Source organism: Sturnira hondurensis, unplaced genomic scaffold, assembly GCF_014824575.4.
Source record: "Sturnira hondurensis isolate 20B ecotype Veracruz unplaced genomic scaffold, ASM1482457v3 Scaffold0020489, whole genome shotgun sequence".
NCBI classification, from domain to species: domain Eukaryota; kingdom Metazoa; phylum Chordata; class Mammalia; order Chiroptera; family Phyllostomidae; genus Sturnira; species Sturnira hondurensis.
Window position 1 is genome coordinate 7,365,480 of NW_028093120.1, and position 144,179 is coordinate 7,509,658.

General features: G+C 40.2%; 4 protein-coding genes and 1 long non-coding RNA gene across 6 annotated transcripts; 1 reads left to right on the forward strand and 4 right to left on the reverse strand.

Moving 5' to 3' along the window:
• Window positions 1–25,309: 25,309 nt before the first annotated feature.
• Window positions 25,310–38,006, reverse strand: MMP27 (matrix metallopeptidase 27). The gene is made up of 10 exons (XM_037029803.1): window positions 37,905–38,006; window positions 36,832–37,070; window positions 35,594–35,742; window positions 35,372–35,500; window positions 30,951–31,112; window positions 30,651–30,771; window positions 28,585–28,715; window positions 27,739–27,898; window positions 26,642–26,745; window positions 25,310–25,707 (listed from the first exon to the last, which is right to left on the reverse strand). The coding sequence occupies exons 1-10, from the start codon at window positions 38,004–38,006 to the stop codon at window positions 25,466–25,468; spliced, it is 1,539 nt and encodes a 512-aa protein (XP_036885698.1). The 3' UTR covers window positions 25,310–25,465.
• A 5,357-nt stretch (window positions 38,007–43,363) lies between these two features.
• MMP8 (matrix metallopeptidase 8) lies at window positions 43,364–54,819 on the reverse strand. Its single transcript, XM_037029801.1, has 10 exons — window positions 54,630–54,819; window positions 52,502–52,746; window positions 51,671–51,816; window positions 51,460–51,585; window positions 48,606–48,767; window positions 46,956–47,073; window positions 46,077–46,210; window positions 45,356–45,509; window positions 44,478–44,581; window positions 43,364–44,320 (listed from the first exon to the last, which is right to left on the reverse strand). The coding sequence occupies exons 1-10, from the start codon at window positions 54,738–54,740 to the stop codon at window positions 44,217–44,219; spliced, it is 1,404 nt and encodes a 467-aa protein (XP_036885696.1). The 5' UTR covers window positions 54,741–54,819; the 3' UTR covers window positions 43,364–44,216.
• LOC118975726 (uncharacterized) lies at window positions 50,069–70,665 on the forward strand. 2 transcript variants are annotated; one of them, XR_005064117.1, is made up of 4 exons: window positions 50,069–50,572; window positions 51,468–51,723; window positions 54,243–54,351; window positions 70,196–70,665. It is a non-coding gene; the product is annotated as an uncharacterized LOC118975726 (long non-coding RNA). The 2 variants fall into 2 exon arrangements; XR_005064118.1 differs by lacking the exons at window positions 50,069–50,572; window positions 51,468–51,723 and adding an exon at window positions 53,896–53,929.
• A 12,415-nt stretch (window positions 70,666–83,080) lies between these two features.
• Window positions 83,081–107,224, reverse strand: LOC118975719 (stromelysin-2-like). Its single transcript, XM_037029798.1, has 10 exons — window positions 107,203–107,224; window positions 100,711–100,805; window positions 99,747–99,991; window positions 99,511–99,652; window positions 99,294–99,387; window positions 96,650–96,814; window positions 96,326–96,464; window positions 94,850–94,983; window positions 92,444–92,595; window positions 83,081–83,221 (listed from the first exon to the last, which is right to left on the reverse strand). The coding sequence occupies exons 1-10, from the start codon at window positions 107,222–107,224 to the stop codon at window positions 83,081–83,083; spliced, it is 1,329 nt and encodes a 442-aa protein (XP_036885693.1).
• Window positions 107,225–108,750: 1,526 nt separating this feature from the next.
• MMP1 (matrix metallopeptidase 1) lies at window positions 108,751–116,415 on the reverse strand. The gene is made up of 10 exons (XM_037029800.1): window positions 116,304–116,415; window positions 115,608–115,852; window positions 115,366–115,514; window positions 114,963–115,088; window positions 114,059–114,214; window positions 113,803–113,920; window positions 111,631–111,764; window positions 110,067–110,229; window positions 109,467–109,570; window positions 108,751–109,284 (listed from the first exon to the last, which is right to left on the reverse strand). The coding sequence occupies exons 1-10, from the start codon at window positions 116,406–116,408 to the stop codon at window positions 109,175–109,177; spliced, it is 1,410 nt and encodes a 469-aa protein (XP_036885695.1). The 5' UTR covers window positions 116,409–116,415; the 3' UTR covers window positions 108,751–109,174.
• Window positions 116,416–144,179: the final 27,764 nt, after the last annotated feature.

Sequence of the window (144,179 nt, forward strand, 5' to 3'; positions counted from 1 at the left end):
AAAAATTAAAAATGGAAAGTACTGTTTTCAATCTGCAGTTGGTTGAATTGCAGATATGAAGGACTGACTATAGACTCCAAGTTACAGAGGATTTTTCCCAGCCTGGTGGTGGGCTCCCCTAACCTCCACATTTTTTCAAGGGTGCACTGTAAGTGCTTGAACTTATGGGAAGAATAACTATCACCTGCAGTATTGAATTGTTTGTATTTGTGTATAGAAACTACACTGATCCTGTGTAAAGGCCTGGTTAATTTGTGTCTCAGAACATTGTCCATTCTGAGGGACCAGAGTGAGTATCGGGAATACACTCACCATTCTCAGCACACGGGGTTCTGTAACATGCATGCGATGGCTGCATTCCCACTTTGTCTAGGCTGAATGTAAATATGTTTTCGGTATTTTGTTCCCAGAACAAAATTTTCCAGACTTCATCTTCACTGTAGTATATACCCATTATAAAAATAAAACTGTGCCTCAGGAGAGAAACTCAGTCTGGGAAATTTCGTTTTTATGAGGAAGCAGCTTCTCTTGAGAGGGTTGATTGGGTTAGAATCTACTAAGAGTTCCTACGGGAGTACTGACCAGAGCTTATCATAATGGCCCTGTGTTATTATCATTTGATTCTGATAGGAATATAATTTGCTTAATTAAAATATTGATTTATATTTTATATTTCTCACATTATTCCATCAGTTAATAATTTTATTCTTCCTATAGTCCAGAGAAGAGCTATAACATGTGGCACTTTTTAGATGTAACATATAAGAAAAAGTAACTGTTGAGAGAATTGCCAAGTGTACCAAAGCTGTTTAAGAAGTAGACCAACATGCAGAAGGGAGGTCCTGTGAACTGAGTTCTTTTTTGATCTACATAGTTCAGAGTTTTGACTCACTATCTCTTTTAATTTCTCTTTTGCTCTTTTTGTTTTGTCCCTCTTTCTTTTCACTCTCCTTTTTTTGAATTATGGTAAAAAACCTCAACGTGAAATGTACCTTCTTAAAAACTTTTAAGTGGGCAGTGCAGTATTGTTAACGATATGCACATTGTTGTACATATATCAATGACTTTACTTTTTAAAAGCTCCTCTCGGTACAGAGAGGAGCATGACACCACAGTGCTGTGTTGATCAAGGTGAGCGATGGACAGATATTGAAGAATTGTAGATTTATTTTCATCTAAATTAAAATAATTGACCAACACATCATCTCACTTATAAAAGTGAATGAAGTTTACATTTACACTATATTTAAAGGAAAAAGCCAAGTTAAAGAATAGTAAATGACAGTATATATGTAGCAAAAGTCACATAAATAGTATACAGTTGACTAAAGTCTGGAAAGAGTTAGCAAGAGGGGAGAGTCAGCTTTGGCTTTCTTCTCTCCAGCACTTCCTGCCCAGGTCATTTTGAGAAAGATACTTAACATCTATGGGCCTTAGCCCTCTTACCAGTTCAAGTGGGAACACACTGCTGACTTAGATCCTGGCTCCTGGGGTAGAAGGGGTTATGGATGAGACAAGACAAATTCACATGGACTACCGAGTCCTGTGGAGGAAAAGGGATGGCATGGCCACTCTCTCAAGGGAAGAGTGCCTCAACCCTTGCCTTGACAAGCTTTTATTAGGTTCAATTTGCACAGGAATACAGGGTGTATATATAAAGCTCATCAATTATCATCAGGCAGAAATTACTAAACAATAGATAACATCCAAAGAACTCTGAGGGCTTATTCTGAGTCAGGGTCAGATAGTTAAAGGGCCATAAAACTCTGGGGAACAAACTCACTTCCTGCTTAGACCCTTATCATTTAAATTGAGGGTATTAGCAAAGTAGGTTTCTTAGGATTTTATGCATCCTTCCCTAGGATTGCCCTAGGGAACCGCCCTTTCCAGCACAGGGCCACACCCACCTCCAGCATTGTTTCAGGCTGAAGGCATTGTTTCAGGTTTAAGTCAGGCAGGGAAAGTAAGGCAGCCAAGAGATTAAGAGACTTCTTGCAGACAGAATGAGGACTCAGGCTATGCCAAAGCCGAGGGGCGAGGGTCATCATTCTTTTTTTCTATAGCCCCCCAAGTCCTTACCTGAGGGCCCCTTTCCAACTGTGCCTGTCTTAGGTCATCTCCCTTTTGAGGAATATTACCCATCATTGGCTAACCAGCTATCACCTGGGGCCAAGCAAGGTGAAGAGAAAGGGGGCAGAGGTGGTGCCCCTACAAGGAAGATAAACTTTGTCTCCTAAGTGGCTTATGGTCCCCAGGTCCTTTACTCAGCCTTAGCCATGGGGTGTTACAGCTTCTGAAACCAGGCTGGGCAATTCCCAACATACTGCCTCCTTCCAGTGTAAGGAATAGATGCAATATATGTTAAGTTTCAAGCATCACAGCTGACATATAGCAAACACTCAAAAATTAGAATTAATTGAATGCTTACTTTGTTTCAAGATTGTTCCAGTGGTTTATAGGTTAATCTAATCCTAAAACAAACAAACAAACAAAAAAAAAACCAAAAAAAAACACCCTTATGGGAAAGGTATTATGATGAACACCATTTTGCCAACAAGAAAACTGAGGCACAGAGAGGTTAGGTAATCTTTTCTCAAGTCACACAGCTGGTAAATGGAAGTGAGATTTGAACCCTAGCCATTTGGCTTTGGAACATCCCTGTTAACTATTATTCTAACATTTTAAGCACAGTTTATCATCATGCACTTAAACTCTATCACTCAGGGGCCTTTCTCCAGGGACCCGAGGTAGTCTCTGATGTGTGTTAATGGGGACAATGGAGATGTTCCACCTGGCTGGGGGGATATGTACAGAGGTACTTAAGGGACATGCCTGATGACTTTGATGATGGGACAAGAGGCTTGGACTTCATTTGGTAGGTAACAGGGACCAACTATGGGGGTCAAAATGCTCCAGATCCATTTTTTTAGGTGTTGAGCATAAAACAACCCCCCAAATGCATAAGATGTCAAACAACCCTCAAAGACATTCTATCTAGTGAGAGGCAGCTGGCTAAAAACTCATATCAATAAGGAGGAATTGGTGATACGAGAGAAGACTACATGAAACACACTGGAGACACAAGGTGGAGAGGGTCAGTTTGTTACCGACAGCCTTGCGTTGCTCCGCAACAGCCAGTGCGGTCCTACCACTTTCCTTTCATAGGGAAAAAACCCTCTGGAGACAAAGTCCAATGAAAAGGAATCCTTTATTGAAAGGATATGCAGATTGAAATAATGGCAGGTTTCTCCCTCAAAGCCCATTTCCTTTAAAAGGCCTCAAAGAAAATCACCTCTTCACCCTCTGCCAGCTCAATTCGATGTTGCACCAGGAACCTCTCCTCCCACCCCAAGTTACCATCCTTTTCATCCTTCAGAGTCTGGGCGTCCAGACGTCCTACTCATGGTCCTCTGTCCTCTTCCTCCAGTGCTCCCTTCCTTGGTGCTTCCTTCTTCAAGAGGTCTGCTAAATCCCATCCCGCAGTTTAGTGGGTCCTATGCCCTGCCTCGGCTGGAGAGGGCAAGCTGTAGTGACGGCAGGACCTTCCATTGTAGGGCGCACCTTGGAGCAGCACACGGTGACGCGCAAGCGGCTCCCACAGCTTTGCCTGTGGAGAAGAGGCGCAGGGCTTGGTCCAGCCATCCAGCCACGTTCCCCAGCCTTGCCAGCCTGAACCTCCTCCCCTCCCCTCTTACCAAAAGCTGTTATGCTCCAAGCAGGCCCTGGAGTGCTCAGGGAGGGGCCCCAGGAATGTTCGCAGACCACCGAGTCCCCAAGGCTGGACCCAGGAACTCCGGCCCCTGTGGCGGCGTTTCCATGGAATCTCCGTTTAAAGGCTCCCCCAGAATCTCCTGTGTAGCCAGCGTGTGTGCCCTGTTTGCCAGGGTGGCTATACTGGTTTGGGAACGGCAGTGTGGCTGCCGCTCATGCACCAGTCTCTGGCGCCCCCAAACCCTTCTCCCATTTCCAGGGCAGGCAGGGTCCCCCTTTACAAGTGCTACTCAGAGAGACAGGGAGAGAGAAGGCTTCATAAAGGAGATGGGATGAACTGATCCTTATAGGGTCGGAATGTGAGATAGGACAAGAACCTCAAGGCCTGGGCCGTTCTTAACTAAATATTTTTCTTGCTAAATGTTTAAATGCAGCCAGTATTTGGGAGACCAACTGTAAACAAGATGAGCTTGGGAAGGACTCGACCTAAAGATAAATGTAGCCAACTGCAAAGAAGAAATCAACATGTAATTGACCAAATAGTGTGTGTAAACAATAGCTAAGCCTACTTCCCTGAAAACAGAACTTCGGATATAAATCCCTTGTCTCCTTCACTTGCCACAAGTAAATCAAGCTACCTTTTGACAGCCGTCTCATTTCGGACTAGAGCACCCCAAGCAGCGAACCTCTTGAGGTGGGTAACACAGAGGTGGTTTAGAACAGAAGGTCATGGGCAGAGCTGTGCATTTCATCAAACAGGCTGTTGAAGCAGCTGGGGGAAATGAGAGCCTGACCCTGCGGCCGTGATAGGAAGAACGGAGAAGAGGTACTAGCACTGTGTTTGCGGTGGGATTATTGGGGGCAATGATTACATATGGGGCCTAAGGAGAGCAATGACCTGAAGTCCTGTAACTGGGGTGCTGTTAGCAAGGACAGTTTGTGGAAGACCATAATAAATTTATTTGTGTTTGAAGCACCTATAAGACACAGAGGTGTAGATAAAAGACTACATGAAGGAGATGCTGGGTTTTGGCAACAGCTTTTTCTCTGGAATGACTATTAAAAGTCATGTTACTGATAAGGAAAGAGAGGGGTTATTCCTGACTTTTCCTCATTATCTCAGGAGCCAGGCAGAGAGAGGTTAAGGTAATACTTTCTCAAGTCTCACAGCTTATTAGCGTTGTGAATGTGGATGGAGATTCAACGAAAGTAAGGGATGGAATGTGATTTCCACAGGTGAAAGGCAGGGAATCATTGAAGCATCAGCCTGGGTTGATTGGACACAGACTCTCTCTCATTCACTTGAACATGGATTTGCTTTCTTGAAGAAAAGAGAAACGGTATTGTTTCAGCTAGTGGATGAGCAACTTTCGAGAACTTGGGTATTCACTTAACTTTCATTGACAAATATTTATTGTGTAAATGTTTATTATGTAGTAGACACAGCACATGAGGTTGCAATGCTGGAGAATAAAGCACCTCCCTGTTCTCCTGATGTTACAGAACAGAGTTCCAAGGGGGGGCAATATTTGGCCCATCCAGGGATACCAAAAACTGTTAGAGAACAACAGGGGCCCCTCCCAAGGACGGTATACTAATACCTACTGGGATCGTCTGTCTGCCACCAGAGGAAAGACATCTCTCAATGCCAGAGATTTATGAAAAGGAAAGGAAAGGTTTATTTAAAGCTATACAGACTTAAAGTAGTGACCCATTGTCTCCCATTAAAATATCAAAGTCCTTTAGGATAACCACAGATGCCAACAGTACTTCCTTCTTCCCCTGCCTTAATTCAGGGTACTGTATCTCAGGAAATGAAGCAAACGTCTGTGTTTCAGGCCACTGGCACCACCTGGTGGGTCGCTGTCCAGGCAGGTTCTCTAATTACTCCAAAGCCATGTGGCACCTTCTCATGGTCTACTGGCAAAGAGCTGTTTGTACCCATTTTCCAGGCAAAGTCTCTCCTGCTTCCCAGGCCACTCAGACAAAGGGAGCACCCCAAAGCCGTGTGGGCCTCCTCTACCAAAGCTGCAGGGGTCTGCACTCCATCAAAAGCATGTGGCTTTCTTTTTCACCTGGCCAAGAGGAGGTCCTCACTCTGCCAAAACCGCATGGTTCTTTCCTTCATATGGCTGTGGGGATCCCCACTCTGTCAAAAGCACGTGGCTTTCTCTCTGCACTGCCACAGCTGCATGGTTCCCTCTCCTTCTCACGTGGCGGCGGGGATCCCCACTCTGTCAAAAGTGCGTGGCTCTCCCTTACCTGTCTGCCGTGTCTGGATTTAAGTCCTTGCGCAAATCTTCCTCTGCACCCCCATTTCCTACTCCTTCCATAATCAGTTATACCTCCTAGCATTCCTGTATTATTCCAAGTTTACTGGGCTGCCATCATGAGTCTGGGCAGGTGTGGCCACATGTCCTGGAGCCAATCAACTCCAAGCTCTCACACAGGTGCTGTAACTCAGGGGACCTGCCCCCAGTTATATCTTGGGTGGAATTCACTTCCATCCCCCTGGCTCAGAGCATGGCCACAGCATTTAACATATCTATGCAGCCAGTTAAAGGTTATAGATATGTTAAATGGCCATGCCAGAGGTTAGCTGCAAAGACTTTGATGTACAAAACAGCTCTCAATGGCCCTGCTCCATTTGTCCCTTCCCCATATCACACCTGTGGTGGGGGATGGGTGAGGACATTTTAATATTTCCTGGACACCATTCCAAATCCCTTTTTTGAGGGGTTCCCCTCTTGGCTGTGCCCTGTTACACTGAGACTTACATTGTGGAGGGAGGAAACTAGTAAGTAAACACATACCGGTGTGGCTTATACATTGCTTAGGGGAAGAGGATCTAGGAAGATGGGGCAGCAAGTGCAAAGGCTCTGTGAGCAAACTCAGGTTAGTTGGGTAAGTGGCTTTGTGGAAGAAGTCAAATTGTTTTCCGGGACATCGTGCCCCCACCCCCCACCCCCATCCTTGAATTTCAGAAAGGAGCCCTGAATCTCTTACTTATCCAGTGAACAAATTCTCTAGGATGGGCTACACCTAGGTTACTTGGTGTAGGTCTAGGCCTGATTTATAACATTAAAACCAGCCTTGCAGACAGTTTGGGGATTTTACTTCCTTTCTACAAAAATACTCTGGGAGGCCAGTGCCATCCAGTGGCAAAATGGAGAAATACACCTGGTATCCTGGGAAGGGGGAAAGCTCAACCTTCCATCCTGGGCTATGAGATTACTCTGAAAATTTGCTGATTTTGTGAGAGTTCTGTAACTATCACAAAATTCAAAGTTGAGCAATTATTCCAAAATGACTTCTATTACAATTATTTTTTCATGTACGATGTCACTATTTTGACATCTACTTGACACTTTACACATTTTTATGTTTAGTCTTCATAGTGACTATAGACTGGGCATTTTTATTATTCTTATTTTGAATATAAAAATATCTAAATGTTGAATTACTTTTTAATTGTCTTAATTACTTTTAAATTGGCTTAAATGACAGAGTTTGCATTTAGCCCTAATTTGTCTGAGGACAGACTTGATTTACATTGCCCATAGGTAGCTCTGAGCACTTAGTAAAGGAACTAGTTCTTTTTCAAAAAAATAATTTTTATTTTTCAGTTACAGGTGATATACAATATTATGTTAGTTTCAGGTTTACAACCCATTGATCATACACTTGTATAACTTAGAAAGTTATCACCCCGATAAACCAATTCCCCTCTGCCATCATACAGTGTTATTACATTTTTGACTGTTTTCCTTGCATTGTACTTTAATTCCTGTGACTGTTCTGTCACTACCAATGAGTACTTTTTAATCCTTCACTCTTTTTATCCATCCTCCCCAAACTATGCCCTACCCCATTCTGGCAACTGTCAAAATGTTCTCTGAATCTTTGAGTCTGTTTTTTCTCTGCTTGTTTATTTAGATTATATTTTAGATTCCACATTTAAGTGACATCATAAATCTTATCACATTTGTCTTTCTCTGTATGATGTTTCACTCAGTACAATACCCTCCAGGTCCATTCCCTTTTTGCAGATAGCAAGTTTTCACTTTTTTATGGCTAAATTATATTCCATTGTATATATACACCACTGCTTTACCTATTCATCTATTGATGGACAATAAGATTGCTTTCACATTTTGGATATTGTAAATAATGTTACAAAAAACATATGGGTGAATATATCTTTACAATTTAGTATTTTGGGTTTGTTCGACTAAATACACAAAAGTGGAATTGCTGTGTCTTTCTTTGTTTCTTTTTATAGCCTCTTTTTAAAAGTCTATTTTGTCTGGTAAAATACTGCTACTCCAGCCTCTTAAAAAATTTCCATGATCACGGAATATCTCTTCCATCCCTTTACTTTTAGTCCGTGTGTGTCTTCCATTATGCAGTGAATCTCTTGTACGCAGCATGTGTAAGGATCTTGTTTTGTTATCCATTCAGCCACTGTATGCCTTTAGATTGGAGAATTTAAACCATTTACATTTAAAGTAATTGTATTTATTTGCTAGATATGTATTTATTGCCATTTTACTATTCATATTTCTGTATTTTTTCTTCTTCTTAAAGAAGGCCCTTTAACATTTCGTATCATACTGGTTTGGTGATGATGTTCTTTAGGTTTTTCTTCTCTGGAAAGATCTTTATCTGTCCTTCCATTCTAAATAATAGCTTTGCTGGGTAATCTTGGTTGTAGGTCATTGCTTTTTATTATTTTGAATATTTAATGCCAATCCTTTCTGGCCTGAAACGTTTCTGTTGAGAAGTCAGCTGACAGTCTTATGAGAGCTCCTCTGAAGGTAACTAACTGCTTTTCTATTGCTTCTCTTAAGATTCTTTCATTGTTTCGAACTTTTGGCTTTTAATTACAATGTGTCTTTGTGTGGTCCTCTTTGGGTGTATCTTATTTGGGACTCTCTGTACTTCCTGGACTTGTATGTCTATCTCCTTCACAAGGTTAGGGAAGTTTTCTGTCATTCTTTCTTTCAAATAGGCTTTCAATTCCATATTCTCTTCTCCTTCCAGCACCCCCTTGATGTGAATGTTGGTACCCTTGAATTTGTCCCAGAGGCTCCTTATACTACCCTCATTTTTTTGATTCTTTGTTCTTTTTGCTATTCTGATTAAATGTTTATGCTTCTTTATCTTTCATTACTGATTTAATCTTCTCCTTCACCTACTCTATTATTGATTCTTTGTAATATGTTCTTCATTTGGGTTATTGTATTTAAAAATTGTTTTTGATTTTTAAATGTTTTCTATTTCCATTTTTATGTCTTTTATTTCTTTGTTGAAATTCTCACTAAGCTCCTCTCCTCTTCCCCTGAGATCATGGAGAATCCTTATATCCAGTGTTTTGAATTATGCTTGTACGAGGCAAGCAGACAACATTTGATAGATTGCTTGTATCCATTTTTTTAGTTTTTTTCCCTGGGATCTTGTTCTGTCCTTTCATTTGGGACCTGTTTCTTTGTTTACTACTTTGGCTGGCTCCCTGTGCTTGTTTTCATCTATTAGGTAGAACTGCTATGTTTTCTGGTCTTGGTAGAGTGGCCTTGTATAGTAGGTGTCCTGTAGGGATCAGTGGCACAGCCTCCCCAGTCACCTGGAACATCAATGGGAGGGATTACCCCATGGGTTAATTGGCTTTAAGGACTGATCACAACCACCTTGGAAGATCTGCTATGCTATGGCCAACTCCACAGAGCAGAACTCACTTCAGTGGGACTCTGGTGCCCACTAAGTCTGCCTCTTGAGTATGTCATTAATGGAAGTAGTTGGTGATACTCCAACGTGGTATGGTGTTTTCCACTGGGTGTGCTGGTTCTGTGGCCTCTGGGGAGGCATCTGTGCCCTGCCTGGGCTGATCTGGAATGAGCTACAAAGCAATCTGCAGATGGCTGCTACCAGTGCTGGGCTTGGAGGTGCCCAGAGGAGCCAGGCTGTGAAACAAGGCTGGCTGCTGCTAGCGCCAGGCCTGGGGTCACTTAGCAAGAGGTATGGTGTAGGGGCGACTTTCCTCACAAGTCCTCCCAGCCGCCACGGATGAGAGTAATCATGACTGAGACATGATGTGATCTGCTTGGGGAGGAGAAGTGGCCGTTTTCCAGAGGAAGAAGGCCGTGAGCAGTGGCCAGTTTCTCAGGGGAAAAAGGCCAACAGTGGCCAGTTTCTCTGAGGAAAAAAAGGCCTCAAGCCCCTTCTTCCAGGGCATTTTATTGGGTCGTAATACACAGGAATACAGGGCAGCAAGGATCAAACAGTAGATAACATTTCAAAGAAATCTGAAGGCTTAGTTTGAGTCAGAGTCTGTCAGGAACAGTTTTAGGGTTTCCTGCTCAAGCCTTTAACATATGAATGAAAGCACTCTTAGCACAGCAGATTTCACAGGTTTATCAGGAAGTCTTTGTGATGCCAGATTTTTTTCCCAGGACACACTCTAGCAAGGCAAGGAGCTGCACCTCTCCCCATCAGGTATTCAGGCTTAAGGGGATTAGAGTCAGGAAGGGCTTCTCCCAGAGAACATGGGGACTCGGGCTTTGTCAAAGCTGGGGGGCGAGAGTTCATTGCTGTTTATTGCAGCCTGCCCCTGAGTCCTTCCATGAAGGCTTCCCAAGTGATCAAGTCTGGCTTAGGTTGCCCCCCACCATGAAGGGTCTTACCTATCATTGACTTCCAACGAAGCTTTGGGGGCAGGGAGAGGAAACTGAAGCAGCGTTTGCTACCAGAGATAAGCTTTGTCTCCTGTGGCTCAAATTCCAAAGGTTGTTCCTCACCCTTACCCACAAGGGGTAGAGTTACAATTCCTAGAACCAGGCAGAGCAGTCTACAACAGTATGGGGCATGTTGAGGACAGGTGCTGCTTGTTTGAGAAATTTTAGGAAAGTCTGAAGCTTGAGCCAAGACAGGCCTCTGGATGGAAAAGCCACCAGGAATGGCTTGGGTGGGCTGGCAAGTTGGGTGGGGCAGGGTCTCAGGGAATCACCAGGGTAGGATGAACAGTGGTAGCCAGGTTGATAGAGACATATATATGTTGAGGGAGAACTAAGTGAAGAAACAATGGCCTCTGCTAGCACTTCTGTCGGGGAGAAAGCAGCCAGACAATTCAGTCCTTCCCTCTATGACCTTGCTAACCTTTCGAACTGCTACCTCAGTGCTGGAGCTCATGATGGTGAGTGAGTCTGAGTGAGTCTGAGAGTCTAAGTTTGTGCACGCACCTTCTAAGAGGAATACCTGGAACTGCAGAAACCCCCCATCTCACTTAGCCACAATCCCCACTGGTTTGCAAAGCAGGAGTTATGTGGACTTCTCTTCCTGGCACTGGAACCCTGAGCTGGGGGGCCTGGCATGGGACTGGGATTCCTCAGTCTTCCTGGGGGACACCAGGATACCAGATATCTCTCCTGGTTTTTATCTGTGTTTTTAACTGCTTCCCCCAATGTTTACATCTTACACAGTTATAGTATAAATTGACATTGGTGCAATGTTTGTATATTGTTCTACGTCATTTTATCACATTGGGGGCTTATGTAACCACCACTGGGACCCTTTGGTAGTTAGTTACACCTGCTCTCTTCCTCTCTGCTTCCCCCAACCCTAAACCCTGATAACAAGTCATTTCTTTTCCATGTCTATAATTTTATCACTCAGAGACAGTTATATAAATGGAATCTTATAGTGTGTGACTTTTGAGACTGGCTTTATTTTTTCCACTTAGCATACTGACTTTCTGAGATTTATCCAGGTTGTCTGTATTAATAAATCATTCTTTGTCATTGTTGAGTAGTTCCACAGTATGGGTGTGCTACAGCTGGTTCAGCCATTGGTTGTTGAGAGACTTTTTGGTTGCTTCCAGTTTTTGGCCATTACAAATAAAGTTGTTATAACAATAATTTACTTGTTTTGTGTGAATATAACTCTTCATTCCTATAGTATAAATATCCAGGAGAGCAACTTCAGGATTGTACAAGTACATGTTTAGTATTTTTAAATACCACCAAATTAGTTTCTCAGCATGGCATTTTACATTCGCACCAACAATGTATGTGAGGTCAATTTCTCCATATTTCCAGCATTTAGTATGGTCACTATTTTTCATTTCAGCTATTCTAATAGATACAGGCAGGGCTCAGGAGGGGTGATGGTACACAGACCAGTGGTTTTCAAAGTGTGGTCTCCAGCCCAGTGCCATCAAGATGTCCTGGGCTCTTGTTAGAAGTGCATATCGTCAGGCTGTACTCAAGACTGGCTGCATCAGAAAGTCTAGGGATGGTGCCCAGCAATCATTCTTTAACAAGCCTCTAGGTAATTTTGATGCACACTGACATTTGGGAACCACTACTTTTTTAAAAAGATTTTTATTTACTTATCTTTAGAGGGGAAGGGAAGGAGAGAAGGAGAGAAATATCCATGTATGGTTGCCTCTCATGCGTCCCCTGCTGGGAACTAGCCTGCAACCCAGGCATGTACCCTGACTGGGAATCGAACCATGATCCTTTGGTTGGCAGGCCCGCGCTCAATCCACTGAGCTACACCAGCCAGGACTAGGAACCACTACTTTTAGGAAGACGTTGCCACACAAAGAGAGTCTGTGGGCCACGGTCATCTGGGAGCTGGATAGAAATGAGGATGTCAGGCCCCAGCCTCCTGAGGTTCTGATGGATCTCAGAACCTCCCTCAGACAATTAAATTAGTGATTTAATTATCTGGAGTAGGGGAGCTCAATATTGGTAGTTCAAAAAGCTCCTCAAGTGATTCTAATTATACATTGCTAGGGACTGAATGTTTGTGCCCCCTAAATTCATAGGTTGAAATTCTAACTCCAATGTGATGGTATTTGGAGGTTGGGCCTTATAATTAAGTTTATATTAGGTTCAGTTTAGACTAAGTTTATATATGAGAGTAGGACTCTGATAATGAGATTTATTCCCTTATGAAAATAGATCTCTCTCTCTCTCCTGAGTGCACACACCAAGAAAAAGCCGTGTGAGGACATGACCAGGAAGAGAACCCTCACCAAGACCTTGACCATGCTGGCACCCTGGTCTCCCAGCCTTTAGAACTGTGAGAAACAATTGTTTGTTGCTACGCTACCCAATCCATGGTATTCTGTGATAGCAGCTGGACTGACAAAGGAAGCATCTAAGGTTCAGAATTATTTCTCAAAGGAGAAGAGGCTGTCCCTTCTTCAAAGATATTAGAGAATATGGTTTTCCTTTGTAGATTTACTGGAGCCCAGTTAGAAAAGCTCAGTTGTCACACCTCTCTCAAAGGCGAGGTAAATTTCGGAGTTTCAGCAGTAGAAGATGGCCCGGGAGAATCAGGCCACATGTTATAAGTGACACAACATCAGTTAATAGTACTTTCAGTTTCCCTCGAGAGAATGAAGCAAAGAGCTGAGATCAACCTACTACCAATGTGAGGTCGAGGCAGAGAGAAACCAGAATGGGGATTAGGAAAACGAGGAACTAGCAGTCGATATTAAACTCCAACCCAGCCCAAGTTCAGCAACCACAGAGAAAGGGGGCAGCTCTCAGCAGGAGAGGTGTTGGGATTCAGCCTGGGCTCTCCCTGACGGCAGGGGGCAGAGGTTAGCAGGTAGAAAGGCCCTGCTCAGGGTAGAGGGAAAGGCAGTGTTGGGAGAGCTTCAGGACTGTCCCCACCAGCTGGTGATGGTCAGGAATCATCAGCATCTTGGTCATTCAGGTTAACAGACAGACTGTGTAGACAGGTGATATTCAAGGATGCTGAAGCTCTGTGATTTCTGTGATCATTTGCTCCCACTTCAGGCTTGCCTTCAATGTTTCATAATCCTTGAGGTGACTGGCAGTTATGTCTTTGGGTGTTAAGTATTAACTTTACTGAATGTGCCTCTTCTTTGGTTGATGCAGGGCAGTGAGTTGGATTTTAATATTCCCAAACCAGCACTGGTACCCCCGACTTGTGTCTGATGGAATAAATGCAGGAACATGAAGACCTAAACAAGATCGTGGCCGTGTGCCCGTGAGGTCATTTATTTCAATCTAATGCGTGCTCCTTGAGGCCTCCTAGGACTTAGACGCTATACTGAATATAAATACACCTAAGGCATAGTTCCTACATTTAGGGAGGCAGTCAGTTAAGACTAAAATTAATTGTTATCATCAACAATAGCAATAAAAAGAAAGTTGGAAAGGCAAAGAATGTTATATAGGAAAGAACTATAGTAAAAAGAACACAGAACCACTAGCCAAGGCATCCAAATACAAATTCCATCTTTGTTAACAGCTCATTGTGTGTTTTTGTTTTCTTATGTGGAAATGGATTTATCAGATTTATCACCATCGCGTTTTTTTTCTTACCTCCCAGAGTTATCTTGAGCACCAAATAATATCATACATGTGAAAACAATTAATGAAATATAAACTAATTGTCACTTTGTCATATTTTGCTTAGGTAGTTCAATGCAAATAATTTGCAAGCCATTATTTTCCATTACGTTTATTAATGGGATATAAAACAGCCCCAGGATGAAGGGATGGAGAGCTGAGACACAGCCCCCTGCCCCGCCCCCAGAGCCTCTTGACAACTACATTCAGCAAGAATATCTTCCTGGAAGGAAACAGGCACCATCGGGTCTGGCGTAACCCAGGTTACCATCTTTTGTCACTTGGTGTGTTGTGTGTTGCTTAATGGGGAATGTACTGCGTTCCTTCTTTTCCCTTTACACACATTGAGAAACTGTACCACAGCAACCATGAAATCAGAACTTGGGTGAAACATATTGCAGAAGAAGCAGGAAACACATTGCACTGGAACTTGCTGGGTGCTACTGCAAGGGTGGGGGTGAGCAGGCAAATCAGCTTCTTATAGGTAAAGTAATAAGTGTGTACAGGAAGTTTTGTTTTTTGTGTGTTTGTTTTGAGTACAGGGCATGATAGAGTGTTACAACACCCATATTTCATGAAAAGATAGAAAATGTGAATATATGAGACAGGATTTGGCTCTTAATATTTATCTTGGACCTTGGGTGAGGAAAACAATCTCTCATTTCTTTACTTATAAAATGCAACAGTACCCACCCATATAGGATTGTTCTGAGAATAAATGAGATAGCATAATTTCGAATATTTTTTAGTAAATGGTCACTATCATGGTGATTATTTAGAGTCCTTATATAACTAGCTATCTTTAATAGTGAATATAAGGGCTTAAAATATAGGAACTTATTTTCCCCTTGCATGATTCTATAGGGTAGGCACTCCATTTTGATAATGTGCTCATCTTGCCACAGGAAGTTAGCAGGATGTTTATCTAATTTAAATTCAACGCCTATGGTAGAAAATGATCAACTGATATCTTTTTAAAAAGAAATGTTGCCTTTAATTTTTAAAAAATATTTTAAAGATTTTTATTTATTTATTATTTTTAGAGAGAGGAGAAAGGAAGGAGAAGGAGAGGGAGAGAAACATTAATGTGTGGTTGCCTCTCCTGCACCCCCTACTGAAGACCTGGCCTGCAACCCAGACATGTGCTGGGAATCGAACCAGCAACCCTTTGCTTCACAGTCTGGTGCTCAATCCACTGAGCCACACCAGCCAGGGCTGTAGCCTCTAATCTAACACTTCAACATTTATTCTTTTTTTTTGTTTCTTAAAATAAGGTTCACTTTTATAGAAAAAGAAAAATTGTCAATAATTTGGGAATGCTTGTTAACATAAAGTCTCGATAGCCCACAACACCAGAAACTCAGCTTGCAGACCATTTATTTAGCAAGGAGGTGAGGCAGAGTTCTCCTACATTGTAGACAATAGGTCTCTCCTCAAGAGGGCATGATGGAAGTTTTCTCATTTTATAAATGAGAAATTTATTATTCCCCCCAATAATGAAAATGTATTACCTTTTTATATATTTAGTATGTAAAACCATGATGTACATTGTTGATATAGATTTATTTCACGTCCTTTGAGAGTTCTTCTTTGTTTAAATCTGGGAAGTTAGGGGCGAGTGCGCTCCTGCCCCTCCATTCCTACTCTGTGAGATGTGCCTACACTCTGGCTTGGAGAATCTCCTAGAAGAGCTTAAGAGCTGAGGTGAGTCATGCAGGGTAAATTAACAAGTTCAGCGGCATACACTGTGGAGAACTGTCTGCATGTGTGAAGAGAATTGCTATGGAGATCAAATAAAACGTACAACAAAGTTTATCTCTCATCTGCTCATGACTATGGAGGGATCCAGTCTCAGGTTCTTCCTGCCTCTACCTGGATCACTGCCTAGGTGACCTAACCCAATCCTGTGCCTCTGCACAGTGACGATTCCCTGGTTTATACCCACATGCACAAGCTCTCCTCTGAACTTCAGACCCATGTATCCAGCTGCTGACCAGACAAGTTGAGTTGCTACTCAAAGTTGCTTTCTCCCTAGGCTTGGTCACCTCAGTGAATGGACACTCTGTTCTTCCAGTCATTCAGGAAAAAAAAAGTTGGGCTGACTCCTTTCTTTATCTCACAGCACACCTTCAGTCAATCCACAAATTCTGTCATCCTACCTTCGAAATACATCCTCAGAATATTTCTCATCACTACCACCACTGTGTGCTGTCGCAGTGCTTTCCACTGTTTCTGCTCTCTTTCTCTTAGAGTTTATTGTCCTTGAAATGGCCAGAGTGATTCTTGTAAAACGTAAGTCAAATAACAATGTCATTTCTCTTCTTAAATATCTCTGGAATCTAAACTCTGTGTAATGACCTATATATAAGACCCTACGAAACCTGTCTCCCTGCCACTTCTCCAACTTAGTCTTCTTCCCCCTCACTCCACCCTTTGCCCCAGTTTCTCCTTGGTCACAGGAGCCTCTTTACTGTTCTCCAACTAAGCCTCAGGGCCTTTGCACTGAACCATTCTTCTGGAACTTTCTTCCTCCATATGGTTTGCTTGCTCCCTTCCTTCACATTTAGGTCTCAGATCTTTGCTAAGAGGTCTGTGTAATTCCTTCCCAAAACACCCCGCATCTGTTACTTGCTACCTTCTTACCAAAAGCATTAGTCAAGTATCAACAGGAAAACAGAAATCATTCTGAGTATTTGAAACAGGAGAGATTTCATGCAGGAAATTAGTTCTGAATGATGGAAGAGGCTGAGAAGCCAGAGGGGACAGTGAAGCAACCCAGAAGTTAGAAACAGTAGGAAACCGCTAGCCTCCCTCCTCCCAGGGAGGCAGGAGAAAGGCACCCACATCACCTGGCCAAAGCAGGAACCACAGTGGTTGTGGCAGAAGCTGGAGCAGTGCAGAGACAGCCGCCATTGCAGATGCTGTCACAGGAAGGAGAGGGAGAGACACCTTGGTTTCTCCCTTCTGCACTGTCTCCCTCAGTGTTTCTCATTGAATGAACTCAGTCATGGGCTAACACTGAGGCCAGTGCTTAGCCTGCAGGGGGCAGCACTAACCACCTTGTTCTCAGCAGATGCTAGATGGGTCCAGCACCAGCACAAGCTGCTCTGTTTTTCCTCAGAGCACTTACCATCCTTGACATATTACATTTTTTTGGTATATTTTGTGGGTTCTTTGACTGAAATATAGGGTTCATGAAGGCAGGGACTTGGCTGTTTTGTTAACTACTATATTTCTGGCTCCTAAAACAGGGCCTGACACATGCAGGTACTCAATAAATAATTCTTGAATGAAAGAACATGCCTCAACTGACAGTGCATCTGACTTACAGCAGGCACAGAACAAATATATACTGAATAAATGAGACTGACTATTAATTACAATACCAAGGTAAGGGTGATGTGAAAAACAGCAAGGTGACATCTTAGTTGAAATCCATCTCAACAGATTTTTTATTTTTTATTTTTTGTCCTAAACCTTTTTTAAAAAATTTAATTCCTGTTCAAGTACAGTTTTCTGTCTTATATTCCCAGCCCTGCCCACTCCCCCACCCAGTGCTCCCCACCTCCCTCCCATTTCCACCCCCCACCCTTAGTTATTGTCCATGTGGCCTTTATACTTGTTCATGTGAGTCCATCCCCTTTTCCCCTATGATTCCCTCCCCTCTCCCCTCTGGACCCTGTCAGCCTGTTCCGTAATTGAGTGTCATTGGTCATATTTTGCTTGCTTGTTTGTTTTGTTGTTTAGATTCCTGTTAACGGTGATATCATATGGTATTTGTCTTTCACCACCTGGCTTAGTTCACTCAGCATAATGCTTTCCAGTTGCATCCATGATGTTGCATAAGACTACTGAAATAAATTACATTTATTTGAAGAATTTTATAATTTTTTTCTTTTTTAAAAGATTTTTATTTATTTATCTTTAGAGGGGAAAGGAAGGGGAGAGGGAGAGAAATATCAATGTATGGTTGCCTCTCATGTGTCCCCTGCTGGGAACTGGCCTGCAACCCAGGCATGTGCCCTGACTGGGAATTGAACCATGATCCTTTGGTTTGCAGGCCGTGCTCAATTCACTGAGCTATGCCAGCCAGGGCAGGAATTTTATAGTTTTTAAAATTATATTCTATGGTTTATGCTGTTACAGTTGTCCTAATTTTCCCCCTTTGCTCCCTCCACCAAGCTCACCCCATTCCCTCAGGCAATCTGCACACTACTGTTCATGTTCATGGGTCATTCATATATGTACTTTGGCTACTCTGTTTCCTATGTTGTACTTTAAATGCCCATGACTATTCTGAAACTACCTATTTGTACTTCTTAATTCCTTCCCAATACTTGCCCATCCCCTCCAATCCCCTCTTATCTGGCAACCATGAAATGTTCCCTGTATCTATGATTCTGTTTTTGTTCTGCTCCTTTGTTTATTTTGTTTTTTAGATTCAATTGCTGATATGTTTATTGTCATTTTATTGTCATTTTACTGTTCATATATTTGAACAACTTTTTCTTAAAGAAGACCCTTTAACATTTCACATAGTACTGGTTTGGTGGTGGTGAACTCCTGTAGTTTTTTCTCGTCTGGGAAGATCTTTATCTGTCCTTTAATTTTAAATTATAGCTTTGCTGGGCACAGTAATCTTGGTTGTATGTTCTTACTTTTCATCACTTTGAATATTTCTTGTAAAACCCTTCTAATCTGCAGTTTCTTTTGAGAAATCAGCTATGGGAGCTTCCTTGTAGATAACTAACTGCTTTTCTGTTGCTTTTAAGATTTTCTCTTTGAATTTAAAGTTTGGCATTTTAATTATGATGTAGTTTGGTGTGGCCCTCTTTGGGTTAATCTTATTTGGCATTCTCTGTGCTTCCTGAACTTGTATGTCTATTTCCTTCACCAAGTTAGGGAAGCTTTCTTTCATTATTTTTTCAAACAGGTTCCCAATTTTTTGTTCTCTCTCTTCTCCTTCTGGCATCCCAGTGATATAAATGTCGATATGCTTAAAATTGTCCCAGAGCCATCTTATACTACCCTAATTTTTTTTGGATTTTTTGTTCTTCTAGTACTTCTGATTGGTTGTTTTTGCTTCTTTATATTCCAGTTCATTGATTTGATTTTTACCTTCGTCCAGTCTACTGTTGATTCCTTATAAATCATTCTTTATTTTAATTAGTGTATCCTTTGTTTCTGACTAGATCTTTTTTTTATGCTCAAGTTCCTTGAGCATCCTTATAACCAGTGTTTTGAACTCTGCATCTAGTAGATTGTCTGTATTTTGTCTACTTTTTTTTTCTGGAGTTTTGTTCTGTTCTTTCATTTGGGCTGTGTTTCTTTGTCACCTCATTTTGGCAGCCTCCCTGTGTTTGTTTCTATGTATTAGGTACAGCTGCTACCTCTCCCAAGCTTGGTAGAGTGGCCTAATGTAGTACGTGTCCTTTAGAGTCCAGTGGCACAGCCTCCCCTCTCAAGCTGGGTACTCAAGGTGCACCCACTGTGTGGGCTCTGTACACTCTTCTGTTGTAGATGAGCCTTGATTGCTTTGGCACATCCAAGGTTAGCCACCATCTGTGTTCTGTCTGGGGTCACAAAGNCTAATTTTCCCCCTTTGCCCCCTCCACCAAGCTCACCCCATTCCCTCAGGCAATCTGCACACTACTGTTCATGTTCATGGATCATTCATATATGTACTTTGGCTACTCTGTTTCCTATGTTGTACTTTAAATGCCTATGACTATTCTGAAACTACCTATTTGTACTTCTTAATTCCTTCCCAATACTTGCCCATCCCCTCCAATCCCCTCTCATCTGGCAACCATGAAATGTTCCCTGTATCTATGATTCTGTTTCTGTTCTGCTCCTTTGTTTATTTTGTTTTTTTTTTTAGATTCAATTGCTGATATGTTTATTGTCATTTTACTGTTCATATTTTTGAACAACTTTTTCTTAAAGAAGACCCTTTCACGTTTCACATAGTACTGGTTTGGTGGTGCTGGACTCCTTTAGTTTTTTCTCATCTGGGAAGATCTTTATCTGTCCTTTAATTTTAAATTATAGCTTTGCTGGGCACAGTAATCTTGGTTGTACGTTCTTACTTTTCATCACTTTGAATATTTCTTGAAAATCCCTTCTAATCTGCAGTTTCTTTTGAGAAATCAGCTATGGGAGCTTCCTTGTAGATAACTAACTGCTTTTCTGTTGCTTCTTTTAAGATTTTTCTCTTTGAATTTAAAGTTTGGCATTTTAATTATGATGTAGCTTGGTGTGGCCCTCTTTGGGTTAATCTTATTTGGCATTCTCTGTGCTTCCTGAACTTGTATGTCTATTTCCTTCACCAAATTAGGGAAGCTTTCTTTCATTATTTTTTCAAACAGGTTCCCAATTTTTTGTTCTCTCTCTTCTCCTTCTGGCATCCCAGTGATATAAATGTTGATATGCTTAAAATTGTCCCAGAGCCATCTTACACTACCCTCATTTTTTTATTGATTTTTTTGTTCTTCTAGTACTTATGATTGGTTGTTTTTGCTTCTTTATATTCCAGTTCATTGATTTGATTTTCACCTTCATCCAGTCTACTGTTGATTCCCTATAAATCATTCTTTATTTTAATTAGTGTATCCTTTGTTTCTGACTAGATCTTTTTTTATGCTCAAGTTCCTTGAGCATCCTTATAACCAGTGTTTTGAACTCTGCATCTACTAGATTGTCTGTATTTTGTCTATTTTTTTTCTGGAGTTTTGTTCTGTTCTTTCATTTGGGCTGTGTTTCTTTGTCACCTCATTTTGGCAGCCTCCCTGTGTTTGTTTCTATGTATTAGGTACAGATGCTACCTCTCCCAAGCTTGGTAGAGTGGCCTAATGTAGTATGTGTCCTTTAGAGTCCAGTGGCACAGCCTCCCCTCTCAAGCTGGGTACTCAAGGTGCACCCACTGTGTGGGCTCTGTACACTCTTCTGTTGTAGATGAGCCTTGATTGCTTTGGCACATCCAAGGTTAGCCACCATCTGTGTTCTGTCTGGGATCACAAAGCATAAGCTACAAAGCAATCTGAAGATAGCTGATACTTGTGGTGGGCTTGGAGGTTCCCAGGCAAGGCCAAATGGTAAAGCTAGGCCAGCCGCTGCTAGTGTTGTGCCTGGGACAACTTATCAAGAGTTACAGGGCTCACTGAAGCCACATGCTGCTTGTTTGAGAGAATTTAGAAAAGTCTGAAGCATGGGTTAAGACAAGCCATTCATGTGGAAAAGGCCCTGGAGACAGCTTAGGTGGGCCTAAAAGTTTTGTTGGGCAGGGCCTCGGGGAATCACTAGGGTGGGCAAACAGTGTGAGCCAGGTTAATGGAGTCTCATATATGGTACCTGCCTGCTGGCTCTGTGGCTGTGTGTGGGGAGGGCTCAGAAAAGAACAATGGCCTCTGCCAGTACTTCTCTCTGGGAGAAAGCTGCCTTCTAGCTCTTGTCCTGTTGTTAGAAATTCACTTCCTCCCCATATGTTTCTGATGCCTTTCAATATGCTGTCCCTGTGCTGGAACTCAGAGGGAGTGAGTCCAAGTAAGTCTGTGTGTGGGCCCTTTAAGAGGAACTGTCTGGGATTGTAACAGTTTCTGTCTTCTACAGAATCAATTCCCACTGGTTTTTACAGCCAGAAGTTATAGAGGCTTGTCTTTCTGATAGTATATCCCTGGGTTGGGGGGCCTTGTATGGGGCTGGGATTCTTTGCTCCTGAGATATCTCTATCAATTTTTATCTGCCACACACGATGTGGGACCAAACAAACTTTTCCGCATCTCCACCCCTCCTACCTCATTGTGGTTTCTTTTTTAATTCTGTAGTTGTAAGACTTTGGTTCAGTTTGATTTCTGATGATTCTAAACAATAGTAATTCTATAGTTTAGTTGTAATTTTGATGTAGTTGTGCAAAGAGGCAAGCAGTGTTTACCTACACTGCCATCTTGACTGGCAGTCTTAAGTTGTATAAATTCTGATATATTTTCAAGTGTGATTTTTTCCTTAAAATCTCTGGTATCATATTTCCTGAGGGATTTTTTTAAACCTCATTCAGGGATATTTTATCATTGCTTTTAGAGACAGAGCAAAGGAGAAAGAGATACATTGATGTGAGAGAGAAGCATAGATTAGTTGCTTCCCACATGCACCCAGATGGGGAATTGAATTTGCAACCTAAGTACATGCCTTGATCAGGAATCGAATGTGCAATTTTTTGGTTACAACATGACACTCCAACCAATGGGCCACACTGGCCAGGGCCTGAGGGGGTTTGACTCATTTAATTTCTGTTTCATCTTCATGAATTTGTCAAGTTAAAATACTCCCTATTTGATTCTTTTTGCTTCTCAGGTTTTTTTAAAAAGTTCTATTTTTTCTTTTTTCTTTTGAAAATATTTTATTGTCTATGCTATTTTACTCTCTTTGCCCCTCCACCTAGCCCCCCTCTGCCACTTCATCAGTCAATGCTCACACCATTAGTTAAGGAAACCTAAAACTCTGAACTCAGTTTGTTAAACAAATGAACAAACAAACAAACAAACCTGGAAAATAAATGCACGTACTATGTATTACTTAATAATTGAACACTATACTTTAGGAAAAAAATGACAAAAATCATTAATTAAATTTTACGATTAAAACCAAATCTGATTCTACAGGTGAATTGAGCAATAGACACCGAATTAAACTATAGATAGTGGTCATACAGAAACATTTCTCTGTTCTGGAAACTTTCCACCTAAAGGACGTTTTAAAATCAGTGTTGATTATCTTGTTCATATTTTCTTGATTTCTCCTAGAAGTCAAATTCTAAATAATTTCTATCAGGAAGAGCTGAAATTTTATTTTCTGGTGGAAACTCTGGATAAGTAGTGGTTTCTGTGTAGTGAGTAAATACATGCTTGAGCATTTATGATTCTGTGACCAACTTAAGCACATTAAAGATATTTTTAGCTACTGATCTGATCTTCCTTTTTAAGATTCTCTGTCCTTGAAGAGAAACATAGGACTGAATTTTGGGCAAAGATATGTCATGTGTTTAAAATAAGTTCAAGACCCACCCCTCCCCCCAAAACATCATACCATTTCCTCTGGTACAAATGATTCATTCAGGTGAGAATCTTAGGAAAGTCTACCCATGGTGAACAATAGAAAGGCTATGATGAATTTCTCTTTGTCCTTAAGCAAGAAGACATTCAAATACATTCTGTCTGTGAATTCGTTTCTGTTTCATCTCAGCTGCTCATGTCTCTAAAATGAATAACTCTTGTCTGCATAGTCATGTTCATTCTTGTTTTTAAAGCTGTTTCTTTCTTTCAAGACTTAATCACAGGACCTTTAGAAAACCAGGAAGGACACAGCAAACTGGAACAAAGTTTGTTGTTTTAGTTAATTTGCTCCCAGTAATTGTATGGTATACCAGGGGAAGAATTGGTTCATATTTTATTATAATTTTTAGAAATTCTGAGATCGGCTTCTGTTATTCCAGTTGTTTTACTTTGGGATAAAATGCTTAACTTACCTAGTTACAAAAATGATGGCTTACACTTATGGAGAGGACTGACTATGTCTTAAGTACTGATCCTACGTGCTGTATGTGACCAGTTGTTCAGATTCTGAAGAACTCTTCCAGCCTCGATCTTGTACTGTGCTGTCCGCATTTCACATATGGAGAATCTCAGGCACAAAGTGATCAGCGACTTGCCCAAGTTTTCACAAGTAATCACGAGGAACTCAGCCATGAGCCTAAGCCATCTGGCTCCAGAATCCATATTCTTACCCAGCCTTTAAGCTAGCTAAGGGCATTAAAATGTCTCCTCTAAAAAGCAAGGTGAAAGTGTATTTTGATGCTCTTTCCTGGGAGGAAAAAAAAAAGCTTTCTTAAGCTGCTTTTCCAAGAAAGGGGAGGTCCTGGTGACATATTCAAGAGACAACAAAGTGAAGTTACTGCATAACAGCCATAGTAAATAATGTCAAATAATAAAATAAATTAAAAATTGAATTCCTCATAGAGGGCAAAGCAGGGAGGGGGTCAGACGGAGGAGCAGGAGGCTGGAGTCTAAGGAGTGACTGGGGAGATGACTTGGGAGGTGGGTTGGTAAAAGGATATGAAGAACAAGAATGTTTTCTCCCCAGTTGCTTGGTGAAGGGCCTCAAGATCCCCATAGGATTTTGGAAGACAAGTTTATTAAATCCAAATGGTGAGTGATATCACTTGACCCCTGGGTTATACTGATCAATCTTTAACATAGCTCTAATATTCAACACATATGCCACGGAATACTATTTGTAGATTTTCCACTGGGTTTAAAATGAGATTAATTTTATAGTTGTATCTTGCCTTCTCCTATGGATCATTTTTTTTCTTGAAAACGAAGAGGAAAATAATCATCTATAAGCAAATCTGAATGTAATTTCAGATGCTTTCCAAATTATACCATCACAGGTATTCATGCCAAAGAACTGAGAACAGGAGCAAGAAACAAAACAAGTTTGACCAACATTTGAGAACCTACTGCATGTTAAGTACCAAGCCACACTACCTTTTTAAATCAATAATATTGAAGTAGAATTAACATAAAATAATATTCACTAATTTTATGTGTAGAATCAGGTTCAACAGACAACCTCCCATCTTCTGGGTCAAAACATTTGTGAAGAGCTTCGCTAAGCATTTCGCTTTGAGGGTGTAAAGGTAAAACCTAACCATCAGAATTTAGAAACTCAACATATACATGGTATAACAAAAGAGGGCAAAGAAATTTTACCTGTATGTTCAGGTTTAGGTAACCCATATATCTCAAACACAGGAAGGAAATCTTTACATTTATTATATTGTATATAAGAAAACTGGGCAAAAATTTGACTTCAGACTCTCTAAGGAATGGTTAAATGCATTGGTCTATGCTTGGGCGGTTAGAGGGAACACTACCTTCTTATCCTTACTAGTTCCTTAATTGTTGGAGGATCACCTCTAATGTAACACTTCCTGCCTCTCTGTAGGCTTCCACTTCTGGCTTTGGGAGGTGGAATAATTGATTTGATTGGTGAATCAGGGAGTAGAAACTGGGCATATGCTAAAGATTGGTTTAATAAATCTCTTCAGTGTTTAGCTATTGTAAGACAAATGGCATATTTCTCCAAGTCCACAAGTATAAAATAGGCTTAAAGTACAGTGAAAATTTTGTTTATATATACAGTAACTTTCTGTAAAATGAATCAGGCACCTCAAAATGGCTATTAAATCTTTGTCCGATAGATATTTACTACCAGGACTGGCAACCTGATGTTAAAGAATTGTTTTAATCTACTTTGAAACAGAGTTTAGATTAAAGAACCTCTTGAGGTTTTCTTTTAGGTCTATGAATTTATTAATAACTGTAGATTTCTTTCAGCATATGAACAATACTGAAAATAAGCAACTTTAAATTCTTATGATAAAATATCTCCACTCCTCTTGAATATACTTTTTCCTCACTGGTAGTAATATCAGATGATGAATTCAATGGTTGTTTACATTGAAACCAAGTATTGATTTTCATCACTCGGGTAATGTTCTTTGCCTTAGGATCATATTCAAATTGCTTTGATCTACGGAAGAAGTAGAAGAATCCTAGAGAGAGAGAATCATGATTGGTTATCTTGCAAAAATATACAATGGTTTCTTACTTTTTAGTTTAATGAATGCAGAATAAAATAATTGAATATTATACAGAGAAAAGAATGTATAATTGCATATATTTTACTTTATCACTATCACATAAGAAATATAATTATTTTTATTTCCCCGAGGAAGAAGCTAATGTATGGAACATGAATTTCAAAGGGCTTACTGCCTACTGTGGTTATGCCAGGGGTTTTCAAACTTCATGTTAACAGAATGTCTCAGGGAAGAAGGCCTTTGTGGGTATGGACTTGGGGTTTTTATCCTCATTTCTTTAGATCTGTTTTACTTTATCTATTTTAGGGGTTGTGGTTCTGTGTTAGACATCATTGGAATAAAAAATTGTGTCACTCAAAAACATTTTTAGACTTCTGTTTACTCCATGGTCCAGGTCATTGTCTTTGAGGATAATAGTAGATGGACTAGTACATTAAATTGCCTGAGGTTCTTTTAAGACTAGATTCTTGGATATCAGCCACAGTACCACTCCCTCAGAAAGCCTGAAGAATTTGTACTTCGACACACAAACCCTAAGCTGTATATATTAAAGTATATACCTTATAGTTTGAGAATCACTCCAGTTTATGATCTTAGGCAATTTTCATGCCTAAAACTTGTGGGGGGTGTCTCAGATCAATGATAAGTAAAATGAATTTTGGTTCTTTTCATATAAGCTTGATATAACAAGATGGTATAACAGAAAACATAATTCAGGAATTACTGATTCAGTTGTGTGATGATGCCTACAGGGTTAAAGTTTATTATTATATGTACCCAAGAGTAGTAAAATTATGTTAAAATGGCAACCTTTAAGATTTTGTGCTGCCTTTAACTGCCAATAAAGTTTTCTGAGTATCCTAAGAGTTTAGGCCTTGATGCTTACCTTTATGCTGGAAAGCAGCATCAACTCGGAGACCAATTCCTGGGAAGTATTTTACCAGCCTCCGAGGGTACCCTTTGTCCATGGTTTGGGTCACTTCATCATACCTGGACATATGAATATGAAAATTTGTGGAGATTCTATGTTTTGGGGGGCTTAATTTATCTACTGCCCAACTCGAAGTCAGGCAGCTATATGGAAAAAAGAGGCCTAGTGGAAAAAACTAATTGCATTAATAATAAAAATGTGGCAAAGATTATGTTTGGTTGAATCACTTACAGAGTCTTGAAACAAGAATTAATGGCTATGGTACATTTACACAATGGAATTCTATGCTGCAGAAAGGAAGAAGGAACTACTACCCTTTGCAACATCATGGATGGAACTGGAAAGCATTATGCTGAGCGAAAATAAGCCAGGCGGTGAAAGACAAATACCATATGATCTCACTGTTAACAGGGATCTAAACAAAACAAACAAGATAGCAAAATATGACCAATGACACTCAAATATGGAACAGGCTGACAAGGTCCAGAGGGGAGAGTGGAGAGAATCATAGGGTAAAAGGGGATGGACTCATGAGAACAAGTATAAAGGACACATGGACAATAATTAAGGGTGGGGGGTGGAAATGGGAGGGAGGCGGGGAGCATGGGGTGGGGGGTGGGCAGGGTTGGGAATATAAGACAGAAAGCTGTACTTGAACAAGAATTAAATAAAAAAATTATTTAAAAAAAGAATTAATGGGAGGAAATGCTACACCATTTGTCAGAGTGATGGTATTTTGAGGAAATGTTAAAATAAGGTCTCAGCTTGGAGCTTTCATAGATTTTGATTCAATATTTTTGTGTTGCCAGCAAGTTGGTTGACACACCAGCTTTATGATTTTATATTATTTTTATTTTTTAAGTGGGAGAAAGATCTTTGGACTCACCAAAACATTCTTTTGTTTGATAAGTGTCATCCACCTGAAATTGCCTTCAACATAATTCACTTTAAGAAAACTATAGGTTAGTTTTGTTTTTGCCTATGCTAAAGTGATGCTATGTGAATATTTTTCTCCAGAATGAAATGAAGGGGTCAATTGTCTGTAACCTTACCTCCAGCACCAAATGCCCACAAAGAAGTAGGTTTTTCTTGTGTTGTGGTCACAGACAGCTGCATCAATTTTCTTTACATATCTTGGAAAGCCAAGGGTATAGATGGATTTGGGGTGATCTGGTAAAACAGCATATCCTCTGATCATCCAGAAATTGTCATCTAGGAGGAGAGAGGGTGATTATCTTATGATGCCTACTTCCTTTCAGGAGTAATGCTTAGAATTTAGTAATCTTATATCTCCATTTATTTTAGCTGCTTGTATCATTAATATTACACAAATAATATACCTATAGTTAATAGAATGCATACCCATGTCAATCGGTTTCACTGTATTGGTTGCCTTTCTAACTCTGACAAAACAGGGTGTTTGTACATGATCTAAATTTCAGCACTCAAGTGTTCTCAATAACAAGTAATCTGATGAAATCCTTGTAAAAAATAAGGTTGCTAGATTAAATTTAAGGTACTAGTTAAATTTGAATTTCAAATAAACAATAATGAACTTCAGGATATAAGTATATCCAAAAATATTGCAATACACACTTATACTAAAATTATTTGTTATTTATTTGAAATTCAAAGTATCCTCTGATTTTGTTTGCCAAATTTGACAACCTTAGTAAACACTGAATATAGAAAAGACATGGATTACCTTTACTTGGCAGAAAAAAGACTGTATTTTAATTTCTGTCATACTGATTTGTGCAGATTTTTTAAAGCTTCTGTGCAATTGCAATAGTATTTATCTCCATAGCAACAGAGAATCCCTAGGTAGTTATTCTTTGTGACAGAAGCCTAAGTTCAGGCATTCATAGGGGTGGGGGAGTTGCTGTGGGAAAAGTTACCTTTAAAAACCAGAATCTTATCTTTAGGGTTCTCATATGCAGCTTGAATATCAGCTGGCAGAGATGGCCAGAATGATGAGATTAATTCAAATTCAACATCACTGATATCACAATAGATCCTCCATAGGTGCCTGTGTTAAATAAAAAACACTTAATAAACACAGAATAGGTATGAGGTTTGCCCGGAAAATATCCAATCATGGACTATGGAAGAAGACACAAGATACAAGAAACACTGTACATAGAGAACAATGATGCCTCAGTCCCATCCAAAGTGGGTATGTTGGGGTCTCACACAGTTCTTCCAATCACCATCAGCTGCCCTGTCATATTTTCCTGAATCTCATCAACGGTCTGAATTTTCTCCTCTTTCAAAGGTGATTTTAGTTTTGAGAAAAGCCAGCAGTCACATGGCACCAAATCTGGGCTGTAGGGGGACTGAGTCACCTGGGTGATTTGATGTTTTGCCAAAAAAACTCTGCAAGAGACGTGATGTATGAGTGGGTGCATTGTCAGGATGAAGCTGCCAGTTACCAGTTCCCATAGCTGCAAACTTCTGAATCATCCAGTAGTTTCCGGGGAAGAATGTTCAAGCTTAACTCAAAATTTGGTGCAGGTCTGTTGCTCTACTCGCTCGGTCAGGTTGAATGTGACAGGCACACAGTACACATGCTCACTCAATGGTGTCTACTGCTTCCACCGACTAGTACAGTGAAATAGTCACTGTTCACGCATGCGCATTGCAGTCCACTCTCCTTGGCTGTCAGGTTAGAGCGATGTTGCGCAGTCCATTCTCGTCATATTAACAATGGTTGGGCTTTTTCCGGACAGTTAATATATATAAATGTCAATGAAAACATTGTAAACTAAGGCTTCTATTTATCTAGTGGGTTATTTTCCTGAAATAGTTTAGATCATTAATACAATTTCCCTCAGTAAATTTGAGTGGCTGTGAATTCAGTTCTTCAGTTCCACCCTTTGGACTACCAAGGTCAGGACATGCTTTGTTCCCATTCTCTCGGGTATTTACGGTATCAAACTATCCGTGGAAATTTTATAGTACTCAACGTTTTGGAGATCTTAATTCACCCACTACCTAACTTGGAGTGCTAAATGGCCCGTTTTTTTGCCAAAGGAGAAATACCCAACATTCTATGCCAACACCAAGCATTCTCAGAACTCGTTGGGGCTGATATTTGCTAGAGTGAAGAACTATTATTATGAGCATGGCAAACTATTTCCACAGATTTTCCCTTCTGCAAAATTCTGAATCTATGAATGAAACTTGAAAAACCCTTATATTTTATTCCCCTTCCCACGTTGGCAAACCTCCCCTGACAAGTGGTCCTCACCTCTGCTCTTAGGACCATGCCATTACAGTGCTATATATTCATGGGTGGAAGGAGTCTGATTTAAATATTCTTTCCTTTTGTCCCTATGTCTTGTTAGATGGAGTACATCTTGGTACTTTGTCATAAAAACATGGTCATGGTGTATATAACTGACACAGCAGGCCGCAATTTAAGTCCAATAAATTATACATGGTAAAAGAAGAGATTTCCTGTTACAGTTAACACTTTACTGATGTGACGTTAGGGAGTGGTCTGCTGGTGTGTGTTTAATGTCAGGCTCTTTGGTAGGAGAAAGGCCTAATTTTTTATAATTTTATGATTTGCAGGGTGTCCTTTAACTATGGCCATTTTCAAGCTACCAAATTGATGTGAACTGGTTCACAAAATTCCTGAAAATTTAACAATTGGATCCTGAAATGGTATAAGTCAGCTCCAATGCACCACTGGGTTGGTGTATTATTTTGGCCAAAAAGTCACTGGAAGTTGACTTCCAGTGGAAATTTTAAAATTTGCTTGAAGACATTTAAAAATCAATTTATCAAATAAGTAAGAGATACATGCACATAGCAAAACATTCAGACAGTATGCACAGTTATAAAATGAAGAGTAAAAGGCACACATTCGCACCATCCTCATGATTCCCTCTTTATCCCTACATCTCTGGAAAACAAAAGTCTTTATAGGAAGTTAAGGTATTTAAGGGAATGGGTTTACCTGCCTTTAAAGAACATAACTTCTCTGCGGAAAGTGGTGATAGCATCAAAAGTCAAATCAGGGTCACAGGCATGAGGTACAGTGGGTCCCTTTGGCTTAGCAGGTGTCTTTGGTAGACCTCCTTTGATGAAAAAAGAAATACCACAGCAAATTAAGAAGGCTTGTGGAAATACCTACAGAAGGATCCTACCGAAATGAGTATTTTCTTCATGATAATAGTTCAAGAAGTGATTTTCTCAACTTGCACCTAGAAACTTTCCTATTTAGTTCACCTATGTTCAGATTTATGATGTTGCTCACCATAGATGGACTGGATTCCATTGATATCATCCTGAGAAAGTGAGAATTTGCTAGGATCCAGGGAGACATAATTTGGGAACATCAGAGCTGTTTGATCATTGGAGTGAGAGAGCCCCAGTGCATGACCAAATTCATGAGCAGCCACAAGGAATAAGTTGAATCCTTAACAAAAACAGGGAGAACAGGTGTACATGAGTCACTCAACAGGAGAACGGTTACATCTGAGATTATGAATGAACTAAAGGGAAAGAAGAAAAGGCTAGCCATGCAGCAGCTCATTGTTGTAACATACTCATCATCATTTATATGGAAAATGTTTCAACACTAATCAGTGGCATTAGTCATATCATGGAGAACTATAACCCAGAGTAAGAAAATGGTAGAAAACAAGTGTCTCAGAAATGGATAGTATTCAAAAAAGCTGAGGTTGCCAGCTTTGGTTGTTGCTAGGCTATGCAGTATGTGATGTTTCTTCTGTTTATATTCTTCAGAGGTTCTCCATTGGTTGTGAGATAAAGTCCAAATACCTTAAGATAGCCTTTCCTGACCTAGTTCCTGCATTTTTTGTAGGCCTGTATTTTATTTTCATATTCAGTGAGCTAACTGTACTCAATCAGTTGCATTTCTCATTTATGCCATGTTTTTTCTAAACTTAATGTCTTATTATCTCCCTCCCTTCTGCTTAGAATGTCACCTCTTCTGCCCCCTTTCTACCTGGTTATCCTACTTATTCCTCAGGAATTTCCTCCACAGTCATCTCCTTCATGAAACTTCCCTTATTTGACTAGATCCTATCTAGTTTGAGTAAAGTGCACCTCTTTGGGCTTCCATAGACTCAGTGCCTAATTGTATCATAGCACATTAAGGGACTGCATATGTCTATTTCTTTTACCAAGATGTGCACCTTTCAGTGAAGTGAGTATGTCTTAACCATCTTTGATTCCTAGTGACTGCTAATTATCTTATCAACAGTGGGCACTTACTAATGATTGCTAGATATCCAGGTATGTATGTGGGTAAGAGAGGGGTTAGATGCACCTCTTATATAAGACCATAGTACCCTGTACTTCCCCATATCAGAAGTCTTACTATCCATGGTGGAATTGTCTTTTTATTTCTCTGTCTCTCATTAGTCCCTAAGGTTCTAAATATTAGAGACTATTCTTGGACTCACAACTAAGCCTATGGGCCTAAGGAGAAGGCCGAGCCTTTCATGACAGAGACTTATCTAGTATGTTTGCACAAAATAAACACGGAATGGCAAAGGATTATTGCATGGTTTTTAAAACTTCTCTGCTCTTGACTTTCCCTTGTCTGGCTGGTAATATCACTAGGTGTGCTTTTGGACAAGGGATGAGACAAATGACTGTGAAAAATTATTAAAACTCAGGTCCTCTAAATGAAGTCCAAACCTTTATCCTTTCCTTCAACATCCTCCATAATCTGAATCCTATTCACTGTTTAGCCTTCTCTTTCACTGCAATTCTAATACTTCAGTTGGTTGGATTATACTGTCCAGAATATTCTTTACTCCCCTGTGCCTTCTGAGTTCCTGCTTGGTCTTCAGCTCTCAGATTAGGCATCACTTACTCCTCTGACCTCTTCACCTGTATTTGGGTGGGATTTATTTGGTGTGCTTCTATTATATCCCCATAGTTTCCTTTATCCCAGTGTTGATCATATTGATTTGAATTGCCATTTGATAGCGAGTTCCCCCTAGATAGTTAACCCTTGGGGGTCAAGCTCTGTGTCTTACACACTATTGTGTACTTCATTTCTATCACAGGGCCTGGGTCAGAGAGGATATTGAGCAAAGGAATGCTGAATAACTTCACTTACCAAATATCTGCAGAGCATCTATCATGTGCTGAAACTGTTACAGGATGTGAGATACTGTAGGGGAAAGATAACATCTCTGTCTTGGAAGTGTGACTGGATAAATCTTGCTTTATACATTGGTACCTTTGTGAATATTTTTTTTCTGTGCCTGGAAATCACTCTAATGATCATTATCATCAATACTAACAATCACCAACATAATCATCAATGTCAAACACCTTTTCAATGTCCACTATGGGCAAGTGCTTTGCAGGGTGTTTTATTATAGGTACTTGTATCGCCTTTCAGCAGAAATGGTATTATTAGCCTTATTTTACAGATAAAGAAACAGAGTGTAGGAAAAACAGCTAATTTGCCCAGGGTCCCTCAGATAGTAAATTGGAAGCCTTGAAAGAAACCAAGGTCTGTGAAACCGCAGACTGTTGCTCTTTCCACATCACAAACACTGTGCATTTGGTATCATCTCAAAGGACTGCTTCAGTTGTTCAGTGCACATGTGTGTATGTATAGCACATACAGGTTCATATACGGGCCTTGCTTTGGGAGAATCTTGGGGAAATCTCTATATGAGCTCAAACCCTTCTGCTATCACCGTGTGATGACTTGTACCTCTCATAGGAAGCAGCGGGATGGGCAGATGATCCTCATCTATTGCTCTTAAGCAAGTTACACTAAGACTTTTGTGCCCCTTTCACAGAGAGAGCCTGCATTTTCCAATAAAGGAGGTAATCATGTATCATATATGATAGACACATTTTCTATTAAAAACCCCTAATGTGATTGGAGGTCACATTTCTTGAGGTTCTTTTTTTTTCTATGTTTGATTTATTAGAGAATGGGAAGACATTTTCCCTCTTATGTCAGTGAGCTCAGAGTCATACAATTGGGTGTTGTTGGGGCCTACAATTACACCTTGAGGAAAGTAATAACGCAGTTAGAAGATAACCCATTTGAATACTGTTTCTTGGTTATACACCAGAACTTGGTGGAGGGCTCTATTTATCCCCTGCCTTGCTCAAGCAAATTTTGCCAACTTGGTGCTCAGAACTCTTTGAACTTTTTAATAATCCCCCCCACACATCCCTCTCGGCAGAGGGCTAATAGCAGTGTCAGTAATGTAATTACTACTCAACATCGAATTTAATAGAGATGAAAGGATAGTGAAATCTTTGACTAATCTCTACCTCTAGATATAAAAAAGTAAATCCTGACCAAGCAAAGAGAGGCATCCTGATTTTGGCAAGTATTGGAATATTTCTTATAACTTCCTGATTGAACATATCCACACTGCCTTTGGGCCAAGTCCAAAGAAGTATTGGGACATGTCTCAGCAGAAGATATATAACAAACACGATCCATTCAATTCCTCCATTATTTGGGTGATGGTGACACCCTACTTCCTTCTTCCTCTTGTCTGTGATGCTAACCTATGTGGCAATGACAGCAACCAACTCCAGACTTCCCCTGATTCCTGAAGTCTAGCCAAGTACTGACTTATTAACCCACCTCGTTCACTAACACTTGGAAGAACAACTGCATCACATGTTCAGACTTAACAGTGAGAGGCCATGAACCATATTGAGTCACTGGCTTCCAGTTTTGCAGAAATTGTGAAATGGGCATACAAACTATCTGCAGTTACTTGCTCAGGACTGAAGTGTGGCCTCTATACCATCAGCAAAGCCACAGCCTCTGCTTTCCTAGGACTCTGGACACCAGATACCAGACCCAATATGACTGTTGTCAATGTTAGAAAAAAAAAAGAATGAGGAGAACCCGAGTGTCTACTGAGTTCCTTTGTTTGATGCCCACACTTTTCATGTAGTAAAGTTCTGTTTTTTTTATTGAAAAAGTACAATAATAAAATATCTCTTATTTTAGTGCCAGGCAGGCCCTTTAAGAAAAATAAAATCAACCTGTTGGTCTGAAAAAGTGGATCAAATGTAAAGAATAGGCTCCAATTCCTTAGCATATGGGCAAGAGTTAGAAGAGGAAGTTCACACTTGTAAATAGACCTTCTATGGGCCATGAACTCACACACCATTCTTCAATCACTAACTCAAAATTACCACCTCCTTAGAAGCCTCTTACAATTCTCACCCACAGATGACTTCTACCATTGGTACAGCACACATCATGTTCTGCCTTGTATGGTGGTATATGCATCTAGACCTTGTATACCACACAAGATCATGAACCTTTGAAGGACTGGAACTTCTCTAGTACAATCCTATGGTTCCTACAACACCTTGCATAATTCAAGGCACATAATAAACATTCAGACATTCTGGGTGTATGAACAAATATGAGTAAGTGAAGAATGTTCTGATCATAACAAGATTAGCAACTTTATGAGAGTGTTGTGTGGATAAGACTCTGAATTTGACAAGCAATTGTCTGAACAGTTGAACACTTTTGAACACTTTCAAAAGTCATCTCCTATTGAACACTTTCATTAGTCATCTTAGTTTATGGAAAATTGTGAGGAAGTTGGGCAGTGAAAGGCAACTAATTTCATAGATATCTTTTCCAAGGACTCTTCAGACTATTATGATTTTGTTCATAAAGAATATTGGGCTCACCTGCTCCATCCTTGGTCCAATTTTCATCCTCATCGAAGTGAGTGTCTCCACCCAGACCAAGACCAGGAGGAAAAGCATGGCCGAGGACTCCCAGTGGGCCATCAAAATAACGAGGACACCAGCCATGGACTGAGACACAAGTCATACGGGGGAAAAGGTCAACTTCTTCGAAGCCCTTGAGGTGAAAATAGTGTTATTTTTTTTCTCTTTTTTAAACCTTACCTCGGGTCCTAAATGCAATCATAATGTCAGCAGTCCCCTTGGAAATCTTGGTGAATGTGAGTGGAGTAACTTTGCTCCACACTTCTAATCCTTTTTGGATAGCTTCATCCACATCAGCTCGTGCCATATCTGGAGTGTAGTTCACAATTCTTAAATATTAACAAAAGATATGTCAGTTGCTGGTTAGACATGCATGCATATACACATTCTGCAAAATCAAAATAATTTCTATCTAATGAATCACATAATGCATTAACTTCTAGTATGGTGCTATACTTACATTTGTATAATACTTTACTATTTAAATAAAGTATTTTTAAAAATCTCTCATCTGTCCTATTAATCAGATAGTATATAATACTTTAATAAATGAGGCTCAAAGAGATTAAATTACTTCCCTAGGATCATATCCTAAATGGGAAAGCATTCATCTCATGTATGTATTTGCTGTGTATATGACTGTTATAAATGTTCTAAAATTGTATTTTCTCAAACAGCTGTGGAAATCAATCTTATGCATGTGTCATATGGTAAGAGTCTCAATTGAGAGTCATAATGAATTAGTTACTCATGAAAAGATTTCCCTTTTGTTTATATTACCTATCTTGCTAGTCCTATTTTTATTTTAATCCCTAAGACCCAATAAGATCAAGAAAGAGCTTTCAGAAAGACTTTTTAGGGCCAGCCAGGAGGGGTCTAGAGTGAAGGTCCAGGTCACTGACTGTATCTCAGCTCACAGGAACACTTTATCCTCTTCCCTCCAATAAGCCAGCCCCTTTCTTTGAGATGTCTAGACACAAACTTCATATTTGAATCTGGAGTCTATCTGAGAATTGACAACTTCACACACATCTTTAAGGTCTTCCCTTTTCTCCCTGAGCACACTTTGTAGTTTCAAGCACCTGCAATCAGCTGGCAGTGCTTCTGGTCCTGAGCTTTTATTGAGGTGGCAGAGGATAGAAGTTTTAGAGCATACCCACCAGAGCCAGTCCGCTGGTAAGAACTATGTAATCTTGTATATGGGGAATAACCTTTGGTTTCAGTTTTTCTGTGTTCAAGATGGTAATAATGGTGGTGGTTGAACCAGAGTTTGTTGGGAGGATGAATAAATGAGATATATGAAGTGCCCATGCACATAAGAAGTATGTGGTAAAATAAACTATTATTATTTTTGTTTTTTGGGGGATTGTGTTCATGTTCCTTGGGGTTAAAGGGAAATAAGTTGACAGAAGTATTACCTGTATGTGAGGTTGTATTTCCACCACCCAGGGAGAGTGTAGCCATACTGACCCACGTCAGGAACCCCACACCTGGGTGTCTTCATGATCTCAAGAGTGTTTGAATCCAGCTTTCCAGTCACTGTCAATCCAAAAAATGCTTGCATTTCCCGAATTTTGCCATCTGTGAGACTCTTGTTCATGTCTTGAACAAGATGACTCCCTTCTATTTCAAGAGAGTAGAACTGGTTGAGGTATGCCTGACCAAAAAGACAAAAAAAGGCACAGACTACAGAAGAGCAAATTTTCATCTCAGAATGAAATAAAATCATGTGAAATCCTTTTTGGCAGTGGGGAGGGAGGAAGAAAATAAATGACGAGGATAAGGAAGGAGCAAGGGAGAAAGGAGAAAAAGAAGGAATCAAAGAGGAAAGGAAAGAATCACACTTGTTTTTCAATTTCTAAGAAATAGTTGAACTATGTGTCACCAGAATTGGCCAAATCCTGCAGCCCTTTAAACTCCAAACCTTCACAAAGAAATCAAGCTTCTTAAATGTGTTAAATGGTCACATAGTTTACATATTTTCACTATTACGTTAATTTTTGGTGTTTCCTTGAAACCAATTCTAAAAGATAAGTGATTAATCATTTTGCAAATGTAATTATTTATCCAAGTGTGGCAAACTAACTAGACTGATTTTTAGAGGGAATCTCCAAAGCGATGAATGTATTTTTCATACATACAGGGATGAGGGGATCCAAATTGTAGTAGGATCCTCCTGGCTGGTCTTAAGATACTTTTATGTAGATCTTCATTTCTTTGCAGGCCTGTCTCCTTTCTCCTCTCACTAGCTCTTCACTTGTTGCCATTGCTTAAAGTTATAGTAAATCCTGCCTTTCTGCCCACCACAAGCTCACTCTCCACCTCTCACACAGTTCTCTGATGTCCTTGGAGCAAGGGAAATGAAAAGCAGCTCCTCCTCACAAGAGAGTTCAGGACTCTTGTAGGAATTTGCTGTCATTTTAGGTCCCAAGACAATCAATAACATGAAATTTTTATAGATAGTCATTAATAACATTTATTGAGCAAGTACCTGAGCCAGTTGCACGTTTTCTTCATCTTCCATTTTTTGGTCTGTAGGAAACGTAGAAGAAATCATTATAAAGAGCAAAAAAAGAAGCAGAAAGTTCTTCATTCCTCTCTTCAGTCGAATCCTGGTTCTGCTTGCAAAGAATTTGGAAAATAATAGTGAAACGTGGCATGAATTGGCTTGTATCATCATTTAATTAATAACAGAAAAAGGACATTTGCCATGAGATATGTCATGAAATGATTTTCTTCTTAGGTTGAATTGATTTTGCAATCAAGATCTGCAATTGTTTAGTAAACAGAGCCTTCGTTCATTCCTGAATTAAATATGATATGAAGTCAGTCTCCAAGTCACTTTTGTCCTTGGAAAGCTGGAGGTTTTCTTACCCATACATTCTGGAGAGTTTGTAAAATAAGTTTTTGAATGAAACTCCAAAAATCTTGGGTAGCATAGTATCATGAAAAGATAGTTGAATCAGGAATTGGATTACCCTTATTAACTAGGGTAAACATCAAATATTTATTGAGCACCTACTATTTGCCTGTCACTGTAAATGCAAGTGTGAATGATACCATTACAATCTTGGTGGAGAATTCAGACATATACAGAGACTAAAGCCAGACAAAATGGAGGCAAGTGGCAAATGCCCAGTGAAGATTCTAAAGACTTGATAAGAGCCAAAAGGTAGACAGGTCACTGCTGATGGATGTGACCTTGAGTGTTTAAGCTGGCGGGACTTGCAGTGGGTCATGAAAATTAGGTAGGATTTGGATTCACAGAGGAAGGGAGAAGACATAGAATGGAGGGAGGCCACAGGAATCAGGCACCACAGTGAAAATGAGTTGTAGGAAATTTGGCTTGATTGGACCAAATAGATGTGCTGATAGCCATAGTAGATGGGACGGAGGGTCTAAGAAATGGTGTAAAAAGTGAACGTTTAGAATCTTTATTATTTCCTCTTTACATTTGATTGTGAGTATATCTGGCTATAGAACTGCAGGCTGAAATAAATTTCCCTAAGAACTTTGAAGGTACTGTTCCATTCTTTTCTACAATCTAGTGTTGTTATCGAGAAGTCTTTTATTCTGATTCTTGATATTTTTTTTTCTTCTGAAAAACTTTAGAAATCTCTTTATCTAGATATTCTGAAGTTTCATAATAATGTGTCTTAATATGGGTCTTTTTGCACTAGCATTGCTAGGAAGTAAGTAGGCCCCTTCATTATGAAAACGTCAATTCAAGGGAATTTTTCTATATTATTTCTTTGATACTTCCCTGTCATTTTCCTCTTTCTCTTTCAGGAATATATCTCTTGGACCTCTGGATTTAAGCTCTGTGTTTCTAACATATTCTTTACTACTGTACATCAACTTTACTTTCCAGCTCACCTGCTGAGTTTCTTATTTTAGCTATGCTCTTAAATTCCGAGAACTCCTAGTTTCTGAGCATCATTTTATTTATTCATTTTTTATTTTTCACACTTCATTAGTGTTTTTGGATATAAAATAGGCAAATGGGCCTCATGTTGGGGGAATGTTAAGGATATATTTTTAGTTTATTTTGACATTTTATTTTGCTCCCTGGTTATCTCTATTTCTTCAGAGTTTCTTTTTGGCATTTGTTTTCCACATTAGAAGCTTTTCTGTTTTTTAAATGCTTGGAGATGCTGTGTTGTGAAAGATGCTGTGTTGTGATAAGAAGCTGATGGGAAGCTTTGTGTGTGTGGGCAGAGCTTGTCAATCGATATCCTTTACTGCCTGAAAGTGGTGTGGGTTCCAGACATTTCATGTGATGTACTAGTTTGGATGAGATTTGGTTGAATACAATAGAAAAACCCCAAATAACAGATGATTAAAACAATTACAATTTATTTCTCTCTCACGTAGGAGAAGTCCAGATGTGGTTGTCCAGGGCTTGTACAACAACTGCACACCCTCAGGGACGTAGTCAACATCTGTCTTGCTACAACCGTCACTCTCAGTGCAGTGCTGTGGTCCAAGGGGCGTCTCAAGCTCTGGGGAGTGTATCTTCCTTACAGGCAGCAGGAAGGGGAAGGCAGAGAAAATAAATTCCCAGGTTCCTTTCAGAGCCCATACAATATTCTGCTTTCATATTTTGGCAAGAAATTAAACACACGGATACATCTAGAGAGGCTGCAAAGTATATTGTTTAAGCTGGATGCATTGCTACCTCAAATGAAATTGGGGTCTTACCGCAGCAAAGAAAGGGGGGAATTGTATTAATGTAGGCAATTAGCAGCCTCTGCCACATTGAGATTTCTACAGCATATCTGTACAGCCTTTTTTCTTTGGTTGGTAAGTTTCACCAGAGTAGACTCCTCCAAATTCCCATTGTTTTAATCTCCCAATGACAAAGATGTAGATGATGCCTCTGCTGCCCTATGTCACATCCCCTAGGCACACCTCTGATTTTAGTCGTGGTGACAGAGTGCAGCTTTGTGTAGCTCACCGTGCTCTGACAAAGTCCAACCTTAAGCTCATAGTGAATATTCTTCTGCTTTCTGTCTGGGGCATTGAGATGGCATAGACCTGAAAGGTCAGTGCTTAAGAGCCAGGCAGTGGGGAAAGGAACTGAAAGATGAACATTCCAGCCTTCTCTCCACTGGAGATTTGAACATTTGATTGATGTTCTGCAGGCATCTTAGGCAGTGCAGATGAAACTTAGCCCCAGTTGCCATAACAGAAATCTGATAACACACATTTGTATTGGCATTTGTTCCTTCTCTGTTTTAGTAACTTTGCTACCTCGCTATGCATCTTTGGACCACATAAAATAACTGCACTGAGGTGTTAGGCTTTGCTTTGCAAAAAACTCTAAAATAAACATTAATCTTAGTGTATAAATTCTAAGCTTAGGTTCTTACTTCACTTGTACCCACATGAAACTTCAATGTAACAGCCAGAAAATACCACATGTTGTCAAGAAAAGAACCTAAAAAAGAATATTTAAAAAATTCCATATATACCTCATATTTGCATTCACTTCCTGTGACTATAAAATATGATTAAAGAAATAATATGATCTTATTCTTATCTACAAAATGTATATAAGAAGGCTTGGAACTTCTGGTCAAGATGGCAGCATAGGCCAATATGGCTTGCCTCCTTATGCAACCACATCGATTATAACTAAGCTACAGAACAACCATCATTCAGAATGGAGCTTAATGGAAGTCTTACAACTATGGAATTAAAGAAGAATCTAACTACAGAATTAAAAAAGAAACCACATCAAGACTAATAGGAGAGGCAGAGACATAGAACCAGCTGGTCCCACATTCTCATATGGCAGCTAAAAATCGGGGTGGGGGGGCACCACAGGAGTGAGAAGTCCCAGCCTCACACCAGACCCCATAGCCCATGGCTGCAATGCCAGGAAGAGAAGTTATCATAATTTATGGGTATAGAATCCAGTGAGAATTCAGGCTGTGGAAGACAGAAACTACTGGAGTCTCAGGAAGCTCCTCTTAAAGGGCCTATGCACATACTTACTTGGACTCATTCCCTCTGAGCTCTAGCATGGAGTAGCAGATCAAAAAGCACCGGAAATATACAGGGAAGAACTATATGTCTGGCATCAGGGAAAGAGCTAAGGGGGCAGCTTTCTCCCAGACTGAGGTCCTGGCAGGGGCCATTGTTTATTTTCTAAGCTCTCTGTCCACAGGGCCACAGAGGTGGCATGTGGGTGCCATATCTGAGACCTCATCACTGTGGCTCACACTGCGTTGCCCTGCACTGGTGATTCCCTGATGTCCAGCCCAGCCCAACTTTTGGACACACCCAAGCTCTTTCTGGGGGCTTTTCCATATGAATGGCTTATCTTGACCCATGTTTCAAATCTCCCTAAATTCTCTCAAACAAGCAGCATGTGGCTTCAGTAAGTCCCATACCACTTGATAAGTTGCCCCAGGCCCAGCACTAGCAGTAGCTAGCCTTGGTTCATAACTTGGCCCTGCCTGGGCACCGTCAAGCCCAGCACAAGTAGCAGCCACCTTGACATTGTTTTGTAGCTTATGCTTTGTGCCCTGAGACAGAACACAACTGGTGACTGACCTTGAATGTGCCAACAGCAATCATCGTTCAACTACATCAAGAGGGTGTATACAGCACACACAGTGGGTGTACCTTGAGTACCCAGCTTGGGTGAGAGAGAAGGCTGTGTCACTGGGCCCTACAGGACAGGTACTGCATTAGGCCACTTTACCAAGCCTGGGAGATATAGCCATTCTACCTAATACATAGAAATAAACACAAGGAGGCTGCCAAAATGAGGAGACAAAAAACATGGTTCAAATGAAAGAATAGGAAAAAAAAACTTCAGGAAAAAAAATAAACAAAATGAAGACAAGCAATCTACTAGATGCAGAGTTCAAAATATTGGTTATAAGGATGTTCAATGAACTTAGTGAGAACCTCAATAGCATAAAAAATAGAGTAAGAAATGAGGGGTACACTATTTGAAATAAAGAACAATTTATAGGGAATAAATAGTAGAGTGGATGAAGCCAAGAATTAAATCAGTGGTGTGGAATATAAAGAAGTAAAAAACAACCAATTAGAACAGCAAGAAAAAAAAGAATCCCCAAAATGAGAATAGTGTAAGGTGCTTCTGGGGAAACTTCAAGCATACCAACATTCACATTACATGGGTGCTGGAAGGAGGAGAGAGAGATCAAAAAAATTGAAACTTGTTTAAAAAAATAATGAAAGAAAACTTCCCTAACTAGGTGAAGAAATAGGCATACAAGTCCAGGAAGTGCATGGAGTCCTAAACAAGATGAACCTGAAGAGGCCCACACTAAGACACATTATAATTAAAATGTCAAAGCTTAAATACACAGAGAGAATTTTAAAAGAAGCAACAGAAAATCACTTAATTACCTGCCAGGGAGTTCCCATAAGATGGTCAGCTGATTTCTCAAAGGAAACTTTGCAGGTTAGAATGGATTGGCAAGAAATATTCAAAGTGATGAAAAGGAAGAACCTGTCATCAAGATTACCCTACCCAGCAAAGCTATCATTTAGAATTGAAGGACAGGTAAAGATCTTCCCAGACAAGAAAAACCTAAAGGAGTTTACCACCACCAAACCAATGTTAAATGAAATATCAAAGGGTCTTCTTTAAGAAGAATATAAAAAATATGAACAATAAAATGGCAATAAATCCATATCTATCAACAATTGATTCTAAAAAATAAAATAAAGAAGCAGAACAGAAACAGAATCATAGATGCAGAGAACATTCTGATGGTTGCCAGATGGGAAAGGGGTTGGGGAATGGGTGAAAAGCATGAAGGGATTAAGTGCAAACTGGTAGTTACAGAATAATCTTGGGGATGTAAAATATAGCCTTGGGAATCGAGTAGCACAAGAACATATATGCATTACCCATATACATGGACAATGATATGGGGATTGTCATAATAAAGTACCACAACTTAGTAGCTTAAAACAACATAAATTTATTCTATCATAGTTCTGGAGGCTAGGGATCCAAAATCAAGATGAAGGGCAGGTCAAGTTCTCTCTGAAGGCTCTAGGAAAGATTCTTCCTTCCTTCTTTCTAGCTTCTGCTGGTTTCTGGCAGGCTTGGTATATTATTTAGAAGTGTTACTCTGATCTCACTTCTGTTTTCACATGGCTTTCTCCACTGTGTGTTTATGTCTCTTCTTTTCTCATAAAGATACATAATCCAGTGTAAACTCATATGAACTTATTACATATGCAAAGACTTTAGTTCCAAATATGGTATATTCATAGATACCTGATGTTTGGACTTAAATGTGTCTTTCCGAGGGTGAACAAAATTCATCTCACATGTGTCAACAATATTTCTTCCCAGGAGCAAAAAACAGTACTACATTTTTGATAGAAGCAAGGGGTAACTGTTTAAGCTGTACATAATCTTTTTGACCAAAATCCAGTGTCAAATTGCATGTAGCAGTATACTTAAGATATGTTTAAAGAGACTTAGGAACATATAAGCATTTAAAAGTCAGTTATACAAGCAATGAAATAGTAAGTATTGGGGGGACAAAGAGGACTTAATCTCCTTCTTTTATGATGGGCTCACTAACATGAGATGGAATATAAAAGAACTAGATCAGACTCTGCACAACAGGGGAATACACCAAATGTATTTTTCACTGGGGACAGGTTCAATGAATACAGTGATAGCAAACAACATTTTACTGTTGGTAAAAATATAAGTAGGATATATGTCATGGGTATACAAATTAGACTTCCCTTTCATATTCAGAAAATGGATACAAACACATTTGATTTTGCTTCAACTTTATCTGCAATTAAGCCATCGAATACTTCTGTCAACCCTGGTGACTCTATGAGCATTAAGATCAAATGCATAATATCTGGGTCCACTGAAAAAAAGGAAGAAGTCTGCAAAAAAAGACAATGTATCGAATTAGCGTATAGTAGTAAGAGTTCTGATGTTTCCAATTAAAAGGACTCCACTCATCCCCCAATAACATACAAATACAAAAGTGCTATTCAAAAAATCTAAACAAATTACTTAGTAGGTTTTTATTCTACTTACAATTCTGCTGGAAAACTGCATCAACTCTACTTTCTATTCCTTGAAAGGTACTTGCTATGCTTTTGGGATAACCTGGTTCCATGGATTGTCTTTGGTTATCATATCTGATGAGAAAAGAAATGCCCTGTGCTTTAGGACCAATACAGCATATAAATATAATGGTTTTATTTTAACTGCATGTACTTTACAAAGTGTGTTCACACATAATTTCTCATTCAGTCTTCACAATATCCTTTTTACTGGACCTAAGAATAGTTAGCTTTCTTTTTTAATTTATACCTATTTATAAAATACATGGGTATCATTATTACAAATATAGGCTTTTGATTACTGGTACTGTGTTATTTTGAAAAAAGAAGAGCTGTATTTTCTAAGGTTTTTAGTTAACTGATATACAGTGTCTTTCTCCCTCCCCCCAAATATTAAGCCTAATTTGGGCACCAAATTTTGTAGGCTTTCTGTATAACATTTGCTTGAGAATGTTAGATTTTAACTCATAAATGAGAATTAGACTAACTCTTTTTTTTAATATACTTTTTATTTAATTCTTGTTCAAGTACAGGTTTCTGTCTTATATTCCCAACCCTGCCCGCCCCCCACCCCATGCTCCCCGCCTAACTCTTTATTTGCATCATACCCTAGTGCTTTATTAAGGTTTTCTCTGTTGCGTGATATAGAGTCATCAGTACCATTGTGTAGGCACTTTAATTTATAAAAATAAAAATTTCAAAAGCCATATCATTTATCTTATGAAAAAGAATGACTATCAAAGACCACCTAGATTTTTCAAACGTTCAGATACCTGATTGTTAGTGGTTTGTAGGTAGGATAAATAAACACAACTTTCAATCTCTGGTTGAAACAATAGTTTACCTTACCTCCAGAACTGGTCATTTACAAAGAAGTATGTTTTTGTCCTGTAGGAAACAGCTGCATCGATCGCTCGAACATTGCTTGGGAAGCCATAGTTTGATATATCCTTGGGGTAACCTTGCTGAATGTCATAGCCACTCAGAGCCCAGTATTGGTTGCCTACAAATGATTCAGGTTATGTGTTTGATAAAGTTCTTACTTTCTTATAAATAATGCGTGTCACTTCTTATCCATTTCATAAATCTATCATAGAAATGAAAATGGGGCAAATAGCCTTTAAAAGATGCAGGTTATGATAAAGTGAAGTTCATTGGGCTGTGATAGCCCCAATGGTTTCCCAGCCCCTATTAAAAATAATCCAACTTCCCAGTCTGACATTTATGGCTGACAATTGGATGTCCTATCTTATGGGACTTCTATAAAGAGATTATACTACAGCCTTGGGGAATCTCAGAAAAATTATATCTGGGATGACAGTGGAGGAACACTGAAGGTTTTAGCATTTTGTAGATGAGAAAACTGAGGCCGGAAGAGGATGTGACCTGCTCAAGCTTACACAGCAGTTAGTGGCAGAGATGGGGTCCAACCCAGATCTGTAGACAAAAGCCTGGCCAGCATGACACTCTGTCACTGGCTCACCTCCTCTGAACCTGGAAGGCACCATAGAAAGTCCTTTTTCCTTCTCTTCAGGCAGAACTAAAATGAAACTAAATCCTAGGCCATTACCTTTAAATAGGAAAACTAGGTCCCTGTCAGAATCTTCATAAGCAGCCTGTATACCACTGGGCAGCGATGGCCAGAACAGAGAAATAAAATTGAGGTCGACCCTTTGTAGCTGAGGATGCCTTCTCCAGAAGTATCTGATGGAACACAAGGAAGAAAACCACACACCTATAGGTAGACAACCTCTGTGAGTCTTGGGCTTGAATTAGCCTTTATGAAATTGCTGGGAGGATAGGACAGTGTAATAAAAACAAAGTTTCTAGCCCAGTAATCAATGTTTAGCCAGTATGTCATTGTGGTATTGTCCATCTGGTGAGTGTGTTACAGTTTTCAGAGGGGTCATAAGAGTGACCTTGTTTGATTACCCTTTGCTCTGTCCCCGGTTCACACATTGGCAACACTTATTTTAGTGTCTTTCATTATTGTTCTTACAAAATGATGAGAATGCTTAAAACTTTCCAGCAAAAGTAATACTCAGCCTGTGATCACACAACCACAAAATAGTCAATGGAAAATAAAGAATTCAATCATTTAAATTAGTTGCTCTGCAGCTGAAGTGATAGTTTCCATTCACTTGATTGAATTCGGGTGAACTGAATAATGTTTTGCTGTTAGGTAAACTTAGCTATGCAGTTCCCAAGCAGCTACAGCTCATAGACTTATATCTATATTATCACAAACATCTGCATGTTCATAAATGTTTTAGATTTCTTTTCCTAGTTGGTTTGAGTTACCCAGAAAACACCAGAAATCCCAATGAGATGCATATGTGTAGAATTCAAAGGAAAAGCTGAGTAATGGGATATACGTGACTTAACTAAAACCCAGCTGTAAGTTATGCCAGGGAAATAAGGCAAAGGAAAGAATAGTTCAATCACATACTTGTCTTTAAAGAAGAGTATTTCCCCTCGGAACGTGGTGATAGCGTCGAACGTCAGACGGGGGTCACAGCCTGTGGGCGTGCTCGATCCTGTTGGTTGGACAGGGCTGTTTGAAGGCCCTGAAAAACACAAGGCTTTCTATAAGCATAAGTCCAGTGTGATTATTGATTGTATTTCACCACTTCTCAGGATAATGAGGGGTTTTCACGTGAAGAGAACTGTGACCAGGCTATCACACGAAGCATCAAAACACTATACATTTGGCACTCTTAAAATTGTTTTAAAAATAGGAGTAATGGTAATTTTAAGAGACGGTTCAGGTTAAATTGTCAAGTAAAGAAATTTAAATGCTTTGCCCCCTCCGAATCCTAATATCCTTCTCTCCTTTTTTGCTTCCTCTTCCTTCATTTTTGGGTCACTTTATATCCAATTTCGACTTCCCTTCCAAAATCCACCTTCAGGAAAGGAATGGCTGTCAAGACTTTTACCCCACAGCACCAGTTTAAGTCAAATTTCAGCAACATTTTTTTCTGTAACTATTTGCATTTCAATGTGTTTTATCACTGTAGAACGAAGGGCTATACAATAGAAATAGTTAAGAGAATTTAAAACACATTGGGGAGTAAAGGAAGGAGATTATTTCAGCGGGGAAAGGAGCTGGGGAACACAGGCCATTAGAGTAGGGTTAGTCATTCCTAAACATTCTACTGGGATGAAAAAGTCTCCAGTACTCTGGCTTCTGTAGTGCTACCCCACCAGCGAGGGCAGAATCCTCCCCCTGGTTCCATTCCACCCACTCTGTTCCATTCCTCTTCCTTCAACATACTTTTAGAGCCACAGAAGTCTTCTCTAGTTTCTTTTTTGCATTTCTTATATATTATATATATACACATATATATACTTATATATTTTCACATTTTTTGATTGTTCAAGTAGTTTTCTGCCTTTTCACCCCACCCCAGAGCAAGTCCCCAGCCCTTCCCGCCTCCACTCCCTCCTGTTACAGTCCATATGTCCTCTATAGTTGCTCCTGCAAACCCTTCACCCTTTTCCCCTAAAATTCCCTCCCCTCTCCCCTCTGGTCACTTGTTTTTAGTCACAGCCATTAGGCAGCAGGAGAGCAAGAAGGAGGAGAGATGCAATGGTTTTACCCAGACAGTAGTTCTTCTATCAGTGTAGCCAAAGGCTTCCATATCCCTCCCTGAGTTTCAGTTCTGACTTTAACAAATATTTCTTTATATCCATTTATATTCCTCTCCTTCTGCCAAAAACAAAAATCTTAATGTGTTCCATACATATCTTTTTGTTAGCATGTCAATGTCTTTGTCTATGTGGATTTTTAAATTTATGTAGATTCATATTTTGTGTAATTTAATTTATACTGCATATTATATATCATTTTGTTTCTTTTCCATGAAGCCACGGTTTTAAAGACCCATCCGTGTTGTTGCCGTATGTACATCCAATTCAGTGCCTCGCTACGCTGTGCGTGCTCTGTGGCGTGGACCCAGCACATTCTACCTGGGAAGCCTCCTCCTGATGGATGCCCAGGTGCCCTCCAACTTCTCCCAGCACAAACAGGGATTGTAACAAACATCCTCGACGTGCCCGGGTCTCATTGTGTGCTGCAATGTGCTTCGGATGACCTTACCGTAGATGGCCTGAATGCCATTGATGTCATCTTGAGGGAGTGAGTAGGTGCTGGGTTCGCTGAAAGCGTAGTTGGGATACATCAGGGCACCAGGGTCGGAGGAGTGAGAGAGCCCCAAGGAATGGCCAAGTTCATGGGCAGCAACAAGAAACAAGTTGTAATCTGAAATGCAAGCATGTGTGGTGAATGTCTCCAAGGGTATCCAAGGTGGTGGAAATGGGATCTCCAGGTGTGCAGCTTCTAAGCCAAACTGCCTGGAGAAACGGCCTCTCCCACGCCTGTCATTTTCTTTTTCCCTTCAGGTACACAAAGAAATGAAGATTAGACAGACTCAAGGTAGGAGGTAGAGGCTTAGATAAGGTGACTATAAACTCGGCACCAAATTTTACAATTAACAAAAAGCTGCCTTTATTCTGATTCCCATATTTAATGGACGGGGACCTATGGCTTAGAGAGATGATGGCAGAGCCATCACAGGTCTTGTGAGCCTCAGATACCCTGTGGGCCCCCTTATCAGTCCCTCAGGCCCTCCGCCCCATTGGTAGGGTCTCAGTAAGCAGGTAGATAAGAAGCCTGCCAAGCAGCAGCAGTAGTCTCACATCCAGAGCTGACTCACTGATGGCCCGAAGCCTAGAGCCAGCTCTTCCCTGATTCTGAGCTCTCCATGCAGCTTCAGGAATTCTCCACCAGAAAGAGACAAACTCTGCCTCTTATTGCTCCCTTCCCTCATCTTTTAACTTCACAATCCTAGTGCCTTTCACAATTGGAAACTTAAAAACTTCCAAAGCTCACACTGTTAAAAAAAAATCAAATAAAACCCAAACTCCTTTGCCACATCCAAGACCTCTCCACTTGACTCCAGCAGACATTTGAAGGCTTGACTTCTGAGGTGAACCCTTCATTCCAGCCAGTCTATGCACCATCTCACAAACACACAGTACATTTTCTTACATGCCTACATTTGAAATCACAGTTGTGGAGTACTTTCTATATGCTAGGAAGTATAGTATTATTTAATCCTCACAACTTGTTTATGAAGTACTGCTAAAACTATTCTTACGGTAAGGAACTGAAGCCCACAGAGTTTGAATGTCTTATTGTTAGTCTTGCAACTAATTAGTGGTAGAGTTGGGGTTAAACCCAGGTGTGATGGCAAGACTTGTGCCCTTGCTACAGTGTTCAACTTCCTATTGGTAAGTAGCCTCATAAAACTCTACCCATGTTCCAAGACTTGCTTTCTTAATTATTCTTTTCTTTTCTTTCTTTCTTTTTTCTTCTTTCTCTCTCTCTTTCTTTCTTTCTCTCTCTCTCTCTCTCTCTCTCTCTCTTTCTCTCTCTCTCTCTCTTTCTTTCTTTCCCTTCCTTTCTTCCTTCCTTCCTTTTTTTGCATTCATGAATGTGTTACAAAAAACACCTTTGAGTGACTGGGTCTCTGGGAGATTTATCAGGATGCACTGTACTATCTGCAAGGGGAAATGTATGCAAAAATGATGAATGCATAGAATAACTAGAATGGTTAGGGAAGGAGAAAGAAAAGCTATGAGTATTCTCAGGAGACACCTTCACTCTGGCTAAAAGACAAGAAGAGACTGGGTTGGGGGAGGCATTTACAGAATGGGAAGAGGGAGATTTTTGAAAGGTAGGGTTTAGAGTGTGAGGAATGGCATTTTAGGAAGAAGAAGCAACACAAGCAAACAGAGGGATGTTGAAAAGCACGTGGTGTGATCTAGGAATGGTGAATGCAGAATGTGGCCACTATATGTGAACTTTGAAGAGAAGCCATGAGAGATGAGGCTGGAAAATTGCCAAGAGCCTTCAATGCCAAGTGAAAATGCTTGGACATTATTTGGTCAATATAATGTAAACACTGAAAGCTCTAAGCTGGAGACTAATGGAATCTCAGATTGGCTTTTCAAAGACAAACCTTGCTGCAGTGTTGGAAAAGTCACCAGAAGCAGAGATCGGAGGTGTGCAGTTCAGGCTGGGAAACTGGATCATTTAATTCAGGTGAGCGGTAATAGCCATCTGAACTAGCAGGTTGGGCAATAGGAATACATAGCAGTTGAGAGTATGATGTATCTTTGGGTACACACGGCTCCTAGGACAGGGACTCAGGTAGAAGAAACACTCACAGCATACATGGTGAGAAAATGATGGGAGGAACTAGGCCCAAGCAAAGATAAAAGGTTCTAAAAAGTGTTCTGTGACATAGTATTATCCCATGGCCTTGTGAAGTACCATGTGGACTGGATGTACCTGTCCTCATCTCCTCAATTCTTCCCCTCAGGTGTTCAAATCTTCTTAGTCTCAGTCTTATTCTGAAAAGAGAGGCTTGCTACATGGGGATGTACCGTTGACAGGAGCTTTTAAAAACATCGTTAAATCTCAGAATGACGAGAGAAAGCTATACCCTAAAGCAGTGTTCGGCAAACATTTTCTGTAAAGGTCTGAGCGGTGAATATTTGAGGCTCTGTGAGCCATTCGGTTTCTGTTGCAAATCCTCAGCCTGCCATTGGAGTGTGAATGCACAGATGACACATAAACAAGTAAGTGTGGCCGCGTTCGTTTGGTTAAAACTTTATTTATGTAAACAAGGCTAGGCAGGATTTAGCCACAATGTGTAGCTTTCTGATTTTTTCCCTAGGAAACAAGATCAGTAGTTAGCTTAAGAATTTTTTAAAACCTAAATTGACTTAGTATCTTGAGGTAGCAAAAATTTTCAATGGCCAGTTCGTGTGGATTTGTATTGTTACAGTAACCTGGGTGTGTGTGTGGGGTGCGGGGAGGCAGGGGTAAATTCTGATGTGGCAACTATTTACTCAGAAACCATATGACCTAACCATGGTTAACTTACTTTCATAGGTTTTGGTCCAGGTTTCTTCTGCATCAAAATGAACATCTCCTCCAATACCTTGGCCTGGCTGAAAGGCATGAGCAAGGATTCCATCGGGTCCATCAAATGGAGAATTGTCACCATGCACTGAAATAAAACAATTTGTATTAGGTTTTGCCAAGTCTCATGTCAGTAGGAGAAAGCAAATTGAGCATGAGTGCTTCAAGCCCACCTCGCTGGACGAAAGCAATGTCGATGTCTGCTTTTCTCTGTGAGACAGTGAAGGTCAGGGGCGATGCATCACTCCAGACTTTAAGGGCTTTCTCAATAGCTGCTTCCACATCAGCGTGGGACAGGTGTGGGGTATAGTTAATAATCCTTCAAAATGAGAAGATGTGTGAGGGCTCATTATTGTTTAAAACAGCACTCTAACAATAAGTAGATCAGGCTTCTTCATTTTAAAGTGAGTCGTATACATGAAGAGCTACCACTGGACAGGGTATAAGTGGGGAGTGTAGGACTCAGGGCTGAGGACAGATATGGGTTCTGAACAATTTATTACATGTCTTTAAATTTAGTTTCCTTATTTATAAAATGAGGATAATAAAATAGTACAGCTCTCATGAGGTTGTTGTAGGGGATTAAATACATGCAAAACATTTTGCTACTTGACATATTGTTGTATAATAGCATTTAACAAATATTGGGTATTATTATTTATTGTCATTATCATAGGCTTCATGGAAGGTAAGACTAGTTTCTTTCCAGCAGTAACTAAGTCTTTTTGGAATCCTAAAGTGAATTCTTAGAGAGACAATTTAACATTGGCATAGTCCTCTTTCGATTATCAGAGAAGGAAGTTAGAAATGTCAGGCTTTGGACTAAAGAGAGGTTTACCCTTTTTGCTCTCAGATGCTTCCATTAGCATCTAAACTCTACAAGGGCAGGGGGATTAATTTACTTGACCCTGGTGTATCCCAATGTCTAGAACAGTGCCTGTCACTTTACCAGTGCTCAGTCAGCACTGGCTGAACGAATACGTCCTGAAACCCTGGAGTATCACCTGTAGGTCAGGTTATTGTGTGCCCACTTGGGGTTTCCTGGAGTTAACATGAAATCGCCGCTGTCCGGCACTCCACATCGAGGCTTTTGCATCAGCTCCAGGGTTTCCTCGTTTGGCTTCCCGGTCACATTCAGCCTGAAGAATCGCTGCATTTCTTTCAGCTTTTCAACAATCACACTGTTGCCGTGCATCCTTGCAGACTGAGATCTGCTCTTTGGTAATTGGTAGAACTTTTCTAGGTAATTCTAGACAAAGACAAACCTGTGAGGGAACTCACTCCGAAATGACCTTCAATTCTCTGTGTATTGTGCATTCCTTTTAAGTCATTGCAGACTTGGAACAGTCTAATAACCTCATAGTCACAGAAACAAAGAGCACAAGTTTGTGGGTTGGCTTTGAGAGAACAGTGCCTGTTAGAAAGAATAGCCCCTCCATCAGGGCTCCACTTAATATCTATACAAAAAAAAAAGAAAGAAAGAAAAAGAAAAGGTCCCCAGGCTGGTGTGGCTCAGGTGGTTGAAGCATTGTCCTGAAAACTGAAAGGCTGCGTGTTCTATTCCCAGTCAGGGCCCGTGTCTAGGTTGTGGGTTTGATCCCCAGTTGCGGTGCATACGGGAGGAAACTGATGGTTGTTTCCCTCACACCAATGTTTCTCTCTCTCCCCCTCCTTCCTCTCTCTCTAAAGGCAGTGGAAAAAAAATGTGTTTGGATGAGGATTAAAAAATAGGCATTTTGTAAAGGATGAGCTCCAAGTTCTCGAGCAAAATGCTGGACCACGGTCAGGAAACTGCCTTATTTTTATTTAAAAAAAAACAGCACTGGCATTTATAGACTTCTTGAGGTACTGGTTGCATCGACGAAATTTCTCTCTTTTAATCTTCTTTCCATGACCGCAAAGAGGGTTTGCGCCTTCTTGTGAAACAGCAGAGGTGCATTTGGAAGGAATTTGCCAGGAGGACAATTCAGGCCCCACGTCATCATGTAGCTTCTCAAGTGAGAATTGACAATTTCGAAAAAATCCAAATCAGTTTTGGGGCAACAGCAGCTTCACTGACATGAGCATTTTATCCACCACAGCAACTTCTTAAAAGGAGCCAACACTCATTTGGAAGTAAAGGTTCTGAGGGGTGTTTAGCCAGGCCTCAGATTTCTTTCTTTCCCCTCAAGCAGCCTGTGGCTATCTGGCTCTCTGCAAGTGCCTGGGGACAGGGTTCTCCCGTGTTCTCACAGGCTATGGAATCAGATTGGCTTTGGTTTGAATATTACATCTGCCACAAACTAACTGGGAGTTCTTGGACATGTCACTTAATTGACCTAAGAGTCACTTTGGTCTCTACAGTAGGAATAATAATATCCCTTTCACAGGGTTGTCGTGAGGATGAAATGAGATAGTATTTGTGAAATATGTACCAGAATGCCTTGTCTAGAGTAAGTGTTGAATAAACTAGCTATTACCCCAGGGGTTAGTTTTACCATTGTAAGAAATATTTTTTAAATATAAGAGAAAAAAGAAATAAGAACAATACTTTTCTGAAACTGTAATGCTGAGGACACTGTGCATGACAAATGCGTGACAGCCTTCCTTGTGTGTCTTGAAAATTTGGCCTGACATTCATATTGTGAAACAGCAGAAGAAAGCGATTGGTTCTGCTTTTACAGTGCTTCCAAGAGTTTATAAATAGCCCTATAATCTGGTGTAAAAAATATGATTAAACTATAAACCGACTTTATTTCCTTATAGTTTCCCATCCTTATGCTCTCTGGTATACCTGGGATTTTTGCTGCAGAGACAAGTCACATGGAAATCACCAGACAACTGGGTTGCAGATGGACTGGAAGGGAAATACTAGGTATGTAAGAAAAGAAAAACATTCAATTCTATAATTAAAACCATGGTTCCCCAGCTGGAGGCAGCTCAGCAGTAGTGGTTTCCAGGATTTGAAGGGCCCAGCTTGCTTTCATGCCTGGCTTTTAGAGGATCCAGTTCAGAACCCTCTAAATCACTCAAAATGAGATATTTAAGCTCAAACATAATTTCTTTCAGACTGTTTTAACTAAAAAGCAAAAACAACCCATACTATCTCCCAATTACCAGCAAACAAACCACCCCATCTGATTGTTAACTTACCTGAACAATTTTTATATTTTTCTCTTCATTGTGTTGAGAAGGCAGTGGAAGGGCCTTGGAAAGCTGCACGTGGAGTAGGAGCAGCAGTGGAAGCATCTGCAGACTAGACATGGCCTTTCTCCAGGCTCCGCCCCTCTGGGTAGCGTCTTTCGCCTGCTGGGTGCCCAGACATTCACAGCATCATGCGTCCTTCGCTGCTCTTTTGGTCCCTTATAAAGCTGTGTCTCAAACAATTGCCACAGCAGGAATGTGAAGAAATGCAGGTTAATTACACTTGGACAGTTTTGCAATGTTAGGATGTGATTTAGTATCCACCCCCACATGGAGGACTCTTTCAACAGAAGAACAGTGCAATTTGCTACTCTTTGCTTTTGGGGTTTTTAGTTGTATATTTACTTTTGCAGAATTGTCTGGTCAAGGGAAAGGAGTAGGAGGCTAATCCTGAAGGTATGAACAGCAGTTGTCTATGGTCTACATTTTCTGGGAATATACGATGCTGAAGCTGTGTGAATTTACGCAGGGGAGGTTAGGCTAGCGGTAGGTATCTTGGGACTACAGAGCCCAATGCAAATTGAAGAATCTCTGCTCTTACCCACCCTCGCTGTGTGTGAGGAGAGTGTGCTTGGGAGTGTTGACATAAGGCGGGATTTGTGTGGGAGACTTGGAGCAGCTTCTGGAGGAAATGGTTATGGCATCAATACATTAGAAAACCCCCAATCTGAGCCTTGGCTGGTGTAGCTCAGTGGATTGAGCGCGGGCCCGCGAACAACACGATCGTGGTTCGATTCCCAGGCAGGGCACATGCCTGGGTTGCAGGCCAGTTCCCTGCAGGCCAACTCCCAGCAAGGGATGCACAAAAGGCAACCATACATTGATATTTCTCTCTTTCTCTCCTTCCCTTCCCCTCTAAAGATAAATAAATAAAATATTAAAAAAAAAAGAAAACCCCTAATCTGCAAGCTGGATATTTCACAGGAAAAACAAAGAAAGCAATACTGATGATGATAGCAATTAACATTTGCTGGATATTTATTATGTCCCGGACATACATGCTGTACCTACATCACCTCAGGTCATTCTCACACGGCCTTCAGAGGTAGATGCTGTTATCTGTATTTTGCAGAGGAAATAACTTCCAGAGAAGTGAGATGACTTGTACGCATCACATGCTAAAATTGTGGAGCAGCCAGGACTCAGTCCCAGGTGGGATGTTTACAAAGACTGAGCTGGCAGTGGCCCGCTGGCCCGTAATGGAACAGTGGTTCTAGGCCAGCAGCAACTTGGGTACTCTGGTTTATATCAGGGAGAAAGAGACAAAAGAGAGGGAAGATGAGATGCCATATATTCCCCAGGGAAAAATGACACTGAGTAAGGATTTGCAGACAGTGTGGCTACACAGGGGCCTGTACTGGTGAGGGGCCCTTGGGCATGATTTTCAAATTAGGTCACCTCGTCCCACTTATTCTAATTCTACATGCATGTAGATTATGTTACCTTACCATACAGTTTTTGTGCGTATTCATTTAGATATATTTATGTATATTATAAAGGGCATTCTTTATGTATTTCTATGTGTAAATACATATCAACATGTATGGTATATAACATGTTAATATGTAGATAATATCTTTGAGATCTTATGATAAGTAGCTCAGTTCCCTCCTGATGTTTCTTATAATCTTTATAAACAATGTAAAGAAATGTGCCTTGGGCTAGAACATATCTGGATAGCAGATTAATGTCTGTGATGTGAATTTCTGCATCGCTCAGTGAACATTTCTTGCCACCTACCACGTGGTGCTGCGATGGTTAGCAGGTTGTTAGAGATAAGTTAATGGCATTCAGATGAAATACTGCAGGAGTCTGGAGGGAAGAACCATGGTGGGAGGAAGTGGAATAAGGGGAGGCTCCATGACGGAGGCAGAATTTGAACTGGACCTTGAAGAAGTAGACAGTAGACATGTAGAGATGTGGCGATCCGTTCCCTGTGCACATGTGGAAGGTCCTCACCCACCAAATTGTTCAGTGTCTTGTAAGTTCATGATCTTGTTATCCCCCTGGGTGCACAACTTAGTCATGATGTGGCTTCCCCCACATTAGGTCTTTAGTGAAAAAACCTTTTCTTTACAAATAAGAATGCCTTAGCATTGGTCTACCTTATGTTAGTTATTTTGATTCACTGACTTGCTTACAAGATTTATAAATATTTTTTGTTCTGAACATAATGGTAAGTTATTTAGATAAGAATCCAGCACTTTGGTGAATTCAGTTCTCTGGCATATGCGTGCATGTTGTGTTCAAATCAGAATTGCTGGGTCCAGGTCGCCGATAACAGGTCCAGCCCCAGTGGAGAAGGCCACAGCTGTTTCCAGGGCCTCCAGCTTCTGCTTTCTGAATCCATTCTTCACACCTGACCCCACTTGCTTGCATTGTGTCTGTGCCTCACCCCTTCTCAGTCGGGAGCTCAGAGTTCCCTCAGGCCCTGCCCAGGAAATCCTGCATCCGGAAAAGTCTCAACTCTCAGTCATTTACACCTCAGTGTACACTTAGGGGTTATTTCCTTTTAAGTCAATTTCTTACTGGGAAAAAAAAGCTAAGCAAACAAATTTTTAAAAGAAAAATGAAGGCATTATTTCCTATAAGATAAGTGTCAGAGAATGTAAGAAAATGAATAAAGTTTAGTTTTGGACAGACACAATACAATGCAAAAACAAGGAAGGATCATTCTGTCTCCCTAATGCCACCCAGTGATGTGCTGATCCATAGCAGAAAGCTGTGTTTTCAGGGACCAGTTTTGGTTTTTAGGGCTAAATAAATAAAGTAATTACACAGATATAGTCTGTTTTCTTTTTTAAATAGAGAAATACCGATTTTAATTCAACATATAGTAAACTCTAGGCATCTTTCAGCCTAAAAATTAGTAAAACAGTTGGGTTGAGGTAGCTGGGAAAACTGCCTGGAAGTGTTCACGTGTGCCCGAATCTTGAAGGATAAGCAGGTGTTTGCCAACTGGGAGTGGGATCCACAGAGGAAATAGTGTGCACTAAGCTCAGAGGTATACCTAGGGAAGCATATGGCCTATTTGATTCATGTAAGCCGAGGCTAACTGTTCTTTACATTAAGCATTTTTGAGCTTTGATGATCAGGATGGATGTCTATAAACTTTGATCAAATTAATAGGATAATTGTTGGGGTCAGTTATGGTAAAGGCTAAAGAACATTGGACTTGAAATTATATGACTGGGTTCAAACTGTAGTTCTGCCACTTCCTACTTATGCAACTTTTTGCAAATTATTTCAATTCTTCTGAGCCTCAATTTTCACATCTATTAAATTGGTACATTATCATCTCACTTGTACAGCCTCAAGAAGGTTAGATGAGGTAGTGCATGTAAAAAGGTCTGTGTAGACCTGCCAGTGTGGTGTCCTCTGTATATTATGAATGTGATGAAGTTGTGGACATACTAGTTCATGTGTCAATTTTGTGAACTGAGTTAGCAATGCTGAAAAGGTCTCTTTCAGAAAGAGAAGTGCTTCAAAGTTAAGCCACAGAGTGGTGAAGTAATTCTATAGCTTCCTTCAGTAGCCAGTGCTCAGTACAGCCAGGGAACATATGAATGGAACTGATACATCCTTTGCACAGAGTATAAATGGTTAAGTTAAAATCACACTAGCCAGTATGAACCAAACACTGTGCTAAACTGGCAGTCTTTACCACCAATGAGGAAACCGTGTGTACTAAGTGCCTGAACTCCATAGGACTCAGTCTTAGATGTTCACTATCTGGTATCTCCCTTAAGCTTCATAACAACTCAAGAAAGTAGGAGTTATTATCTCCATTTAAAGATAAGGACATTGAGCTCTGGCTGGTGTGGTTCAATGAACTGAGCGCCAGCCTGCAAATGAAAGGGTCTCCAGTTTGATTCCCAGTCAGGGCATATGCCTGGGTTGCAGGCAGGGTGTCTGGTAGGGGGCGCATGAGAAGCAACCATACACTGATGTTTCTCTCCCTCTTTCTCTCTCTTTTCCCCTCTGTCTAAAAATAAATAAATAAAATCTTAAAAGATAGGGACATTGAGGTTCAGAGATATGGTTCAAACTTAACCTTTCCATTTATTCTTCCTAGTAATTCCCTTTGTTCTCTTGGTAGGAAATTCAAAATAAGGCAATGGTTCTCCATCTCGGGTCTACATCAGAACCTGTAATAAAAGTATAGATGTAGGCTCTACTCCTGCCACTGAGTCAGAATCTCTGGGGGCAGATACAGTTTTAGAGGGCACTCCAGGCAACTCTGAGAGTGGGTTGAAAACCTCTGTTGTACGAGAGGATAGAGAGCATACATCAAGAGAGAAGAACATCTACACATTTAAGATTTCAAAGAAGGAACAATCATATCCTATTGGGGAGGGCAACAAAGCCTTCACAGAGGGCGTGGCCCTTGAGGTGAATTTTGAATGATGGACTGGATTTTGGCATTGAGACTGGGGTGAATGAGAGTGGGATTTGAAAAAACAAAGGGCAAAAGCAGAGAGAGATGAGACCTCCAGGGTTTTAGGGGGTGGGCAAAAGTAGGTTTACAGTTTTGAGTACACGAAAGAGTTTATTTCTGTATTACTATTTATTACTTATTTGTATTACAACCGTAAACCTACTTTTGCTCACCCCTGTATGTATGAGGGTATTAACAAAGTTCTGGGTGATTAAGTATAGAATTTATAAAGAGAAGCAGTGTGGGATGGTGGACTGGAGCCAGACAGTGCGGGGACAGGGAATGAATATTGAAACATCGATAACATGCAGTCATTGCTGGCTTCTGAGCTGAGTTATAAAGTTGACCTGCCTACAGTGTCTAGGACAGATTGAGGTGGGCAAAGCTGTAAGTAAGGAGAACAATTGAAGGGTGGAATAAGCATTTCAATGAAAGTTTCTGAGGACCCAACCCTGGAGGTGTCCACCGGTCTTCCTCCAGGAACACATCTGGGGACACCTCTGTCTTTGTGCAGGGATGGGGGTTGGGAAGGGAAGGAGGGAACCCAGGCCACAATACTGCACATCTCCAGGACAGCCATTCACAAATGTATGCTGGGGAACCCATATTGGAGAATATAAATTGTCTGAATAAGGTAGAAGCAATTGTTTCTGAGACGGCAGGTGGGAGCCAGGTCAGGGCTGGGGCTTGGCGGAATTGGAGGTCACTTACAGAAGCTTTGGTAGTAAACTCAATAGGCAGATGAGACCAGTGAAGACTGGCTGAGCAGCTGTGTTGGCTCAGGCAAGTGAGAGGGTGGCTACCGTTCACAACGAGGATCCAATCCCTACCTTAATTATTAGCTTCAAACATTTCCATTGCTTTCCTCTCCCAAATGGGGAATGATGTGGCTAAGATACAATGGCGAGAATGACCCATTGATAGTAACTGTCCATAAACCGGTTTAACGGAGACTCATGAGAGCAGACAATGACAGGATGAGCATTTCCATTCCAAGCAGCTCTGTGTTACTGGAGGCAGGAAGCTGCTGACTGAATTTGCCCCAATCTCTTCCTTCTTCAATCAGTCCAACTCTTTGGCTGGGCTGTCTCTTTTTTCATTTTCCACGTGTTTTCTAAATCTTCTCCATTCTTGATTTTCTAACCTCATGTCCAGCTGTATCGAGAAATGACATTACTTTCTATCCTGGCTGAATTGCCTCATTTTCATCACCAAAGTCTCATTTCCCTCCTCCCAGACTCCTGATAACTACCCTGTAGTCTGTCTGTGGGTCTCTCTTTGTATTTCTACACCAGAACTTACCCTCTTTATACATTCTCTCCAGTCTTTTTTTCCTCTCCTTCTTTGGCACCTTCCCCTTTGTCTACAAATGCCACCAGACTTTCTCTGTTAAAACAAAACAAAACAAAACAAAACAAAACAAAACAAAAGCCTTCTCTGCACCCTGCTAACCACTTGGGTTGCTGTCTTTGCTCTCTTTCCCTCACACTCAACCTACTTGGAGGCCTGGTCTAGCGCTCCATTTCCTTACACTGCACACCCCATCCTCGTCTCCTAGCCCAGTCTCCACTCTGAGATACACCATGGGAATCTAGGAAAACTCATTTGAATAAACTCTGATTCACATCTATACAGTCCCCACTAAGTACTATGCTCAGTCCTTTTGGTAAATGGTACCCATCTTAGTTTTTTTTTTAACCTAATATATCAGAAAGACACCATTTACGCCCTTTGGCAACTGGCTTATTGTAGGGGTGCTCTGCCTGCAGAGCTCCCTGTCTGCCACGGATGAGAATAAGGCTACCAAGACATGATCTGGCTGGGGAGGAAAGATGGCCAATCTCTCAAAGGAGAAAGGCCAGGAGCCTTTTTCTCAATGGGCTTTTATTGAGTTCAGTTTGCACAGGAATACAGGTAAAAGCTCATTAATTGTCAGGCAGTAAGGATCAAACAATAGATAACATACAAAGAACTACGAGGGCTTATTCTCAACAGGGTCAGTTACCTAAAGGGCTATACAATTTTGGGAAACAAAGTCATTTCATACTTGGATCCTTATCAGAAAGTTGAGAACGTTCTTAGCAAAGCAGTTTTCACAGGATTTTTTGCGTTCTTCTTTACGCCTGATGGCCCTGGGGAACTGCCCTGCCTGCCTGGGGCTGTACCACCCTCTGGCATTTTTTTCAGGCTTAAGTCAGGCAGGAGAAGTAAGGCAGACAAGAGATTAGGAGACTTCTCAAAGACAAAATGAGGACTCAGGCTATGTCAAAGCTGAGGGGTGAAGGTCCATCACCCCCTTTCTCTATAGCCCCCAAAGTCCTTCCCTGACGGCCCCCTCATGACCATACCTGTCTTAGGTCATCTCTCCCTTGAGGAATCTTACCTGTCATTGGCTAACTGATCAGGCTCAGGGGCCAAGCAGGGCGCAGTAAAGAGGGCAGAGGCAGTGCCCCTGCCAGGGAGATAAACTTTGTCTCCTTAGCAGCTTATGGTCCCAAGGTTTCTCACTCAGCTTTAGCGATGGGGGGTTACAGCTTCTGAAACCAGGCAGGGCGGTTCCTACCAGCGTATCAAGGGCAGTGTATTAGTTTCCCATGGCTGCTGTGACAAATTACCACAAGTCTAGTGGCCTGAAACAAGACAAATGTATTATCTCATAGTTCTGCAATCCAAAGTCCAGTATGGGACTTGCTGAGCTAAAATCCAGGTGTCATCTAGGCTCTGTTCACTTTTGGTGGCTCCAGGGGAGAATCCGTTTCCTCGATGTTTTCAGCTTTTAGAGGCTTCCTACGTGCCTTGGTTATGGTGCCTGTTCTCCGTCTTCAATGCCAGCAACGTTGCTTCTCTCCAACCCTTCTTCCGTCATTATGTCTCTTCCTGGTGCATCTGGGAAACTTTCTCCACTAGGACATGTGCGATTTGTTGGGCCCACCTGGGTAATCCAGACTACTCTCCCCATCTCAAGGTCCTTCACCTTCATCGCACCTGTAAAATCTCTTTTGGCACATAAGAGATTTAACATACAGATTAACATACAGATTCCAGATATTAGGGTGTGGACGTCCTATTCCGTCTGCCACGGGTGATGATTTTCAATTGGAAGAGATGGGTTGGTCAGTTAAGGTGTGGAGTGATGGCGTGGAGAAGAGCACCTGAGGATCTGTGTGGGCTTCCAAAAGCCTTTTAGGACATTATGCCCTACAATCCTAGGGTGATCTGCTCCCACCCGGGGCCCCATTTTAACTCTCAAGGACAAGAACATATCACTTGAGTGATTAGTAAACACCCATTATAATGCAGTTGCTACAGTGCAGGCACACCTCCTTGTATTGCACCGCACTTTGTTGTGCTTTGCTGATACTGCCTTTTTTTTTTAAGACAAATTGAAGGTTTCTGACAACCCTGTGTAGAGCAAATCTATTGGAGTCATTTTTCCATGGGCTCAGATGATGGTTAACATTTTTTAGCAGTAAGGTATTTGAATGAGTTTTTTAGATATAATGCTCTTGCATACTAATAGACTTCAGTATAGTGTGACAATAATGGTTATGCTACAAACAAATTGATGACTCATTTTATTGCGTATTCACTTTGCTACAGTGGTCTGGGCCCAAATCTGCAATGTCTCCGAGGTGTGCCTGTAAGCACCTTTGCAAGGTCGCTTTCATGTAAAGCTCTTAAGTGTGGCTTTTAAAGCAATACCAAAACTGGGAATATTAGGGGTTAAGTGAATTATCTAAGATCACACAGCTAGCAGATGTGTAATGTGAGGTGGAGCTTGGGATCTTGGGATCTAGGTTTGGTTTCATAACTCTGACCCCAAAGTTGTTTCCATTAAAGCTCAACATAGACTGGAATGGACCCTTTAGTGTAGTAGCTTCTTTAGTTCAAATGGTAAAGTCATCGTAGGTACATTCTGATCCTTCCATCCTCCAAATTCTGCAGCTGTGATTGCCTCATACATTAACATAGAACTTCAGGGAAGCCTGCGGTGGTAAGCCTGAAGCACAAGCAGCCAGTTTATCTTTTGCATGTGGAATAGAATTCTGGAGATCTGGGATTGACCCCTCTCTACTGTCTGTTGTACTTGACCTTCAACAAGTTCCTTCATCCCTGTGCTTCACTTTCACACCCATGATTGGCCATGTACTGCTGTGGAACCCTGAACAACTCACTTCATATCCTTATCTCAGGTTCCTCATGTGTAAAGTGACCGTGACAATAGTACCTACAATGTAGAACTGTTGTATAGATTAAATATACATATGCATGGAAAGTGTTTAGCACACACAGTCTAGCACACAGTGCAAAATAACAGATGAGAATTACATTTTTCTGACAAGGGAATATGAAAATATCTCAGAGGATAACTGTGGGATCTAAGGAGCTAATAGATGAAAAGCAGTTTACAAATGCTGACGTATTGTTTAAAGTACTTATTTTAAAAATGTTTGAAAATATTATAATAATACAGGAATAGATGTTAATTTGTTAAAAAATTTCAAATACTCAGAAGTATGAAAAATAAATGTGAAGATATTTAGGGCCCCCACCTCACCCCAAACCTCTTCTCTAAGAGGTGCCCACTGTTAACATATTGATATGTCTCCATTGAGTTATTTTTCTATACCTTAAAGTCAAAAATTAAAGGTTGCTATTTGTTGTGGAATAACTAGAACTATAGTGTGTCCACATTGCTCCAAGCAAGGCCCCAAATGTCATATGCTCCAAGCAAGGCCCAAAAAGACTAAAACCTGTTGCTCAGTCGCGCCAGTGGTGGTCATGCTCACATAAAACCAGTAGAGGGCGCCCATAGTCCACTTGGGCTGTGAACTGTTTGGTCAGGTCTATAGTCTGAAACAGAAATGTAAACGCAGGTTGCCATTATTTAATGAGGCCAGGGTTTTAACAAGGCAGGTTAGTTGGAGAATTAGGCATTGGAAACCTCTACTAGGGCTTATTAAAATGTATAGTTTTCTGTAGGTAAGAATACAGAATGAGAAATTCCATAGAGTGCCCAAGACTCGACTACCTACGGTCAATAAGAAGGCCCTTGAAGATACCTTCAAGAAAATTGATGTTTGTGCAGAGATCACCAGGAAACATAGAGATGTCTTCTTTCAGGTATCTCCTCCAGTCCTACCTTGGTCAAAACCACAGTCCTCTCTTGCCAGGACAATAGGCCTTGTTTTTATTCTTACTTCTCGGTAATGAGCATACGTTACTTTGCTCACTTTGCTGCCAGAGCTTCCAATTTTGATCTCACCCCGAATGAAAATGTAAGTCCTCACAAAGAACCTTTCTGATCTGGTCCAACTCCTGCCTCCATTCCTACCCTTGTTTTCCTCTTGCTCTGCTGGAGACACACTGGCCACCTAGCTTTACCTTGAACCCATCAGCGTACCCTGTCTCAGGGCCTTTGCCTTGGCTGTACCTCTGCTTGAACACTTTCTCAGGTGTTTGAAGTGGTCAGGTCCTGCTCCTCCTTCAAGTCTTCCCTTAAGGGACGACATGCCAATGAATTCTAACCAGACTATTGTAATTAACACAGCAACCGGTTGACTCCTCCTCCCAGCACTCTTCATTCCCCTCATCCTGTGTCCTCTCCCCACCCCTATAATCTCTGGCATCTTCTTATACACTTTGTTTTAAAATTGTATTTGCTACCTATTATCTGTCTTCTCTGAGCAGAAATGTAAGCCCCATGGAGGGAGTGCACATTATTTTGTTGACTGATATATCCAAAATGCCTGAAATAGCATCCACTATGTAGTAGGTGATCAGAAAGTACTTTTTTCAATTAATACATCTATAGGGACTACTTAATGTCATGATATTTGTTATGTAAAAAATCTAGGCTATAATAAAGTATGTACAATATGTTTTCATATTTATAAAGATAAATATAAGCATTGAAATATTAGAAGTTTATAAGCCAAATAGTAACAGGGCTGAGCATCGGGTGATAAGATTACAGATGATTTAATTCAGGAGTGTTTAGTATTTTTGAAGTTTTTAAAATTTTTCTCCCCTTTCCTTCCTCCTCTTCCCCTCCCTTTTCCATTCTGCTTACTTTTCTTGTTTTTTGGAAATCGGGCATTCACTTTGTTAATTGTAGCCCTCAGTTCAGGACACACTATCCTCATTAGTCTGCATGTGACTCTGCTTATAATTTTTATCACCATTTTCCTCTTTAACCCAAACTGCAGTTCAAATACCGCCCCCCGGCCTAATGTATTTAGTATTATTCTTCCAAATGTTCATAAATCACATGAATCGTGAAAAATATATAGTGTTTGTGTGTGGACTTTATTTGTTTTAGTTTATGGCCTTGCACTTTACACTTCATTCTATATCTTGCTTGTTTGACTAACACTTTATTTTTTGTCCAGGCTTCTGTACAGGCAGGCGTTGTAGTACACTATTTCTCACGGCTGAGAGGCCTTGATTCAGAGATGCATATCGCCTCCCTATTTACCAGGTTCTAAATGAAGGCCACCCAGGCTACTGCTGTCCCTGCTCTCACAGGTAGTTCATTGGTGGGTATCCTACTACAGGTCTCCTATGGACTGTGCTCAGAGTTAATGCCCAGGAATGGAATTACAGGGGTGAGGGCACAGGCATTCTTACAGTGCAGACAGATTTTGCTTCACAGTGGTTGTGGCAATTAACATTCCCACCAGCTGTGATCATTTTTCCTGTGCTTTTACCAGCACTTAATATCACTGAAACTTCTAATTTCTGCCATTTTGACAGCTATAAATTTGTATCTTGTTTACATTGTTATTTTCCTGATTGAAATCAAGAGTAAATATTTCTTCATATTCTCTTGGCTACCTAGGTCTCTGCTGATATTAATTATCAAGTTATTTTCTTAATCCGTGTTCCTTATTGTTTTTTTCTTGAATTGCAGGAATTCCTTGTATAGCCCACATATTAATCCTTCCTGAGTTTCCTATGTTGCAAGTACCTTCTCTGTCTTTTAGTTTTTCTCTGCCTCTGTTTTTGATGTCCCTCATTTAATATAATTCTCTAATTTTAATATAGTCAAACCCGTCCACTTTACGCCTCATGTTTATGTCTTTTGATGTTGTTTGTGATATTGTTCCTCACCTTAAGGTTGCAAAATATTCTATTGTTTTTATAGTTTTACCTTTCATACTGATCTTAACTTGAATTTGAATAGATCTTAACTTTATTCAAAACTTAATTTTGTACATTGCTTATAAAACAGGATAGGCTAAATTATCCTGTGATTATAATCCCCAAGTCCTTTAATGTCTCTTAAAGCAACAAAAGTTTACTTCTTCCTCCTGCTTCATGTCCATCACCAGTGGACGGAGGGGCTGTGCTCATGGCAGTGACTCTGACGTCCAGGCTTCCAGAGGAGCCATGATCTTGAACTCTGTTGGTTGCTATGTTGAATGGAAAAAGATGTTTGAAGTGTTTTGCACAAGCAATTAAATGTTCCAGCACAGAAGAGCCACATGTCACCACTCACAATGCACTACCCAGAACTCGTCATGTGGCCCCCAATCTACTGCAAGTAGGCTAGAAATTGGAACACCTCCATGTGTCCAGTAGATGAAAAGCTGGAAATAAGTGGTAGAGAGTATTGATCATGAACTCCTGTGAGAAACAGAATCTATCTTTATTTCTTTCCATAGAGCATATCGGTTTTCTCCAAGTCCTTATTTAATCATTCACTATTTTCTCTCTAATTGATGGCGCCATCTCTATCAGACCAAGGACGCGTTTCTGGATGTGCACTCAGTTCCATTAGCTTCCATCTCTGGTCAGTTCTACGCTCCTGGTGCCACAGTGGTTTTGTCCGATGGCTGGTGGGATCCCTCCTTCTTTGCATTTTGTCAAAATTCTTAGCTGCTTCTGTGTATTTTTTCCTCCATAAAAACTTGAAAATCAGTTTCCCAAATAATCCTTTTGGGATTTAATTAAAGTTTCATTGCATTTATAAATTAATTCAGGAAAATTGTCATTTTTAGAGTGTTAAGTCATTCCATACATGAATATGATATTCAGTTTTTCTTATATATCTTTCATAGAGTCTTAAGTTTTATTAAGTTGTTGTTCTGTTCTTGCTAGATTATTTCCTGGATAGGTCATAGATTTTAATGTAGCTGGTAGTATTTTATTGTTTGTTTTTTACCTACTTGTTAATTTTGTGTATATAAGACATAAATTATTTTGATAGTGTTATTCATGGGAACACTGACTTGTCTCTCTTTCCTGAAGAATTTTGATTATTTGGGTTTTATTCTATGTAAATGATTAAATTATCAGCAAATAATGGTAATTTGCGCTATTTTCTTTTAATCCTTATACGTGTTGTTATTTTTCATCTTAACTTTTGGCCAGTGCTCCAGGACTATGTTGAGCAAGTACCGGTGGTAGTAGGCACCCTTCTCCTATTCCCAGTATAATAAAAAATGACTAAAGTTCCTCCACATGTTGTGCCATGTGGTGACAGTAGGCACTTCTTTCTCTGGAAGACTTTGCAGAAGATTGGCATAATCTACCCCTTGAAATGGACCTTTTGGCAAAACAAATGAGTAAAACTATCTGGTCAAGTGTTTTTTCTGTGAGAAGATTTATAAACTTTTGTTTTTAATTGTTTTAGTAAAGGATATTAAGGCTTTGTTTTCTGTTAATTTCTTTTAAATATATTTTTGAGATACTGATATACAGTGAAGTGCCCAAATCTTAAGTGCACGGACTTCAGTGAATTTCACAAATGTGTCGTCTAATGTAACCCACACCTCAGCAAGAAGTGGAACCTCCCAGCACCCTAGGAAGTTCGCTGCCCTTCTCAGCCAATCTGACCTCTCCCAAGGGTCAACTACTGTTCTGATTTTTTGCACATATGTTGCTTTTCTGAATCATAATGCTGATATAAATGGAATCAAAATATTTACTCTGTTGAACCTGTTTTTGTTTTTGTTTCTGGCCTGTAATAATGTTTTCTACATTAATCTATGTTGTTTTGTATACTTCACCTTCATTTTTATGTAATAGTCTATGAATGTATTTCTAGATTTGATCTACCATGAAATAAAGCTGCTACAAACTTTCTTGAATAAATTTCTTGTGTATTTATGTTTTTATTTACTTGGGAAAATATGTAGAAGAGGTCATAGGGTAGATAGGTATTTAATTTTATGAATGATTTCTATATTGTACAAGAGTTCTAGATATTCTAGCTCCTCATCAAGATTTGATGTTGTCAGTCTTAATAATAGTAATTATTTCAGTGGTTTTATAGTTAGTATCTTATAAGAAATTTATTTTCTTTATAATGAGTGATGTTAAGTACTTTTCCATGTTTTTATTGGCCATTTATATGTATTTTTTTGATGAAAAGTCTGATTTGTTTAATACTTACATGCATTTTTAATTGGATATTTGTCATTTTAGAAGGTCATCCGTAGGGCCTTTAAATATCGTATGTTCTGGATAAAAATTCTTTCTCAGATGTGTATGTTACAAGTACATTTCCCCTGTGATCTCATATTTCCATGGGACTATCGGTTTCCCCAGCCTCTTCAGATGGGCTGTGGCCTGGGTCCCGGCTTGTCTCCTCTGTTACTTCAGGGACTGAGGTTGGGTGAGAGCAACTCAAGCAGGGCCTGGTGCTCGGTGATACAGTCGGTGTCCCGCTACTCTCACGCCTCATTCTCCTCGGTGGGTGGTCCCCTCAAGGACCCCTCTGAAACCCTGTTGTGCACTCTCTGAGCATTTCCGAGGGCTGCTGCTGTGTCTGTAATTTTCTGACATCTGAGCTGAGGAGGAGGAGTCCTTCAGGAATTGGTCAGGCTGACCACAGCCCTTGTTATTAACTTTCCAGCTTTGCCAGCATCCAGCATCAATTTTGCAATAATTTATTAAAACTTTTTTTTATCGAGCACCTACTTGGCTCCCAAATTATATCAGTAAAACAGACCAACAAAAACAAACAAGAGAAAATTAACAACGGCCTCTGCCATTATGAAGCTTCCACTGTGGTGGGGGATGACAGGCAATAAACAGTAGACAGAGTAAGTGACAAAATGATATGATGTGCTGGAAGGTGATCAGGGCCATGGAGAAAAATTGTAGAGCCGTGCAGGACAACGGCAGGACCGCTCACGCCCAGGCACACTTCCTGGGCAGCTAGAGCCAGGAGCTGCTTACACTAAGGGTAATGCCCGATTCAGGTGCCCTCGCTTGGCAATGAAACCTGCCATCCACTTCTTGTGAAGTGAATGTCCAGAGCAAACCTATAGTCCTAGACAAACCTTTACCTAGTTTTTTTTTTTTTTTTGGTTGACAGAAATTGTTTGCTGCACAGATACCCCAGGGACATGTATAGGTCCTTTGGTGTCACGAAAAAGTGAAGAAAACCGATGGTGCTGCTCACTGCTCATGAAGAGAAAGTTGGAACAAAGTACTTTTTTGTTGCTAAGGAGTATTGTAGGCAAAGACTGACCCTTAAGAATCTTAGGGCATCAGATCACTCGGGTGCAAGGAGAGACACCTTTTAAAAAATATTCTTAAATTATGCTGGAATGTTTTCCTGCTTCCGTAAATGGATACAGTGAGGCTGAATGTCATTAGTCCCCTACCTGCTTTCCTCAGACCCTGTCTGCCCTGAGAAGACAAAGGACTGGTATGATTGAGTTTCAAAGGGAGACAAAAAGCAGAGGCATCTAGAAGTAGCCTTCCCATAGCATCTCTCCTTCACGGGGCAGATTGTGGAGCCCGAGATAAATCTGAATCAGATTTTTAGAGTTGATGTCACTTTCAGTGTGGTCTAGTCTGCATCCATCCCATAACCAATAGAACCATGACCCTTTATAATTTTCATGCCAGTGATGCACCTGCCCACAATTGTTTTAAGCAGCCATTGGGTTTATGCAAAATGAAGGTAAAGGCAGCACCTACCTCTCAGATTTATCAGAAGATTAAATGAATCAGTATACACAAAGCACTTAGACTGGCACACGGAAAGTCCTTTGTGAGGGTTGTTATTTATTGCAATTATATTAATCACACATTCTGCTATTTCAAATTTTCTTGCCAGGTATAATAAAAATATGCCATCCAAGGATGCAGGTTATCCCAAAGAGATAACATGACTTCCGTGAAATTGACAGAAAAGTTGATGCTCTTTTCCAAGATGGAGGTAAAGCCCATGCTCTTACGATTCGGACATGTGAAATTAAGCACTCACCTAGACCATCTCCATCTCTTGCTTTTGTGTGTCTGAAGTTACTGCAAAGCTGTGAGACCCCACACCCCAGAGCAGCAGCAGGTACACAGGCAGGCTGGGCATGCTGGCCTCTGTCTTCCTTCTCAGCTGAAGGAAGTAGACAGCTCCTACTGCTGCAGGGTTTCAACCTGCAGTCTCCCTTTAATGAGGATTCTTGCACCCTCAAAAGCAAAGGCTGTCTGATTCATATTCTCTTCATTTGCAATGTGCCAACTCAACATTCATCAGAAATTGTACATAAAGCAGCTTGATTTTTTGCTTTTGCAATCTTATTATTATGATCAAACCTGTATTTTATTGTCCAGGCCATGGGAGTAATTTAAATTCACTGACCACATTCATGTTTTTTCACCACCAAAAGCATATCTAAAAGCTGTTTCAAAAAGAACTATTTAGTGGCTTTGCTTCTATTATAAAGAATCAGGGTGATAAAGTGAGAGCGAAGCATGTATAAAATTCAGTCAAACTCTTATTTTCCAAATATGAAAATTTGAATTTAACTTTCAAAGGATATTTTTAGTGCCTTCTTAATAAGAGTTTTGCAGAAATCAAAATAGCTATGAATATATATGATGGTTGTATTTGAAATCTTCAAACACACTTTTTTTTTCTTGTGGAAAAAAACCTTTGGCTTTTGCTGAGATGTGTTATAAAGCTAAATGAAAGGAGACAAAATAATTTACCAAGTCACTTTTCAGTAAAGATAATGATTGTGGAACTTCAACATGAGAACAATACATTGGTTTAAATTTTATTTCTTTTTTGTTTTTCAAGTATAATTGTCTCCATTTTTCCTCCCTACTCCCCCTCAACCCACCCATCCCTACCTCCCACCCTTGATCCTGCCCCCTTTGACTTTGTCCATGGATTCTTTATACATGTTCCTTCATGATCCTTTGCCTATTTTCCCCATTATCCCTCTCCCTATTCCCTTCTGGTTACTGTCAGTTTGTTCATTATTTCAATGTCTACTGTTATATTTTGCTTGCTTGTTTGTTTTGTTGATCAGGTTCAGCTTGTAAGTGAGATCATGTGGTATTTGTTTTTTGCTGCCTGGTTTATTACACTTAGTATAATGCTCTCCAGATCTATCCATGCTATCATGGAGGGTAGGAGCTCCTTCTTTCTCTCTGCTGTGTAGTATTCAATTGTGTAAATGTACCACAGTTTTCTGATCTTCTCATTTACTGATGGGCACTTAGGTTGCTTCCAGCACTTGGCTATTGTCAATTGTACTGCTATGAACATTGGGGTGCATAGCTTCTTTTGAATTTATGTTTCAAGATTTCAAGATTTTCAAATTTATGTTTCAAGAGTGTATTCCCAGGAGTGGAATTGCCAGGTCAAACAGTAGTTCCTTTTTTAGTTTTCTGAGGAAATTCCATACTGTTTCCCATAGTGGCTGCACCAGTCTGCATTCCCACCAACAGTGCACTAGGGTCCCCTTTTCTCCACAACCTCTCTAACACTTGTGTGTTGATTTGTTTATGATGGCCACTCTGACCTGTGTGAAGTGGTATCTCATTGTGGTTTTAATTTGCATCTCTCTGATGGCTAGTAACATTTTTGAGAGGAATTTGACAGCAACCAGTCTATTATGAATTTGTTCTGTGCTGTTGGATACAGTAGTCACTAAGCAATGTGGCTACTGAGCCCTTGAAATGTGAATAACAAGTACTGAGGTGTGTCACAGGTATAAACTATACACCAAACTTCGAAGATTTAGTATGAAAAAAAGAATAAAATATATCTCGATCATAATTATATTAATTGCATGCTGAAATAACATTTATATTAATTGCATGCTAAAATAACATTTTGAATATATTAGGTTAAACTAAACATGTTAAAATTAATTACCCATTTTCTTTTTACTTTTTAAAATGTAGCTACTAGAAAATTTAAAATTCTGCATGAGACTTGTCATATTTCTGTTGGATGGGGTTGACCTCATGATTCATATGATTAAAAGATGGGTCAGCTAATGGTGATGGCCCATGCATTATGGATTACTGAGAGCCTGCTGGGGGCAGCGCTGCACAGGGAGCTGTGGGAGATCAAGGCACCTCCCCACCCCCCCAAGGACATGACCTCTGCCCCCACCATGGCAGAGTCTATGTGGAAAGGCAACGCACACACGTCTCCTAATTTAGTAGCAGATATCTAAAAGCAGAAGTTGGGAAGGTAAGTCTGTAACTTTGTTCTCAACCTCATGGAAGATTTTCTTTTGTAATGACTCTAAGTCTCTGACTGTCTTTTTTTTCCTTCCTATTGACTTTGCAAATTGTAACTGATCCTAACCCACTTTCAGGGAAATGAGTGTTTCTTGCCTTTAGGATCCCATTGGTGGTTGTTGTTGTTGTTGAGGTATTTTGTGGGTGCCAGAGGATGCTCTCTGTTGTTCTTTCATGTAAGTACAGGTTCCATTTTCCTGGAAATGAGAGAAAGGTCTGCAGAGCGTCCAGGAGTGGTGCAGATTTTTTTTAGCCTTTTTCCTCGTGGGATATTTTTTGTTTGCTTGGCTGATCCTTCTCTATACATTTAGCTTCTTGAGGGCGAGTGTTTCAGTGACCTACTGCTGCAGAGCAAACCACTGCAAAACATAGTGTCTCAAAACAACACAATTACTGAGTTACCTGTCATGATTCCATGGTGATGGGTTCTCAGCTAGAAGTTTCATCTGAGGACCCATCAGTCTCTCCTGTGGCTGTCATTTGATTAAGCCTGGCCTGGGACATCCAGGAGGAACGCAGACTGAAAGGCTGGGGAGTCCCTTGCCCCCTCCCCCTCTCCCTCTCTTCCCCCTTTTCCCATAAAGTCTCAGAGCTTTTTCTCCTTTGCAGCCAGATTTTCCTGTGATACTAATTTAAGCAACACTGTTCCCATGGATGCTTCAACACATTTGCTCCACAGACTCAGACTGCATTTATTTATTCATTCACCTGTGCATTTGTGCATGCAGCAGTTATTTACTTAATATTTTCAGTGATTCAGTCACGTCACAGGGCCAGACTAACTCTACCGTCTTCCCTCGCCAAGTCTTCCAGGGGGATTAATGTCTGTCCCTGTGTTTCCTGACCTTCAATAATCTTTATTCTTCCTCCTGGATTTTTGTCAGATATCATCTCTCTCTTTGTTCTTCTTTGCTTTTTGTTTGTTTAAAAAGGCAATCCTTCAAAAAATATAACCTCATTCTAAGCAATGTTATCCATGAGAACATCATCAGTATTTTATTTTAGATTTAATATTATCCCTGTACTACATGAAAGCATCTTTTGTGCCTCCAACAGCTTGTTTTCCACCTTCTAGAAAAACTGCTCTAGCCTGATGGCTTCTCTTCCCTTCTCAGCAAACTAATGTCCTTCCCTGAGAGCATGAACTTCACAGGCAAAGTAGAGGAAACACTCAGGCTGGATTCTTTGTCTTCCTCCTCTTTAGCAGGCGTCTCAACTGTTTTTCCCCTTTCCTTCCAAGTCTGTTTGATGTCACAGAATTCTGACCAGTGACCCTAATATTACCTTCTGCATAATAGGAACGATCAGTTGGACTTTCAACGTACGATGAGTAAGAGTTTACTTGCCCCTGTTCTTTTAATTTAGCGTTTAACCACAACTTCCCCATCTCAATGCAGTATCCCATGAGTGCAACCAGAAAAGGGGAAGTGAATGAATGTCTCAAGTGGAAACAGATATACTCTTTCACACAGCACCCTGTTGCTTGCAGGAATGAGGGACACCAGGGAAGGCGGTATTTTCTCAGACAGGTGGGATACAGGCAAGGCAGAAACTTCCTGCTTGCCAGGGAAGGCACTCTCTGGGAAGCCCTCAGTGCTCCCGGGGCTTCCAGCCAGGGATCACCAAGCTCACTCAGCAGCCACAGTCATGGCATAGAGGACCTCTGGTGAACTCGGGAAACCACTATTGGGATTTAACAAAGACTCACTCAAAAAGGAAATCTAGGGGCTCTTCAGCACAGTGCTTGGCAACAATATTTTTACACTGCTGAAGGCTTCACTCTAAGAACATCACTGGTGATGTTTGCAGCTACAGTTGTTCGAAAGAAGCGGCAAAACACCAAGTCGATATAACTGCAGAAATATTTAAACGAAAGCAATCAGGGTGCTCTGTTAGTAAAATTATATATTGCTTAGGTGCTATAAAGTATGTAGGCATCATTGTGTTGATTAATAGAGCCTCTGAATTTTTGTTTCTATAAACAAACTAAATAAATATAGACCTTCCTCACCAATTAAATAAAGCGTTTTTGTGAAGATTCTGTTATATGGGAAACATTATGCTATGTGCTATGGTTCCAAAAATAATCTGACTGATTGTAGTCATGTGAAATTTAGTATCTCATGAAATGACTGCAATCAAAGGCATGTTGCTATGGTCCTTAAAATTCTGTAGGAAGTTTGAGTATGGTTTTTATGTGTTATAGGGCAAAACATTTCTAAGAAGCCACAAATCACCATAATTTTTGTAGAAGAAATAGTATTTTGGTGGGCACACATCAGCAAAAAAATTTTATGAGACATAATGGAAAAAGAATTATTTAATATACAAGTGTCTGCTTTCCAGGGAATTTTCCTATGTGTATTAATTATCTATTGCTGCATGACAAATTGGCACAAGCTTAGTTGCTTGAAACAATACCATTTGAGGTATCCAGTAATGACCTTGGGTCTGGAGAGAGTTGTGTGTGTATGAGGAAGGAGGTTGTTCTTTCATACCATCTATTTAGAAAGCCTGCATTTCCCAGTGTTCATTTTTTACTCTCACCTTACTACCACACTTACAACACTCTGATATCAGATGTGTGGGGTTTTTCCCCCATAGCAAACAATTCTCTAACACCAGCTGGGTGTCCTACAATTGAACTCAATTCGGACACTATCTACCTGGAGACAGCATCTGAATCATAGGGATGCCAGAAGGAGAAGAAAAGAAGAAGCAACTGAAAACTTATTTGCAAAGATAATAAAGGAGAACTCCCACAATCTGGCAGAGGAAATAGACTTACAGGAAGTCAAGGAAGCTCAGAGAGTCCCAAAGAAGTTGGACCCAAGGAAGCACACACTAAGGCACATCATAATTAAATTACCCAAGGTTAAAGACAAGGAGAGAAACTTAAAAGCAGCAAGAGAAAAGGAGAGAGTTACCCACAAAGGAATTCCCATTAGACTGTCAGCTGATTTCTCAAAAGAAACCTTGCAGGAAAGAAGGGGCTGGAAAGAAGTATTCCAAGTCATGAAAAGCAAGGACCTACATCCAAGATTACATTTAGAATGGAGGGGCAGATAAAGTGCTTCTCAGATAAGGTGAGGTTAAAGGAGTTCATCATCACTGAGCCCTTATTATATGAAATGTTAAAGGGACTTATCTAGGAAATAGAAGATCAAAAACAATGAACAGTAAAATGACAGCAAACTCATAACCATCAACAAGTGAACCTAAAAACCAAAAACAAAAACTAAGCAAACAACTAGGACAGGAACAGAATCAGAGAAATGGACATCATATGGAGGGTCATCAGTGGGGAGGGGGAGGGGGAGGGGGAGAGCGAGGAACAGTACAGCAAATAAGAAGCGTTATTGGTAGGTAGAAAATACATAGGGTGAGGTTAAGAATAGTATAGGAAACAGAGAAGCCAAAGAACTTATATGTACAACTCATGGACATGAACTAAGTGTGGGGGTTCAGGGTAGAGAGGGGATAAAGGGGAGAAAAAAATTGAGATAACTAATAGCATAATCAATAAAATATACTTAAAAATAAACGATCACATTTTTATAAATATGCTATTATAGACATGTGTCTTGTGTATAGTACTAATATGACAGCAATTATTATTTCCTTGTAGTTAAAAACTTTCCCTGGAATCAGCTGTTACTTGGTAACAGAGGGTAAATAGAGATACTCAGGGAAATGTAGCCCATTTTCTTGGTTCATAGTTAACATATTCTTGCTCTAAGAGAAGGAATATAAACCAAGCTACTAAAAATTTAAGACAGTATGATACAATCCCCAATTAATTGACTCTCCAAATTGCTTCATTGCAAACACTGAATAATTTTATAATTGTGGGCTCATGGGACGTTGGATCAGAAGGAATACTCTAGTTGAGATTTTGCTGTGAGGCAGATGGGGATTTGACGTCTGAGCCTACTCCTTACTAGGCGTGTAAACTAAGTTCAGTCCTTTGACTAGAAAATTGGAATGATAACAATAATATCACAGTTAGATGGCTTTTAGGGGAATTAAACAAAATAATGTGTAATATCTACATGTATTTTAATGTTTGTTACATAGTGTTTTATGAGTGCTGATTCTTCTTAGAGCTAAAAATACCTTAAAAATACTAAGTAAACCCTCTTACATTGGAAGTGAGGAAAGAGGCCTTCAAACCATCAGTTTTACTTCTTAGAAACTGAAACGATTGTGACTATGATTCAAGGGACAGAGTTTGATCATTTCAAGAGGATTTAACCTCACGAAAGGAAATGAGTTGAGGAAATTACTGTTGTGCAATGAGATAAAACAAAGAAACCCCAATATTTTCTTCATAATAAACCAGAAAGCTACATCATTTCCTTCACCAATGTGGGGGCATCGCATCACTGTTGGTGCAACATGAACTGTGCTGGGTGCAGGTGTCCTGCCCGCTCCCGGCGACGTGCACATCGGGTGCAGGGACTGCCATGCCCTTGGGCGCTGCCTGTCCGCTGTGCAGTGACCACCCGCGGGAAAGTGCCTGGCTCCAGCTTTCTGTCCTCTGCCAGCACTCCCGTGGCTCCTGAGAAGGGGCGCCAGCAGCTCCCCGGACCTAGCAGGCACGTGCACCCCCAAATTGCCAAGAAGGCACCTCAGGGAGAGTCTGCCCTTGCCTCACAATTATCCCAGTGCTCAAAGAAGTGGGACGTTAAACAGCAAATTTAGAAACCTTGAAGGTGTTATGCTAAGTGAAATAAATCAGACAGAGAAAGACAGACTGTATGTCTCTTCTCTGTGAAATCTAAAAAAAAAAAAAGCCCAAACCCCTAACCCAACCTCATAGATAAAAAGGACAGATTGGTAATTGCCAGAGGTGGGAAGTTAAGGCTGTGAAAAATAGGTGAACTGCTTTTGTTTTCTTAGGTTTAAATAACATAAAATGTATTATTGGAATAATTGGTAAAATTTAAATTAGTTCTTCAGAATTATCAATATCATTTTGTCAATGTTGACTCCCTCATTTGTTCATTACTCTGTGGATAGGTAAGAAAATCTCCTGTTTTAGGAAATACACAATGGAGTACTTAGTACTAAAAAAGGGCATAAACAAAGCAAAACGTCATGACCAGGTGAGAGGCAGTGACTTGACTGCAAGAGAAGGAACTGAACTTTTCCTGCTTTTGAACAGGGCTCTGCATTTCCACTTGGCTCTGGGCACTGCACATCCTCTCACTCGTCCTGTCTAGGAGAGCAACTGAAGATCACTTCAGGTGGTAATAAAAGAAATGGTTGAGACACGACTTTTGCTTTCCAGTAAGTCTCCTAACAATCCAGTGTAGGCAGCATTTCCGGCAGACAGCTCACGGACGTTCCTAATAGGGGACCGAAGATTGAACGAGGCGGTTGCTCCAACTGCTTCAGCAGTACCTGACAGAGTAAACACGGTACAGCAAGTGCGGAGTCCAGTGGTGCTGGTCTGCTGTTAGGGTTTTGGCTAAACCCTTCTTTATTTTTAAATCACATTTTCACAGTATAGCCTGGCAGAAATATTTATTCTCCTGGAATGAAAACCAAGGGTATTTGAGTTTGCCAGCATATTATGATATAGTGAAGTGGGACTAGGATTTGATAATCATAAGAACCAGTTATTGAGCTCCATTGATGATACAACAATACTGTGATATCATGATGATATCACACACACATCAGAGAAAAAAGCTCCAAAAGAGTTAAGCACCATGTAGTCACACATATGCAAACAGAGCTTGGCTAATAAACATAACAAAAACCTCAGGTTCATTCCAATGTATAATTTGTTGAGATTACATGGGTTTAAGCAAACAGGGACAGATGCCAAACTCAGAATTGTGTTATTATCTCTCATAGACCCTGACAATAAACAAGAATCTTAGGGACTGGTAAGATCATTGAGATTTTATCAAAATCTTCCTCAGCTAGGAATCCTGAGGCCCCTATTAACAGAGCTGGCAGAAAGAAGTCTGAATTTGCATGTGGCTCTGAGTAGAAAACACACCTTAAAAATGTTTGTGGAGGGCAGTAGCATAGGCCTGTGTTTGCATAACAGAGCCTGAAATCCACCCAGAATGTTCTATGATGAAGGATGCCCAGGGTATGAGACTCATTACTCTAAAACCAGGCATAGACTCAGAACTCTTTGAAAATAGCTGAACATGGGTTGGGGATAGCTGGTAAGTCCCAGCAATTCACTGAACAAACACTTATACCACAAACTATGAAGAGACAGAAGAGGTGATGACAGTGGTCTGCAGTTCTCCCTAAGGAAATGGAGATGAGCCTCCACGAAAAAGGCTCTACACTGCCTTTCCTAGGTCCACTGTCACGCGTTCACCTTCACTCCCACCCCACCCCACCTGGTCTGCATTAAAGTGGCTTTTTCAATCTCAGATATTCCATGCAGCAACATTTTTACTGATACGTCCCCTAGAGCAAGGGACATAAAGGAAAGAATAAACAAATGGGATCTCATCAAACTTAAAAGGTTCTGTATGGCTAAGGAAAACAGTATCAAGATAAAAAGAGAAGCAACTGTTTGGGAAAACATATTTGCCAATGATACCTCAGACAAAGGTTTAATCTCCAAAATATACAAAGAACTCACACAACTCCACTCAAAGAAGACGAGCAACCCAATTAAAAAATGGGCAAAGAACTTGAACAGACACTTCGCCAAGGAGGACATACAGAGGATCCAGAGACACATGAAAAGATGCTCGATATCACTAGCTATCAGAGAGATGCAAATCAAAACCACAATGAGATGCCACTTAACACCAGTCAGAATGGCTATCATAAACAAAGAAACAAACAACAAGTGTTGGAGAGGATGTGGAGAAAAGGGGACCCTAGTTCACTGTTGGTGGGATTGCAGACTGGTACAACCACTATGGAAAACAGTATGGAATTTTCTAAGAAAACTAAAAATGGATGCACCCTTTGACCCAGCAATTCCACTGTTAGGAGTATATCCTAAGAACCCTGAAGCACCAATCCAAAAGAACCTATGCACCCCGATGTTCATAGCAGCACAATTTACGATAGCCAAGAGTTGGAAGCAACCTAGATGCCCACTGGTCAATGACTGGATCAAAAAGCTATGGTACATTTATACAATGGAATTCTATGCTGCAGAAAGGAAGAAGGAGCTCCTGCCCTTTGCAACATCATGGATGGAACTGGAAAGTTTTATGCTGAGTGAAATAAGCCAGGCAGTGAAAGACAAATATCATATGATATCACCTTTAACAGGAATCTAAACAGCAAAACAAACAAGCAAGCAAAAGGTGACCAAAGACACTGAAATACAGAATGTGCTGGGAGGGTCTAGAGGGGAGAGGAGAGAGAATCACAGGGGAAAAGGGGATGGACTCACATGAACAAGTATAAAGGACACATGGACAATAACTAAGGTGGGGGGCAGAAATGGGAGGGAGGTGGGGAGCACTGTTGGGTGGCAGGGCTGGGAATACAAGACAGAAAACTGTACTTGAGCAAGAATTAAATTTAAAAAAAAGATTACAAGGAAAAAAGAAATGAAAAAAAATAAAGTGGCTTTTTCATTCAAAGTCCTTATTACCCCTAGCAAGATGTCCTGGTCTTCTTGCTAACACCTGGAATGGACTCAGCGATTTCTAGGTGTATCATTAGAGTGTGCCTGTTCTCTCTGGCCAAGTGGCTGTGGGATCAGCACTTTCCTGAGTCCTAAGTCTCTAAAAGAGGAAGTTCTCTGGGCAGGGAGAGTAGATTTCTACTGTTTATGCTGTGTTATTAGCCTTTGAATAACCGTGACACATCCACCACCTGAGCCATGGCCCTGATGTTACTCCGTGACCACACAGTGAGAGCCCAGGCTCACCTGGGTTCCCACAGAACTATATACATCTGTGCATTATCTCAGTGGACCATGTCAGAGATGAACTGATGTCCCAAGGTCTAGGAATGGCAAGTGACAAAAGCAACACTTAAAAACAGTTTGCGACCTCTCTCAAGAAACCACTTTTGGTTTCCTTTCCTTAAAACACTCCCCACCCATCTCAAAAGCTGCATTTGTTCTCTTTCCTCTTGTTGTCATCCTAATAGCCCACCCACTACTGAAATGATGTGTTTTTCTGACTGTGGGCCCATTGAGCTCCTGGATTAAATCATAATTGATATTGCCATGCTCAGTAAAGAACTTAAGCACAGTAGTAACAATGATAAGAAGAAGAGTATTTATTGCTCCACCAGGGCTGGTTTTTGTGCAAAACACATGTGTGGTGAAAGAGTTTGTGAAAAGTGGAGGAGTCTTTCATTTTGAGAAGGGCTGAATGGAAAGTGGATGAGTGAAAAACCTTGCTTGTCTTCTTCAATTCAAAATATATACAAACAAGCAAGCAAAATATAATCAGAGACATTGAAATGAAGAACAATCTGACAGTAACTAGATGGGATGAGGGAGGAGATCATTCTTCTTTGGAGAATTTCTGGGGTTTTGCCTTGCTGTGTTCCCAGTTTGCAAACTCCAAAATGACAACCTCCATTTTGTATTTTTGATGACTTTATTATAACCAGCTCTACCATTCTGAGTGCTGGAAGGCTGACCTCCCTGGGCTCTCCCAGCTGGGCTCTGTCACCTTTGACTTCCAGTGGTTTTTGGCCAGTTGGAGTCACCACATGAGATGACAGACTAGCAGAGAGAGAGAGAGAGAGAGAGAGAGAGAGAGATATTAGGGAATTCCTCCCTCATCTCTGTCCTTTCACATGTGAGTTGGCAGTGGCTGCAGTTCTCTACCAAAGGCCAGTTTCTATCGATGTCCTCTCTAACCCAGCTCTAGGCCTGCGAACACTATGTTTGGTTCGGCTCTCTTCTTGCTGGGTCAGGCTTTATGGGTGTTGGTTTTCCCATGCGTCTTACCTGGGGCTTCATCCTGATTTGTTGGTTTCCTTTAACAATGCCCATGTTTTACAGGTTGTCTTTTCGGAACCCCCTCAGTCACCCATGTAAGTGTGCCATGTTTCCTGCCAGAACCTCAGGTCTCGCAAGCATTCTTATAACGGGTCGTTGTTATTGTTTGGTATCATTTGTACCACAAAGGGTACAAAACAATCATTGGGTATCATTTTGTGCCTTTCCTACGAAATCCAAAGAAAGATTGTATTGGAAGCTTTTGAAACTTACTCTAATTCAGAGCTCTTACTCCAATCCTTATTTATTTTTCCAGGTTTTCAGACTAAAAAATCTCAGGGAATGGGTCTACTTGGCTTGATTTTTGTCATCTAACCCCAAACAACTAGTAGTGACCAAGTGCCAGAGGACCATGACAGGCAGACTGCCATAGAGTGGTATGGCTGCATTGCGGGGAGCAGAGGTTCCCAAAATAAAGCAGAAAGGTTTCCCAGCAGAAAAACATGGATCCGTCAGATTCAGCAAGTTCCCACGCATGCCCTAGAGTGAACTATGTGATTCAGTAGAAGAGAAGATGGCTCGTTGGTATATTTGGGAGGATTCCAGAAAGTTTCCCTACTCCAAATGCTTGTGACAGAAATCTCACCTCATTGTCCTCTTTTTTGCCACCTGAATCTCTACCTTTCCCCACCTTCACCCCCCCAAAAATTTGCCAACACAGGGTGTAAACTGGAAAGACTTAGCAGTCTTTTATTTAAACCCACTTGTGAGTAAGTTTAATCTCATTCATGCAACAATGTGGAGGTCCTGAGATCACTTAGTTGGTGAGAGGAAGGAACTGGTGAGAGCAGAGCACACTCAGACGGAGTGAGGACCTCGCTGAAGGCAGATTTTGCAGGGGGGTATTTTGCAGACTTTTTCCATTGAGAAGGACTAGGAGGTAGACATGGTCACATTTGGGATATCTGAGTATGGCATCTTCCAGCCTCCATGCAACAAGGTATTTGGGAGGGGTAGTGATGGAGACCTTGGTGAGACAGACTTTGAAGGTGGACCAAGCCCTGGGTTTGGGCCATAGGCTGAAGGTGGTCCAAGCCCTGAGGCTCCTGGAGGCTCTGAGGGTGGAACAGTGCCTGGGGTGGGGAGATATCCTGAGGGTGCTGCAGCATCTGGGGATGGGTGTGGGCCAGGGCCTGTGCATACTGCAGGGCCTGCTGGTGGCCAGAACCTGGGACTGGGGGTGGGTTCAAGTGCTGCATCCTGCAGTAGCCGAGGTGCCACTGCAGTTTCATGATGGCCTCAGGGAGCAACCAGGCTGGGGTGTCCTTGAAGTCCTTGAATATGCTTTTGGCTGGCACTTGGACCATGCAAGCAGGCCTGCCTTGGTGGCATCCTGAGTGGGGTAGGGACTGTAGGCTGATGTGTCGAGGCAGTTCACAGTAGGGTGAAGGTGTTTCTGCTGGGAACCTTCACAATTTCTGAAGCCCAGTGTTTATCTGTGTGTGGGAAAGAAGCTGAAAGGACAGGCCCAGGTAGTTGGGCTAGAAGAACGGACCTGCGTCAACACAGCATGGGGCACTCACACATCGGTGACTGGACCAGGCCCTCATGGCTGCTTCGTGGCTTCCCGCTGCTGCCACAGCTGCTCCACACTGGGCTCCTCGCAGTCTGTCGGCTTGCCAGAAGCTGCTCCTCTACCCACTATTATATTGATAAATCCCTGTGAGTTGTTGTAGGGGACCAGTTTGTCTTAGCCTGGCAAATGTGACTCAGCTGTGTATGGAAAACCTACAGATGGAAAGTGGTGGGCAGAACCCAGACTTGCAAACTGAGTTTTCCCGTGAGAATCAGGCCTAGAAAATGCTTGCAGATTGTTATGGCTTGCTCTTGCTAAAACTCCCTCACCCTGGTCTAAAGCAACAAATGTGTATTGTCTATCTTCAAGATAATTTCCAAAGCCTGTGTGAGCTCTCCCAAGGACAGAGCTAATCAGCTCATTGGTATCCCCCTCCGCATGTTATTTTTATTTCCTTGATTGTACCTAGAATGTAGACAATAATGTTCTATGTGATAGATAATGAATCTTTCTTTGATGTAAGACCCAAGGGAAACAATAAAAGCCTGTCTAGGCAAAGGTTGGGGCGCTCCCCTCTTGAAGGAATGGCCGAGGCACCATAGGCACTCTCCCCTTGAGAGAGTAGCTGTGCCTGTTCCCTTTTTCCACACAGGATTGTTGTCGCCTGTGCATTCATTCCTGTCGTAAGCCACAACAGGCAGACTCTGCTGGACAGGGTCTGCTACAAGTTGTATTAATAAATACTATTATTATTTCCCTAGTGGTTTTCTCTATGATTAGGCATAGAAGGAGGCAGTGTTGCTCATAGAAAATCTTTCTGGCATTAGAAGAGAGAATATAAAAACAAAAGTACTAAAAAGTTCTATAACAAGTACTGATGCTACAACCCCACACAATGGACACCTAGGTAGCCTCACTGCAAGTGCTGAGTAATTTCATAATCATGGGCTCCTGGGATATCCAATGGAAGGCAGCACTGTGAAGTGAAAGGATTAGGTTTTGGTGAAAGCCATACTGAAAAAAAAATGAATCCTGACTCTTCTGTTAAGCACGTAGAACTTAGTTGGTTAATATCCCTATGGAAAGTGGACCCCTTGATGGGAGTATAGGGGTAGTAACAATATTTTCCAAAAATAATTTCCCAGAGAGTTCAGTGGAATAATGTGTATAATGTATATGTACTGCAAGTGCTTGTCACAGCGAAACACATTGGCTAATGAGTGCTGGTCCTTCTTAGAACTGAGAGAGATCTTTTAAAAAATCATCTAATTAAACCCATCTTAAGTGAAAGATGGATTAAGATCCAGAATTGCTAAGTTATTTTCTTTGTTAGCAAGAAAACAATTGGGAATTGATTTAAGGGACAGGGTGAGATCATGGGAGGTGGATTTCAACTTCTTAAAGGAAATGTGACTCTTGAAGAAATTATTTCTGTGCAATGAGAGAAAACAAAGATAAAAGAAATACGTCCACCTTGTAAACTACTTCTTTATGAGTTTGGGAGCCTGCCCAAGAGACGACCACGTGATCAGGCGGTCCTGCACTGTCGTCACGACTGTGAGTTAGACGGGACTCTCAGAATAATCCCTAAAACGGCATGTTTCTCAGAAAGACAAAGCGGGCCCTCAAGTCATGCATCTTGCACAACCAAACTTTTGGTTTAGCTAATGACAATGCAGCACCACCCCATTATGTTTGGGGAAAGCTTCACTGACACAACTACTCACAAATCAGCTTCTGGGTATCAACTTATCTCTCACTATCACATCCATGTTCCAAGGAAGACTCTTCCCAGAGGGCTGGGTTTCTTGCTGACTTTCCAGGGATCAAGTTTGTATGTAGCAGGTTAAAAAAAATGGCCTCACGTTTTTGACATTTGCCTCACTCTCACTGCCTACACCTCTGGCTTTTGAGAGGTTACATCTGTGTCCTGGCCTGTTGAATCTAGGTGTATTCTGTGACTATTTTGATCATTAGATTACAACAAAAATGACAGGGTGCCTTAAGAGACTGGCAGCCTTTACTTTCTGTCTTACATTTGCTTTTGGAGCCCTGAGCTGCCTTGTACAGAATATATCTTTGCTGAGGTCACATGCTATATGGAAGTCAGATGGAAAGCTCCGTGGAAGGCTTCAGGATATTTTCGCCATTCCAACCAGGCGCCAGACATGTGAGTGAAGAGCCTGCAATGAATGACTCCAGCCCCAGTAACCTTCTGACTACAACCACATAAGAGCCTGAACAAGAACTGCACAGCTATAAATATTCAACCCACAGAACCACGAGGGATTGTCATTTTAAGCCACCAAGTTTTGGTGTGGTTCTTGTTGGTGGTGTTGTTATGTAGCAATAGATAACCACAAATCTCCCTTGATTGAGTCTTTGGGAAACCAGCTCACTCCTTCTCCTACACACTTGGGAAATAATGTTTGTCTCCTCAGTTTTTGAAGAAATGTAGTATGCATACACCAAAGGGTAGTTCAGTGTTTCTTAGCTGAATACATTGTTTTTTCATTTACATCCTGCCTACTTCAAAATTAATTTAATGTTGTGATTGAATGACTGTTGAATGAAAAAAATGAATGAGTGTGGTAAATGAATCATTGAACACATAAGGTAAGATTAGACATGAACTTCATGAAGACATGTTACTCTGTTGTTTCATATGTTGAAGAAAATTTCATGCTCTTAACTATAAATTAAAAAGGTGAGTGCTTCATAACTTTATATCCAAAATATATAACAAAATGCCTACTTTTCTTGGCTCTTACCAAAGATCTTGGAGTTCTCCAAATGTGGCGCACCATCTAACACCTGTATGCCCCTGTCCATTGGTTTGCTGCGCTTGGAGCCCCGTTCGTTTCCAAACCTGTGGTCTCACAGCTCCCATCATTCTTTAAGGTCAAACATTACCTCCTTCCTAGGCTCAGGGACCCATTTATTCACTCATTTGACAAACATTTGTTGACCACCCACCTCATACCAATTATTATGCCCTTGGGTAAGTTAGAGCAATAAATAATTCAATGAAGCTGCAGACTGATAGGAGATAAATTTGAAGTATTTTGGGAACACATCAGCATGATATGCAACACATCTGGGAGGAGAGGAAGTGTCTCAGACAAGTGACTCCTAAGCTGAGTCCTGAAGTACAAGGAGGTAGCTGGAAAGCAAGAGAGAGAAATTGTTGGGCACAGCTCTCGTGGTTTGTTTTATTTTCTATTTATGCTTCTAATCAGTTCAATCAAATTGCACTAAAGAGAGTTTACTGTAAAAAGATTTGCATGGCAACAAATAATAAAATTACTTTGAATAAGGGCTAAAAAAAGTTTTTCTCATCTCCTCTCTGAACTTTTTTCTATTTTTCCTGTTTTAGATGCTGGGATCCCATTGTCTCTACCAGAATGTTAGCCCTGGTGTTAACAATTAGGGGCTTTGAAGATTTAACTGTTACAATTCATTCAGGCCCATAATTAATTTTTCGATCATTCAGTAGTATGAATGTCTGCTATACCCAAAAAGTGCTTCTGGCAGTGGAGTTCCCTGATTTCCTCCCCTCTCTGCAAGGCATGTCTGCCACTCAAAGTGGCACCTTTGTTGGCCCCGAGGCAGTTTGTTATCATCCCATAATGAGATGAGTACAGAAATGGAAACTAAGTGCTTAGAAGCTTTTCTAGCAATCTGAGAGAGTGATTTATGTCCTATGAAATTTCATAATTAAAAAGTTGGGCACCCTTAAAGTCTTTGTCATTTTATTTTCCTAGTAATTTTTTATTGTATTTTACAAAGTATTGACCCACGATTCATTGAAAGTTTAAGAAACTGCTCAACTACGGAGAGCTTGAGAAGCACTGGTTTTGACCACAAAGTGTAATAAACACCTTCCATACTTTCTTTTCTCTCTGCCTGGACCATCTCCCTCCCCCTTGCTCCCTAAGTTGTTGCTTTTTATTTTCCACTCAGATTTTTCCTCCCCTTGGTAGCTTCTCGTGACTTGTCAGTATTGGATATCGGGATGGAGCCCTTTCTCCATGAGCTCATAGCTCTGTATGCTTATCCCATTATGCCCATAGCACTTGGTATTGTATCACAGGGACTGCCTTCCTCTGGAGAATATAAGCTTTGGGAGAGTGGGGCCATGTCTGTAAATGTTTGTGTCCTGTGTCCCTAATATAGTGCCTAGTACACTGCAGACCTCACTGACTGTCTGTTAAATGCGTGAATTACTGCAAGAATGAAGGAGCTGAGGAGGTACCGCTGTCATCTAACCTCCGGGAGCCTACTTCATGCAAGCACCTCTCCCTCCACTTGAACAATCAGGGCTTGCCTCTTAGGTGGACCAGCTTTTACTCTCTCCGATCCTGGTCTTTGAGGCATAAAGACCCTTCCATCAGGTTTTTTGTCCATCCCAGGATTTAGAATGAAATGGCTCTTCAGGTTACTCTCCCTTCCTCAATCTCCAGGCTGCTTGACAGATGGCCCGGCCTTGTGTGACTCCCTAATGTAGTCCTGCCTCCTATCATCTTAACCCTTTCCTTTTTCACTCTGCCTCTCCACCACTCCCCAGACTTCTCCCTCTTAGGTCTGTACGTGTCCGAAGGATCTTCCTGCATTTCAAATGTGGTTCACACACTCTTGGCCAAACCTGTTCTTCTTGCCATCATGTTACCTTTTTCCTTCTTCGTTTCTCCTTCTTTCTCTGTCTCTCTGTCTGTGTCTCTTCCCTCTCTTTATCTCTCTGTGTGTATTGCTCTGGCTCTACCATTCTTTCGATCTCTTACAAGCATATTTAACTCACAAAACCTAATATTTGTCAAGAGCAAGAAAGACATTTATAACTCAAACACATCTGACATATTATCACTCAGAATTTCATTAATGGCTGCAAATGTTGTGCAAGAGTGTTACTTGATACCTGGATAAGGAGGTGGGTAGAATGCAGAAAGAGAAAGATACCCCATATTGAGCAAGGACATCAATGGCCAACTTTCCATACTTCAAAAATTTGCCCCAGACATCACTTAGTCAGAGTCATATGCCTCTCTGTGTCAAGAACACCATTGCCAGATTATGAATTCCAAAAATGGTTGAGACATTTCTGCCTTCAGAATTTCTTTAGCTGGATTTTTGACTTGAATGATCTGGTTAAATGTTATACGTCTATGACTCCACATAATTCACAGTATAAGACATGTATTACAGTCTTAAAATGACCACAAACTTAGTGGATTAAAACAAAACACATTAATTATTTTTCACGAGATGAGTGTCTGGCCATGGCTTAGCTGAGGTGTCTGCATAGGATCACAAGGCGTTATCTGGAGGGAAGAAATCTGCTTCCAAGCCCCCTCAGATTGCGCTTTCTTTTCAGACTCATTACCACATCTTGTGGCTATTTACCGAAAAGTCCCAGCCTCTTCACCACCTCAGCATCTGTCTGTCTTCCCAAAGCTAGAATCACCTTCCTGTAGGGTACATTCAACTTCTTTCAACTGCCTGAACCAAAACTGGCTAAAGGAAGGAATCATTAAAGCATCCACTGCACTTCTTTCTGAGAATCCTTCCTAATTCACTGTTAGTGCTGGCTTGCCCTGATGTGCAAGTTCCAGTCTGTCAATAGTCCTTGACTTCATATTGGGTAACTAGCACTGTTTTAGTTTCTTGGGGATTTTTGTTCTGACACTAGGCCAGCAAGCAGATGGCTGCCTCCCCCCACAGTATTATCGTCCCTTGCCACTCTGTCACTTCTTTAATAACATCTTTATAATTAATAATTGTATACTCATTTGTGTTCTCCTTGTTTGATTTTTTACTTCCACTAGACAAAACTTAAAGAGGTTGCATTAAATGCATTTTCCCCACTGGTCTGTACTTTGCACCTAAGAAAGTGCTGTCATCTAAGTGAATCAATGAAAGAATGAACAAGTTTTTATGTTGCACCTGGCATGGTATAAAGCATATAACTTGGTGATGATTAACCTGACATACAATTGACATCTGCACAAACTCTTATCACCCAGGAACTGCCAAGCACAAAATGGTAACAGATCATTTTAACAAGACAGTGAGGAGGATGGGAGAAATTCATCTTCAGAGCAGTCAAGGAACACTGCTGAAGAAATATTTGAGTTAAAAAAAGGGCCCTGGCTGGTGTGTCTCAGTGGATTGAGCATGGGCCTGTGAAACAAAGGGTCACTGGTTCAATTCCCAGTCAGGGCACATGCCTGGGTTGCAGGCCAGGTTCCCAATAAGGGGACAAATGAGAGGCCACCACACATTGATGTTTCTCTCCTACTCTTTCTCCTTCCCTTTCCTTCTGTCTAAAAAATAAATAATAAAAAAGGTGGCTGAGTCCCAAGCTCACTTTGTTTCCTCCCCTGTCAGTGAGGACATGGACCACACAATTTCCCACATTGCTAAGTTCCAATATTCTAGAATCCTACTTCCCTATTTTATCCAGAACTGTTCTACAGGATAAGCATTGATTGAGGTCTTTCTTCTTTAGATGTGTAAGGAACACTTACAATGTCTGGGGGGTAAAAATGAAGATCCCATTGGTGGAGAGAAGGGGAGAGGGTGTGTGACAGTGGCGTGCCCACCCAGGGAGTGTGTGTTCCTACCACACTTGCTAGCAGAATGTTTGTTAAATGCTCAGTCCACAGCATGGTCATTGTGTTGAAAATAAATTATTCTAGAAAGTAAAAAACAGTCCAAATATGAAAATATGTATTAAACAGTAAACAAAACACCCACGGAGAGATAGTCTCTGCCTCCTGCATTTCCCACTTCTCCTTCATATAACCCAACAGCAGGTGAAATCGTCCAGGTAATCGCTCCATGACATGTGAAGATGACCTGAGGCTCTTCTTTGGCCACTGCACATTCAGGAAACATTTGACTTGCAATCAATTATGTGAACAATGATTAGATTCATTTATGACGGACCCGTCTCTTCCACGTCTCACCGAACAAAACCAGCTGTTTCTCTTCAGTACACGTGTCTCCATCCTGACTTTGGGGTTGGACCCACACTGCGAAGATCCGCCGAAGAAACAGAAAAATTCTGTAAATGTAAATGAGGAAGATGATGAGGAATTCTTCAAATACATCAGTTTTGCAACAGGCACAACTCAGAGTAAGCTAATAATGGCATTTGAATAGTTACTCTGAGCCAGGCACTATAATAAGTTCTTTGCATGCTTTGTTTCATCTCTACTCACAGAAACAGTGTAAGGTGTTACCAATGAGGGGTACCCTGAAAATTAGGCAAACATTGCAGTTTTCCCAAAGTAATATCTCTCATGGAAGATGGAGGAAGCACTTAATCTCATCTGTCTGACTCCTAAGCCAGTGCTCTAAAAATTAAATTATACTACCTCCAAATCAACAAAACTCTATGGTATTTTTAAACCTTAATTTATTCCTCTGTTCTTCCCATTCTCCTCCTCCCTAAATCATAGCTTGGCAGGAGATTGGACCCGAGAGAATTAGACTAATGATAAAATGTACGGGGGTCCACTTCCTGCTGAGCATACATTAAGACTAATAATGATTGTAGTAACAAGATGATCTTGTTACTATGATCAGCAGCCTCATGAGCATTATGGTTGTTAAGCCAGCAGCCCCCTCCAGCATCCTTCAGGAAAAGAACTAGTTCACTTTCTTATCCCATTGCCAGGATTCAAGTCTTGTCAATTTTGAGCATATAGCTGGGCTACTATTTATTTAAAAATGAATTATTTAATGCAGACAGTTGCAGACTGTAACAGAAGGCCACACAAGGCACCTTGGGATGGAATAGAAGAGAATGAGCCCTGGCCGGGCAGCTCAGTTGCTTAGAGCGTCATCCCAATGTAGCAAGGTTGTGATTAGAGCACATACAGGAGGTAACCGAGTGAGTGCCTGAGTAGATGGAAAAACAAATCAATGTTTCTCTCTCTCTTCCTCTCTAAAATAAATACATATATTTTAATTATTTAAAAAGAGAAGAGAATGAGATAGTGGAGAATGATGCCCAGCCTTTAGTAAGCCTGACTTACACTTGGCTGTATTTTTATGCCAACACAGTTACCTGAACAATAATGGCTATGCTGCTAAGGTGTATCCTTTGATTTTATATGCAGGTATGAAAAAGAGACTTGGAAATTATTCAAAACCCTCCACAAAATTTAAACCTAATTTGCATAAATTAGAAAGTAAAAATTTTTAAGAATTTGGCATAAAAGGCTACAAGACTGAATGATTTCAATTTTTTTGATTTTCCAAATCAGTTTGATATAAAGTACCCTAAAGTGTTCCCATTGGCAATGCACTGAGTGTCTTCTTAGCAAACGCCTGTAATACAGCATTAACCTTCAGCTCAACTCCTGGAAAGTTGTCAGCTGTCACTCTGGGGAAGCTTTGCCCCACAGACTGGCTGTTTTCATCAAATGTGTGCCAGATGAAATAAATACAGTCCAACATTGTGCAGAGGCCTCATTCCATGCAGCGGTGAGATGTCATATTAATGTTCCAGAGGGAATCTTGGCTCATTCTTGAACAGTGCAAGGAGGCGTTAAACATTTTTATGACTACAAAAATATGTGACTTTTCTGGACTTTAAGCTCAGCACATAAAACAACATTTTCTCCAGAAACATGGACACAGCACTCTTCTACAGACGTTCCGTGTCTATGTCTGAGGTCAATTTTCTAAGCCTAAAGAAATACAACCCAAGTGCCTTTTTACCAGAAATGCATGACGACTGTATACACATAAAATACAAAATGAATTAAATTATTTGACTAAAAATAAACTTTTGGTTTCCTATCACGCTTGTCCTATAAACTTTTTCTTTGCTGTCTACCACACATGGGCTTCCTCTGGTAGCCACTGTCTGGACATTGGTTGGTCTCTCCTGCTGTCTTCTGGGTAGATAATCCAGTAACCAGCTGGATTATGCCTCTTTTATGCCTGGGAAGTTGAATTACTATAAGTTCAACTTATAGTAATTGAGTCACACTCTTATGTCACACTCTTAATCACAAAGTCTGAAGTTAGGGAAAGTAGAGGGCAAGGGAAAGGAATATCTTTATAGAAAGAAAAAATTTTCTTTTTTAAAAAAAATATTTTATTTATCTTTAGAGGGGAAGGGAAGGAGAGAAGGAGAGAAATATCAATGTATGGTTGCTTCTTGTGAGTTCCCTGCTGGGACCTGGCCTGCAAACCAGGCATGTGCCCTGACTGGGAATCGAACCGCGATCGTGTGGTTCGCAGGCCTGTGCTCAATCCACTGAGCTACACCAGCCAGGGCAAGAAAAAAATTTCTTAATTAGGCTCCATATAAAGTCATTTCTATTGTTTCTTACTTCCAGTATTGTCTCTACAAAGAAGCATGTTTTCTTTTCCTCATCAGAAACAGCTGCATCAATTTCCCTTTTGGTTTCCTTATGGGTGTGAATATCTCTTGTATAACCTTTTTGTACCTCATTTCCTCTGATGGCCCGTCGTAACTTATTTCCTATTTTAAAAAAAAGCAACAAGAAATTTTGAGTGAAGTCTTTTGGTTTTATAAATGATTTTAGTGCATTATTGAGAAAAGAGGAAGTCTTGGTTTTAATTCCAACCGCTAACCCAATGCCCAGTCCATAGCTGATACTTAATAAATATTCCTTGGTAAGTGACTGAACAAACGAGTGAATAAATAAATGAACAGATAACTCTGGTCTGCTGTCATTTCTGGAATTATATTTATTTACAATAGTGCCCATTCCTAGTTATTTCTTATAGTTTCTAGGGGTTTCTTACTCTAAATTTCTAACCTAGTACTCTTCCTGAGGCTTCGCATTGGTAAGTCAGGAAAGTAGGAGGCACTTCCTCTTGGCCATCTCTTGATCACCCTGCCCAGTCCATGCGGCCTCTGAGTGCCTGAGGAACCCACACAAATCTGAGGGAATCAGGACAATGCAATTCTGTCAGTCTCTCTGCTTCTACTTTGTTAGTAGAAGTAGAGGTTTGGAATCACTTGCCAACCCTGTATCCCTTCTCTCTGCTTCTACTTCGTTAGTAGAAGTAGAGATTGGCAACCCCATGCCAACCCCGTATCCCTTTCTCACATTACTGCCCAGTTAACTAACCCAAAATGTCAGTCTATCGTATGTCCTTTGCCCACCTGAACTGAATGGCTTGTACCTGCCTGAGAAGTGCCAAATATACTCTTACTTTTGTATAAATACTTCTTTCTGCCTTTCTAGTCTCTAAACACCCAGCCCCTCAGCACACCGCAAAACTCTTCCCCTTTAACACTCATTCTAAACATCACCTCCTCTCAGAGATCTGTGCTGAACCCTGGGTATGGGTCAAGTGATCCTCCTCTGGGTTCCCATGGCACCCGGCTTCCCTCAATTCCAGCGCTTATCACACAGAATGCTGGCGGCTTTACCTCTGCGGTCAGCTCTAGAACTGAGCCTCTCTAGCTTTGAGCTCCTCGAATAAGCACGGTTCTTGGCACGTGGCAAGTGATAAATAAATGTTAGGTAAATTAATGAGTAATAGCAATACTTTAGAGTTATATAACCCTTTATAATCTCCAATGTAATTTACATCATTTCATTTAATCCTCATAAAAATGAGATTAGAAATCTATATTAAAATTATATAAAATATTTAATCTATATTAAAATGAAAATTAAAATACTCAGATAATTTATGAGTCAAGAAAAAATTTAATGAACACAATGAAAAATAGTACATGTCAAAACTTGTAAGGTGAGGCGAAAGCTTGGAAATAGGGGTATTTATAAGCATAAGTGCTTATATTAGAAAAAAAGAAACACTACAACATAATAAGGTAAGTATCAAACTTAAGTTGTAAAAATAGTAACAGAATAAATGCAAAGAAAATAAAAATGAAGGAAATAATAAGGATATGGACAGAGAATAATTAAATAGAAAATCAAAATACAATAGAGATGATTAACAAAGCCAAAAGTCTGCTTTTGCAAAGACCAATAAAGTGGTCAAACATCCTAATTACCCAATGAAACTGATAAAGAAAGGAAAGGCACAAAGATTCAAAGATTCAATATTAGGAATAAAAAAGGAAACAAAATTTCAGCAATAATTAAAATAGCAACAAAATGATACTCTGAAAATTTTATAACAGTCAATTTGAAAATAGAATGTATAGATAGATTCCTAGAAAAATATATTTACAAAACTAACTTAAGAAATAAAAGCTCAACCAGCAATAGAACAGAGTGAAGCAGCAGCTTAAAAGCCTGACAAAGGAGCCAACAAGCCTGCGTAGTTCCCTGAATTAATTTATCTGTCCTGCACTGATACTGCACTGCCTTCTCTATTAAGGCTTTATAAAGCAGGATATTACCACCCTTCTTATTCTTCTCCAGACGTTTTTTGGCTATCTGTGGCCTTTGTTCATCCACGTAAATTATGGAAATTATATGCCAAATTCCATAAAAATATTTTGGCAATTTAAATTGAAATTTCTTTTCCTTTATAGATAAATTGGCAATTTTACGAGATAGAATTTTATCTACCGATGAATATAGGATATCATCTGTTTGCTTTGGTCTCATTAAATATTTAAAAATTAAACTTGTAATGTTCATTGTACACATTTATTTAAGCATTATCACTAGTCTTATGGTAATAAATCATTCAACATTTAACACAATAAAGAAAATTCATGGTTTGATGAAATTATTGCAATAGAATTTATTTCAACAAGTTAAGAAAAATAACATGGTACCTACCTTTAGAAACAAAAGTGGTACCTTTGCTAGGAACATCACATGTAGCATCCAAGCCTGAAGGAAGAGAGGACCAAAGCACAGAAATCAAATGAAATTCAGGTTCGAGTTTCCAGAGGGATTCGTGCCCAATATATCTGAATACATAAAAATTAATTACAATAGTCTTTTCCTTTTTAATATATATTTAAAGGAACCATAGTCATTTTGTTTCAATCTATGCTAATTCAGATGTCTGTATTAGACTAGTCTGTCATCTATGATCCCAGAGTGATAAAATCTGTGGGGAAATGCGTTACAATGTACTAATTATTTATTTAGCATAGTGTCCATTCTAAAAGTCTATAAAATAGTGTGTATATTATGTGCTCATTATGGAAAAAGTAGAAGAAAAAATATACTTATTTATGCTTGCATGTGAATATAAAGCTCCTTCATATCTTACAAAGAAGCGAAGGAAATTGGTAACAATCATGTACAGAGAGAACTAGGGATTGTATGGGTATGGGAGTTTTCTTCTGGTGATGTTTTAATATTGTTCCATAAGCACATATCACTTTACCTAAAGTTAATTAATTTAACTTTAATAAAAGCATTTATTAGCAAAGGTAAAGATACAGTCATGCTTCTGAAGGACCAGTAGCATTTTTTGAAAAAATTGCATGATTTGTGATGTTTAGGTGCAGCAATTGCTAATTCAGTTATTCAATACATTCATTGCTTGTTCCAGGCCTATTCTAGGCTCAGGAGATATAAAAGTGAAAAACAAAAAAGAAAGAGAGAAACAAGCAAGCAAACAAACAAACAAGCAGATAAAACCCAGTACCTTCATTGGCCTTACTTTCTAATGACCAAAAATCATCTTTGTAAGTCTGGAAAAATGAACTGGATGATTTTAAGAAAATGATAAAATCCAACAAAAACTAGATCTGAGTAATTTTAAAATGTAGTGGAAATGTTTTGTTTAATAATCTCCATCAATTTTTTCTTTCTGCCCTGACTGGTGTAGCTCAGTGAGTTGGGCATTGTTTGTCCTGCAAAGCAAAAGGTCCCAGGTTTGATTCCCAGTCAGGGCACATGCCTTGGAAGCAGGCCAGGTCCCTGGTTGGGGGCATGTGAGAAGCCACCAATTGATGTTTGTTTTACACATCTATTTTTCTCTCCCTCTCTTTCCTTCTCTCTTCCTCTCTCTCTAAAAATAAATAAAATTGTTTAAAAAATGGTATGTAGAAAATAGACAGGGGGAGGGCAGGAATACTATGGGAAATACAGAATCTAAAGAACTTGTAACACATGGACATGAATGAAAGGAAGGGAATGGTGGGGGAGGGATGTACAGGATGGAGGGGAGTAAAGGGGGGAAATGGGACAACTGTAATGGCATAATCAATAAAATATATTTAAAAAACTATTAAATTTTTTTTCCGAAGCATTGCACATCAAAAGAGTAGGTGGGAAAATAGAAGTTTCTGCTCTGACCTGTCTTTAAAGAATAGGAATTCTCCCCTCAGAGTGCTGACTGTATCGAAAGACAAAGTGGGATCACACATGGCTGGAGTCTCAGGAGGAATGGACTCTGTGGGCACCGCAGGTTCATCAGGGGAAGCAGAGGGAGGTCCTAAAGAGAACAGATGTGAGGATGCAACCATTAGGAGAAATGTTATGCTTCTGTCAATGGGTGTGCTTCCCAAACACTCTCAAAGTGCTTCAAGCTGACTGCAAATGCTTTATGAAGCATTTTTAAGCTTTCCTGAAGACCATCATTGCAAAGCTACCATGCCTAATTTTCCCAGCATCACTCACCATACAGGGACTGAATGCCATTCACATCATCTTGAGAAAGGTGGAACCTGGCCAGGTCTGTGAATGGGTTGTAGACTAGGAACATCAAAGTTGCAGTGTTGGCCAAGTGAGAGAGACCCAGGGAATGGCCAAGTTCATGAGCAGCAACGAGGAATAAATTGGTCCCTATATCAAGCAAGGACATCAATGGCCATCCTTCCATATTTCAAAAATTTGTTCCAGACTTCACTTAGTCAGAGTCATATGTCTCTCTGTGTCAAGAATATCATTGCCAGATTATGAGTTCCAAAAATGGGTGAGACATTCCTGCCTTCAGACCTTCTTTAGCTGGCTTTTGACTTGAATGGTCTGGTTAAATGTTATACGTCGATGACTCCACATAATTCACAGTATAAGACATGTATTACAGACTTAAAATGACCACAAACTTAGTGGATTAAAACAACACACATCTATTATTTTCTGTGAGATGAGCATCTGGCCATGGCTTAGCTGGGTCATAAATAAGAGTTACCTATTCCCTAAACACATGTACATTACACAGATCAGCTGTGTATTATATTCGTTTACTGCTTGGAGACACAGGGATTTTTTTGTCCTGTTTGTTGGTTAATGGGCCAATTGGCTGATTCCACACTTGGTGGAAAGCCAAGTGCTTTTTAAGGCTCATTCTTGACATCAATCTTTGAGACAAAGTGTCCAGCCATATCCAACTGTGGCCCTCTCCAGCCTCAGGAGGCTGGAGTAGCTCAACATTACAGTTGTCCCATTTCCTCAGGAGGCTGGAGAACAAGGTATCTTCTCTCGTACTCTAGAATGGAAGGAACCCACTCATTTAGCAGATCAATAAATATTTCTCTTCATTTGTCAGTGAAAACCTATTTCAAAGAAATAACATTTTTGAGCTACTAAATTAAATGAATCGCAGTGTATTCATCTCAATTCTGAAATCCTTAAACGATCTTATTCCTGTTATTTGCCATTGGAATGTTGCTTGCATTATTTTCAGCTTCATGATGATTATTCAATATATATTGAGTCCAAAAATATTAATGATAATAGATATCATAGGGTTTATAAGATAGGTTTAAATCATAACATGCCCAGTCATGTTTAGTATTTGTCACAAACACTAACTGTATTCCAATTTTTTCTTCATATTAAAAAAAGCATTGTGAAGATTGAAAGTAATTGGGTAATTATGATTGACATAACAAGTAGGTCAACTTTACTTTTACAAGTTTTATTTGGGTAACTTGTGATTCTAGCAAAGTTCTCATTTGAAACTTTTCAGGAAGAAGCTGATTTAATGAAACCAAGAATTTTTATCTAACAGTAACCTTACATTTATACTCTCTGCAGAGATAAGGTTTATGATTTGATTATAATTACCAGTTAACTTTCAGAGACAATATTACTTATTTTATTTAATTGGAATAATAATTTAGCTAATTACTGGAAAATTTTGGAAGCCATTTCTCACAGTATACAGCTATGAACTGAGAAACATTCTTCTACCTAAAAAGTTTTGACATTTTATTTGGGACTAATCCTGTCCTTCAGAACAAGTCCATACAAATTCTCTCATCTAAAAAGAGTAAAATGTTGATTTAACCAGGAAAACCTAAACTGAAACCTCAGTTTCTGGACTTTAAATCTCATTTTGAAACTGTGCAGAAACTTCTTTAATATAACCCTTTCTCCTTTCTTTCCTTTGGATTCAAACTGGCCTCATTTAGCACCTTGACTAACCTGCCCTCTTAACCCTTAAACCTTCGAGACAATGAGGTTCTGATCAGTATCAAATAATCTTAGGAACAAGCCTTGAATCTATGGGCCACAAAGACAAGAGTTGTCAGCAAACTAAAGATGACATCTAGGCCTCAGTGTGTTCCAGCTCTAGGCCCAGGGAAGCAGTGAAACCGTGGCGGTGTCACGGCTGACATGAGGACCAGACGCCTTAATCAACACTCCCCTGCCCTGGCACCCACCCATCAGTAGAGGCTATCACCCTGACCACAATCCCGACTCCCTTATTCATGTTGATTATTTCATTTCCCCCCATATAACCCATTCCCTGAAGACATTGGACAGCCAAACCTTTGAGCATTAGTTGTCATTCTGGGCATGGACAACTTCCTAAAAATAAACTATTACCTTTTTTGCTGCAAGCTCCTGTTCATATTTTATTGGGCTCTGATGTGCACAGGCAAATGGACCTCTTTAGCACAGAAACAATTTTTGTATGGGAGAGTAAAGAAGTAATTGCAGAATATTTTCCCCAATTAGATATAAGCAATATTCAGGGCACATGTTAGTATATATTTAATGTAATACATTATCCCTTGGATATCTGTAATTTAATATAATGAGAAATTGTTTTTAAAAAAGGTCCTAAGATTACACAAAAACTGTAGTCATCAAAGAAATACTTAAGGATCCTTCCTATATTTTGCTTGCCAAGACAGAGACTAAACTTTTTAGACAACTGAAAATGTTTTCAGTAATGATGAAAAGAAAATTATATTCTGTAGATGTTTGACCCATTGGAAAATCTATAACATACCATTTCTGGAACATTCTTAGTTATGAAGATTTTTCCAAATATAAAGAAATAAAAATCATTCTGAGATGTATAACTTACCTGCTGTATCTTTTGTCCATTGCTCATGGTCATCTTCGTAAATCCCCAGCCCGGGTGGGTAGGCATGAGCCAAAACCTGTCCAGGTCCATCAATCTAATAGAGAAAAAAAAACATTGGAAAGATGAGTAATTAGAATCTATTTGGAAACTTTTATAATAAAACACCACCAGGTGAATGGATGCATTTCATTATTTTTGTTTATTTCTTACCTCTAACTGCAAAAGTGATCATTATGTCAGCCTCTCCTTTATAAATCCTGGAGAATGTAAGTGGGGTTACCTCCTCCCAGACCTTCAGAGCTCTCACAATGGCATAATCAACAGCATCTCTTGGCAAATCCAGTGTATAATTCACAATCCTGTATGTGAGCAATTAAAGAAGATAACATTTTCTCTTGAGATTACAGTGTGTGAACTGTCAGTATTATGTGAAAAACTCTTGGGACCCATTACCTGTAGGTAAGGTGAGTTTTCCTCCACTTTGGCATGCCAGGAAAGGTAGTGAAGCTTCCAACGTCAGGAACGCCACACCTGGGCTTGTGCATCACCTCCAGCGTGTCTGAGTCCAGTTTCCCCATCACCTCCAACCCTAGGAACTTCTGCATTTCTTGGATTTTTTTGACATCAGGGCTACTGCCCTTTCCTCTCATGAATAGTTTCATTTCTCTTGCGAGGTTGTAGTACTTTTGTAGATATTGCTAATTGGATAATATAGTTTCAAGGTCATTTATCATTCTTTTTAGCCATTTATCTGAATTTCAGAGTTTATTTTAGTTATTGTCTACTTTATTAAAACAAAAGTGGCTATCAGACAATCTGATTTTTATTTAGACTCCCATTTTTTATGTTCATACTAAATTTTAAATTCATTGCAATTTAATTTGTTCACCAAGTAAGCAATCTGAAGGCGAAAATCTACGTCCTTCATACTTCTAGAAAAAGAAGCCTTCCTTGACATCACTGTGTGGAGAGTGTGGGGGAATATATACAACTTTACCCACTTTGTTAATACAGACTTGGTTTAAGACTGAAGTGGAATGAATTTCTTTGACAAGTAACATATGAACCTGAAATTATTGGAAAATCAAAGTGAGTAAGGGTCTCCTCCCTAATATTTTTAACTAAATATTATAACTAACTAAAGAAATTCTGAAGGAAGAGAAGTTTCATGCATTTTTTGTTATTTTCATTTAACTTTAAAGTTGCTATGATTTTATTGTAAAGTCTTGAGTAATTCTATCCCTTTTTTGTGCCTTTCTTTCCTTCTCTGTGAAAATAAGGGGACTTTCGACCTCCAGCACTTTTACATTGTCTAGTGATAAATTATTGCAACACAGTAACCCTCCAATCAAATTATATCTCTTTCACCACTTGGGCTGGCCCATGGCTGGAGTGGCTGCAACTAGTAAGCTTGTACCTGGACAAGATCCACGTTCTTGTTCTTGTTCGGGTTCTCCTTCTTCACTGCTCTGTTCAGAGGATAAGCAGAGCAGACTGACAGATATAACAGCACTAAGGGGTAAGATGGCTATTTCCCACTGTTGTTACCTTAGGAAAACACCTTCTCTTATTGGATTCTGTGTCTACCAACTACTGGATGCCCTTTTATATGGAGGCCATGCTATGCCTGAACAATATGGTTCATTCATGTGTTTTCTTACTCTGAACAACATTGGGAGTGTTCAGAAAAATTCAAAGTAAAGATGATATAGCCTATGTCAGTCATTTCCCCCAACCTTCTAAACTTGAATGATCAAGGAAGGATTAATCTCCAGGAAATGGTATTATGTGTTGGTAAAGAGGAAAGAGAATTGACTAGATAATTCATGTTTGTGTGTTTACTGAGAGGTAGCTGACAAACCTGGTAAAATGCCATATGTTGAGATGTTTAAAAACCAGTGCAATTTTTTCTTTTCTTTTATGGTTGTTCAATTACAGTTGTCTGCATTTCCCCCCCAACCACTCCCCCCAAACCCAGCAAAACCCATCTCCCCCTTTGCTTACATCCTCCCCCCTGGTTTTGTTCACGTGTCCCTCATAGTAGTTCCTGAAAACCCTTCCCCCCATTATCCCCTCCCATCCCTCCTCTGGTCCCTGTCAGCCTGTTCTCTATTTCAGTGTCTCTGGTTATATTTTGCTTGCTTGCTTGTTTTGTTGTTTAGGTTCCCATTAAAGGTGAGATCATATGGTATTTGTCTTTCACTGTCTGGCTTATTCCACTCAGCATAATGCTTTCCAGTTCCATCCATGCTGTTGCAAAGGGTAGTAGCTCCTTCTTTCTTTCTGCTGCATGGAATTCCACTGTGTAAATGTACCACTGTTTTTTGATGCACTCATTTACTGATGGGCACTTAGGTTGCTTCCAGCACTTGACTATTATAAATTGTGCTGCTATGAACATTGGGGTGCATAGGTTCTTTTAGACTGGTGTGTTTCAGAGCTCTTGAGGTATAATCCTAGCAGTGGAATTGCTGGGTCAAATGGTAGTTCCATTTTTAGTTTTCTGAGGAAATTCCATACCATTTTCCACAGTGCCTGTACCAGTCTGCAGTCCCACAGCAGTGCACTAGGGTTCCTTTTTCTCCACATACTCTCCAACACTTGTTTGTTGATGTGTTTATGATGACCATTCTCAATGGTGTGAAGTGGTATCTCATTGTGGTTTTAATTTGTATCTCTTTGATGGCTAGTGATGCTGAGCATCTTTTCATATTTCTCTGGGCCCTTCATATGTCCTCCTTGGAGAAGTGTCTGTTCAAGTCTTTTGCCCATTGTTTAATTGGGTTTTGTGTCTTCCTGGAGTGGAGTCATGTGAGTTCTTTATACATTTTGGAGATCAGACCCTTGTCTGAGGTATCATTGGCAAATATGTTTTCCCATATGGTTGTTTTTTTCTTCATTTTAATACTGTTAAGCTTTTTAATTTAATGAGGTCCCATTTCTTTATTCTTTTCTTTATGTCCCTTGCTTTAGGGGACATATCAATGAAAATATTGTTGTGCGGAATGTCTTGAGATTTTCCTGCCGATGTTTTCCTCTAGGACTTTCATGGTGTTATGAATTATATTTAAGTCCTTTATCCACCTTGAATTTATTTTTGTGTATGGTGTAAGTTGGTGATTGAGTTTCATTTTTTTGTATGTAGCTGTCCAGCTATCCCACCACCATTTGTTGAAGAGGCTATTTTTACTCCATTTTATGCTTCTGCCCCCTTTGTCAAATATTAACTGACCATAGAGCCTTGGGTTTATTTCTGGGCTCTCTATTCTGTTCCATTGATCTATGTATCTGTTCTTATGCTAGTACCAGACTGTTTTGATTACAGTGGCCTTGTAAGATAGTTTGATGTCAGGTACTGTGATCTCTCCTACTTTGTTCTTCTTTCTCAAAATGCTGCAGCTATTCAGGGTTGTTTATGGTTTCATATACATTTTTGAGATGTTTGTTCTATATCTGTGAAATATATCATCAGAACTTTAATAGGGATTGCATTGAATCTATAAAGTGCTTTGGGAAGTATGGACATTTTGATGATGTTAATTCTTTCAATCCATGAACATGGCACATGCTTCCATTTGTTTGTGTCTTCCTTAATTTCTTTCTTCAATGTTGTGTAGTTTCCTGAGTACAGGTCTTTTACCTCCTTGGTTAGGTTTATTCCTAGGTACTTTATTTTTCTTGCAATTTTCTCTTATAAGGACTATACTTTAAACTCAAATATAGGTTGGTTAGGAATAGGTAGATAAATGAAAAGTAATGTCAAATACAATTGTCTAAATATGTGAATTGCTTGTCTAAGAAGCTATTAGAACAAATAGTTTATTTCTTGAGTTCTTGTTTAAAATAGCTATTGCTGATTTTCAGATGAATTTACTGGCCCTGGAGCAGTAGTGCAGGGGGAAGGAAGAGTCTGTGTGAGAGGGAAGGATGTCTGATTCTTCTCCGCCGTTTGCTCATTCTCAGTGGGTGCTGTGGACTTCAGAACAAATGATTTGTTTATAGTAACCACTTCATAACAACCTATTAAATGGAAATAAATCAAATTGCATATTAGACTGAAATGTTCTTCCTAACTTCCTCTTCTTATTTTCTTTTAAAAAATATTCTTTTTATTCTCTTTTCTTCACTCCCAAGTACAGAGGAAGAGATGGATTGAGATATCTAGTAGAGGATGATTTCAAATCTTCCTTATGTAAGCACTCCCCTCTGCTGATGAGTAGCATTTCTTTCTCTCTCTCTTTTTCCCTCAGCCAACTATAGTACTTTTTACAAAGTAAGTCTGCAATAACTGTTTTATCAAATTAACTATTACTGTAGAAGACCCTAAAATTCTTGTCATAATAGAATTATATTTTTTCCTCACTAAAGATAAATTGAGTCTACTGTACCTCAATTGTGTAATTTCAAAGTATCATCAACATAGGGGTTAGACCTATCTCAGAATTGTGGCTTCAGTACTTGGCATAAATATTAGAAGGTATTGTAATGTAATTAAAATATTATAACATAAATATTAGAATAAAAATCCCTATTATTAATAACAGTTGGGTAAGTAATATATATTTTCAATTTTGACTAGGGTTCTTGGTGGGGTTGGTTCACTGGTAAAGGAGGATTTTTGGTGGGGAGAAGCTTGCTAAGGAGAAGAGTAACCCTGAAGGAGAATTTTGGCCTTAGGAATATGTCAGAAGGAAAAGGCAATTATTATTAATTCAATATTTTATACATGGCAGGCTCTATGCTAGGTGATACAGCCTTGTCCATCCTCATGACAATCCTGGGAGATACTATTTTCCCATATTCAGAGATAGGGAGCTGAAATCCAGAAAGGCCAAACCATTTGCTTGGGATCACAGAGAGTAGAGTGGCAAAGCAGAGCACAAGCACCACTGTGTATCAACAGGACACCAGTGTGTCTACACACTAGTGTCTTCCTTGTAGGCTCAGTGAAGGGCGTGTGCTCTGGGCCTCCTTAGAGAACAGAGACCAGTGATGGGTTCTCTGATTTCATATAAGAAAATCATTCTGAGGTTTCCATTTCCATATGCTCTCTGACTCCTTCCACAACACCAGGCCACAGGAGTTAGGGCATCTCTACCGAATATAGTATAAGACATCATCATACCAAAAAATTTGAGAATCCATGTCAGCAGAGTATCAGACAAACTCTTGGTTTCCTTTCCAGAATATAGACTCCTGAGTCATGAATGAGTGCAACATGTTAATAAATTATTCCCTGTACAGTCTTGGATTTCCCCACCCCAGTCCCATGCCTTTAAGGTACCCTCCTACACATGGCCCCCGGTTAAGGGCCTGATCATCTAATTCCTTTGGTTTGTAAATGATTTGTCACTATAGGTAGGATTTGAACTGTGCTGACACCTGACCTTATCTATTTGCCTGAAAATAATAATGAGTGAGGGAAACAATTTGGGAGGAGTTAATATTTTTCATGGGCAATTGTCTCAGATAGGGTCTTTGTTGATTCTCAGGATCAGGGAGGTGTCACTCCTCTGGCAAGAGGGAGACATGATTTTTGCCCATATGGAACTTTGAGGGAAATTCAGGTTTTCAAGATTTTCAGGCTTATACACTTCTTTATTCCAACTAGAAAGTGTCCAACTTTGCAGTTAGATCTGGGACTGATCTTCGAGACAATCTGTAATAGATACATGATTTCCTTAAGTGTTGCTGCTAATGTCTGTTGGCTTTCAGAGTGTCTTGAGTTGATATTTGTTTGTCTTAAGCCTATTACTTTCTTCAGTCAAATTCCCAGAGCAGATAACCAGTCAACTTTACACTTGTAATTACCATTCCTCTCATACTGTTGAAGTGCCACAACCACCAGATTACTCAACACCTTACCATTAACCTTTATCTCTTCACAGTCAACCACAGGCAAGATTCTTAGAAACTGATGACACTACAGACCAAGAATTTTCACTATCCCACTTGTTATACAAATTATCTGTATTTGGCATTTCTAGAAAGCAAATCCAGGAACAAAATTTTAAGCATGAATACCTTTGAGGGCTGGATTGAGGGCCAGCGAGAGCAAAACAGGGAAAGCAGTGAGAGAGCAGAGAGAGAGACAAAATAGAGATGAATTGTCACCTGGACAGAGATGTGAGAAATATGTTGCTCAGTATGGAACTGGAGACCCACTTGAAATATATTTTAGGAACTGGAAAGCATTATGTTAAGTGAAATAAGTCAGGTGGTGAAAGACAAATACCATATGATCTCACCTTTAACAGGAATCTAATCAACAAAACAAACAAACAAGCAAAATATGACCAAAGACACTGAAATAGAGAACAGGCTGACAGGGTCCAGAGGGGAGAGGGGAGGGGATTTCAGGGGAAGAGGAGAGGGTTTGCAGGAACTAGTATAAAGGACACATGGACAATAACAAGGGGGGATGGAGATGGTTGGGAGGAGAGGAGAGCTGGGGGGGTTCGGCTAGGATGGGGGTAAAGGGCAGAAAACTGTATTTGAACAATGAAATAAATTTATATTTCAGGGACATCCTTCTGAAGAAAGAAAGGAAGATGCACTTATGCATTCATTTCTCTTACATTGATACAATATTTGCTCTACAAGGTATCACTCTTCTCACTTCTAGGTCGTGTGTGCACAAACTCTGAGAGAGTCCCACAGCAAAGCTTGATGCAACATTGTCAGAAAAGGCAGAAACGCCTGACAGCAGGAAGCAAGAAGCCCACTGCACAGGCCCAAGAACAGCTGTCAGTTTATCTTACATATATATGGATGGATGTATTTTTTTCCTCGCCTAGGACATGAGGACATTCACTGATTTTTCTTTAAGAAAGAGTAAGATGAGAGACAGAGAGAGAAATATTGATGTGAGAGAGCGACGTCGATCAGTTGCCTCCCATATGCACCCCGACCACGGACTGGACGGCCATCTGGGTACACGACCTGACAGGAATTGAACCAGCCACCTTTCAGTGTGCAAGACAATGAGCCACATCAGCGAGGACAACAACTGTCAATATAGAGGTTGTTTTAAAACTTTCACAGAGTCTGTCGCCGCTGCTGTGGTTAGGATGGAAGACAGAAGAGCCGAAGGAAGAATCTGAAGAGGTGTCTGATAATTTCTATGACTTAGCCATTGCACTCTTAGGAATATAATCAACAGGCATGCTTATGTACCAGAATTATCTTCTGGAGGGCAGGCCCCTTGTACAGGCTTCCCCTGCTAGATGAGTGTTCTAGGAACCCATTTGTATCAGTGCACAATCTGCCTTTGTTGGGAGAAGCTACATTCCACTTCAGAGAACCATTTTTTGAAGACTCTTTCAATGTGTTTGCCTGTTTCATGATGGGTGATTTGCAAGCACAGTTGCCTACACCACGCTGACAGTTCAGTTTTTGACTGAAAAAGGAAAGACCCCTGTGCCCTATCCTCCCTATTTACCCAATTTAACCCTGAGCAATGTTTTTCGTTTTCCCGGATGAATAAAGTCCCCAAAGGGAAATGCTTCGCCAATATGGAAGAGACACAACAAAAAACAGCAACAGCACTAAGAGGCATCAAAATGGACAAGTTCAGAAACTGTTTTGAGCAGTGGAAAAAATGTCTCAGTAGGTGTGTTGCATCAAGTGGAGAGTACTTTGAAGGTGACTGAAGTTTAAACATAAATACTCAATTTTTTAAATAAATACATTCTGGTTTTTTGTGTGTGCCCCTGTTTCCCCAGTATGTGCAGCATTATTTATTAAAACCCCTAAAGTGGAGCAACCCAAAGCCTGTCACCAGTGGACAAAATGCACACACATGGTGTTGAGCACAATAATGCACATTGAAGAGAACATATTCTTAACTCAACTTAGTGCAAGAATAGGCAACTTTAATGTAATATGTTATAAGTCATATAGTGGGTACCTTTTGGAAATGGAGCATCCATGGTGGATGCTCCTGGTGCTGTTCTCCAGACCTTCTTGAGCATCACTGCAGCCAGCCTTCTGGCCACTGTGAGGGGTGGTAGCTGACAACGCCCAGTGTTCTCTACCCCTCCCCTCAAAGGGCAGAGGGGAAGGGCAGACCTTAGCTGATGACTGATGGACACAGGGATAGACAAGGCTCATTCCTTTGCCTCCAGGCTGGACTAACGGGTTCAATTTTTGCTGAGAGCTCCCTGCTCATAAGATTAGAGCAACCTCTGTCTGAGATCACATTCTTGACCATGTTTAGCATTTTCCCTGCCCTAAAATGTTTCCTCTACCACTCTTTTCCTGCAGGCATTCCTCCCCCATGGACACAATGAAGAATTCCCATTTTGGTCTCTGATCCTGGAGAAGTAAGCTAGCACAGGGGTGAGCATTGATGAGAGGGACTTGGGGGTCCTGTTGTGGTGCTGGGAATGTTCTCTTTTTTTGAGCTGGGCAAGAGTTACATGGGTTGTTAACATTGCAATAACTCATTGGTATAAACATTTATGGCATGTGCTTTTTTCTGCATTCATGTTATACTTCAATATAAACATGTTACTTAGAGGGAGAGACTGGCTAAAGGAGAGGTTACCCTGCTCTCCACATTCTTGAGTTGAAAACTTCCTTCCTCAAAATCATGAACACCTCAAAATATTCTCAAGACTCTCTAGGGGCTTGGAAAGTCTGTGAACACTCTGAGCACCTTCTGAGTGACTGACTCAAAATTCATGAAACTGGACACTACCTGTCATACATTAACATCCTCCCCAACCAGGTACAAGAGACAAGACAGTGCTTGTCTAGAGAGAAACTAGATTATTCAGCTTTAATAAAATCTAAAATCTTTGTAGCTTGGCAAAATGAAAAGTATTTCTTAAGCAAAATTTATTGAAGTTTGGGGTAACTGTTTAGAGTTGTGGACAATTCAAGCTTCTTCCATCTTGTGGAAAGATGAGACCTGCTCCTAAAATCAGCACAGCAGAGGGGGATTACTGGAGAGCTTTGCACCAGCCATCAAACGTTCCCATCTGGAAGTGATATTGGTCACTTCTGGGCACAGTCCACAGGCCGCGGTGAGTCAGATGCCACTGCTCAGCCCACCCCCAACAACGGCAGGGAGTTGGACTGTGGGGAAACATAATCCCCCCATGTGCCCAGAAGAAGTGAGAAGAATGTACCTTCAGAAAACTCTATCATGTCATCACTGCTTTCCCTAAAACCAATTTGGAATACTTACAGAAGGCATGGGAAATAGACTTTTCTCCCTTCTATGTGATGTAAATTCCATGAGAATGAAAAATATTCAAACTTTTTGCATTTCCTAATTGCTGACATCAATATTTTGCATAGCTGTTTACTTCCCATTTCAAATTTAAATCTTAAGCTCTGTAAGTATGGCCTTATAATCAGAGAATAACTGTATTAGAACTTGAGCATAATAGAAAATTGATAAAACAGTAGAGACAAAGAGGGCTTTATTCCAAATATAAAACATTTTATTTTCTGTAACAAAAGTTGTCCTTGAACATCAGGATGATAAGCTAGTGACCGCACAGATGTTCTTGAATTGCGTTCTCTCTGGTGAAGATGCATATCTCTCTCTTTCTTGAAAGGACATGTTCATCTCTGGGGTTGCACCCCAGGTTTGATGTCAGAGTGTTATACTTTGAAAAAGAGCTTCTCTTTTTTCCAAAACTGGCTGGTGTGTAATGACAAGCCATGAATTTGACCTTCCTTAGCACTTATTTGTGGAACTAAATTATAACAGTACATAAAACATGACGTTCTAAATCATAAAAAGCATGGGCAGAATGAGGTACAATTATACTTAATAGCCCTGTATTTTTTAAAAATATGGCTCTTCATGAAAATACCCTCCTTGGGTTCTCAAAATAAAATTTTCTGTTCCACATTGAGACAGTTGGTCAGTTTTGTCTGCAGTTGAACCAGCTATTAGCTTTCTGGAGAGCCAAAATTCGCTTTGTTTTAGGATCAAACTTGTATTGCCTTGTTCCGTGGAAGAAGTAGAGAAAGCCTAGAAACAAAATGAAAGAGACTTACTATGTTATACAAGTAATTTCTAGGTTTAACTTGGATTCTTGAAAAACCCAAGTCATTTGTGAGAACAAATAATTGTTGGTATTTGTTGTTCCACATAATAATACTGATGCTATTCTATGGCGACAAGATAGAGGAAATACATATACATTTACTTACCATTTTTCTGGAAAACAGCATCGACTTTTTTGCCAATTCCAGGAAAGTCAGCTGCTATCATTTTGGGATAACCTGCATCCATGGACCGTTTGTATTCATCATACCTGGTCAAAAATTAATTAAAAGTGTCAGAACCATTGGTTAAACATAGAGCCCTCTCAAAATTAATACAGGAAATTCACCAATAGGAATATAATAAGAACTTTTAATTCTATGGGTCATGAGTTAGATGACAGTGGGCAGGTGGGATGAGGTGAGGTAGGGTGTTGGGTAGACTAGAGAATTTGTAAGGTCCCTCTAGACTCCAGCATCCAATTTTAATTTTCCAGTTGGTGCCACACAGTGTCCTACTAAGGTACAATGTAACTAAAGATAAATTCCTGTTGGCTAAAGTAGCTCAATCAGTATGAATGCCCTCCTTTTTGTGTCTTCTTTCTCAAATTCAGACCCAAGTGCTCCCTGGATTCCTGGCACAGGCATTATGATTATTAATCAAGAGACTGGGATGCTGTACTGGCCACAGCCATTCACAGAAAAGGCAGCTAGCCAAGGCATGCGGATCATTCATAAATAGTTCCATCCATTGCACTCGGTCTTCACCTCCAGTACTTGTCAGCAACAAAGAAGTATGTTTTCCTGGTAGCTTCCTCAAAAACAGCAGCATCAATATTCTTCACACTTTTGGGGAAGCCAAAGGATCTGTAGATGTCCTTGGGGTATCCGGCCTGTACTTCCTGTCCCTGAACAGCCCAGTAATTATGACCTGCCAATCAAGAGACAGTGATGACACACTCACCCAGGGCACCAAGAGACAGTGAGCAGATTTCCAGCTAAATTAGTCTTACATGCTAGAACAGTGTCCTAGCTGCACAGTACAATTGACCAGGGAGATTGCTAAAAATACTCACATTGGTATCCTACCACAGACAAGTTAAATCAATATATTTTAAAGATGATTCTAACATACAGCATCTCTGTGAATGATTGATTTATGGAGTTGGGGACTTTATCCAAAGCAGGATATTTAAGTGACTAAAGAGTTTAGGATGCCACCCCAGGCATAGCCACTTCATGGTTATTCAGGACTTCTTATACTTTATTTTATTTTATTTTTAAAATTTTTATTTTATTTATTTAAATTTAGAGAAGAAGGGAAGGAGAGAAGGAGAGAAACATCAATGTATGGTTGCTTCTCGTGAGTCCCCTGCTGGGAACTGGCCTGCAACCCAGGCATGTGCCCTGACTGGGAATCGAACCTCGATCATGTGGTTTGCAGGCCTGAACTCAATCCACTGAGCCACACCAGCCAGGGCTCAGGACTTCTTATACTTTAATTACACACAAATCACCCGGGAATCTGTTAAAATTTAAGAAGGTCTGGAGTTGGGCCCGACAACATGAATGGCCCTTGAGGGCATTATGCTCAGGGAGATTCTGTATTTCCTACAAACTCCAGGTGATGTCAGCATTGTGGGTTTGAGCATCACCCTTTGACCACAAGGCTGCAGCATCCCCATCCTGCTGTCCAGCCAGAGGTCCTCCCCAGCCCTCTCAGGAGAGTCATTTACATTAAAATAGCTCTAGGACATCACACAACGCAAACTTTTCTGTTGCATCCATTTTACAGTGTTGGTCTAAGTCTCTCAATTGTATTTCTCAGCACCACCCGTGGAGTGTAGAGAGGGTTTAAAATACATGAATAGGGCCCTGGCTGGTACAGCTCAGTGGATTGAGCACAGGCCTGCGAACCACATGATCGCGGTTCAATTCCCATTCAGGGCACATGCCTGGGTGGCAGGCCAGTTCCCAGCAGGGGACTCATGAGAGGCAACCATACATTGATATTCCCCTCCTTCCCTCCCCCTCTAAAGATAAATAAGTAAAATATTTTAAAAAAATAAAAATAAAATACATGAATAGTTTTCACAGTAAATACTTTCATAAGTCTAGATTCATAAAACAGGCCAGAAAATTTATATCTTCAGTCATATGTTTTTTATTTAAAATGCCTGAGAGATGAACTATGTAATTCTTAATTAAGGTGGTGGATTGCCATTGATTTGGGGAGACCTAGATTTTTAAATTCTGTGAAGAGAAAGGGACAAGTACTCTCTTGTATCACAGCCAATGAAAAGTTAATTCATAAAATAATTGGAAGCATTACCTTTGAAAAACCGGACTTCATCTCTATCAGCAACCTCATAAGCAGCTTCAAGTCCGCTTGGCAGATTTGGCCAGAAAACAGTAATGAAATTGAGCTCAGCTTCTGGGTAGTAAGAACTAATGCGCATGTAGAACCTGGTTTGAAAAATAGAAGAAAAGAAAAAAGTTTTGATCTAGTCTGCAGAAAGTTCTGGCTGACATCAGCTCCTTCTTACTATGGGCACTAGCAGTGTGCTGGTAAATGGTTAACACCTGGCTCTCTAAGGCGAGGGTTGGGAGGAGTCCTGGTCTGCAGCATTTGCGTATTTCCAGGGTGCAAATACTGTCACTGTGGCTGATTTCAAGAGATTTGTGGTAGCACCCCATTGTGTAGCATTCCTACCACACAAACACATTGGGTATAAACAATGGCAAGAATATAAATAAAGAATAAAATATAGTAATTACAAAGGGGTGAGTTTTAATTAATTTTATTACCTTTGGTTTAAATATAATTATGAGTTGACGTAATTTAACTTTTAATAATGGTTGTGTTTAACAACCATCTTGCAAAATTCTTAAATGTAGAACTCGGCTTTGGTGAGCCCATGGGATCCCTCTGCGGCCAAGGCCAGCGGGAACATGGCACTGACGTCCCACACTGGTGTACACTTCCCACACCCAGGCCTTTCACCTCACAAAACCCTGCAAGAAAATATTACTCTCTTTTTACAGATAAGAAATTAAGATGTGGGAGGTGAAGGGAGCTAAGGCCACACAGCTGATAAGACATAAAGGTTAATTTTAAACTCAGGTTTGGCAGCCCCTCCCTTTCATGGTCTTGCTGTGGTTGGTGGTTTACGAGGTTGATTGTGCAGTCTAAAGAGACTGGGGAAATAGCAAAGCATAGACTGTCATGTGGTCTGACAGAAGCATCTCCAGATTCTAGGCCACAGGAGACTATGACCTTGGCCATCAGAAATCCGAATTCCAGATTCAGCCCTGCATCTGAACAACTGTGAGGCCTTGGGCCAGTCAGTCACTAGCACTGTTTTTAGCCTTCCATGTCTTCATGATTTGGTGACATTTAAATGATCTCAGTGTCCCTTTAGTTCCTGCAAATTCTAGACTTGGTCCTATTCCTTAGAGCAATCCTACAAATACTTATTTGAATAGGTGCCCTGCTATACTGAGAGCTTTGCTTCAACACTCCCAGAGTTACTTCCTCAGCACTCCCAGAATCGAGCCACACCTTGAAAGGTTTACACCCAGCCTTCTCTTTTACACTCAAAAATAGTCAAGAAGACTAAGATGAAATTCATTAGCAGCCAATATCCTGCATTCTGGGGTAGATATGACCACAGTGTATTAAGACAGCAGCAACGACACTCCAAACAGTGGCTGAGGAGAATCGAGACTTTCTGAGCACCCTTACTTTCTACATGCTGTGGACTGCACTGTTCAGAAGACCGTGTTATTATTTTGCCTGGTCCTTTAGGGATCAGTACACTGCACAGAGTAGGTTTATTCCTCACGTGGGAGGAGACTCTAGCCTTTTTGAGGCTGCACGCTGCAGAGGGAAGCACATTATGGGTGCTCACACCCACCCAAGAGAGGGGCCTCTTGAACTCATGGGATTCTCGCACCATGGCTCCTACCCCACTCTGGGCCTCTGGGGGCTACAGAAACCTCTCACCACCACAGGACTTGGGAGAATCATCTTTTCCAGAACAGAAGGTGTGATACTTAAAGGGTATCAGCATGATGGCGTTACAAGAAGGATTGATTTCTCTCAGTAAAGTACATGCTGACATACTGTCACCACACAGAATGCCACCCGTGAAATGAGCCCTTGTGTGGGAGTCAGAAGACCAGTTCCTGCTTTGTCACCAGTGAACACTGTGCCCTAAGGATCTCTATCCTTCTCTCCACCTTACTTTACTGATTTGTAAAATAGGACTATATTTACTCACTTTCTGCTTCAATTGTATTTTTTTTCTGGAGAATCAAATGGCAGAATACACGTGGGAAAACAAAGTTGTTATAAGTTCATTAGATTTTTCCATGCAAAAAGTGCTATCATATAATTATGTAGACAAATATAAGTAATGTGTGAAGCAGTAATGGCCCATTTGGATCCATAGTAGTGAGTGTTATTATTATTACAAACACGAAATGAAAATTGATGTCTTACCTATCTTTGAAGAACATCACCTCTCCCCGAATCGTAGTTACAGCATCGAAGGTTAGCTTACTATCACACACCTGTGGGGTTTGTGGGCCCACTGGCTGAGTGGGATTTTTGGAGGGTCCTAAGGAAAAAAAGAGATCTGGAGTTAGTGTGCCTGGCATGGGAAAACTACACGAACAAGGAAAGACAGCTTCCTAAAAGGTACAGCGAACGGCTGTTTTAAGGGCCTCTCGTCTGTGATGTTTTCCTCTACACTCACCGTAGATGGCCTGGATACCATTGATGTCATCCTGAGAGAGCTGAACGTCACTGCTGAAGACGTAGTTGGGATACATCAAAGCCCCGATGTCAGTAGAATGAGACAGTCCGAGGGAGTGGCCCAGTTCGTGGGCGGCCACGCGGTACAGGTTGTAATCTAAAAGAGCCGATAAAGCCACTGGCGATCACTTGAAATGTTTGCAGTTTTAAGATATTTAATTAAGAAGTAATCTACAACTCTATAAGAAGTAATGCACATACCTTCTTCACAGCTTTAAAAAAACATATGAAACTCTTTTCCTGAGGTGAGAGGAATTCATTAACAGTGAAGAGCTAGGTTAAAACTAAACTCTGTGATTGCACTGATAGAATAAAAAGGCAAACTCGGTCCCCTGAGGGTCTAGCCCAGATTCATCAGGCTTGTCAATGATTAGATAATATATGTTATTTCAGAGAAGCAAGAAACGTCTATTAACATATTTTTTTCTATTCATAAAACTGACCACGCTCAGTGCTGGGGTTTTGTCAAGCACATACAGTCTTTCCTCCCATAACTTTCACATAACCTTACAACCACTACTTCATTTTGGAGTGTCCTCTAGTTAAAAAAAATATTCTATGGAGGTGCCCACAAGTAAACCATTCAGATTTTCAACATTTTCTTAATACAGATTTTAGTGTGGTCTATTTATAGCCAATAAGATTTTGTTACTAACAGGAATATCCTTTCCTTACGCTTTTCTAAATGTATCATGAAGTTTCTAAATAGTAGTGGAAATGCATTCTTTCAGTTAAATTATTAATTTAACTGAAATATAAATGCATTCTTTCAGTTAAATTATTAATTACTACAACGAATCACAAAGGGGCAGGGGAATTGAGAAAGACAAGATTAATCAACTCACTTCTGTAATTGCTGGTCCACGTTTCATCTTCATCAAAATGAACATCCCCTCCTAAACGTGGGCCTGGTTGAAAAGCATGAGCGAGGTTCCCCCCTGGCCCATCAAAGGGAGAATTGTCTCTATGATCTGCAAAAAACAGAATTCAACACAGGTTCTTATTTATGGTTATAAATAAGAACAACACGCGTTCTTATTCTTGGTTCTTATTTATGGTAATACAGGGAATCCAGCCCTTGCTTTGCCAAGTATCCAACAGACTTCCACCAACTGTGATATGGTTTCCCTCCTTGAGCCCATAAAATCAACATTTCTCTTAAACAAGGAGTTCTAGCTGCGAAGCTGGAGGTTAAGGGGTCAGGTGAAGTTAAGGTCAGGATAGTACCATGCTACAAGAAGAGCTTACCTCCCCTGACAAAGGATATCATTATGTCTGCTTCACCCTCAGAGATCTTGGTGAAAGTCAGGGGTGAGACCCTACTCCAGAGTTGGAAAGCTTTCTCGATGGCGCGGTTCACATCTGCCCTCGGCAAATCTGGTGTGTAGTTTTCAATCCTAAAAATGAGGTACAATAGAAACGTATCAGACCTCATTTCTTACAGCTCTGATGGGAAGTAGCATTCTCAGTCTGGTGCTCAGTCCGGTTACCTGTAGGTCAGGTGTGTTTTCTCCCACCGAGGGTTCCCTTCAGTGAGGGCGAACCGAGCCACATCCGGCACCCCGCATCTGGCCTGCTTCATCACTTTCCGGGTCTCAGGATCCGGCTTCCCGGTGACTTTCAGCCCAAAGAATTTCTGCATTTCCTTCAGTTTTTCAACCGCGAGGCTACTCTTTCTCTGCCTTTCAATTTGTTCCCCATTATTCTTCAGGTTGTAGTAGTTCTCCAGGTATTTCTGGTGAAAGATAATATTATTCTAACACGGGAAGGAGAATCTTGCTTATTTTTCTAAAGATTGGCCATAAGAAGTTTTAGTGAAACAGAGAACTACTTTCAAAGTTTGTATTTAGATTTCATGGACCTAATTATTATTGGTAGAAACTAATTTCAGAGAGTCATGCCCCTACCATTAGTTACTAAGAAGTCAGAATTATAATTTGTAGAGCCAAATATGCATATTGTTCCTTTAGTTCCCTTTCATCTCCAACTAGAAACGGAGCGTCTCTGTATAGCTACATTTTCGTGGATGCATTTTTGGGGAGAGTGAGCATTCTAACAAAAATGTCGTTGTAGAAAATCCACCCTCAAATAGATTTCATGATAATAACTACTACTACTGGACTATACTGTGGGGAAAAATGTAAATAAAGACTTTTCCATTCCTGGCACTGAAATTCAGCACTTACCTGGACCATCTCCACATCATCTTCTTGTATTTTTGAAGTCGCTGCTGGGAAGCCATGAGACCCCATGCTCCACAGCAGCAGCAGCAGCAGCGGGAGGCTGTGCATGCTGTTCTCTGTCTTCCTTCTCAGCTAAAGAAATCGGATGCCTGCTGCTCCAGTATCTTAACGAGGAAGCTCCCTCTTCATATATAGGGTCCCTGCACTTTCAGAAAGCCGGAAGTGGTCTGACTCACGTTTCATAACATCCTCTTGATTAGTAGTGAATAGCCTGAGCAATCATCAGAAGCGATGACTCGGAGCAGATTATTTGGGTTTGCTTGGTGAGGCAATCTTATGATTAATAACACAGGACCTGTGAGAAGGAGATGCACTCCACCATGTAAACAGTTGTTTTCTCCAGTTTGTTTCTATTCTATTTGGAAATGGCCATGTTATAGAGGACACTGATCACAGAGTGTTCCACGGTCGCTTTTAAAAATGGGCTTTGCTACTTGATTCTGCTTGTTGTAAAGTGATCCGGGTTGTGCAGACACCTTGCTTCCAGGGCAGGGGGCAGGATTGCTGACACCCTGTGCTCTGTGGCCGCTTGGCACCTGTAGTGACTGACACTCATTTAGCTCCACAGTCACTCACCTTGTGGTGGTTTTTCTAGGTTCAGTGGGTTCCCTGCTAAGCTGCTTGGTACTCTATTTGCATAGCACCATGGCTTCCCTTAATCTTTATTCAGGCCCAGGATTTGAGAGCCTTGGTTTAGAAGACTCTAGTCCACAGGTGGGGTATGAGGTGACTCTCTGCTCTGTGTAGACCCTGCCCATCATCATCATGTGAAAAATAGGTTCCTTCTCTGAAAACTGTCAGTATATAAGCTGCCACAAATGTGAGTCTGGAGTTTTCTTTTAATCATCCTGGTTTTCCTCAGTGTGAGCCATCTTTCCTCCAGGGGGCTAGGCATGATTATTTACTCTTTATTTATGTATTCACTCATTCAGATGATCTTATTTAGCATCTTCTGTGCACCAATTACTATGGGAGCAGATAATTAATGAAGAGACATCTCATGGGACACATAGATGGTTTTAATGAAAGTCCGCATAAAGTTTCACAGATTAGCTTCACAGAAAGTACTGGGAAGAGACTCTGGAGCTGGCCCTGCCCTAAGTTTCCTGACCACAAATCCATTTACTTCTGTCATAATTTTTAATCTTTGCCAGCACTATTATGTTTGTATTTTTTCTAAATTTACTTGAACACTTTTGCCCCTGTATAGGCTTTCATGTCCGTAAAGTCATAGCTAAATGCACTATTATTTTTGTATGCATGTTAAAATAAGCACATGATTATGTTATGAAAAATGCACGTTCGCCTTTTCAGGTTCCACATCTAGTTGTTTCAGGCCCTGCCAATGGCATTCATTCCAGTCTTGGAGAGGAAAGTTGGTCTGTCTGTAGCTTCCTGTACTCAGGTCTCACCCTACTTCCTTGAAAGTGTCTACATGAGACACGAAGTTGAGAAACACTTGCCGACCTTCTTCCACTGCTTCCTCACGGTGTCTTCCACCTCACCCACCGGGTCAGATTTGCCTTCTCAGGACTTTTCTCATCTCACCAATCTGTTTTCTTCCCCACACCAAGAACAGCATCATATGCATATATGGTGCTTCAATATGTGTTGGACTGATAGAAAGGAACTAATTTCTTGCTTAATCATTTAACCACAACTTCCTCATCTAAGCAGAGTGATACGAGAGTTCAAAAGAGTACTGGGAATTGGGAGAAGCTCCACAAATGTGAAATCCTCCCCTTCCCAAGGACACCAGCTAGAAGGCGGGGCCATGATCAAAGAAACCTAGCAACGGAGGTGACCCAGCATAAGCAAGGAAAAGCAGTGAAAGGAGCTCATTATGCTGGAGGTTGAACACCGACTGTTTTCTAAGTCAAGGGTGGCAGACACGCCCTGACTGTTAGGAACTCTGGTCAAGGTGATGAGGTTGCTCCCAGGTCTGAGGCCTGGGAAACAAGAATTAACCCAGGAGATCAGCACTGTGACCATCTGAGCTGGGCGATCACTTACGTAAGATGTCATTCTGGAAGAGTCTCACACTAGGTTCAGGCTGACAAAAGTCTGTCTATCCTATAGTTTAGAAGTTTCCAAACTTTTTAAAACTACTCTACCCTTTTTAAAAAAATCCCTTTTGGGAAACCAGTTTGTAAACCAGATAAAAGAAGAAGTGGTCTGGTGGAAGCAGGAATGGGGCCTGGGAGTGGGCCACCTACTCACCCGCACTGTGTCCCAGGCCCCTCTTCCCCTAGCAAAGCCTCCAGTGTTTATGGTTCAGTGGCATGAAGCATAAAAATGATGGATCTAGTCCAGCACCTTGATCTTCCAGAAGAAGAAACGAAAGGACAGAGAAGTTGCCTACAGATTGGAGGTCACACCTCTACGTGGAAGGGAGGATGTGGTCGGGGGAGGGTGTGTGGCAGATAGAACTCGGACTTGAACCAGTTTCTCCTGGCCCAAGTCTTGAGTTAAAAACTCTCTGAGTCTCCTTATAAATTCAACGATGCTGATCTGGACTGGAAACTGGTTACTTAAAACAGCTTTTTGTTAAATTTCTTCCTAAAGTAACAAAGAATTTGAAATTAAGTTTTGGCTAAGCAGCAAGCTTCAGAGTTTCATGTTGCCCTGAATCTTGAAATTTCTAGTTAGGTATTGGGAGCAAGAACACAGGTAACTTCTGAGCTAGTGCCAATTCATGATCTACTTGAGAGTGAAAGAGAAAACATAAAAATCTAGAAGAAAAAAGCTAGGGATTCAATCCTCTCCAAATACTAGCAATGCCTGGATTGGTTTAGTTTCCAAGAAACTAAAAACATGTTGAAACTTTGTTGCTCTTCACATACAGGTGTTTTTTTCTCTAAGAGCTTCTCCTTTTCCCCATAATTTCCTTTCAGATGTAATTTGGAGGAAACTATTCCTGTGCCCTTTACCCCCAGGAGAATGACTAGTTTAAGAGGTTCACGTGATTGTGGCTATGCCAACTAACTCCTGACTGTTTCCAAACAGGCAAATTATTTCCTGTCCATGGTTTTCTTGGTTGCTTCATACTGACTTCTCTGTGAAAAGACTCAAATGTGTTTGTATTCTTCCATATTAAATTTGGTCTTGGAATTTCAATTTTGCTTCATATTTTTTATGCTTGGACACTCAAAATTTTCAATTTTGGAACTCAATTTGAGTGTCATATATTTCCTATTTCTTTGATCCTACAAGTCTTGAAATGGTATTTAGTTAGAAAGTTTCAACATTTAATGCTGTTTTGCTTTGGGAGTGACACGAGGGAACACTGTGTCCCGCCAAACATTTCCCCCCACCTATTGTGGCAGCTGTATGCTCAACTGTGTGCCAGACGCTCTGCAGTCACTTGGTTCTATCTGTTGCCGCAGTGCTCATGCTTACCCTCCAGGTAGAAGTGATTGATGCATCGGCCCCAAGTCACTCGGACAGGCATCTGTGTGACTCCAGTGCACCCCCTGGCAGTCTTCACGGTGCTCCTGTCTCCAGACACGAGACACGGGCTCTGGGCATAGAGATTTTACCCCCTCTCAACAGTGTAGAAAATGATGTGAGACACTAGGTTGGATACATTAATGCTGTCATGTCTACAACTTCTCCATGCCACCATTCTGTCCCTCAGGCCTGAAAGAATCTTGAAATCATCACTCAATGGCCTTTATTTCCTTAATGAAATCTGTGAAATTGCAGTTTATTGTTATTACCTCAACTTAGTAGGTGTTTACAAATGACTGTTGAATGAACTGATGAATGAATAAATCAATGGATAAATAAATACTAAATCATATAAATAAAAGGGTCATTTTTTCATTAGGTTCAATTGCCTGTAAAATGTCTTATGCCCACATGCTTAGATTTCTATTTCTCTTATCTACTCTCTTAAGATTAAAATCATTTAAACTATATTAAAGAAAATGTATGCATCCACTGAACAGAGATTTTGAATGAAGCACTAAACATTTACTTTTGGCTATTTGCCTGCCCTGCTGTAACCATCTAGTTTTTTATTATTTTGAGCAGTTTATTGATTTGTTTGCCCACGATATTTCCTCATCTGAATATTTATTAGACACTCTGGAAAATGCTTATATGGAGCCCATCCTTAAGACCAGCCTGCAGACTTTTGCAGCTGGACCTCTCTTCTAAGAAGTTCAAACCAAGGGCCCTGGTGGGGATGAGGGCTGTTTGTACCAGGGCTCAGCTCAGACATGTTGGACCCATTCTCTCAGCCCATGTGACTGTGCGCATGGATGTGAGATGCTCGAGGAAACACAGGTGACCCTGTAAGACTCTGATGATGCAGCAATGCCCAGAACTATGGCTTGCTTTTGGGGAGTCTCTGGTGTGTGTGCCTGTGCTGCCTTCAGAATTTTGTGTGTGATTTAAGGCCTCACATTATGTTCTACCGCTGCAGAATTTTTCTGTGTTTTGGATAAATTGGAAGGTCCAGTAACCCACTAGCCTTTTGCCCAGTTTTTAAAAAAGTATCTCTCTGCAAATTAAAACCACAATGAGATACCACTTTACACCGGTGAGAATGGCCATCATAAACAAAGCAATAAACAACAAATGTTGGAGAGGATGTGGGGAAAAGGGGACTCTGGTCCACTGTTGGTGGGATTGCAGACTGGTTCAACCATTATGGAAAACACTATGGAATTTTCTCAGAAAACTAAAATTGGACCTGCCTTTTGACCCAGCAATTCCACTGCTAGGATTGTATCCTAAGAACCCTAAAACACCAATCCCAAAGAACCTATGCACCCCAATGTTCATACAGCACAATTTACAATAGCCGAGAGTTGGAAGCAATCTAGGTGCCCATCAGTAAATGAATGGATCAAAAAACTATGGTACACATACACAATGGAATTCTATGCCACAGAAAGAAAGAAGGAGCTCCTACCTTTTGCAACAACATGGATGGAACTGGGAAGCATTATGCTGAGTGAAATAAGCCAGGTGTTGAAGGACAAATACCATATGATCTCACCTTTAACAGGAAGCTAAACAACAAAACAAACAAGCAAGCAAAATATAACCAAAGACACTGAAATAGAGAACAGGCTGACAGTGACCAGAGGGGAGAGGGGAGGGAATTTCAGGGGAAATAGGGGAGGGATTTAGAGGAACATATATAAAGGATACATGGACAACAACTGAGAAGGGTGGAAATGGGAGGGAAGGGGGAGCACGGGGGGTGGGATGGGATGGGAGTAATAGACAGAAAACTGTACTTGAAAAATAATTAAATAAAAAAGATTTTTAAAAAGTATCTCTCAACTACTTATACACCAGCTATAATTCATTGCAATGAGAGTTAGGCTGGTTAGCTGATTTTCTGAGTCAGTTAACCCTTATGAATGCTGGGTAAAAGAAGTAGCATTTAACATTTACTGGGTCCTTGACAACTTTAACATACATGACTATTTTATCCTCACAATAAATCTTTGGAGTAGTTAAGGCATATACTATATTTTCTATTTCATAAATGAAGAAACTGGCAACTTTTCATGATTAAGTCATTCATTCAGGTTGTTCCGCTAGCAAGTGGTAAAGAAAGAAACTTGAAATTATGCCGTTGGTTATGAAATCAGGTGACTCAGCTCTTACTACAAAACATAAACCATAAGGATATTTTTTATGTGGTATCAGGATGCATTTTTTAGTTTTGGTAGAAGGTTATTGTTGAAACAGCCAAAGAGACAGCATAGCCCTTTTTTGCTTAAGCCAATGTCTTCCCCTGTGATTGCAACTGTTGTGTCTTCTATGTAAGTGTTTCCTCTGGTATAGATCTTTTCCTTCATCCTGTGAACAGGCCTGCCTATGAAACAGATTAATGACCACAGTGATACTATTATTGCAACCCGCTACCTACTCCTCAAGCATCCCTCTTGTCTTTACCATCAATCTTGTTACTGAAACTTATATCGACTTTAACCCCTTGCCCAGCACACATTCTCTCTCTCTTTTTTTTCTTTTGCAGTTCCGTATTTTATCGTAAGTTGACAGGTACAAGAAAGGGAAATAAAAATCATATAGTTCTGATGAAAGTCAATCTAGTGGAATAAAATACTTTAGATATTCCTTTGAATTTGGGTCTAATATCACACTATTGGTCTGAGCACTTTCATCGGTACATTTTTTCTTTCATTTTAGTAATTAAATTTATTGGGGTGACATTGGTTAATAAGATTATATAGGTTTCAGGTGGTATACAAATCTATGGTACATCACCTCTTATAGCATGTGCCACACTCTCAATGTTTACTACTAACTCCCACCACTGTATCAAATAGCTTTTTCTAAGATCACAGTCTCACCTATCCTTTTTGGTGTTTGATGCTCAGTCTTGGAAATTCTTCCATCCTTGGCTTGGGGGTTTCTGCACTTTTTCTCCCTATACCATTCTGATTTATTTCCTCTCTTTTTCTGTCATGTCTTTCTTTTTCTCCTCTGAATCTAGCTGTGCACCAAGGTCCTGTTCTGAGTCCTCATCTTTAATCTCTGGCCTTCCCCACCCCCACCCACCCAGGACAGTCCTAGCTACTTCTATAACTTCAGCCAATATCCTCGCAAACAATTTTTCCTAAAATCTTGTTCCAGTTTTTAAAAAATGTATTTTATTGATTATGCTATTAAAGTTGTCCCATTTCCCCCTCCCTTTTACCCTCCTCTGCCCTACATCCCCTTGTCTCTAACGTTCTCCACCTCTAGTTCATGTCCATGGGTCATACGTATAAATTCTTTGGCTTCACCATTTCCTATGCTATTCTTAACTTCCCCCTATTTGTACTTACTGATTATGATTCTTATTTTTAAATCTTATTTATTTATTTATTTTAGAGGCAGAGGAAGGGAGAGAGGGAGAGAAACATGGATGTGTGGTTGCCTCTCACACACCTACTGCTGGGGACCTGGCCCGAAACCCAAGCATGTGTTGTGATTGAGAATTGAACTGGTGACCCTCTGGCTTGCAGGCCAGCACTCAGTCCACTGCCCCACACCAGGCAGCCCAATTATGCTTTTTATTTCCTGTAACTTTTCCCCCATTTTCTCCCTCTCCCTCCCCACTGATAACCCTCCATTTCTGTGATTCTGTTCCTCTTCTAGCTGTTTGCTTAATTTATTTTTGTTTTTTTAGGTTCATTTGTTGAGAGTTGTGAGTTTGTTGTCATCTTACTGTTCACAGTTTGATCAACTTCTTCTTCTTAGATAAGTCCCTTTAACATTTCATATAATAAGGGCTTTGTGTTGATGAACTCTTTTAACTTGACCTAATCTGGGAAACACTTTATCTGCCTTTCCATTCTAAATGATAGCTTTGCTGGATAGAGTAATCTTAGATATAGGTCCTTGCCTTTTATGACATGGAATACTTCTTTCCAGCCCCTTCTTTCCTGCAAGGTTTCTTTTGAGAAATCAGCTGACAGTCTGATGGGAACTCCTTTGTAGGTAACTTTGTCCTTTTCTCTTGCTGCCTTTAAGATTCTCTCCTTATCATCAATCTTGGGTAATGTAATTATGATGTGTCTTGATGTATTCCTCCTTGAGTCTAACTTCTTTGGGACTCTCTGAGCTTCCTGGACTTGCATGTCTATTCCATTTGCCAGGTTGAGAAGTTCTCCTTCATTATTTTTTCAAGTAAATTTTCCATTTTTTGCTCTTCCTCTTCTTCTTCTGGCACCCCTATGATTGGGATGTTGGATTGCTTAATATCCCAGAGATTCCTAAGCCTCTCCTTGTTTTTTGAATTCTTCTTTCTTCATTCTGTTCTGGCTGAATGTTTATTTCTTCCTTCTGTTCCAAATCATTGATCTATGTCCTGGTTTCCTTCCTATCACTGTTGGTCCCCTGTATATTTTTCTTTATTTCACTTTGTATAACCTTTACTTCTTCCTGTGTTTTGTGTCCATATCAATCATTTCTGTGAGCGTCCTGATTACCAGTGGTTTGACCTCTGCATCTGATAGGTTGGCTATCTCTTCATTGCTTAGTTGCATTTTTTCTGGGGTTTTGATCTGTTCTTTTATTTGGGCCACATTTCTTTGTCTTGGTGTACGTGTTGTAAGGGGCAGAGTCTTAGGTGTTTGTCAGGGCAGTGTAACCCACTTCATTGGGTTGTGGCACTAAATGTGGGAGAGGGATCAGAGAGGAAACAAAGTGCCACTTGCTTGCCACTTTTAGTTACTTCCCCCACTATTCACAAGTGATTGGGCTCTTCTGGTGCTGATTCCCTGGATGGGTGGCCCTGTATATGTTCTAGGACCTTTTGAGTCCCTCCAATGGACTCTCCTGTGTAAGTGGGAGTTTCTCCTGCCACCACAGGTTTTTACAGCAGAGGTTTTGAGGCTTTATTTCCCCATGCTGGAACCTTGGGTCGTGCAGCCTCAATCCCCAGTTGTTGCTCCCAGTTTATCCAAATATAAATATGGGAACCCCGTCATCCGGTCGCTGCCTTGGCATGCGTCCTCTCCACCCTGGCTGCCCATCTCCGTTCCTGCTACCAGTCTGGATGAAGGTTTCTTCTTTAACTCCTTGGTTGTCAGACTTCTACACAGTTAGATTTTATGGCAATTCTGGTTGTTTTTTGTTTTTAAATTGGCCGCTGTCCTTCTTTTGGTTGTTCAAGCACAGCATATGTACCTACACNTCCCTATGCTGGAACCTTGGGTCGTGCAGCCTCAATCCCCAGTTGTTGCTCCCAGTTTATCCAAATATAAATATGGGAACCCCATCATCCGGTCGCTGCCTTGGCATGCGTCCTCTCCACCCTGGCTGCCCATCTCCGTTCCTGCTACCAGTCTGGATGAAGGTTTCTTCTTTAACTCCTTGGTTGTCAGACTTCTACACAGTTAGATTTTATGGCAATTCTGGTTGTTTTTTGTTTTTAAATTGGCCGCTGTCCTTCTTTTGGTTGTTCAAGCACAGCATATGTACCTACACCTCCATCTTGGCCAGAAGTTGAGATGCCTGGCCCCAGTTTTTTCCTGAATCTCAGTTTCACCTGACCCAGGACACCTCCACCTGGATGTACCTGATATTATTTCCCTTGAAAGTAGAACTTTAATTTGTCACTTTTCCACTTCTTATCTAGCACAGGACTTCTTAAACCACAGACTTGGGGTCAAATACCAGCTCTGCCAATCATTAGCTAAATGACCTATGTATTAATTTTTTTATCTATAAAGTAGAATAATAATAGCACATGCCCCAGATGTGTTTTCTGAGACTGAAATAAGATAATATATGCTTAATATATTAGTATCATAGCTGGTGAATAGAGAACACACATAAATATTTATAATTATTTTTATTAGTCAAATTCTTGGTGATTTCCATTATCTACCAGGGCAAATATAAATTAACTGAAGACCCTCCACACTCAGGTCTAAAAATGACTCCCCAGTCCCGCTCTTCCAAACAAACTTAGAAGAGTTGCACCTTATTCCCCTGCTTTGTCATACCCTTTACTTCTTTATTTCTACTTGATATGACTCTACCCCTTCTTTAAGGTCCAGTTTAAGTGTTACTTCATTCACAAAGTAAATTTTCCTTCCTTCCCCTCTGAGATAGTTCTGTTGTGAATTTTCATAGGACATTATACTTTCTTACAGCACTTTTCATATTATCCTTATCTTTCCTTAACTCTCCTAGAGGAAGATGATTTGTTGCAAGAGGGCTGGTGTTTTATTTGTGTTCATAGTCATTTTCATTCTCCAGGACTTATACCAGCTTTGTACAAGTATGATATGTAAGGCATCAAACTATATCATAGGAACTGCCAAAAAAAATCAGACGCCAATTTTCTTCTCAGGAGTTAATTTTCTCATGAAATGGGTGCAGTCTGTTTATTGTGTAAATTATCATTTCCTCAAGTAGTTGTTAAAATCTTAGGTGTAACATACTATATATTATACCAGTGAATATCTACAATAGGCACATATCTCCAAAATTATCACAAAAGACTACAGGAAAAATAAAATTCATAATGCAAATAGGTGATTTCTAGCCAATTTATCCAGGAATCTATTAATGGCTAAAACAAGTTTAATCAAAGTCTTTTTGCTACTCATAAAAGCATGCTTCTGTCTGGTACTTCCTGGTACTGATGACAGATCTTGTCATATTGGCAAAGGTAACATCAGCTGGGCATTTTTAGAGGAGTAAGTGGGGAGAGACTTAAAGCAGCTGTCTGGTTAAGTAGTTTCTGGACTGTTTCAATAAGCTCTCCTGGCAGGGTCTTCTTTTGAGTCTGGGGAGCTGATGAAGATGAAGGAGTCTCAAGCCATTTTGCCCACCAAAATATGGTAAGTATTAGTTGGGATTTGGGGTAGGGGTAGAGACATGCAACTAGTCAATTTCAGAATCACATATGACATTGGAGAGGATTTTGGAGATCTATTACAGAAAACGGGCTGAGTTACTGAGTCTTTGAATTGCCCTGTAAAATAATTTAATCTTACAGATCAACTGAAAAGGAAACCAGCTTCTGCTTCCCTATTTCATATTAGTGATCTTTGAAATCCAGATTGCATAATATTATAATTTTACAAATAAATCACATGTAATTAGAAGAGTTTGTGGAACAGAATAATAAAATAAGTGCTAACAAGGAATTAGCTTTATTATTGTTTATATTATTTGTCCTCTGCAAACTAAGCTCAATGTGAGGTTCCGAGATGGCTGTAGCCTGTCACTCCCAAGCAGAGTCGGTGGCTGCCTGGGGCTGCCATGGGGTCCCTGGGACAGCTCACAAAAGACAGCGCCCAGCCCTCAGGCACCAGCCTGGTGCCCTTCCTTGGTTCTGCAAAATGAGCTAGGTTCCCAGGCTACACATCTTTCAGGAGGATAATGCCTGTGGTAGAGCGGGAGAATGTGTGTAGACAGAATGAGCGAAACATAAGGTTTAGAGAAATCTTCAAGAATTAAAGCCAGAACCACTCAAAAGGCTCTGTCTCAAAAACTACACAGTTAGAGCCTGGGGCCGTTTTAGGCCCTGGCCTTGGAGCTCAACCTCAAGTCCTGGAACCTCTCTAATACCCCCGAGTCCCGTTTGTCACCTCTCCCAAGGTCCTGCTGTCCAGGTTATTAGAGCAAATCCACATACGAAGGGATAAAGGTATCGGTATAAAAGGGGATCTATATAAAATGAGACCAGTGTATAATGCATATTTTACATATATGTGTATGCGTGTCTCCATGTGCATACATACACACAGACATGCATATACACATAATTCCTTAGAGTGTATAAGTCATAGGCTAATATACTGAGATGTGAAATTGCATTTTTTGCTGCATAATTTCCCCTGATCTTGCCAAAAACTTCATGTTCCCTAGTCTCAGAAGGGTCTTCAGGACTGCAATCAAAAGCTACTTGATTGAAAGTAGTATCTCTTTCCAACTTTTGGAAAAGCTGAAGGTGGTTGGAGGAGGTTATGCTAAGTGTCTTCAATTAAGAGGGGGGGAGAAAAAGGTTTGAAGGAAACTTGAGGAAGAGGAGCGGTTTTCTTAAACTGGAAAGGGGAACACTTGGACGGTTCCCAAGAGGCACAAAGACTCGTGCTCCACTTTCAGCTCCTTAGAGGCTCCTGGGGGTGGTTGTGAGATGGGTCTAGGGAGGCTGCATCCGCCAGAGCCAGACAATCCAGAGAGGTGAGGCAAAATTGAAACTCAGACATTACCTTCTCCAAGGCACCACTAGGTGGCAGAGTGGAAATATAAATCCGGGGCTGTCTGCTTCCAGCCAACGCGCGCATTCTGGTACCAGTGATGTGTGCAAAAAAACCTCCCCAAAGCCCAAACGATGGCTTTCTCATTGTAATGAGCAGAGTTACCTTGTCCATGGGGAGCAGGTGTGTAGAAGAATCCTCTGTTAAGCACCCTTCAAAGGGTGTGGTAGAAAAAGCACAGAGTTCTAAATCAAATGACTTGAGTTTGAATCACAGCTGAGCAATCTTGGGTGTTATCACCTGCGAAAAGGAAATAATAATGCTGAGTCCGTTTGTTTACGATAGAAAATTGAACTGACAGGTGGTTCAAAAACTGAATGACTACATACAGCATGGGCGAAAAGTAGGTTTACTGTTGTTCACATAGATAATAATACGAGAATAAACGGTGTTTGGCATCCTCGCAACTGCAAACCTACTTTTGCCCCACCCTGTACTGTAGTCATCTTTACTTTCTGACTTTTAAGACTGTCTCCATGATCAGCTACTACCTAGTAATACAAGGTAATCAGGGATTCACAGACACAAAACCCATGTTCCGAGTCTATTGTTACTATTTTCTTGAAATAAAACGGTAAATGGTTCCCTAGAATGTTAACCAACATACTATCCGTGCACTACAAATTCAGCATACTCCCACTGACTGATACTCTAGGCAGTCTGGCGGCAAGTATTAGATGCAGCATTATTAGATGTGCACAGAAACGAGTACAGAAACAGCAATCTGATGTGAAAGAAAACCAATTTTTGTGTAAGGCAGATTTGGCACCAAATCTAGATTTTGCAGCTTTTTAGACTGCAGTCTTAGGCATGTTAACTTCTCTGACATTTCATTTTCTTGTGTACAGAATGGAAATAATAATATTAAGATCTGCTACGATAGTGTGGAGGATAGTTTGGTTAAATCCCCGAATGCAGAAGGCATCATTCTTGCCACTCAATAGCCACTCAGGGAGAACCGGCTCCTCTTAGACACACAAACCACCTGCCTACTTCAACGCTCTCACACTGAAAATGAGGAAATCACGCCTAATTTTTTATTTATTTTATTTCATTGAAAGCAAAACTACCGGAACTATGGCTCAAAACTCTTGATGAGAATGTGTCAGTATACTAAGTACTAACGGTAAATATTAACCTACAATGTAAAGCAAATATGAGTCTTGAGGAAATGGTTATTATGCATTTAAATCAAGTCAATGGCAATTTTTATATATGTATATATATGTTGTATATATATATAGTTAAAGGCACATCATAAACCAACACAGTAAGTTACCCTCTTTATTAACTTTGGAACCTTGCCCAAGGAACAGTCACATTACAAGGTGCTGTACTATCATGATCACTTTTATTGCCATGAGTTACATGTGATTTTAAAAATAAATGTCAAGGTGAAAATTATTTTTGTTGTATAAATCTTGGCCAGGAAGTCATGTGTCACATTCACTTTTAGTTTTTCTTAGGAAAGTGAAACATTTTCCTCTTAACCATGCTGTGGAGGTTGTATTGGTAAATGTAGGTATGTTAAGAGTCAGCTGTTTTTCTGTGTCCTGTCACCAGGACCATAGCTCTGGACTTCTGTCCTCGCCAGCCTTTTCCTACTGACCTGCAGGGATTAAATAACTGATGTGGGATCCTCTAGCTCCTCTCTTCTCTAAGTCCTCAGAAGGCCAGGGTGCTCATCCCAAACCTTCTTTACCTCTCTCCGAGGGGCACTTTTAATCTACTCCAGAGATGCTTAAGAAATTTACTTATGTGCAGGAGGTACTTGTAAAATTGTTAGCAGAGTAAGTTAATAGTTTAATTTATTGATTGTAGCCTGGCTACTTCTAAAAGGGATTTGCTGGGGAATTACTACTCACAGACTGAATTAATTAATTAATATTCTTTGGGGAGTATTTTCTCTGTTACATTTATGAAATGAAATTTAATGTCCTTAATCATATAATTATCAAGTTGAATACTTAATAGTCTTCCTTCTACAATATAATTCAGAGGGAAAAAACCCTTTTCTTCAATGTAGTCAAACCAGCGCTCTGTGATTCCCCAAATATGGTGTGTGTTCCTTCATGTCTCATGCCATTGCATGTGCTAGTCCCTTCCTCCCTAAAATCATTTTGTTAAGAGGTTAATTACAATGGATTTATAATAAGGAACTTGGGGCATCTCTTAGAATCCAGTCTCCAGACCATCTTCTTGAGAAATGGAGAGATTAAAGGCTTTCTCTGTCTCTGTTTCTCTCTCTCAGTCTCTCTCTTTCTCATATTCTTAGCTTTAGCCAGAATGTTTGCTGTTTTTAACCTGTGTGTAGATCAGCTTTGCTTCAAGTCCGATGCTCCCCTATAACAAGAGCCTGTGCAAGGACTTTGACATGCCCTGGACCGAATCCTGGTTTCATGCCTGGGTGGTCTGTCCCAACATGGTCTGACCATGTGTTCTGGGTCTGTTGTTTCTAATTCTGGGAGAGCACATGATTGGTTCTATTTTATTCCTGTTCCCTTTTCTAATCCAATCAGCTGTGGGCACAGCTATGGGATTGCTGGTACAAATGTAGTTGGTTAGGCCCACCACATCCACTAGGATTTTGAGAGGATGTGTCTAGAGAAGGAAAAATGGGCAGGCATGCCAAGTATGTCATCTACATTATGCCAGACGATAGGTACAGTGAGCACAGGGCTGGAGGAGGCATGCGTAGGGAACCCCACGTGGTTCAGTATGGCTGAGGGCAGCATTTAGGGTGGAACACAATGAGCGGTGACATAAAGAAGGACATAGGGATGGAAGTATGAATGGTCTTGATGCCACTATAAGGACTGAAGTTGATAAAGAGCCATGTTCTCTCCTCTTCAGGCCCTTACACGTAGTGAACACACGTACCTCGAGGGGACACCATTCCTCTTCTCCTTTATTCACTGAGTATCTGCCTTTTTGGATTTCTGCTTGGATGTACCTTTTTTGAAACCCTCCCCTGACCTTCCAAAACTGGGCTAGTCCTGTGTCCCCCTAGTGGTGTGTGTTTACTCTGACCATTGCCCATACCCCTCTCTGTACTCTGATTGCCTGTTCATTTTTCTGTCTCTTTCACTAGACTATAAATAGGAACCTTGTCTGAATTTATCTTTATCCCTAGCACAGTACCTAACAACCTTAGACGTTCCGTGAATATTTGTTGAAGGAATTAATAAATCAATGATTGAGTTAAAGTCTAGCCACAGCAACACCCCTTTTCTTCTTGGAGGGCTAAATCCAGTTTTTGCTTAGGTAGATCAGCTTGCCCTCTCTTGACCCCTAGTTCATGAGAAATGATAGCCTTTCTGTAGATTCTCTGGCCTAAACCCTGGGATTCAATAAAAATTTTCTATAAACACCTCTCTCTACCTTGTCTTCTATCCATTTCCTACATGACCAATCGAGACTGTTTTTCACATGTGATTCTATAATTTGTCATCTTAATCCTTTCCCTTCTCCACTTGTTTCTTCCTGACTTCCTTCCTTGACCTGCTAAAAACCTCCTCTACTCAACATCTGCTCATCATTGGATCATCCATGAGGATTCACACATTCCTGTCCCAAACTGGCTGTACCACCAGCACATCACATCCTCCTCAGACACATTCATATATGAATATAATAATTCACACCACTGGCTCTCACAAGTGGAAAGAAGAAGTAGTCTATAATTATAAGCTATGGTATATCTGCTATGCTGACTTATTTCATCAGTGACTATGATGCTTCAATTCCGTATTACGGAAGAGTGGTCAGTTACATAAGTATTGTGCGCGTGTTCTGTAATTCAATGTTGGAGGTGCCCAGGACTTTGTCCTTGGCCCATGTCTCTTCTATAGATTCTCACTCTATTGTTAAAACCATCCAGTTTCAAGACTTAAAAACTACCTACATGCCGATGATTCCCAAATTATAACTCTAAACCAGATCTTTTCCTTAAACTTCAGACTCATACATCCAACATCTCTACTTGAATGTCAAATAGACATCTTAAATGTACAACAGGTCAAAAACTGAACCTTTGATCTTTCCATCAAAGCAGGCTTCACCCACAACCTTCATATCTTAGGTGATGACAACTTGGCAGCTTTACCTTTCCAGTTGCTAAGTCTGAAAGACTCAAAATCACTCTAAACCCTTTTCTTTTTTTCACATGTCACAGAGCATCCATCATTAAATCCTGTTGGTTCTATCTCCAGATACATCCAGAATAATTTCAGCTCCTTTTCACTTCCACCGCTTTGTTGGAGCCACATCCTGGTATTCTTTCATAGCATCGCAATAGGTTTCCACGCTTCTACCTTTGCTCCCCCTGCAGTCCAATTCAACAAAGGCTCTTCCCTTTATTCAGAAGCTTTTTTGATCAACACCCTCTCATGGCTTCCCTATTTCACTCAAAGTAAAAACCAAAGTTTTACATATAACTTCCTAGGATTTGCTCCCCACCTCAACCCTTACCTCTCTGACTTCATCTTCTATAATCCTATCTCCCTCCCACTTACTTCATTGTTGTAAATAGTCCTCCTGCTGTTTTTTTTTTTTAAACCTTCACCCATGAATCTTTTAGAGAGAGGGGAAGAGGGGGAGAGAGAGAAACATTGGTGTGAGAGAGAAATATCATTCAGTTGCCTCCCATACACATCCCAAACAGGAACTGTATCCATAACCTAGATATGTTCCCTGACCCCGAACCCACAACCTTTTGGTGTATGGGACAAGGCTCTGACCAACTAAGCCACCTTAGGCTTTTGCTGTTCTTTGAATATGCTGAGCACACTCTACTTTAGGATTTTTTATTCTAGCTGTTCTCTCTGCCTGGGGTATTCCTCCCCATGATTCACTTGGTAAGCTCTCTCTCCTTGTTCATCTTTGTTCAGATATCATCCCCTTTTCAGTGAGGCTCACTTGGACTACACTGTTTACATTGCAACCCATCACCAACCTCAACCCTCTTCACTTTTAATCCTCTTACTTCACTCTACTTTTTATCTTTTTCCGTAGCACTCATTTCCTTCTAACATATGATAGAGTGTATTTAAGTCTATAATTCTAGTTTCTTGTCTGCCTTCTTTGTAAATATAATTTCTAAGAAGGCAAAAATCTTTGTCTGTTTTGTTCAGTGATTTGTCCAAACTCTTAGCAGTGTGCTTGGCATAGAGTGCTTAGTAAATATTGCCAAAACAGTGAATAAATGAAAAAACAAATAGTTATCTCCCACCCCGTCTGCCTTTACATTTATCTCCTCACAGTGCTGTCATCCCCAGATTGTGAGTCCCCAAAGGGTAGGACACATTTCTGTCTTTTCACAGCAGTGTAGAATTTGGACCTAAATTTCTTGGGAAACTGTGGTCTCATGGTTGGGATTTTCCTCAGAAGTTTATCACTCATTCATAAGGATGTGATTGAAATCTCATTAATCATAAGCTGATGCGAACTAGGAGCATTAAAAAGATTGTAATTTGCCTCAGAGGCAAATTACAACATGTTAGAACTTTGTGAGAAAACAAATTCAAAACAATTTAACATACAGTAAAATTTTAAGGATTAAATTTTCATTTTCAGATGTAGATCTTGTCAAAGATACTGATTTAATGTCCTGTAACATCTATAACCTTTTTGTGCCTTTAAAAATCTATTTGTAGTCTCACGTGTCACACGTCCTATGAGTGTGGAAACCCTCCATAATGTTATTTTATGAGTCACCCATGCCCTTTCTCGTGGCAACAGATTTTGCAGTGTTTTCTTAATGGATTAATCAAACTGACAAATCATCAGATGTTCTTGAATTATGAAATGGGTACTTTTAAAATTAATAACAGACCATATTCCTATAAACACAGATGTACATGAAACATTTTATTACATGGCAATGTAACTGAGCAACCAGTGGGGTCCTGCAGCTTATCACCAATAGGCAAAAAGTCTGGAGACAGAGTTCAGCGGAAAGGAAAAGGAGTCTTTTAGTTAAAGTTTATGCAATGTGAAATAATGGCAGGTTTCTGTCTCAAAGCCCATTCATTTCCTCTAAGACACCCTAAGAAAATCACCCTGCCCGACTCTGCCAGCTCCTTTCAAGGTTGTGCCAGAAGCTTCATCTTCCAAAGTCTTTGCCCTTTAAGAAATGTAGGTGGCTTAACTGGCTACCAGTGACTGTCTGGCTTTGGGCATCCTTCAGAGTGTGTGGGTCCAAGCCTCCCACTCACAGTACGCTGTCCTTTTCCTCCAGCTGCTGTCCTCGGGTGGGTCTGTACGCCTGGCCAAGCAGGACTCATGCAGCACAGCTCAGGTCATCCAAACCGCTGCTGCTTCCAGTGTGGGGAAAGGTGCAGAGCTCAGCCAGGCCACGCAACTTTCAGGACTGGCATGGACTGGTCCACTAAGCCCCATCCCACACACTGGTGCAGTAGGCTCAAGGACCTGCCTGGGCTGTGGTGCATGGAGCTGCAACTGCCCTCGTTGACAGGCCTTGTCTGGAGGAGCGTGCAAGTCGTGGGTGCATTGCTGCCGCAGCAGCTTGCCACAGGGGGGATGGGAGCAGGGCTTGTCCAGGTTCCAAGGACAATTCACGCATGCGCATTCCTCTGCGCTTCTCAGCCACTGCCCCATTTTGCTGGGTGGGTTCCCCCTTACATTAACCTAAGCCGGAAAGTAATAAAAAGGAACTTCTCACCTTCTCATAGGAACTTCTCAAGTTATGAGTCTTTGACTTTTGAATGTCACATCAACCTATCCCTTGTTTTTGTTTGTTTTTTAAAATTTTATTTATTGCTTTATTTTTAGAAAAAGGGAAAGGGAGAGAGAAAGAGAGGGAGAGAAACATCATCAGTTGTCTCTTGTAGGTGCTCAGACCCAGAGACCAAACCTGGAACCTAGGGGTGTGTCCTGACTGGGAATTGAAGCAGTGACCTTTCACTTTGTGGGGTGATGCTCCAACCAGCTGAGACAAACAAGTCCGGGCTCAACCTACCCCTTTTCATTCAATCTGCTACAAAGAGTCAAGCCCTTCCTTTATTCCCACTCTTGCTCTGTTACCTCTTTCAGCCTTTTCTTTGTTCGTCCCTTTTGCTGTTAGTCATATGTATAGCTCAGTTCATGTCAAGACCAAGAGTAAGGAGGCAGTAGAGTGGAGCAAGCATAAGCTTGGAGTTAGTCAAGAAGGATTAGATCCCTTGCTCTGTCATTATTTTCTCCATGACCTTGGGAGCATGGCTTGCCTCTATGAGCAGCAGCAATCCTTGTATTTGTTGAAATTGGTTGAATACTTACTTCACAAATGAAAATGAAATAAGATAGGATATATATTTATTTCTTTTCTGATTTAAAATAACACTAGTAAATATATCAGGGTTTCAGTTGTTAATGTCTGAGGGCAGTTTTATCCATGCCTATTAATAGTTTTACTTGTATTATAATTAGCAATCACTTTATTAAAGACAAATCTTAAGTTTTTTAAAGACTTTAAATTCACACCTGTCAGAAAAGTTGTCACTAATAAATTAACAAACAGCTACTTCAGGTGAGGATGTGAAGAAAAGGGAACCCTAGTGCACTGTTGGTGGGAATGCAGACTGGTGTAGCCACTGTGGAAAACAGTATGGAATTTCCTAAAAAATTAAAAACTGAACTGCCTTTAGACCCAGTGATTGCACTGCTGAGAGTCCTAAGCATCCCAAAACATCAATTCACAAGAACTTATGAAGCCCTATGTTCAGAGCAGCACTATTTACAATAGCCAAGTACCGGAAACAGCCAAAGTGCCCATCAGTAGGTGAATGAATTGGAAACAGTGGTACATTTACACAACAGAATACTAGCAGAAGAAAGAAAGAAGGAACTCCTGCCTTTGGGGACAGCATGCTAAGTGAAATAAGCCAGTCAGTGAAAGACATATACCATAGAATCTCACCTATATGAGGAATCTAGTGAACCAAATAAATGAGCAAAATAGAACCAGAGGCATGGAAACGTGGAACAGACTGACAGCTGTCAGAGGGGAAAGAGAAGGGGGATAATGGTGGAAAGAAGGGGAAAGGACTAGTCAAATAACATGTATGAATGACCCAGGGACATGGACAATGGCGTGGGGATTGACTGTGGGAAGTGGGGTGGGCTGAGTGGAGGAGGGTAAAGGGGGAAAAATTGAGAAAACTGTAACAGAAGAAAAATAAAAATAAATAAATTAATTAAGTAAAACATTAAAATAATCCTAGAAAAAACTGAAAATAAATACAACATATAAAAATGAATAAAAAGACTTTAAATTTAATTTTTGTACTGTTGTTTATTAATTTAGTAAATGTACATAAAAATAAGTACTATCACCATTACTAGCTTTTGGATTAATATTTAATTGAATCTTATGACTAAAATATTGAATTATCCTTAAATATTTAATAATACTTATAGTCATAAGTAATATTTTAATCGACATTTTAGATTTTAATATAGCCAATTTTTTCAAATAATCTGAAACTGTTATGCAAATTTTAAAACCAACAAGTAAGATATTTTTAAGCATTTAAGTATATCTTATTAATATAATAAAGCAAAGAATTGAATGCCTTAAATAGTATCCTCATACACTTTTAAACATCTTAAAAATAGAAAAAATATATCTAAAACAGTAGGATTATTACAAAGCATATTACAGCATAAATAAAAGCCTCAATATTGCATTCATTATTATCATGTCTATGCATATTTAAATACTCTCCTCCTAGAAGTGGCTAATTTGCTCCCCAACCAAAGAGAAGATAATTACTATTTCATGTCTACTATAGCCACTGAAGTTATAAATGCTGATTATTACCAGTGATTGTAGCTCAAGGGAAAGGACTTTTGTACTGATTCCAAAAGAATTCTGCCCAAATCTTAAACTATCAAACTAAACAGTTTCTTATAATTAAGCCCTGACAATTTCAGTTTTACAGAATATTGTTTTAACAAACTATTCTTAAGGAATTGAGAAGATTCAGTTTGCTCTTTCCATGGTCTCTTCACAGTGGGATCACAATGAATCTCCGCATCGCTTGATTTTTGGTTATGGGCAGTTAAAATGCTTCTGAGAGCACGACCGATCCATTCACTGACTGCTGAGATTCTGCACCTTCTTTACTTTTTATGTTCTCATCTGTTAAATCTACCATTCTGTTAGTTCATTACTGAGTTCCAATCCGGTTCCCGGCTTCTGCTTTCCTCCCCCTATCCTCTGATCTAGTGTTACTAAATCACTTACTATAAATGCAAACATTCTCCCAATTTCCAAAGCAAGAGGAATTAAACCAGTTCTTGATCATCATTCTGGGATTCAGTATTACATCACCATTGGGGCTGGACTTGTCCTGACAGAAGCTCCAAGTCTGATCTCTGGTCTTGGCTTTCTGTTGACGTCAGGAACATGGCTGAGTGGGTTTGCCAGCACATAAACACACTTGTCTTTCGGGAACAACACTGCTTGAGGAAATGTACAGAGGGCAACAGTCGTAGCTGTGAGGTTCCCCATTGTCCATTATAGTTTGGGAGTAGCACTGGGAAGTTTGGAGAGGTTATCTGTCAGATGCCAATAGAAGAACACTGACTCTTGGGCTGTGGGGATTGTAACTTGCAGGACTGAGGAAGAGTCAGACCCCGCCCTTTGTGGTCGCCCAGGATAATACAGCAGAACATCTAGTCCACAATGGAGTCAAAGCTAAGTAAGATAAGGCCGTCCACACTGATTTATTTTCTGTTACCCTAGACAAAATAAGCACATATCCTTTGAAACCAGGAAGAAAATGAAATCAAATACTGACAGTGCTGTTTACAACATGACCATGCCAAAGTTACTAAATCAATTGAACTTACATTTCTCTGGTATTGTGTCAAACCACCACCTCATTAGTCATAGTAAGGATTAAATGAATAGTACATATCATGCCCCTAGTGCAGTACCTGGACAAAAAAAATAGTTATTCATTAAATAAAAAGTTATCTAGTTTCTTTTCTCAACCAAGAAAAAAGACCTGCATATGAACTCTGATCAAGTCCAGGAGTACAAAAAATATGTGTGTGTGTATACGTTTTGCTTCCTTCCCAGCCCAATTTTTCCTAAAAATTATCTGCACTTCCTATTTTAACTTTCTCACCTCCCAAATTCTGTTTGTGGTGGATGGACAGAGATTGCTGTGTCAGTATATTTTCCCCACTGTGTGACAGCGACGTGGTTAAGGTGAAACCCACCTACCCGCCTCGCCACACTGACTGTTCTAGGTTACCACGGGATTGGAGGTGCTCCAACAGAGGGAGGGGAGGCTCAGAATTGTGGTCGGAAGGTTGGAAGTAGTGCTTTACGCAGGTGTGTTTCCTGAAATTACTGCTGGGAGAAAAGCCAGCCTGAAGGTGAAATGGACACCAAGAACAGTCAAGATAAGAGTAGAGGGAAGGAGCCAGATTTGTGTGTGAATGTGTATGCGGTGAGAACACCCTCAGCATATTCAAGTATAAATAAACAGTACTATTGACTATGCTATATATTAATTAGATCTTCAAAACTTCATCTTACATAACTGGAACTTTGTACCCCTTGACCAAAATCTCCTATTTCCCCCACCCTCTAGCACCTGGCAACCACTGTTAAAGTCCCTGTTATTATTACTATTATTTATTATTCACCAGAGGATATGTGTATTGATTTTAGAGAAAGGGAAAGGGGGGAAGTGCAAGGGGGAGAGAGAGATCAGTGTGAGAGAGAAACATCTAGCAAGTTGCCTCCCGGATGCACCCTGAACAGGTATCTGACGTGCAACCTAGGCATATGTCCTGGCCAGAATAGAACCCTCAGCTTTTTGGTGTGTTGGACGATGCTCCAACCAAACGAGCCACGTGGCCAAGCTTAAACTCTCTACTTATTTTTGGGGGGGACTTTTACCTGTGTTCTTTTCCTTAAGTTTAATCTTTATGGTATTTTTTCCAATACCATTTAGCCCCATTAAGCCACCCTCCCCCCAGCAACCACCACATTGTTGTCCATGTCCATGAGTCCTCTTTCCTTTTTGCTCAATCCCTCCACCCCCTAACCTCCACCCACTGCCCTGGCTGTCATCCTGCTTTCTCTCCATCTATGAGTCTGTCCTCATTTTCCTTGTTCATTCCACTTGTTCATTAGATTCCACATGCAAGTGAAATCGTATAGTATTCATCCTTCTCTGACTGGCTTATTTCAATCAGCATAATGCTCTCCAGGCCCATCTTCTTTTTTACAGCTGAGTAGAATTCCATTGTGTAAATGTCTCATAGTTGTTTTATCGACTCCTCTGCTGATGGACATTTGGACTGTTTCCATATCTTGGCGATTATAAATAATGCTGCAAGGAACACAGGAATGCTTATGTTCCTCCAAATTAGTGTTTTGGGTTTCTTTGGACATAGTCCCTGAGGTGAAATCACTAGGTCAAAAAGTAGATCAATTTTTAATTTTTTTCAGGTATCTCCACACTGCTTTCCACTGTGGCTGCACCAGTCTGCATTCTTACCAACAATGCAAAAGTTTCCCCTTTCTCCACATCCTTGCCAGCACTTGCTGTTTGTTGACTTACTGATGATAGCCATTCTGATAGGCGTGAGATGGTAGCTCACTGTAGTTTCAGTTTGCATTTCTCTGATGATTAGTGACATTGAACATCTTTCATATGTCTATTGGCTATCTGTATGTCCTCTTTGGAGAAATGTTTATTTAGGTCCTTTGCCCATTTTTTACTTGGATTGTTTGTTGTTTTGGTGTTGAGTTTTATTAAGTTCTTTATAAATTTTGGATAACAACCCTTTATCAGATGTATTGTTGAATATGTTCTCCCATTCTGTGGGTTGACTTTTTATTTTGTTGATGATTTCCTTTTGTGTACAAAACCTTTTTAGTTTGATGTAGTCCCACTTGTTTAATTTTTCTTCTGTTTCCTGTGCCTGGGGAGATATATTTGATAAAATATTGCTTTTGCTATGGGCAATGTCAGAGATTTTACTGCCTGGGTTTCTTCTATCATTTTTATGGTTTTGAAGCCTACATTTCAAATTTATTCTTGTGTGTGGTGTAAGAAGGTGGTCTACTTTCATTTTTCTATATATATCTGTCCGATTTTCCCAATACCATTTATTGAATAAAGTATATTTAGTCCATTGTATGTGATTGCTTCCTCTGTTGAATTTTTTAAAGATTTTATTTATTTATCTTTAGAGGGGAAAGAACAGGAAGGAAAGAGAGAAAGAAATATCGATGTATGGTTGCCTCTTGTGCGACCCCTGCCGGGAACTGGGAACTGGCCTGCAACCCAGGCATGTGCCCTGACTGGGAATTGAACCGCAATTGTGTGGTTCGCAGGCCTGTGCTCAATCCATTGAGCTACCCCAGCCAGGGCATTGAATTTTAATTGACTATAAATGTGTGGGTTTATTTCTTGGCTTTCTATTCTGTTCCATTGATTTATGTGTACATATTTATAGCAGTCCCATGCTATTTTGATTACTATGGCCTTATAGTATAGTTTGATATTAGGTAACTTGATTCCTCCAACTTGTTTTTTTCCAGATCATTGTTCCTATGGGAGACCTTTTGTTGTTCCATATATATTTTTGACATATTAGTTCTAGTTCTATAAAATACATCATTCGAATCTTGATATGAATTGCATTGACTCAATAGATTGCTTTGGGTAGTGTGGACATTTTAATAATATTAATTTTTTCTATCCATGAACATGGTATGTGATTCCACTTACTTGTATCTCCTTCAATTTCTTCTCCAGTGTCTTATAATTTCTCAAGTATAGGTTTTTTACCTCCTTTGTTAGGTTTATTACTAGGTATTTTATTCTTTTTGTAGCAAATGTGAATGGGATTGTTTTCTTAATTTACCTTTCTGTTAGTTCATTATTGGCATATAAAATGCAACTGATTTCTGAATGTTAATTTTGTGTTTTATTACTTTGCTAAATTCATTTAGGAGTTCTAGTAGTTTCTTGTGGAATCTTTGGGGTTCTCTATGTAAAGTATCATGTCATTTGCAAGTAATGACAATTGACTTCTTCTTTTCCAATTTAGATGCCTGTTATTTCTTCTTCTTGTCTGATTGCTGTGGCTAGGACTTCCAGTATTATCTTGAATAAGGCAGGTGAAAGCAGACATTCCTGTCTTATTCTTGATCTTAAGAGGAATGCTTGTAGTTTTTGCCCACGAGTATGGTGCTTGCAGTGAATTTGTCATATATGGCCTTTATTATGTTTAGCTGTGTTCCCTCTAACCCCACTGTGCAGAGAGTTGTCATAACTGGATACTGGCTTTTATTAAATGCTTTTCTGCATCTATTGATATAATTAACTATGTGGTTTTTATCCTTCATTTTGTTTATGTGATGAATTCACCTTTATCAATTTGTGAATGCTGCACCAACCTTGCATTCCCAGATAAATCCCACATGATCACGGTGTCTGATCTTTTTGATGCATTGTTGTATCTGGTTTGCTAATATTTTGTTGAGGATTTTAGCATCTATGTCCATCAGAGATTCTTTGTAGTGTATTTATCTGTTTTGCAATGAAGATGATGGTGTCCTCATAAAATGCGTTTGGGAGCCTTCCCTTCTCTTGAATTTTATGAAGTATTTTGTGAAGGAGAGGTGTTAGTTCTCAGAATGTTTGCTAAAACTTACTCGTGAAGCCATCTGGTCCAGGTCTTCTGTTTGTTGGGAGATTTTCTGATCACTGCTTCAGTTTCACTAGGTGTAATCTATTTATTCCGATTCTCTGATTCTTCCTGATTTTGTTTTGGAAGACTGTACATTTCTAGGAATTTATCCATTTTGTCCAGTTTGTTGGCAAATATTTGTTCATACTGTTTCTTTACAATCCTTTGTATTGCTTTGGTGTTAGTTGTTATTTCTTCTCTTTCACTTCTCTTTTTTTATTTAGGCCTTTTCTCTTTTTTTCTTGATGAATCTGGTTTAAGGTTTGTCAATGTTGTTTATCTTTTCAAAGAATCGGCTCTTGGATCCATTGATATTTTGTATCATTTTTAGACTCTATTTATTTATTTCTGCTCTGATCTTTATTTTTTTCCTCCCTACTACTCACTTTGGGCTTTGTTTGTTGTTCTTTTTCAAGTTCCTTTAAGTGTATAGTTAGATTGTTTCTTTGAGCTTTCTTTTTTTTTGAGATAGGTCTGTAATGCTATCAATTTCCCTCTTAGGATTGCTTTCCCAGTGTCCCACAGATTTTGGATTGTTGTGTCCTCATTTTCATTTGTTTCAAGGTATCTTTGGATTTCTTCTGTGACCTTGTCATTGACCCATTCATTGTTTAACCACAAGTTATTTATCTTCCATGCCTTTGCATGTTTTTCACTGTTTTTGTGATTGATTTCTAGTTTCATAGCCTGTGGTCAGAGAAGATTATTGATATTATTTTAATCTTCTTAATTTTTTCAGACTTGTTTTGTGTCCTAACATGTGATTTGTCCTAAAAAATGTACCATGTATGCTTGAAAAATATGTATATCCTGCCACTTCCCAAAGTGAAGCTGAAAATATTAGTTAAATCCATTTGATCTAGTGTGTCATTTAAAGCTGCTGTATTCTTGTTGATTTTCTGCCTAGATCTATAGATTGAAGTCAATGGGGTGTTGAAATCCCTGACTATGATTGCATTTCTGTTGATCTCTCCCTATATTTCCATCAAGATTTGCCTCATATATGTAGGTGCTCCAATGTTTGGTGCATAAATGTTTACTAGGGTTTAAGCCTCTTGTTGGGTTTTCCTTTTATCTTTAGGTAGTTTCCTTCTTTGTCTCTTATAGGCTTGGTTTTAAAGTCTCTTTTGTTGGATAGAAGTACTGCTACCCTAGATTTTTCATGACTTTTCATTGGCATGAACTATCATTCTCCATCCTTCTACTTTAAGTCTGTGTGTACCTTTCTATCTGAGATGGGTCTCTTAGAGGCAGTGTATATGGATCTTGTTTTCTTATCCATTCAGCTACCCTATGTCTATTGGTTGGAGCATTTAAGTCATTTAAGGCAGTTATTGACAAAAATGTATTTAGTGCCATTTTATTCTTACTGTTTTCCTCTGTCTTTTTCTTCCTCTCTTCCTTCATCTTAAAGCAAGCCATTGAATATTTGTTACTGTACATAAGGTTTTGTGTTAACAAACTCCTTTAGCTTTTTCTTGTCTGGGAAGCTCCTTATTTCTTCTTTGATTTTAAATGATAGCTTTGCCAGGTAAAGTAGCCTTCCTTGTAGACCCCTGCCTTTCATCATCTTGAATATTTCACTCTATTCCCTTTGGGCCTGAAATGTTTCTGTTGAGAAATCAGGTGGCAGTCTAATTGGTATGACCTTGTATGTGACTACCTGCTTTTCTCTTTCATTTCTTAGGATTGTCTCCTTGTCTTTCAGTCTTGTCATTTAATTATGATGTGTCTTGGTATAGGTCTCTTTGGGTCTAACTTGTTTGGGATTCCTGGACTTGTGTGTCCTTTTCCTTCACCAGATTAAGAAAGTTTAAGGTCCTTATTTCTTCAAATAAGTTCTCCATCCTTTGCTCTCTCTCTCTTCTCCTTCTGGTATTCCCATGATGTGGATGTTGTTATGCTTCACGTTGTGAAAATGTTTCTTAAGCTCCCCTGTTTTTAAATTTTATTTATAGCTGCTCTGCCTGGGTGTTTTTTTCTGCCTTGTCTTCCACAACTCTGCTTCTTCTAAGCTACTGTTTATTCCAGTGTACTACTTATTTCAATTATTTCATTATTTATTTTGGACTGGTCCTTTTTTATGGTTTCTGTGTCTTCTTTCATGCTGTTGAGTAAGCTTATAATCATTACCATAAACTATGTGATAATTCGTTTGCCTCCATTTCATCTAGCTCTTCTTCTGGAGAATTCTCTTGTTCTTTCATTTGGGGTCTGTTTCTTTGTCTTCTCATTTTGGCTGTTTTGTGTGTGTGTGTGTGCATGCGTGCGTGCGTGTGTGTGTGTGTGTGTGTGTGTTTGTTTCTGTGTATTAGGTAGCTATGCAAAGACTCTGGTGTAGGCC

Bases quoted from the DNA above. Each gene is read 5' to 3' on its own strand.
- MMP27 (XM_037029803.1), bottom strand. From the start codon at position 38,006: ATGAAGAACTTTCTGCTTCTTTTTTTGCTCTTTATAATGATTTCTTCT. The intron at 31,113-35,371 runs GTGAGCCCAATA...GTTTTTGTTAAG, and splicing joins TTGGACCAAGGATGGAGCAG to GATTCAACTTATTCCTTGTG. The intron at 30,772-30,950 runs GTGAGCAACATC...TTTTCATCAAAG, and splicing joins TGGAATCCAGTCCATCTATG to GAGGTCTACCAAAGACACCT.
- MMP8 (XM_037029801.1), bottom strand. From the start codon at position 54,740: ATGTCTAGTCTGCAGATGCTTCCACTGCTGCTCCTACTCCACGTGCAG. The intron at 52,747-54,629 runs GTAAGTTAACAA...GTCTTTGTCTAG, and splicing joins AAAATATAAAAATTGTTCAG to AATTACCTAGAAAAGTTCTA. The intron at 45,510-46,076 runs GTAATGGCCTAG...AATCATTTGTAG, and splicing joins CCTAGTTTTCCTATTTAAAG to GCAACCAATACTGGGCTCTG.
- MMP1 (XM_037029800.1), bottom strand. From the start codon at position 116,408: ATGCACAGCCTCCCGCTGCTGCTGCTGCTGCTGTGGAGCATGGGGTCT. The intron at 115,853-116,303 runs GTAAGTGCTGAA...ATCTTTCACCAG, and splicing joins ATGATGTGGAGATGGTCCAG to AAATACCTGGAGAACTACTA. The intron at 113,921-114,058 runs GTGAGTGTAGAG...TTTTTTCCTTAG, and splicing joins TGGTATCCAGGCCATCTACG to GACCCTCCAAAAATCCCACT.
- LOC118975719 (XM_037029798.1), bottom strand. From the start codon at position 107,224: ATGGATGCTCCATTTCCAAAAG. The intron at 94,984-96,325 runs GTCAGAGCAGAA...TTATGTATTCAG, and splicing joins TTCCTATTCTTTAAAGACAG to ATATATTGGGCACGAATCCC. The intron at 92,596-94,849 runs GTAGGTACCATG...TTTTTAAAATAG, and splicing joins TACCACTTTTGTTTCTAAAG to GAAATAAGTTACGACGGGCC.